This window comes from Pyrgilauda ruficollis, unplaced genomic scaffold (assembly GCF_017590135.1).
Source record: "Pyrgilauda ruficollis isolate IOZ18807 unplaced genomic scaffold, ASM1759013v1 scaffold240, whole genome shotgun sequence".
Taxonomy (NCBI): domain Eukaryota; kingdom Metazoa; phylum Chordata; class Aves; order Passeriformes; family Passeridae; genus Pyrgilauda; species Pyrgilauda ruficollis.
Genome location: NW_024523649.1, coordinates 1729 through 139903, shown reverse-complemented (window position 1 = coordinate 139903; position 138175 = coordinate 1729). Strand labels below are relative to the sequence as shown.

The following is a 138175-nucleotide window of genomic DNA, read 5'->3' as shown; positions in this document are numbered from 1 at the left end:
CATGCTCGTGTGTGAGTCCCGTGTCACCCACCTGCAATCAGAATCCCATCTCCCTCCACTTCACCCCTGCAATGTCAGGGAAAGCCCTGTCCTCTGCCATTCCAGGCTGATGCTCGCACTAAATTTTCCCCTTCCCCATAGCAGAGGAGGAGGCACTGAAGCCTCCTTCCTTGGCTCCACACAGCTGACAATTGGCACTGCGGGCCACTCTCCACTGTGCTTTGCTCCTCAAGCCCAGGGAATAGGGCTAAGACTCCCCTGTCCCAGTCATGAAGGTTTGTTCCTCTGCCTCCTAAAGGGCCTAGGGTCGTTTTCATCAGAGGTCTGCTTACCAGAGAGCCTTCTGTCCCAGAAGACGGAAAGACTGCAGCAGGGATGAGGTCTGGCTCTCTAACAGGCCACAGCAGGTGAATCCTCATGATTGCCAGCAACTGCAGCAGTGAGAACTGGTTTACAGGTTTTGTATCTGCTCCGGAGAAACTCCTGTACAGCTGGCCAGGCTTTCAGCAGGGGTGTGCCTTGGAGCAGCTGCCAGGTTGCAGACAAAGCGTCAGATTTTCTCTCCCTGGGCTCTGTTGCCCATTACTGAGGTGCAGCCAGCAGCTGTTTGTGAGCCTTCTGTGAGCTGGCTCACCTGCCTCAGCCAGGTCCTGACATCTCTTCATTGATGGGGGTGTTTCCACTCAGGCAGCCTGCTCCTGCCTCCTCCCGGTGCCAGGGAATACTCCACAACCTCGGGCACCCTCTGAGGAAGGAAGCTCAGGCGGGCACAGGTGAGGGCGCTCAGCCAGGCCGTGCCCTGCAGCTCGGACCTCAGCCCTGCCTCTGTGGGCTCTCTCTGCTCTCCATCCTCTTCTGGGGCCTTTGCCACCAGGCCCGTGAAGGCAGATTTCCACAGGAACACGCTGAGAGCCCAACAAGCATCCCTCTTTGGCCTGGGCCACTGCCCGGCTGCTTTGGAATACTACAGAGATAGCTGGGCCTTCCAAAGCTGTGATTCACCTGGAATCCGGCCGTGGGTGTGCTGAAGGTTCAGGGCCTGGATCCCAAAGGGAGCCCCTGAGGTTCCAGTGCCAGTGTTGACTGCATCACCCACCTCTGTTGTCTTGAGTTTTTAAGATTTTCTAAACCTTCTGATGTTTGCATTCTTGTAGCAAACTTTCTCACACACTTTCTGAAAATAACATATTGTTTTGCATTCTTTTATGGAGGAGGAGAAATTTGATGGACTGTTGGTTTGTCCAGTGTCATTGGAGAGGTGGCACTTTCACGCTCCACTGTCACCTTTGGAAATCTATAAATTTTGAAGTCAGAAAATAAACTTCCTTTTCTACCTTGAGAACAGCAGCATGTTCGCCTCATGTTTTTGCGTGTCCTATAGTGATACACCTCACAGTTCCAATTCTGCTGACAAGGAAATAGTGACAGCACTTGCTGTGCCAGGAAGAAATATTTCCTGGAGCTGCTTTGTTGGGCATTTCACCCTGTGGTCCTTGTAACCTAATGCTACCCAGTGCAATGGGGGCAGGTTCTTTTAAAGATCCTTTGCAGAATTAGAATGGGTCACAATGTTGTAATTGCAATTATATCTTTATTATTGCATAAAGTGAGTCAATTTCAGACAGAAAATCTTTTGGAAACTCTATTGTAGCACTCTGAATAACTTCGAGCATAGCAGAAATACTTAGAACAGTTGTTTCAATTTCAGCAGTACCTGAAGTTGGAAAAATCTTTTTGAAATTTTGTGTTTTCGAGTAAGTTATTGAGTAAAATATCAAGCTCCCTAGTCCCCCAGTGTAATCACTTGTAGAAAGAAAAAAAGTACTGTATTTGATTGGCTTTGAGCTGTGATTAATTTAAGTGGAATTTGGTCATGTGACTGACTGAAATATTGGAGATCATGTAATTTCATTAGGGAAGTTTATGATGCTGTGAACTGATTTAAAAAACATAGAATGGAGAATATGTTCCAAACTGAAGACTGTGATTTAGCTCAGATGGTGAAAATTGCCTTTCTTTATGGAAAAAACAACTGTCTTCATTTTTACATTCTGTTTTGAAGAAGAAATTTTCATGAAGCCATAGATCCTTTCCTCTTTCATCAAAAATCTGTTACTTGCAGTCCATTTTCTGCTAGAATATTTTTTCCAGTTTAAATTATTGTAAGCATCATGATGGGGGAAAAAAATCAGTGAAAATGTTATTTGCAATAATAAAAAATATCCAGCTTAAGATTTTCTATCAAAATAGATTAATCATTCTTAAAAACTCTAATAATGAGTTTTAAAAATTGGGAAGGTAGTCTGAATCAAAAATACACATATGAAAGTGCTAGGTAGAAGGGGTTTAAGGAAGGATTGTTACAAGGTCTCCCTGTTTGGCAGAGACCTTTGTGAATTCAGGAAGGTTCTAGCATAATATTAGCTTAAAAACCCAGAGTCTAGAATCCACCTAGAATACCACAGCATGTCAAAGAATGGCTACAGTCGTATATACAGAAGGTGTGGAAAAGTAAGTTTTCATTAAGAATAGCTTTTTAAAAGCAGGTACTTCAAAGATGTAACAGAGAAGTTCAGATGTTGTGAGAGCTTCACAAGATTTGGTGCTTGAAGGAAAATGTCAAAGATGGAATGTTACAGGAAAAGGTGCAAAAAAGTTTGAAAATTACAGCTAAAATTTGCATTAAAGCGAAAGTCATGCAGAATAGTCAAAGAAGACTTTTTCCTTGTAAGATTTTTCTCATGGCAATGTGGCCAATAATCTGTTTGGAAGGGTATCCCATGCAACAGTTTCCATCTTCAGAATGGCACTCCAGGCAAGCTTTGGTGATTAGCTCCTCATGGCTACATGCATTTAAATGTGAAAGGGCTCTGAATGACAACAAACAGATGTAACAAAATAAGTCAGAGATGGATGCCAAGGAGAGGTGCATGTGTTGCTACACCTTGGACAAATGCAATGTGATCTGTTGTGCAGTTAACAATAACGTAAGAGAAAAGCACGACAGCTCAGATAGCTTGAGTGTGGTATAAATCAAAACAGTGCAGGGAGTGCATTATTTTACAGAACTAAAAATACCTTCCCCTGGGAGTGATGCCTGCCCTATTAATTGCCTCACAAGTCTGGAAAACTCATAAAATCTTCCGCATCCCAATAAATATAGGAACACCTTGTCAAATTTACATTACTGTAATTTCATCAAACCCCATTGCACTGCTGGAACTGCAGAGGCAGCTGAAGAGATAGCAGCAGAAGAAGGTAAACACGGCTTCTAGCCATCTAGTCCTTTCATGCCCTGTTGTGAGGAAGAAAGGGTATGTGGACCCGCCTAATTACTACATGCTTTTACAGGGAAAGCCCACTTCATCTAGGTTTTTCCATGCAAGTGGCGTGGATATCACGTAACTGTTGTACCGGAGTAAACAGCCCATGCATAATTATGCCTTCCAGAGGGGAATCACGCTGTCAGTGCAGGGGACGCCGCTCCCGATTTGTTGTCATTTTGTAGTGAAACCGCTGACAGCAAAGTGCTTTCATGCTGCCATCAAGAGGGGGCAGCCTCTGTTAACTGCATCGCTGCTCCTCGCAGCACAGTGCTGTGTCTGCCTTTCTGGGGTGAGTTTTCATGCCAAGCTCTTGTCACATGGCCTTCTTACCTGTTTGCTAAGCTGTCAGTTTTTGTCAAAGCCGTTCAGGACATATACCTGATACTATATTCAATGCCATATTCTGGGCTGAGCTAGACCATGTAAGCATCCCAGGTAACAGTGATGGGGTTGGTGGCAGTGGAGAGTTACCTAACTAGTATGGTTTGTAATTAGGGCTGCCTCAATCATACGGAAACCAGTGTCGCTACAGGACACGAAACAACATGACACGCTGCTGCTCTCCAGGGAAAAAAGGGAAGTTTATTTTCTGAATTCAACCTTTATATATTTCCAAAGGTGACAGTGGATTGGAGGGTGAAAGTGCCACCTCTCAATGACACTGGACAAACCAACAGTCCATCAAATTTCTCCTCCTCCATAAAAGAATGAAAAACAATAAGTTGTTTACAGAAAGTGTGTGAGAAAGTTTGCTACAAGAACGCAAACATCAGAAGGCTTAGAAAATCTTAAAAAATCAGGGCGACAAACCAGGACACTGATACCAGTAAGAACCAGATCTCGGATAGAAATTCTCATAAACTTTGGTTTTCTTCAGTCAGATTAAATGAATCCCAACTACATATAAATCTTCCATCTGATGATCTTACAGGAGTGTTTTGGATCACAGTGGCAGGTCTAGATAAGCAGTGAAAACTGGATCTGTTATAAGGCCAGATATCACCTTTACTCATTCAAGATTGTTTTCCTTCAGTTATACATAATAATTATCTCCTTTTTTTTTCTTTTTAGAATACTGACCTTGTATTTCTAGGGCTCGAGTTTTAGATTTCAGTGGGAATCCAGATGCAAGGGGCATAAATAAAAATTTCATCCAACGACTTATGAAATATACTTAAAAGTTTTACTGCCATCATTCATTTATATAGAAGAACCTATTTTTTTTCAAGGTTCTGGGTCATAATTGATACAAGATAAAATTCAGTCTGGGTCATAATGGATACAAGATAAAATTCTTCTCCCTGAAGTGCAGAGGTCAGCTCCAGATCATTAGTGATCAGTGTGGGTTCACCAACATTTCCACTGAGCTCACCTTCTCAGTAAGAGTGGGTCAGAAAGGATCAGGGAACTTTTAATGACAACAAATGGGGAAGTATCTAACACTAAATTTAACCAGAAATCTTTGTCCTTTGGGTTTTTAACTCAAAAATAGCAAAGAATGAGGAATAATGTGTCATCAGATGCAATGGATCTTTAGGCAACTGCTCTAAAAAGTGATGCACAACTGCCACTCCTCAGAGCTCTGCAAAGAATGATAAAATTTGTTACCTTTGTACAGCATTCAGACACCCTGCAATTAGAAACCTAACCTCTTGAGAAAACATAGAAATTACTTAGCCAGATGATGGTGAACAGATCCAGGTGTTTGCCACATCTATGATTGTACTCAGTCATAATCCAGAATCTCAAGTTTGTAATTTCCCACATTCTTTCTCCCAGTTCAGTGCTATTGTTAGAAAACTTTCTGAGTGAGTTATCCATACTTTTCTAACATGGAATGAGGCATACAGCAGTGATTTCAACAAGGATTAACAAGTGCCTGACAAGCATGCTTGTTTATTGTTGTCATTGTTGTTGTTTTAGTGACACAAAACCAATGCAACACCTTGGTTGGCCAGAGAAAGCTCGCAGGTATTTTTCATTTCTTGTCAATAACTGAGTCTGGTGTGCTATGTCTCTTCAATGAAAAACAATGTTGATGCTGGATTTCTGCATGTTATCTTACTTAAATTATGTAATTTTTTGTTTTTTCCAATATCATATCACACAGCCAGTCTAATTGGCTGTAAAACAAGCAGTATAGGTGTAAATGCACGTGCCCATGTTATGACTAAAGAAAGATATTTCTTCTTCTGGATGAGATCCAGCATAATATTGGAAAATTGATAATAAAATATTCCCAAAGCCACTGGAGGCCCAGCGGTACTATTCTCTGAAATGCATTAAAGCTGTAAAAGAAATGATCTTCCAGGTAAAATTAGACATGTTCTTATAGTTGACTCAATACTTCTATCAGCTATTTCATATTCATGCCCCTCTGCTCCCCCCAGAGGTCAGCTGTGAGAGAAGGCTTCAGGAAGCACAAAGCTAATTATTTGCATGAGTAGCGTTTTCACATGTCCTCTAGCAATAGCATCTGAAAGCCTTGGTCATAGAATGTTTTCAAAAAGAGGCTATGAACCACACACAGCATCATTAGGGCAGTAAGAGGCAGGAGAAACAAAGGGTGAAAATAGCATCACCACCACTGACTCAGCACCTCCTTCTGCTCAGAACAGCTCCAGCACAGCTATTTAGTCTGTCTTTCCTAGGGTGGCTTTTGCATAGATGAAAGTTGCGTCTTAGTATGTGGGTTGGATTTATACAATGATTGTGCATTTTACATAACTGGGGCATGGAGATGAGATCCAAAGAAGTTATTAGATTGACTCATTTTTTTGTGTTACTGTTGAAAAAATTGTTAAGGAATTCCATGCAACTGCTCATGCCATATATCCTGTCACCCAGACAGCAGGGGTGAGGAATTTATCCTCTACACTGGCTGAAAGGTACTTCATTTAGCATTCAAAGTTCTCTGGATGGTTTTGATTGAGTATTTGAAATAATATGGCATGTTCTAGAGATAAATGTTTATGCTCTAATAATGACTGAGTGGATACTTTTATAAGCATTTTTGTGGATTACTAGTACTAATTGTTAGATTCCTGGATTATTTGCCTTTTTTTCCCCCCTCAGATATTCCTATTTCCTGGGAGTTTTTTGTGAATATTTCTAGAAGTCAGAGTTTACACTGCAAATTTTCTTACTAATTCTGGAGGGATGAATATGCATATAATTTATCTAAACATGCTTACAATATTTCAGAATACTCTGAATGTTCTGTTTCATTTTGCTTTTGTTACAGTCAAAGGAACCCATTTTCCAAGTGTGTTTTCTGCAAGCTTCTGGCTCTGTCTGCCTACGGTAGCTCCCTGGTTCACTGATGAACCAACACCACATCTGCAGCATGCATGGGACCTTTCTGTGATGAGATCATTTCAGTTAAGCAGGTGAAACCTGTGTCAAACATTTGTAATGGGTTAACCCCAGCAGGCAACTCAGTACCGAGGAGGTGTTTACTCACACCCCTACCCATGGTGGGATGAGAATAAAAATTGGAAAAAAGAGGCAAGACTTGTGGGTTGAGATAAGAACAGTTTGATAATTGAAACAAAGTAAAGATAACAACAACAACAACCATAATAATAGTAGCAACAACAACAACAACCACAATGAAAACAACAAAAGCAACAACAGTAATAAATAGGAGAGAGAAAAAAGAATACAACTGAAGAAAAACAAGTGGTGCACAATGCAATTGCACACCACCTGCTGGTTGGTGCCCAGCATGTCCCTGAGCCGTGAGTGGTGACACCTGCCCAGCTCCCCTCAGTTTATACATTGAACAGGCCACCTGTGTGATGGAAAATCCCTTTGTCCTCTTAGCATCAGCTGTTCTGGCTGTGTCTCCTCCCAGTTTCTTGTGCACCTGCTCATGTGGCAGAGCATGGGAAACTAAAAAGTCTTTGGTTTAGAGCAAGAACTACTTAGCAAAAGCTGAAATATCAGTGTGTTACCAACATTATTCAAGTTCTTAAAGTACTCAGTGCTTATGATTAGAATTTTGTTTTCAATAGAACTCAAATTATATTTCCCATGACTAACTAATTTTTTTTTAATCACTTAGGACTGTAGACCTGGCCATGGACTCTGTCTTTCATCATTCTGAGGAAAGGATGAAGGGGAGAGCCAGTTTGCAGTGGCTAACTTATGGAAAAGTTTGAGTGGACATGATTTTTTAATTCAGCTTAGCAGGAGTATCATATGACTTGGGCTGTACCTTCACTAAAGGCTGCCAAAATCAGTGGGGATGTAATAGTTGCAGAGTTCTGGGCAGAAAAAGTCAACATGCAAAAGTCAAACCAATGAAGAACTGAAGGCCAAGGCATCCATTCTGCACAATGCAGCATAGTACTGTACATAGTACAGTCCAGGATCTGCCCAGGATAGTTGTTTTGTGGGTTATTAGCTCTGAACAATATTCTTCTGTTCAGGATCACTACAATGGTTCATTCCATATTCCTGAATATTTCTTGAGTTTACCTAAGCACATAGCTGTAGAATAGGATCTGAGCTGTAGGACAGAATCAAGAATGTGAACATAATTAATAATTAATTAAACATCATTGATATTTATCACTTCAGTTTTCAATCTAAATTTTTACCTGCTGTTACCACTTTTTTCTTGAATGGCTGGTCAAAATCCAGAATGATGTTGTGCTTTATAAAACTAAAAAAAAAAAAAAATTCTAATTCTTGCTTTAATGATCTAATACAATAGGACTGAACAACATAGTGGAAACCTATCTGTGGAACAAGAAAATACAGAAGGCAGAAGCTAGTATAGCAACAAAACCCTGTGAATATCTGACAAAGCCCAAGTAACTGTTGTTCATCCTGAAATAATATAAAAAACCAGGAAACAAGCCAAAGAGAGTGATTTTCCCCAGGGCAAATTCCATGTGAAAACTCTTAGTTCAGCTCCTGTATTCCTATTCTCAAGTTTCCACTCATTTAATGGTATTTTGTGTTCCAACTTCCCTTGGAAAGTGAAAAACCTGGCATAACATTAACAAAAGCACTGGAGCTAGTCAACACTTGTGTGAGCTATTTACTGTCTTCGTGCCATAGAGAAGCATGAGAGCCAGCTGGACAGGTTGAGGCACTGCCTGTAGTGGTGGTGGTGGTGCTCCCCATCAACCTTTGCCCTTGCTACGCGCATGAACCCTGCTTTGGATAATGCAATCAGAAGACTTGAGTTTGAGCTATGTTACAGAAAAGTTCAAGTGAAACTCCGCTCCAGGACAGTATCAAAAGAGCAGCTTTCCTGCCAGGTGCACCTTGTTTGTGGCGAAATTTTCTTATTGCGTCTTGGCCCCTTTGTTACAGCAGGATGAATTACCAGCTCAGTGGGCAAACTTTCCAGCAGAGCCATGCACTATAGCATTTCCTGGATCACAAAAGTTTTGGGATAATTTACTGGATATATTTGCAGGGCCAGGGAATCAATTCCCAGGCATTCTCACTCCTAAAAAAGAGTTCTCAGTTTTACAGAACATAACTTACATCACACTGTTTAACTCAGAACCTAGCACCTTCCACTCAAAACAACGGAGATTCTTCCTTCCTCCTCCATTCTCAGGAGAAGAAAAGGTGATACTATAATGGCCAGGATTTTTAATATCTGGATATCAATGTATCTCTGGGTTATTGTTTTTATTGCAATTGCTTGAGTAGGAGAGAAGATACTGTTTTCCAAAACAAGACTTAGGAATGGAAGACATGTAATACCAGGGAATTAATGCAAAAATAAATTATTTTGTTTTTTCCTTATTTTCATTCTGTTTATTTCATTCTGTATCCACACTGTACAAAGGATAAAACCAGTGATTATTCATATGAATAAGGTTATTAGCCAATATACCAGATTACTTGTACAAAATACATTTCCAGATGTGAAGCAGTGTAATCTAGTTTTTCAGTCTAATTTCAGATCAGCTAATCAGTAACCTATTTAAATTCGCCATTTTAAAAGAGACTTCTAGCACATGTGCTAGTGCATTCCTGCTACCTCCTAGGCTGCTCTGAGATCTCAGGAATTCTTGTTAGGCTTTGTCCTTGATAAATTGTTCTCAGGTGATGAATCTCCCCTTGAACTTATAAAAAGCTTCTTATCCTGGTCCATAGCAGGAAATTCTGTTGCCTAACCAAGGAAGGGGACAAGAGATAACCCTGAAAGCCTTGGAACTTAACTTGCCTGAATAATAGCACAAATGGAATAATATTATTGTTACTAAAATTTTGAGGAAAATTACTGGTCTTGATTGAGGCCAGGATGGAGACTGACTGATGTCTGAAGCCAAGAATCCCTATGAACAACAGTCCCAAGTGAGGCCTTTTGAGCTCCCCTGGGCTGCAGTGCCTTCACCATCATCTTTTGCAGGGTCTCTTGGAGTTCACCAATTCACAGGTTTGATAACTCAGAACAGTAGATGAAAACTGAGAACAGGGCCTGCGTGGGTACCCAGTTCCTTGAGGCTCACCCCTTCACCCACAGAGATGCAAACACATTTGGTGTCAATCTGAACAGTTACCTTTTATGTGTATATCCATATACACATCTGTGTTTGTGTGTGTCTGAATTCATTTAATTATCCTCTATTGAGTATAGCATGAGTCTGCCATCGTGAATCTATTATCAAGTCACTGTAGTTGTAGTAAATCCTCTTGCTTCTCTTTCTAAATGTTAAACTTGTCAATGATCATGCACTGCCAAATCTTTCATACATAAACCACTGATCAAGCATCTGGGACTAAGGTTGTGCTCAGCTGCACCTAGGCTCCATCAGGAGTTTAAAAAGCAAGGAGGTCCTCATTAAACTTCATGGCTCAACAGGGGAGTCTCCTTTACCTTTTTGCATCCTCAGTCTATGTGTGAATCTTTCTAAACTGATTCTAATCCAATTATGCCTCATAATGCAATTTTTCCATGTATGCTGCATCTATATGCCAGGCCATAGAGTGAACATTGCCACCAAACTTTTTTAAGTCACACTTTCACAAATTTTTTTTTAACGTTCTTTTGCCAATACCCTCAATGGTGATTCTTTAAATTACCTAAATGACTGATTTGTGACATCATTGAAAGAAAACAGCTTGTTCAAAATGTTCAACTGTTTCTTCATGACACTCATAGACCCCAGAGTATCCTGGATACTGAAATATGAGATAAGACAGAAAAGTTCAATGGAGGAAAAGGCAGTTACAAAATTGAAAGACACAGCATGAGGCTCAGAAAGCTCAGTTTACAGCCTGAAGCAAACCTGGTCTCAAAGAATTCCCAATACCTCCTGTACTGCCCAGTGCTACAGCCAGGGTTCTGGGCAGACTCACAGATCTTCTGAAAGAAGACAAAAAGAGCATGGTTGCTTCTCCCAGTTAAGAGAAGGCTTGAAGGCACTTGATTACTTTCTGTAAAAATACTAGATTACAAAATGCTGTGTTGGGTGAGAAAGTTTTTGAGCTAAAACCTGACATTGGCCTAAGAACAAATGGATACAGATTTGCTATCAATAAGTTTAGAACAGACATTTGGGAAGGTCATTGGGGCAGCGAGGTTCCAGCAGTGCCTGCCCCCAGAACTGATAGAGAGAGGCTGCCAGTCTGGCTTTTGAGAGAAGCATAGCTGAATTTTTCAGAGGGCAGTTTGATGAGGTGCCAGAAGGAATGAGGCCTCCTAAGCCAGGAACCAGTGCCAGTCTGGGTTCTTTACCTCAAAGCTTATCAGCAAAGGCATCTCTTGACTATAAATCATTTTCTTGGCACTATAATATATGGCAATTTCTATATTCAGAATACATTACTTAAAGTGAAGGTGAAACACTGCTTCCTTGTTCAATTTGAGCACTTGAAATAGCATATTTATTTCCCAGGAATTATTAACTGGAAATGACACATAGAAGAAATTTTCACACATGGCTTGTCCTAGGTTGTATTGTTAATAGCAGCCTGAAATGCAGACCTCTGACCACTTTTACTGCCTGTAGTCTGTCCAGCTACTGTGATCAGCCATGAGGCAATGCTGGCAGCTGACATCACTAAAGGTCAGACATATTTTCTGTCACAGAGATGTGCTTATCCTTATGTCTTCACTGTTATTTTGCAAATCTGTCAGAGTAGCTACAGAATTCATACCATCAATCTGTAATGGAAAATAAACAGAAGAAGCATGACAGAATTTCTCTGATGTAAGCTTTGGAACCTCCCTGGGTAAAAGGACTACATTTCTCTCAACACTGTGAGTGGAGAAGTGTTTGTTATGCCCCTGTGTGCATGGCTCAACTCTGTATTTTCAGTATTAAGTAAGGAAAGTGATGCTGATTGGTGCGTAACCAAAGTCTCCCTCTCTTCTCTGCAGCAATGTGAGCACAATAGGGTACAGCTCATCTCACACTGCCTTCCATGGTGCAGGTTTCTCATCGCGTTCCAAAAGAAAGCTTTCCACAAAAATCTTTGCCTTCAAAAACTTCTTCTCACAGGTGATGTGTGAGGACTGCACGTCCTCAGGATGGCAGTATGAATCTGAGAGGTAAACTGTGTCCTTAGAGTACCAGGTGGCTTCACTCAGGAATTTTGCTTACCTCAGGCAACACCAGATCCTGGGTCCTTAGGCTGTGCCAGATGAAGAACTGATCTTGGAGAAACAGCAGTTTAGAAACTGCTTGGAGATGCTCCAAGTTTCTTTTTCTCAGTTTTTCTGACTGCTTATGACCTCAACAATTTTCACTTCCTCAGGCACTGTGCCCTTTCTGCCAGCCCTGGCTGAGTAATCATAGTTATTTTCTCATCTCAAAAGACAGAGGGGGAAATGTTAATTTTCTACTTACAAACTAGCTCTCCTTAACTTGCTCTTCCTAACAGACCTGTAATGTGTAATAAGAAAGTTACTGGCTAAGAAGACTCATATTAGAAACCTCCTTCCTCATACTCATGAAAGGGTTTGCATGAACCTCAGTGAAAACCAGGTTAGCAGGACAGATGAAGGTAGACCTTTATGCAAAAAGTTTCTAAATTAATCTCACGATCAGGAGCAAAATCTCCAGCTTGCAAGATCAAAGTCACCACTATCAGACATTTCCACCCCAAGCAGAAGTAATGCAACTAGAATGGGCAGGGCAAAGGAATTGGTCACATTTTTTCCACTTTAACTTTTTGGCAGCCCTGAAGCAATCAGAGTTTCTCCCACCATCTGGAATGATGGAAAAAAATTTAGAAAATTTCCAAAATCAAATAACAGCAATAGTACTTAGATGGTCCTTTCAGATCTATGCTGATTTCCATGGCAGCAATTGGTAAATATCCTCTTGACTAAATCAGCAATCACACTCACATATAGACCTTAGAAATACAATTTCTTAATTCTAAGATTGATTATTCTGTTTGAATATTTCAAGACAAAGCCAGCAGATTATAATTAAGAGGGAGGGAAAACAAGGTGAAGTTCCAATTTTCCTTTCTCTAGGGAAAAGATGGGTTAAAAACCAAAATAGAAAATTCACCACTCATCTGAGACTAGGATGAGGTCTTTCCAAATGTGAAGGTTCTGAGGTCTTTCCAAATGTGAAAGTGAGGGATTTGATAAATGAAAGCAGTGGTATTTTCATTCAGAAGATGAAATGGAATAATTCCAGCTTCTTACTGGTCCAGGTTATCTACAGAGACAGTATTTGATTGATCATGTTACTATAACAAAAGGTTTTTGCAAAAGTACTAGGGAAAAAAATATTGTTCATATGGATAGAGAAAAAGAAGTTCCACCTGGAATGTATGTAGCATTTAACAACCAATGCTCTAGAAGGAGAAAGAAAAATTTTATATTCTTAAAAGAACATTTTATTTTTCTAGAAGAAATGTGTAAGAGGTTCTATGTAAAGTGACAATCATCTGAGGAAGGCTGAAGCACTGTTGTGTAATTGAAGGTTAAAACTTTGCACAGCTGTATTAAAACAGAGCAGTATTGCAAAATTGACTTGGCTTATCATTTTCAATTGTATTCATATTTGAAAAGTAGCTGTACTGCAGGTTTTATGCCAGATTATGGGTGGTTTAAACAACATGTATTTGTCATTCCTAAGGGATTCATACTATTTCCTGTTTTCTCCGAAAGACTGTGCAGCTTGCAGGTCTATCCTAAGCATCAATATGGAAAATCACAGATATCGTGCCATTTTCTATCCAGTTTTTTTTTCTTATAACTAGAGAGAGAATCTAAATATTAATTCAAAGTTGAAACATGAGCACAAAAGGAGATCCAGTACCACAAGCAGGCAAACAGCTACCAAACCTCACTCAACTTACTACTTCTTTTGTTGCTCATTGCCAGAAAGTGGTATCTGTATGCAAACAGATGTTCCTAATCAGCCCCATTTGCTACCTGTAATTTACAGTCTCTAAAACCACACTCATTTCTTTGCAAGTGTAACTCACAGAACAAGATTCATTAATAACTGCCAGGGTACCTTCTTCTCCTTTTGTATTTTGGACAAAAGTACTGATAGCCCTCACTCAGGCTATAAAGCCACTTCCTCTGCAAGGGGTGAGCAGACCAATCAGATTTATTGAGAGCAAGAGAAAACACTATCTCCTGGTGTAGGCAACTTGACTAACAGTGCTGTGTTTCGCTGCAATTAGATAATCTCATCAATTCATGCAAAAATGAGAAAGAACTGTTTTGGCCAAACTCTGAATTTTGGGGAACATTTCTGTGTTGCTCTTCATACATGTAGATCTAGTAGATCTAGTACAAGAGTTTCTTCAAGAACTGAACAGGTAAACCTTCTTATGTGCACTCTGTGTTTCACTACACATTTCAGTTTCTTCTTTAGCTACTATGATATGACAGGAGGGTCTCTGACTGACTTGTACCCAAAGAGAAAAAGCCCAGGTGTAAAAACAGTCTGTAAGGGTTAAAGGAATGTCACAACAAAATGAAAATGTCAAATCAATTTTTTTGGTAGACATACTGAAATAGTGCCCTAATGGAAATTATGGCCAGCTGAAAGACATATCCCAGAGTAAGACCAGCCTGAAGCATCTATAAAAATGGACTCTATCTTGTTGATAGGAGTTCAAATAATGGTGGACAATAACTCAAGAAGGATCAAATTTAAAAACAAATACCAAGGTGACTGTTGATCACCATTACTGTCTAAAGACGGTCTGCACCTGCATGGCAAAAATTCCCACAAGAATGCCAAAAACTAAATGCTTCAATTTCTTAAAATTCAGTCTAACATGTAGCATCTCCTGAACATCTAAACCATGCTGTTCCAAAAACCATAATGTACGAGAAAAAGTTCAAATCAGCACTACAGCCCTAAACAGGATTAACTTTTTTTTTTTCTTTTTCAGGCTTTCTTCCTCTGAAAGACAAGCATTCAAATAGGTGGTGACATTTGTGTTTCTAAGAGGTAGACAATGAAACAGCTTGCAAAGAGTACCATCTCTTCTAGAAAGCACAGGCTTTATACAAGTAAGGAGTGAAAACATCTGCAACCTTCTCAGGTTCCTAAAAACTCAGTTCTCTAACAAATTAATCCTTGGTCTGCAACTGTGTATTGTCTAAGAGCTTGTTATTTCAAAAGTCTAAGATATACCTGATCTCCTTAACTTTTCTTGCTGGAAAAATAATCCTCTCAGTGATGCAGCCTGCAGAGAGAAGGTAAAGTGAATAATGAATCCCTGACTTAAAGATATGCCCTGGAGCTGTTTCCCAGCTGACTTCCTACAAGATCTGACTGTGGATTCAAATTTATGGTTCTGAGCTATTGGGCAGAAGAACACAGGTCAGTTTAGCTAGCAGCAAACTGCCAGACAACCATTAGACTCACACAACACAAGACCCCCCAACACAAGGAAGAATCAGGCCTGTTGGAATGAGACTGGCAGAAGCGCAAAGATTATCAAAGGGACACAGCACCTTCTCTATGAAAACAGGCTGAGATGGTTGCATTTCTTAGGCCTGGAGAAGAGAGTTCTCCAGAGAGATCTTACAGGATTTTCTAGTACAAAAAAGGGCCCTATAGGAAAGCTGGAGAGGGATTTTTTTATAACAGCCTGCAGTGACAGGAAAAGGAGGATGGCTTCAAATTTTTGAGACACCTGGGAGGTGTCCATGTCCATGCCAGGGTGTTGAAATGAGGCAATCTTTAAGGCATTTCCAACCCAAACCATTCTATGATTTTATGAAATCCTGAGATTCCATGGCCTGATGAAAAAAAATCAGGTCCACTTTGAAAAAGCAGGCACATTTTTGAGAAACGCAACATTCACATGCCAAGGGGTCCAAGAACTGGTAGAGAAGCTGGAAGCCTCTGCACTGTGCAGAGTCAGTTATCAGTCCAGAGCTCAGGGCAGTCTGCATGATCTCCTGCCAAGTCTCCACTGCCAGTATGTGACAGCATCTGCTCCAGGGTTGTGCAAATACCAGTCCTGACTGTGACACTGGATCTGCCCAGAGGTGTTTGTGACACATATTGTGTCTATGTCTGGTTTTAAACCTATGGTTTCCAGGCTTTAGTTGTCTCCCACTTATAGAGCACAGTGCACTTGCTGCCAGAAGAAGGTGTTTTGCATCTCCTCTTCTGTACAGCAAGATAGGAATGTGGTCTAGCAAGGTGCTAAGCCCCCAGGTTGGGAGCAAAAAATATCAAACCATTATTCTGTCAAGGCAAACACCAGCCATGGCAGTGAAAACTGCTAACTTTCAAGTTAGTACTTTGGCAGATGGCTTACCCAGATCTATAATGCCAGTGTGGATACGGTAGATTTTGTATCTTTTTAAAAAGGCAACCAACTTTCACTCACATCTGGCTGACTGCTGTGTTCACACCTAATGTTAAACAGCACACTGGCAGTGGGAATACAAGAGCAGTGGCAATTTGTTCATATCTATAGCTACTCGTTTTCACTTCTTTTGCTATAAGAATCTCAGGATGCAGAAAATCATATTGTGCTGAACCTGCATTTTCAATGATCTATGAGTGTTGTTGCACGCCTAGTTTGTGCAATAATTTGTTGCAGTTTTCTCTTATGCTGAAACATTTCTGTGAAAATACTGCTGTATAGCTAATAGACTAATGAAGTTACCAACTGTTTAAAATTTGAGCCAAATATCCCATTTCCCCCTGAATGCTGTTAGCAGAATAAATGTAGCTATTATTAGAGTGAAGAGTCTATCTTGTAGCCAGTGTTAGGCTCAGGTAAAATACTGTTTCACCAGCAAGCTCCTCTCCTCTCTTTGCCACCTCCTCTTGCATTCTGTGGTACTACATCCATACACAGACTAGTTTTGGAAACATATCTTCTAAGAACTGATCTCTTGTCTAACACTGGCAGCTCACAACTATTTGTGGCTTGAAGCAAAATTTCAGCTTACCAAGCACAGCTTGTAGAAAAGTTTGTGGTTAATTCCAGGCTTTGATTTGCTGATTGGTTGTATTTATCATAAACCACAAGGGGTTGTGAACTGCCATGCACCGAAGATCTTAATTTCTATTACTACAGCATTCAAATTACAGGGTGGCTTCAAAAGCCTCCTGTAAACTGTAATGCACAGTCTAAGGCATTTCTACTTTATTGCTGAAAAAAAAATGCAGCCATAAAGGTTTAATGGGTTTAGGTAAAGTCTGACCACTGTAGAGGAAAGTATACAATAGCTTTACCTACTTCTACATGTAGGTGTGTTCATGCTCAATACTATTTCTGATTCAGTCTCCCATTTAGTATCATTTCATTAACTGATCTGTGGAATCCCATGTAAGGAAAAGTACAGTTCCACCAAGGCACCCACAAGAGTTTTTTATATGTTGAAGGCCCACACAACATTGTTCTGTAATCAACACCAGGTATTTAAAAAAATATCAGAATCCAGAAACAGAAAGAAACAGGGAAAAGGCAGTACCTAGTACCAAGGAAAATTGTACCAGCATAATCAACACTTATCCCTAAAATGGAGTGTGTAGGTGATGGAGAGGAAATGCAAAATGCTTTGCACAGCTTCCAGTGCCAGCTGAGCAGCTACATATAAATGTCACAATGTTTCTTTGCCTCAAAGATATTCTCTGCTCAATGAAAATGTAAAAGTATCTCTGCCAATTAAGACAATGCAGATGTTTTGCATTGTGTAGTTAATATTTTTAACAAGAGATTGAGGTTTTGTGTAACAATAGTAAAAACTGACAAACATGCTGTCTGTCATAAACTTTTTTTTTTTTTTAAAAAAGGGTAGGGGAGTGGGGAAGCCACTATTCACACCCAGAGTAGGTCCATCATACATGATGAGAAAGGGTAATGGTCAGTGAGAAAAAAACCTTATCTCATAGTGACAGACAGGGCTGCAATGTACTTCTGTACAGGGCCAAAGGAAAGGTCAGTGGTGGGCAGACCACACTTCTAATGGCAACTTACATGGGTAGATAATGATAGGACAAGGGGAAATGGTTTGAAACTTTAATTTTTTTTTTTTTTTAAAGCATGCATGTGGGGAAATTTAGACTAGATGGTAGTTCTACACTACCCTTATTCAGAGGGTAGTGTGGAACTGGAACAGATTGCCCAGAAAAGTTATGGATGCCCCACCCCAAGGCCAGGTCAGATGTAGCCCTGAGCACCTTAATCTAGTGGGTGGCATTGCTGCCCATGGTGGACAGCATTGGAACTGAATGATCTTTTAAGGTCCCTTCCAACCTGTGCCACTCCATGATTCCATAATAATGCTGAGGCTAGCAAAGATCAATTACCAGATTTTAGCACTACTCATTTTTGCACAATTTTGTCATTAGTATTTTAATAATGTCTTGAATTTTCAATCTGTTTAAAGGCATGAAATATTTAATTAACATCATTAATTCCATTTGTTACAGCTCCTCAAAGTATTATTTCTGGAGATGGTAAACATTTAAGAGTGTTTTGCTGAATGGATGTCCTATATAGATTTTTAAAATACTGATAACTGATAGATAACCATGAAAAGAAGTAGTAGAAAGTTAATTTTTTTTTTTTTTTTTTTTTTACTTTGAAAATGCCAGTTTCACAAAGTCTTGTGAGATTCCTGAAGGGCATAATTTTAATGCTGTGCATTCATATAGCCAGTGGGGTGAACTCCTGCTTGGCACAATCATTGCTCAAATCTCAGCTTGGCACATGGCAGCCATTGAAGATCTGGTCCTTAACATCTCTGAACAGGACTTTGATGCCTGAGTCGTGCACGTATTTAAGTATTTCCATCTAAATCTTTTACTTTTGATAAAGGTAGGAAGGCCTATAGAACTCCCTCTTGGTCAATCCTGAGTAAGTAATCCCACTAGATACGTGAAGCTACTTGTGTTAATTTTCTTTAACATTCACACTGAGCCTCAAGGCTCGACACATCATGGTGCCACAAGTGCTAGATTTCAGGGTCCCCTGCACATGTGAAGGAATTGAACTAATAATGCTGATGAAGAAGATGTGAGAGTGTGTGCCATTGTTCACCAAAAGAAGCGAGAGAAGATGCTACTTTGTAGTCTGGACCTGTGTTTTTACCCAGGAAAACACCTCTAAAATTGCCTGAAGAATCTGGAACCAGTGGTTTGCCAGAATGTCACCATAGCTCCATGAGTGTCTGCAGAAAACAGACACAGTTGCTGCTTAGAAATTACAGGCCTGCATTAAAAGTTAAAATTAACAAAATCAGAGAAAAAAAAGCATATATCCATGTCTTATGACTCTTTGTTTGAAAGCTCCCCACCTCAGAAACCATGGCAGGAGCTTACTGTTGGCAGATTGTGATGGGCTAACCCCAGCAGGCAGCTAAACCCCACATAACCACTCCCATCAACTGGGATGGGAAAGACAATCAGAAAGCTTAAAGGCAGAAAAATCATGTGTTGTGATAAAAATAATTTAATCAGTAAAGCAAAGTCTGCACAGGCAAGCTAAGAAAACCAAAGTATTCATTCACCACTTCCCCTTAGCAGGCTCTAAGGAAACAGGGCTCCATCATGTGTCTTTCCCCTATAATCATCACCAATGTACAAAACATAAATTAAAATTTCCTTCATAAATATTTTCCAGCTATCTGGACCTTTTTGCTCCTTTAATATTTAGTCAACTAATATACAGTCCTGCCTCTGATGTTTGGAAGACTAATAAACTTGTAATGTGAGGAGGGTTGTCCAATGACTTCCAGTTTCTTATCAATAAATCCAAATTTGATCTCCCTTGGCCTGAATGGAGGACAGGAGAAGGAGGGGGAGTAAGCAGCTTTACTGCATTAATCAGCCCACATCTTCAAAATGAAGACTGTAACAGTAGTCACTCACATGGTTGATGTTCTTCTATGTGCTGAGAGCATGAACAGAATTACAGCTCCTAACATTAAGCTATAGCCAGCAGTGTAGGTTTTGAATTTGCATTTTTCAGAGAGCAGCACTCATCTGCTTGGGCCATTTTTAGTGATGAGCTAAGAAGCAGCAATAAGCAGAGTGGAATTTATGACCCAGTTAGCAGTGATTATGACTACTTGGCAAAAGAAATTTTGGAATTTTTTAAAAAAAAAAAGGAACTGACATCTTCTTTACCGAGAGGTTTTCAGAGATTATGAAGTTTCTACATATCCTTTGCTTCATCCTTTTATGCTTCTGGGTGTATTTGTGTGCACATATACCTGTAAGTGCATATATGTATTTCCGTATCTATGTATACACACAGTAGGAGTATATCACATTATTGGTAGGATTGCTGTGCAATTCTTTCAAGAAAAAGGCCAGGACTTCCTGTGGTCATAACTCTAGAAAGCTCTGTAAGTTTGATCAGAGAAGCAAATATGGAGGAAAAAATGCCTATGGCTGTCCCCAACTACTGCTTGTCAACACAATAAATTAACCTCCATTAGTTAGTGAACACATTGCAGATTTACAAACCAGAGGTGGTCACTTTAGACCTCAGTTCTGTCTTCAACTTTGGTTTCCAAGTACGTCAATACTGGACATTTAGACTACTGCTTGTCTTACACTTTTTTCAGGAAAAGAATCTCATCTGATTTTTGAGTCTTTAAGGGGGTAAAAGATTAAAAAAAAAAAAAAAAAAAAAAAAAAAAAAAAAGAAAAACCAACCCACTCAATTTTTTGGAAGCTAGTTCAAAAACTGAACATCACCTGTTAAAAATGTGGTCGTTCATTCTTTGTGCCATCTAGCCTTGACATCTCCTGGGATGAACATTTTCTGCAGGAATTTTAATTGATTCAAGTACCAACACCTTCCCAACAGAGTTAATCCAGGACCACAACAGTAGCATTTTCTTTTCTGTCTCCTGGACATGATGATGTGAGAGGCAGACATTATAGCAAACACTGAGTGAGTCTGATGTCTTTCTTGGCATGACAAAGGTGGAACATCAACTGAGCTCTCCTCGCCGTGTCAATCCCCACAGCCACCTCTCAACGTCTCTGATTTCAGTTCTTTCATCTTTGTGAAAAATATGCCTGATGCAGTGATTCTGGACTCTCTTTTGATATATTATTGACCACTGAAATAGGAAATTGACCTTTGGAGACCCTTGAAGATTTGTATTCTTATTGATACACAAGTGAAAGGTCTCGCTTGGGAGTATTTGCTCCTCACTGTCTGGATATATTGTGTGTTCTGTCACAAAATCCTCTCAGAAACTTGTGTTATAAATGAAAATTGCGAGTCAGCAATTTTAATAAGATTTTAATAAAAATTTTAATAAAATTAAATATTAATAAAAATAAATTTTAATAAAAATATGAATTTTAATAAAATATGAAAACGAAAATTTATTTCGCGACCGTAATAACAGTCCGACAGCCACCACCAAAAACGGACAGCGTATCACTCCCGGAGAGTGGTGCGGGTGAACGTGGGAAATGGCCTCGCTAGTACCAGATCCGCCCCGTCCACACGAACTGCTTCGAAGACGCAGTTCTTATAAGGTTTAATTTACCCGCGGCTAGTAGTCCTTTGTTTCTTTCAGAGTTCCCCATATTCAAGTTGGTTTCTTTTCTCTTTCTCGGGCTGCACAAAAACCTCCTGTCCAAGAGTAGAACGGTCGTCTTCCTGGTTTCCCATAACCCGGCATTCAGGTCCGAGGTGCCAATGGTCTCCAGACAGGCATCATCCTGGTTTCCCGGACTTGGGCATTCAGTCAGGGTGTCAATGGTCCCCAGATAGGCATCTTATCTGGTGCCATCACTTGGGCGTAGGGTCGTTGGCCACTTGCCCCTTTTGCAGCTGCAGCTCCCTTCTGATGTAAATGTCCATCTGCCGCGGTTTCGTAGTGGGTCTCCAGGCTGGTTTTTCTAACCTGAAGAGAATGAAAGGAATTCCCCCCCTTCCCCTCTTTTCTTCCCCGGTTTATTTTGTCTATATCTATTTAATACACCGTATATTCCCATGAATTACTACCCGTATTTCTAACACTTGCATTCTCTCAGTTCTGCTGCATGCAGACTCATGATCTGTTATCTGCTATCTGTTACTGTAGTACCTTGCCCTGCACTATCAGTCATTCTAGGCTGCTGCAAATCAAACACCAGCAAACAAACATCTTCTAACAAACATCACAGGGGTGTGAGCTGTTCAAAGTGTTTCAGCACCAGCCATTATCGCATTATGTTATTCATAAACCATGCTGATAAAGTCACAAATGATATTTTGCTTTAGGTATTTAGGTACTAATCAAGGAGTTCTGGTCCTCCAGTGTGTCCCTTTCATCTGGTTAGCAGAGTGGCTTTGAAAGGGCTCAGTGGAAGAGCAGACATGCTGACAGTGATTCCAGCTGCCTCAAGCAAAAAGGCATTTGTTTGGCCAAACTCATTCAGAAAATCTACTATTGTGAGATATGACAGGGTTGTACTGATCAGGAGGGAAAGGCATCTTAATCAAAGAGGAATTAAAATATTCATTATATCTCAAGCATGTCATCCAGCGAGGGAGTCTCCTTTTAGAGCCTTGTCCTGCCTCCTTTAATCAAACTATTTGCAGCACCTTGCTCTGGAAATGGTTTCACAGAAGAAAAAGGGCTGTCCACAGAGAGAACCATTAAGAAGTTGGGTAAGACACAGCACACTAAACCTATTGTACACTTCACTGCTTAACTGTCTCCACATGTTGACTGAATGCACCTGAGGGGTCTTTCTGAAAGTCACAGCAGAAAACACATCCTACCACCCCACAGAACTATGTACATACCTCATGGCTACAACTGTACAACACTTACATAACCTTAAACAGCCAGTCTGTGGCCATGTGGAGGATTTCCCCTCATCAAACCAAAAGGGTTTTTTGTCATGAAGGAGAAATTCAAATGCAAATGGCTCAGCAACGGCAATTTGTGACAGAGGAATTACCTGGTGTAGTTCACAGGAAGATTTAACTGCAGAACTCGTTTAACTGACTGGAAGCAGGAACGCCAAAACAGATCAACCACCATACAAAGGAGTGAAAATTCCCTTGCTGATGAGGAAATAAATGTGTTATCTTGCAGAATCATGTAATTCAAGTGCTCAGGGGCCACTTTGGTAAACAGAGCTGATGCTGTGGAATTAACCCAATTCTGGGCTGAGGTGCTCCATGCCAACAATCATATGGTGGGTGCAGGTGCAATTGTACATACAGATTCAGCTTATGCTGCATCTCTATAGACTCCTTGGAGAGTCTCCTTGTCACCATCAGTGACAGGAAGACTGTGTCCAAGGCATTTCCATTAGATCTCTTTATACTTAAGTAAAAACACATGTTTAATTCACCCCAAACAATACCACAAAATAGCCATTACCTGTGTATTCTTACATAATATAAAGTCACACTTGCCTAAACACAACAAGGATCAATTATCAGCTTCTTTGCTCATATGTCAGCCAATACTTTACCACAAAGTCTTCTTTTAGTTCCTTCTTCTGTATTCCTTGAAAAATAAATTTTGGAATTGCCTGGAGTTTTTCCTTCTCCATCCACAAGGAAATTTGTTTTTTCATACACTCATTCTGGATAGAAAATGGTTATCCAGACTGCACATGTGGACATTCACATATGCTCATGCATACACATCAACATCCTCTCCCCCCATTACACACATTCACCAAACTCCAACAGGAGCCTTAGTCTGACCCTAAATTAACCCACTAAAATGAACTGGCTTTGAGAACCCCACACTAGTTCCAGAAATTTGTAAATAAAAAGCCTTCAAAGACTAGTAGGCAAAACAAGCAATGCCAGTCTTTGCCATCTCATCCTAGATTTGCTTCTCTGTATGCATGGATGTGTTGGGGTCTCACTGGAGAAAAGAAGGAAACTCAGTACAGATTCTCCTTTAACAGAGACAGATGTTCTCCTGCTCTGTTGTCAGAGTCCTTTCTTTTCACCAAAGTAATGCAGCACTGTAAAGAAAAAAAAAAAAAAAAAAAAAAAAGCGCATGTGCATCAATGAAATATGTAGTTTTGTCAACCAAGGAGATAAATATCACAGTGTAACCAGCGTCTCTATAGTTGTGTTTTCTGGTTTTAGCAGATGAATAAATAATTTCTCTACTTGCTAAATATGCCTAAGAGTGAAATGCAGCCTCCAGAGGCACTGAGAGACAGAGCCTGTCAATTCTGAATGTAGACATCTTGTAAATTCTGTTTGTGCCTCAGACCCACACAGTCACTAATGATGGGTTCTGTCATTCAAACCTTTTTTTAAATTTCTGGTTTTATTTCTCCAGGAAACTTCAGCCTGGGATAGGAGAAATTACTTCAGTGCGCATTTGATGGGAAACTACGCACAAAGCCTGTGAAACATTAAACAAGGCAGGCAATATATTCTGTTACATAAACAAAAACAGCAGTGCTAATATTCTGTCAATGCTCTAGCTCAAGGTGTATTACTCTAGCCTGTCCTCTTCTCACTCTGCAACTGAACTCCAGTCACTATGATTGATAAGCCCTCTGTTCTGAATCAAATGGCTGTTTGTTCATCCCTCCTTTCCTGTACCTTTTAATTCTATGGGAAGATACAATAATATTTAAAGGCATTTTGTGGAAAAATAAAAAAAAAAAAAAATCAAATTTGGCCACAGTTCAAGACTGCATACTGATTATTTCTTTAAACCAGGCTCTTAAGCTCTGTCAGTGAATAAGCAAATATAAACCTAGCTTTCAGAGTATCCCTTGCACATCTTCCATTGATTATACATACATTTCTTATACACTACAATGCAACATCTGAAAGGAGACAGTATTCTCACTGGCAGGTAATCATTTAACAACTGATGTGCTAAATGTGATATATTGTTGACACGGAGAGAAAAGCAATGTGCAAATATACTAGCACAAGAATACAAAGGCTAATAGAACGTAATATTACAATGATCATACGATACAAGATGGTGTGAATCCCACACATATAAAAATATCACACCAATGATGTCCAGCAGTTTGTTCAATTTGTGATTCAAAAAAATTCCAGCAGGTGTTATGGTTGATTGCAACAGTCACTTTTTTTTGTTACATAATAGCCTTTTCATATCTATTTTTTCAGGTATCCAGTTCTTCAATTTGAGAGTATGTTGTGTTCCATATTGGTCCTAAGGGTACAGGCCAAGTTGAAGTCCAGAGTTCTGCCAGCATTGATGTGAGCTTTTTGATATTTGGACCTCACTGTCCAAGTTACTGCAGAATTTACCAACTTTCCTGGGTTTACAATATAGAATACCAGACTTCTCAATGCAAGGGTTGGCACTGTCTGATACACGAAGATTCCTATCTTTTCAGATGTTGTCAACATTGTCTCCAGTTATAACACCTCATCATCAGTGTATTAATAAAGTTCCAGGGAATATTTAGTATCCTTTCTAGATAGTTACTTTCTGTAGTATGCAAGCTGAATGACAGCTTTCACTTTTTCTTTTATCAGTTCCTAGTGGAGGAGAAAGAAGTCTTGGATTGTATCCAAGCCTCAGCAATGACTAGTTTCATTCTCACAGTTTCCCTTATTCCTTTCCCTTGAAAATCCAGCAAAGTGACTCTGTGTTTTTTAAGTGATAAGTATTGAATCCTCTCCTGATTTCCCGAATACCACACCAAGATATTTAAAGTATACTGCTGGTGTTGTTCAGCATCTTATTCATTAAGAATATTAACTATATCACTTTTCCTGGGAACAGCTGCAGTGAGTAGTTCAGGGACACTGTTCAAGGCTCTGTAATCTACTGGCAGTCACCATGTGCCATGAGACTTTTTTACCAGCAGCTACACAGGGAGAATGAGACCTGGTAACAATTCTCCACTCCTCTAGTTCTTTAATCAGTTATGATAATATTAATATATCAGTTCTTCTATCAATATAAATTCAAAATAATGTAAATTCAATTATCTAATTCTTTCATCAATCCACAGGATGGACAGCACTAGAAGGTAACTTGTAATGTGAAATGTCAACTAGATTGCTATGGGATAAAGGAGCAGCTGTTTGCAACAGATTGACAGCCAGGGATGTATTTGCGTAAAGCAAACTGTGAGTCAAAGGGTGTGGTGCACCTTTTTCTTCTTTCCCCAGGAGACCACCCATGACTGTCCCTTGAATACACACTAGCTGAAATCTGAGCAGGAGATGAGTGAACACAGTCCAGGAATCTAACTGCCTAGAGGTTAGCTTTTAAATCTGTAATAGCAGGTCTACTTGTCCTCAGTTTGATGTTCCTTTCAGTCTGGCCACACTCTTCCACCATTACTTGGTAGCTATGACAATCATATAGCTTCATATTGGGTTTCAATATTAGCCACCATGTTTAATAGTCATTTGAAAAAGTTGGTCTGTATTTCTGCTACTGCTTGTTCAGAAACAGAGGGATGCATGAATGGTGTTTTACAGTGTGGAATAAAGCTGCATTACCTACTACAAACAATACCATATTCTCCACTGTAACACAGAAGAGCTTCACAACATCCCTCTTTGATGGGCATTTTAATATATCTGAAGACTAGAGTATGAGAAATTTAGAATGACTGAAGCTGTTTTACCTGGGTTTCTTGTGGAAAACCTGTGCCTTCACAGGGTAAAAATCTTGTCATCTACATAGAGCCTGACTGTCAGGGTTAACCCAGAGCAGCTACTGAAAGGATGAGAAACATCCTGCCACTGATAAAATGCATGATGAAACCACCTATCCTTTTGACTGCACTGTTCCTACCACACTGTATTTCTCATACTCATTTGAACTGTGTATTTTTTCCATACAAATCAAAACTTATTGGAGGAGAGTCACTCTAAACCAAAGAAAGGTTAGTTTAGATTAGGTACAAGGGGCTTAAGAAATGTGGAAAGAGAGTTTACCACTGAAAACTAAGGCCAAAAAATGTTGAGTGCCTCAGCCTTTTCTGTTCTAGACCAGTTATCCTGTCTTATTTATTGGGAGCTTACATTTTCTTTGGTCTCCTTTTCTGACCACATACCTGCAGAAGTCCTTATTATTCTTATTATTGTGGTAAAGTTTCTTCTCTGGTGGGCTATCACCTGGATTAAGACCTCAATGCACTCCAGGAGTCTCCTGGCCTGCCTACAGGAGACAGAAGTTGCTGTGTACTTTTCCAGTAGATGTCAGAGCAGTTGAAGCCCCCCATGGGATCAGAGCTTGGAGTGTGAATCTTCCTGAGCTGAAGTAAAAACACTTCATTAACATCCTCCCCTAGATCTGGTGGCCTGTAGTAAACATCAACCATGAGGTTTCCCTGGTTGGCTTGACCCCAGTTTTTACCTATAAATGTTACCCAGTTCACATGCTCATTGCTGGTTTTCCATGGCAGCTCGCTGTAGTTCATCCATTTTCCACACAGGGGGTAACATGACCCCCACTGCTGCCCGCTCCTCCTTCCTTGCCTGTCCCTTCTGAGCAGTTTATAGCCACTGATGCAGTGCTCCAGCCACGCAATTTGTCCCTCCACATCTCAGTGACAGTGCTTAGACCACAGTGTCCCAGCTGCACAGTGGTTTCCAGCTGTTGCTGTTACCAATGCTGTGGGCATCGCTGCATGGGCACTTCACCTGCACTACAGACTGTCTCACCTCTTCAGATGAACACACCCCAATGCCATCGAGGCATTCCACAGGTCAGTTATCTCATCAGTTTTCAAGGTCCATAATCAGTTTTTTTTAATTCTGCCAGCCTTACTTGCAGTAATTTTCTTTCTCTAATCATCAGGGACTTCAGCAGCACCAACAGAAACAAAACAGAGATAATGAAGGATTCATGGCAGAAATCATCCATTGCAAAGTCTGGCTTATGCAAAGTTTTAGACATCACTTCAGAGACTATCACCTTTTAAGAGATGCTCTGGGCGCAGTGGATGTATAATTATTTCAATTTTTAGTGAAACAATATATCTAATCCTACAGTTTTCAACATTGTATCACAGTAAGAGCCCTGAAAATCATACATGTAACTGATTCTTCCAGATCATTGGGAGAGGTATGGAAACCTAGACTTCAATTTTTTACTGTTTTTTTAGGCAGCATTACAAGTTTGTGAACTTTATAACAAAAATCACAACAAAGGAGAGAAAAAAAGCTTTTTATAACTTTCCCCTGGATCTATTTGATATAAAATACCAAGGAGTGTAATTCTGGATAGCCAGCAGTATGTTTCTGTTTAGAAAAATGAGTTAACAGTTGTTTAAAACCTTAGACAAAACCTTGTCTTTAAGTACCTGAAGACCTTAAGCAGATGTCAAGGCTTTTTGTACACTGCTAAAAGCTTGCCTGTTTTTCAAATGTGGCACTTACCCTATATAGGGTATTAGACTAAAGGTTCTATCTGTCATCATACTTGAGTAAAATTACTCCAGGAAAAAGAAAAAAATCTGGATCTAGCTTTTGCAATGATGTTATCTTGAAAAGGTTTTATTTAAATTTAGAACTAACAGGAAAATGGAACACCAAAGCTCCAGAAGCAAATGAAGTGCAGTGCACCACAATTGTCAGGTCATGTCTGCAAGACTCCTGCCCCAAACTGCACAGAAACAGCCTTTTTGAACTTCCAGCCTGTAGTCTGGAGTGTGTGTTAGACTAGCTGAAGTAACTTCATACTGCAGAAATACCTCTTCTTTGCTTACTTCTGGAAGACAATCTACATACAGAATGATGAGAAAGTTTGTCTTAGCTGAAGGACTGGTGCTTATTTCACACCTTTTCCTGCAGTGTATAATTAGTATTCAAATTTGCCATTTTTGGAGGGCTCACAAAAAAGGAAGTCTGTGCCACAATGTACTTTTAGGTATTACCTTCAATATGGGAGTAGTTTTAAAGCAACTTCCCCCCAGGAAGTGAGTGAAAAATGAATCATCACAAATGCAATAGTGGCTCTGTTCATCAGTTTCTGCCAGCTGTGAACCGCCAAGAGCTTCACGCAGGCTGCATGTGCATGCCGGAGAGCAGCAATCTGAAAAAACCGTAGACACCTTGGAAAGGTGAAGTGTAAGGAAAGTACTTCAGACCCTCATGTTTCACAGGATCAGGAAACAGGAGCTGTTGAAGTTGTTTCTGATCTCACGGCTGCAGACCTCAAACACTTCATGAAGCTTAAGCAAACAAATCATTAAATGTTTTGAATGATCTTAAAAAATTGTTGGGATGCAAGAATCACATCAATAGCCTGCTACAAACCCCAGAGTTGTTAATCCTCTGGGGAGTCATGGTCACCTGCTCCCACACTGGATTTGTCAACCAAATGACATGGAGTGTTGGAAAAAACTGGCACAGTGGGGCAATGCTGGCAAATGCAGGACTTGTGGAAACATTTCCCACTCACAGCATGGCACAGGAGAAGGCAGCACTGCTGTGATGTGCAAAATAAAAAGAATTCTGTGTGCCCATTTAGATCTCAGAGAATTACTATTCTTCCACTGAGGACAGCAAGTGCACCCCTCTGGCTACTAAATTTCCTTATGCATTTTCTTTGTTAATGCATGTGTCATTTTTCCCACTATTCCACTCTTTCTGAGAATCAAACCCGCTGGGCTCACTCTGCACACGCAGCTGTTTCTCCGCATGGCAGAGGCACATGGACGCACGCAGAGAGGCATTTTTCTCACTTTCAGAGAAACTCTTAGCTGCGTCTTGGCTGCGTTCCTGGTGTCTCCTCATGCCAATGGATTTGCTAGAATGTTGTTCGTCTGACAACGAAACCGGCGTCACCGTGACAGCTTAAGGAAATCCCTGTCCTTAACCTATCCCTTTACCGACATCCTTGACTTTTTTGCATATATACCGGCAGGCGCGGTTTGTCCCTGTGAGTGATCGGTACTCACCGCCCCCCGCTGACGCCTAGATGGGGCGGTCCCCGCTCCCTACACGTGCCTGTGGGGGCCGGCTCTCCCGTCGATGACAACCTTTGCCCCCTGTCCCCGGGCCGTCGCCCCCGTCCCCGGAGCGCCGTGCCGAGTCGGGGGGCGCGGAGCCGGACAGCGAGGGCGAAGGCCCGCGGCAGCGGCCTCGCCCGCGGAGACGGAACGCGGGACAGGGCGAGGATGGTTCCGGGCTCTGCGCGCAAGGGCTGCTCGGGGAGGGCTGCGGCCCGCCGGGGGTCCGGGGACAGACCCCGCTGCCGCTGTCCCGAGGGGGCACCGCCGCAGTGCGAGGCGGCCGCGCCTGTGCGCGCCCCGCGGCTCGTCACGCCCTGCGGCAGCGCTGCTGCGGGCGGCGAGAGGCCTTGGGGAGGCGCCGGACTGCCGGCGGGCCGCTGGGGCTAGAGGCAGGGAGGGAAGGAGGGAGGCAGGGAAGGAGGAAGCAGGCGGGGAGACTTCCTCCTCCTCCTCGGCGGCAGCAGTAAGCAGCTGCGCGGCTGGGGCGGCCGGCACGGCTGGGCACCGGCCCCCCCGCCCGGCGGTGGGCTGCGCCCCGGCCGGAGGCTCCCCACGCCGCCCATGACACCCACGCGTGCCCGCTGGCGCTGACCGCTCCGCCGTCCTCCCGGTGGGGCTGCTCCTGGGGCGGCGGCCGACGGCGGCCGGCCGGAGCGGGCAGCGATGCCGGTGGCCGCCCGCTCGGCAGCCCCCGGGGCGCAGCCCGACGCCGGCTTCCATGCCCCTGCCCGCCAGCGGGACCGCGGCGTCGCTCCGCGCGGCGAGGAGAGCGGCGGCGAGCGGCACCACCGGCAGGCCGGCGAGGCAGGCCGGCGCGGCAGATGGGTGGCTTCTTCCGCCGCCCCCTTCCTGCCTGCCTTCTCCTCCTCCCCTCCGCCGCCCCCCGCCTCCTCCGTTGCCTCCTCCCCCGCTGGTGGGACCGCCGTCGCCGCCTCCACCTCCCCCTCGGCTGCCTCCCTTCTCCCGGCACTCCCCCAGACCCGCGCCCGTGTCCGCTCCTGCTCCGGCTTCCCGGGACTCGCCATGAGCGGCGGTTCCGGTCGCTTACCGCCGCCCGCCGCCCTCTGCCCGCCGCCGCCCCTCCACGGGCCGAGCTTGCCGGAGGCGGGAGCGCGGAGCCAGGGCCGGGGCAGCCCCGCCGGGCACGGCGCACCCCGCGGCGCCCCGGGCTCCAGAGCCCCGCCACCAGGTGAGCGGGAGAGGGGCCCCGGGGGAGTGCGAGCGGGTCCCACCGCCGGCTGGCAGCGCAGCCGGCCCGCAGGGCCGCGGAGTTGCCCTCCGCAGCGCCCGGGGTCCGTCCCGGATGGGGGCCACAGGCGGGACGGGACGGGAGGGAGGGCAAACTCCCGCTGTTCTGGGCACGGCGAGGCGAATCGCCGCGGCGGCTGGCGGCAGGCCATGTGTCGCCCGGCCGGCAGCGGAGTGCTCGGGGCCGCCTTTGATCCGGTGCCCGGCGTGGCGATGGCTCTTTCCCCGACGGTCGGTCGGGATGCGGCGGGGCGAAGCGCGGGCAGCCCGCAGTGCTGGCGCTCGGGCGGGCGCCTCCGGCTGTCGCGCTGCTGCCGCCGGCGCTCCCCAGCCCCGCGCCCCTGCCCGCCGGTGCACCTCCAGGGGCTGCGCTGTGCGGGGCACCGTGTGCCCTCGCCCTCTCGCCTGCGTCTTATCGCACTTTGATGTGTCCTGGGCAACGCCGGGGCCTCGGCAGCTCTGCCGCCCTGCCTCCCTTAGGCAGCGGCTGCCGGCTGAGCCCCGCTCCTGGAAGGATTTTTGTGTGTGTGAGTGTGTGTGAGGCAGAGAGGGAGGGGGCGATGTGTCCGTATCCGTGCCCGGAGCCAGGCCCCGCCCCTCGCAGCGGGCTGCCGGTAACTGCGGGAATTCGCGGAGCACAGTGACCGCTCATACCAAGTTCTTTCGTGGTGCTCCAAAATACTGATTACGAGTCAGACTTTTGCCTTGTGAGACTCCCGCTGAGTGTCTTCGGCGCTCTCCTCTCATCGTCGGTTCCATAGACGTATTTTTGGATTTCCTCTTAGAAACCGCTCCACAGCAGGGTCCCTCTGAGGAGCTGGTTTTGAACATGTGGTTCGTTCATCCTGAAGCTTCGATGTTTTCAGGATTGTGGTCCTAACATATGGGTTGATGTGCTTGTTTATAGTCAAACACAAGAGCCGCTTCCAAGGCTGTGCTGGAGTTTCCCACATGCTTATATTTAAACGCGTGTCTGTGTGGTTTTGGGATCAGGGCCTTAGATGTTTTCCTAAGCTGCTCTTTGTGAATAGCAGCCAGAATTAAGTTGTTTATGTGTATATGAAGTTACTAATTAGGAAGTGGTGTGGGAGAAGGTCAGAAAACAAGACATTGTTCTTTGGGCCTGGAGGGTGAAGAAATGAGGTGTCTAATTAAATCTTTTCTTAGAATGTATTTTTAGTGGTGCTTATGTCTTGGGCACTTAGCTGAGTGTTCATACTGATAGAAATCTTGCTCTGAAATGAAGTAGGGTTTAAAGACAAGCTCCTCTTGAAATTCGTGATTGACAACATAGTAAAGGATTACAATGAAGAAAGCTGAGGGAGAACTTGAATTTTTACCTTTGCATTGTATCATATAGTTCAAAAGCAGCCTTTGCTGTGTCCTGAGACCACACAGTACATGAGGCAGATTAGTCTCCCAGGCCTTTCAAATAAAGTATGTTAGGAGAAAAATATTTTTCCAGTATACATTATTTGGAAATGGAGGTTTTGTCCGATGAAACTCTATTTCATCTTTTTGTTTTAAAATTGCATGGAAATTCCTGGTGTAGATTATTATCTTATTTTAAAGCCTGATCTCAAAACCTCTCTTAATCTTCTTAAGTTCTTAGCAATCCTATAGACAAATTGACCTAGTATGCTACTGTTGGGAGATAAAAGCATTTGTATTTTCCATTATTTGGAAAGTCACGGTGGAGAAAATGATAACCGTTACCATATAATACATTCATCACAGGCCTGGTGTACAAAGACCTTAATGTTGGATTAAGGAATACTGGATTTTTTTTTTCTCCGGAAAGGGGCTTTTTGGGGGTTTGTTCTGAAGTTTTGGTATTCACTCATACAGTTCCTGTGTTTAAAAACCCTTAAAAACCTGTGTTTAATGGCAGTTGTAATAGCCAGAATGATTTTGCACAAAAGAGCTCTTGCAGAAACCCAAATTGAAAGGTTAAGTTTTACAGTATACTTAAGTCACAGGAGCAGGTGAATGCTTATTGCTAGTCATTGTCTAAAAAATACATAAAACATTTTCAAATGGTATGATATGTGATTCATCTTATAATTTTGAAATAGTGTCATAATTTACAGACAAATCCAGGAGATTTCTAGATTGCACATGAGGAGTGTTTGTTTATTTGCTTGCTTTTCTCCAAAGGAAAATACTCTTCATGAAGGTCTGTCTTTTTCAGTCAAATGTTGGTCACCAGAGGGAAAAACAATGAACTAAACTCTAACTAAACTAAACAAGCTGAACTTGGATTGCTTTGCTGAGCATCCTTTTAGTTCTACTCTTGATCCTAATATATTAACTTTTAATAAAAACCTGTATTGTGATCTTCAAATGTCGAGGGGCAGTGAAATTGCTGTACTTTACAAGCAAGTTTAGGAGAATGTTTGCTATGTCGTTTCTTCCAGTTCAATGATGGTTGGGTCTCTTTTGGTGTTGTTTCTTTTGTGTTTTTTCCAGTATGTTTCAACAAAATGCAACATCTCCATTCATGGCTGTCAAATGTGAAAGGATATTAGACTAGAAATGCTGATGATTCTTTACTTCATTTAGAAAATTGATCCTGATCTTAAAAGGCATTTCACTGTCCATAAAGTATTTTGCCTGCACTGGATTACCTGCATTTCCTTGATGAAAAAGAGTAACTCACCTAGAGGAAAGGTTGCCAGCTAGGAAAAGTGGGTCTGTGGAAATTCTTAGGGTTTTTTTTTCTGTTTATGTTTGTTTGTTTGGGTTTTGCCTTTTGTTCATTTGTTTTTTGTTTTTTAGGTCTGTATTGACATTCTCATTTCTGGAAAGGAAAGATGGCTTTTGAAAGTTGTGCTGTGTTTAACACATGGTGTTATGTCCATAACTGGTGAAAACGGCTTTTCTCTTGTACGCCTTTGTTACTCATATCAGCTCTTTGGATGTCATCTGATGAACTTTGCTAAGTCTACCTAATATTGCTTTTTCTCCTTCTGTTGCTAAGTCTTTAGTTAGTTTAGTTGTTTTTTAAGGTGCACACGAGGTTAAGTCCTATATTAAGAGAGGTAATGGAAGGTGCTTATTTTGGCAGATAACTGCTAAGTCTTCCAGTATGGAGAAGCTGAAACTTCTCTTGAAAGGATTAGCACCAGTTTTCAAGCCTAGCTGATTGTAAGAATGTGAGGAGTTGGACTTCTTGGGAAGATTATATGAAGTGTCAGTTAAGTGCAGTAGAAAGCTGAAATATTAGTGATTCTGCTTAATTCTGTATATGCTGAGCAGTTGTACAAGAATTGTATGTTCATATTGACACATACATTTTTGTGCTTTTAGCAGTTGTGCATAGTTATACCATCTCTGTGTGGTATTTATGGTTTTGTTCTCAAACTGGAGAGCAGTTAATGTGGCTTTACAGTGAGAGTCATATTTAATTCTGGCATGCCTGGTAATAGACACTACTTTTTTTATTTATGACGTGGTGATGCCTTCACAGCTTTATAAGCATATAAAATAAAGTGAGATGGAAAGATAGCTTCTTGGTAGGAACAACAGAAGCATGTTCAGTATGTGGAGACTTCTCAAGAGTTACAGTTGATTTTGGTAGATAAAAGCAAAAATAAACAAACAAATAAAAAACCCCCCACTGAAAGCGGAAACTATCATTAGAGCATCTCCATTTTAATTTGGTCAAAGTGTGATGTAAAGAAGTGGCTTGATTAGAATGGTTTCTTGGTTAGAATTACCACGATATTGTCAATCTGTTACTTTGCGTGTTTGAACATAGTCTGTTTTGGACATGAGATTGCAATTACCTTTAGCATATTGGAATTATTTATTACAATGTTGGTGTGTTAGTTTCACTACTTTTGAATTATAAAGGAAGATAGGAGGCTATGTTTTTACATAAATTAGTTGTACATTGAATAGATTATTGTAATTACAGCTTTAATGCTGACAGACATATAAAAATAATGTTTGTTTCAAGAAGTTAGTTATAAGAGATAGGAGTTGCATAGTTATCGGATTTATTTGGGAAATAAATGCAAATGTATTTCCTTAACAATTATTTTCAGATAAGGTGCATTCATTTTAAGCCATGCTCTGTGACTATCACTTCTATATTTTTATTTCACTTTTAACTTGTAGAATTTACAGGAACTGGAAATTATGATTTTATGGCCTGTAATTGTTCTTTGGAGGTGTGTCTTTTGGGTGCCAGCATCAAGGCAGCTCTAGTGGATGCTAGCAAGTGTTAATATACTGCCATCCCCTGCCTGGAACATAAGTATTTAAGGATAGTGTGAGACTGAAACAAGTATTTTTAAAAGAAAATATAGAATATAAATTAATACACAGTTCTTTTGATTGTAGTTCACATAGTATGAACAACTTGATCCTTGTCTAATCTGGTATATTTTAGATGTAAAATGTGCAAAAGCATGGAAATTAAAAATTCAGAATATTATCTAAAGTACAAATTTCAGTTTAATAATAGCAAGAAGACCAGAGATATGTCTTTAATTTGGAAATGCATGCTCTGCTTTGTAACATCTGCTTATGAAATAATCTAAATTATCCTTTTAGTCTAAGTCATCAAAATACTGAGCTTGAGAAGTATATTTGCATTGTCACAGAAAGGTTAAAATGAGAAACTGCTTTAAAGAATATTAATGGGCATGATTGTGAACACTGTAAATTCTTGGAAAAGCTGTGTTCAATTAAAAAATAATGGCGGGGTTTGGAGTTTTTCTTTGCCTTTTAATGTTTAGTTTTGCTGCTTATACAGCCCTTTTTTCACCCACAAATTATCTTGGCAAAATGAAATCCACATGCAGACGGAATCTTTTTAACCAATTTTTTTCCTTTTTTTTTTTTTTTTTTTTCTGAGAAAGATAGGCTTTAAATCTTTTTCAACTGATAGCTTTGCAGCTTTTTTGTTAGTTCTTGCTAACTACAAGGTATTTTAAATTATCTTGAATGGCATCTGCTTCATATTAGAAGTTCAAATGGAGATGTGTCATCTAAACATAAGGGTCGTCACTGTTAATGTAATGGAAGATGTGGATGGGTTAACAGGAAGGTACGGTATCAGAATAAGAGAGAATGTTACGAATTTTTCAGTGCCCTGGTTTTGGCTGGAATAGAGTTAATAGAGTTAATTTTCTTCCTGGCAGGCACTTTGGGCATCAGTCAGTGTGTGGTGACTGATGGTATTGTGCATCACTTGTTTCTTTTGTGTTTTATTCCTGGGTCACCCCTTCCCCCCACCCCCTCATCTCCCTATATATTATAATTATAATAGTATATCATTAATATTGTTTTAGTATTTTATCTTATTTCGGTTACTAAACTGGTCTTATCTCAGGACATGAGTTTTACCTTTCCTGATTCTTGCTACATCCCACTGGCAAAAGGGGAGAGTGGTGGAGATTTGCTGCTGGTACCTAGTCAGGGTTAAATCATGGCACACTGAGAGCTCCCTTTTACATGGATATTTCAATAAGATAGTGCTGCTTTTCCCCACCTTTGTTTTTCTGGGTTTTGTTTGTTTTGTTATGTTATAACCTTTTTAGTGCCTTTTTTTTTCTTAAGACCTTCTCGTTGCATTCTTCTATGCTTGCTCTAAACCTTTCTTTTTTTGTTTGTGTATGTGAAGTATAGGAAAAACGCCTGGTTGTTAGAATTCCTTGCATAAAGAAAAGATCCTCCATTCTTGATAGGAAAAATAGTCCTATTCTTGTGTTTTGATGACTTAAAGTAAGCTTCCTTCAGGAAGTTGCTTGATGTGTAATGTAGGGCAAAGAATGCATACCTCACTTAGGAAAAAAGCAGGAAGCTTTTAAAATAGTAAGTCACAGGTATTTTTACAACTATTTTAAGCAAGTATGATATTCAGTGTTTTCTGAGCTTCTGAAATGCACACACATGCTCCAAATGTTCATTCTGAAAACACTCTTCTTTAGATTTTCTCAATGGAGAGCCCAGCATCCCAGCTCTAAGCTCCTGTGTTGCTGTTCCAATTATCCCTGGCACTGTGTTTAGGTTAAGTCTCTGCATCATCCCTCTCATACAAGCTCCTCTGCCACCACAGTGTATGAAAAAGTAACATCTGTTGTCAGTCTCAGGGTGGGAAAGTGTGTCAAGATGTTTCTTTAATGTCTTTTGTAATGACGGGGGTCCTGCATCCTGACAATATGTGTTGCTCACTGCATTGTCTGGCAGCTGGTGTGGTTTTCTTGACCATGGGCTGTTATAATAACCAGTCTTCACTGTAGTATTTTAAAACTCACATCTCTAAGCATTTGGGCTTGGTCACCAGCTTCTAGGACAATCCCAAATGGGAAATGAAAATATTAAAGGAAATGTACTTTAGTATTTCAGTTACAAAAACCAAACAAAACCCAAACGCCTCCAAACAACAAGAAGATAATTCCAGCAAAATAACCCCTTGCCCAACAACCCCTTGAAAAAACTTAGTCATTGACTGAATTTCTGTTCTTCTGTGTAAGGTACACACAACTGTAGCACAAGGGTGTGCAGCCAGTATCAGTAAAGAATATTGCTTAAACTGTTAGAGGGTATTTACAATTGTTCCTGATATTCTTTATGAATAGTGGAATTGGATTTCTTCCTGTAATACTACCGATCTCTACTTCCAAAAAAAAGTTATTTGTGCTTGTGCACATTTTTCTGGAAGGAGGTTACAAGGAAGGTAGTGATGTTATAAATTTTCTGCCAGCCTGTGGAGGAGTAAAGTATGAATGCTATGAATCTTATTAAAATACTTCATAATCTGCGTGCCTGGAAAATTCCCTGTTAGGAAGACTCCCCTTAAATAGTATAAAAATTGCTAAAAAGCCATGTTCTGTATTTGTTTGCATGACTTCTAGTTGTGGAAGAGCCCAAGGAATGGCTATTAAACCACTGAAGTATGGCTAGAAACATTAGCTGTGTGTGTAGAACAGTTGAGTCTGTCAGAGAGTACTTGGAACAGCTCCTGTGCCGTGTGATTGAACCTGCACCAAGGAACAGCAACATACCGTTTGGAAACTTTTGCTGCCTGTTTTTTCAGCACAGCTGAAAGTTATCTCCACTTTATCTTTTGCTGCTTAGCACCTAAAGTATATTCAGGTTCCGGAGTGAAAAAATTGGAGATTTATGTTTACTCTCTGCTTGGGTTCTTGCTCTGCGAGGTTTTGGCCTTTAGGCACATGGATACTTCTGCTTTCATGAAGAGCCTGTGCAAATGTTTGTGGGATCTGGATTGTGGTGGAATTTTTTTTCTCCCTACCTACAAGTCAACAGTCTGAAGTGATTTTTTGAATTTCCATTAAAAACGTGTTTATCTGCTTTCTTAGTGTGTGCAGGCTCTCTGTATATATCTTTTCCATGGCATCACTTTTTTTCCTGTTTATATGTTGAAATGGCCCAAAGCCAAGCAGAGTAAGCAGTAGTTTTTGGAAAGAATTATCATGCAGATTTAGTAGTAGGATATTGAGCGTTTTGGCACAGAAACGCTGTGAGTCTGTAATCGTTGTGGTTTGTGTGTGTTTTTGAGCAAGTTTACATAAAGTATTTATAATATGATCTGAAAACCACTTTTGCAGCTTATTTTGGAGGCTGGGTGCAGGTTAGACTTCTGAGCTGTTTCAGAAATGCATTTTGATTTTTGGAGGCTTGGAAGTGAAAGCTTTTAGCCACCGGTGTGACAAGTGTCTTCAAACCTAAGAAATATGTGATCATGCTTGTAAAGATGTGCAAACTGAGGTACATACTGCAGGGATGTAATTTAAAGAAAGTGAGCATCAAGATGTATTTGATGTTGTTTGTCACAAGGGCCTGTTGAGTTGGACTGAAAAAGTGAATAAGGTAGAAAAATACTCTTTTCTTTATTAAAACTTAATTTAATTTTTATAACACTGTCAGTCTGTTGTGCCCATAGAGTATTGGCTCCGCTTTTATGCAATGAGATACCAAAAAATATTACTAATGAAGAATTTGGACACGGAGGAAAAATGACTTAAAGGATTTGTTACATTTTGGCAGCTTTTTATTTTATGAGGCATTCTGAACATGAAGGATTGGGGAAAAGCTATGAAAGTAGTAAATATGGTAAAAATTATTGGGTGGGTAGCACTCATTCAAGGGTAGCAGCTCCTTTCCTAGTGGAGCTCGCTTGATCAATGGCAACAAGCTGGTGTAGGGGCTGGAGCCTGAGACCTGTGAGGAGAGGTAGAGGACACTAGGATTGCACAGCATGGTTGAAGAGATGGCCCGGGGGAGATCCCAGCTGAGAGATCCCAATGGCCTCTGGTCTCCTCTTATGGCAGATGAAGAAAAGATAGTGCCAGACTTTTGCATGCTGGTAAGGCGAGTCACTGGGAATAGGGCTCAGGTGGAAATGCCTAAATATCTGGCAGATAATTTTAGGAAGAATCTTTCTTCACTCTGAAGCAGAGAACTGTGGACATTATGGACCTTACAACTTTGGAGAGATTCAGAACTTTGCCAGACTCTGAGCAGGGGCATTGAATTATCGGAGTATCCAGCAGTCTCTTGCAGCCTGAAAAACTTTCTATTACTGTGTAGTGAGCGTGTTATCTTTAGCTTGGGGATGCCTGCTTCAGGCATTTTAAGTAGAGAAAGAGCAGCAATTTGGGACTGGTTTAGTTTCACACGATACGAAATGATGGTGAGAACTCAGTTTGCTTCAGCACACAAGTGTCACCTCAGTCTTGTGAGACTGCTTTTTTTTCAACCTTGACTTTTTCACACACTTCCTCCCCACAAACCCCAAAGTACCTTTTGTTATGGGTATTTAATGTATAAATGCTTCTGGGTAAAGCATCAATAGCTCTTTGTGTTTAAATCAGAGCTACACTTTGCCTCTCATCCCTTCTTCCTAACTTGCTGGTTTATGTACAAACAGTCTGTTTTCATCTGACAGACAAAAGTATGCACTTCGATGTTTATTTTTCAGTCCTAGAAGTGTAGGGGATGTTGGGTCCTGTCTTTCCTGTCATACTTGGTACATTCTCAGAAAGTGCCAGATAAATTAACTGAGAGATGTGTTCACCAATGAGAGGGATTTTTTTTCCAAGTTTGGAGGGTATGTAAAAAATAGAAAAATATATTCACTGATGTATTCTTATCCTTTTTTGTTAGTCTTTACCAAATCGGTGTTTGTAATATGGTGACTCTCCTAGTGTATACATTTTCTATAGTACTTTAGGAGAGAATGGTACAGACAAGAATTTAGTCAGTAATATAAAATATGAACACAAGAAAAAGTAGTAAAAGAGTGAAAAACCATGGTATATGACCTCCTCAGGCTGCCTTCCCATGCAAAAGTGAAATGTGCATTCTTAAGTAAAGCTGTCATACTTGTTCCCTTAGTCCTGTTTCTCTGTAAATAGCTTCAAACTTGAGAGAGGCTTTTTAGTGTTTTAAAAAAACTTCTAGTAAATCACAGGTTAAGTACCAGATAAATGAATCTGCTCTCTCAAGCAAACAGCTTGAAGGGATTTGATGCTGTTTTGTCTGACTTATTGATCTGTGAACACAGGTAGCCTTTGGGCAGTTAGTATTTTGCTTCCAAACAGCTGCAGTGTATGGTCTCTCTGACAAGGACACAGGAAATACAGGAAGATCTTGAGAGCTTGGGAAACCAAAGGAATTGCAGGGAGTGGGAATTGTAAGGATTTGGAGGCAAACTGTGTTACTGCAGAAGAAAACATAAAAGTACATAACAAAATTCCACTAAGGCAGATTTTCATTATTTCTGTTGTTCATGTAACAACTGATTTCTTTTGAGGATCACTCTTAAAACATCTGTGCTGTAAAACAGAATTTTCAAAACAAGTGAGTTGCCCATATTGTTATGGACTTGTTTACTGTGAATTAACTGAAGCATCATCTTTTTCTCTTGTTTATGGGCTGTGTGGAGGCTGTGTGGCAGGTTGGGTAGTAAAGCAAAAGGGGGATGCCAGTGTTCTGGAGTTACCAAGCCTTCACCTAGGTTGGGGCAAAAGTGGCTTTAAAGCATTTTAAAACAAAGAGTAATGTAATTTGTTTCATTTATTTTTCTATAGCATTACGTTTCTGCATTATGTCAAGTTTTTGTTTCTTACCAAGTATTTTTTGGATGCTGCATTTTCTGTTTGAAAAAATCTATGACTGATGTCATAGAGAGGTAGCTATTTCTAGTAACTTAGTTCTTCTGCACCTTTGTGTTTCTCCATTTTCTACTGGCTTCGTTTTCAAGGCACTGTATCTAGTTATGGCCTTTTATGTCTCTACGGATTTTCAAAATAGGGTTGATTGTCCAGAAAAGAGATACCTGAATGATTGCCACCTGGAGTGGTTTTAATTTTGATCTTCTAAAGATCTTAATTTTACACAATTTGAAAAAGAAATGTTGTCTTAAGGTTTATTGCATCTCTTTAAGAGGAAGGTCTAGCATAACCATGAAAGATCTTACGTTTGTTACAGAGAGCAGTAGGTGAGAATACTTTAATACTGGTTAGTATGGTTGGTATGACTGTTGTTGAATATCTGCATACTGACATGCTTTGATATTTGTTATGCACTGTCTTCAGAGTTACTGCTTAGGGATTACCTGTGCTAGAAAGTTATGCTGTGCTAACTCAGTCAGTATATCCAAAGGGGCAAGGATGCTTTTCTCAGACACAAAAGGGACTTTAAAATGTTCATTCTGGGAGAGTTTGTCCTGTTTTGAGAAGCAGGGTAACTCATCAACCATTTTGGTCTGATAACCCCATTGTTCTTGGGTTGTAGACACAGTGCATCTGGAGAATTGTAGCTAACAAATACACTTGTGTGTTCTCTTATGTAGACCACCAGCTTGTAGATGCTTGAAATTTCAAGCTCCTAACAGCTGTGTGTGGTACTGAAAATAAATTTTCAGCCATGTTGGGGCCTATGTGGTGCCTGTTTGGAGTGTGGATGTCAGCTGCCTCTTCCTTGCAGTCAGTACGTGTGATGAATTGAAGAGGTGATTTCCTATAAAATGTTTGTGTTTTAAGCCTTTGCCTTGCTTTACCTAGCTCTTGCTGTCTTGGGTTTGTTTAAAAACCTTGTGCACCTCTCAGCTCATTTGAGGAGTCATGCTGGAACGTGCTGGATCATTCTTATGACTGTTCAGGCATTTTCCTTGCTTTTGCTATCTCCCAGGCAGATTGAGCTTGTCTATTTCAAGACTGTTTCTGGAGGAACAAATTTCAAAGTTCAGTGAAAAATCTTTGGTGGGCTGCATTGCATCTCTTGCAGATTATTACGTTCAGCATTCTTGTGACCACTGAAGCTTTTTATGTTATCATTGGAGCAGTGACATCAAAAGGGGAGAGCTACTACAAAGTCTTAAGAGAGGGAAGACCAGGACATGTGGTTACCTATTCTCTAGGGCTGCCCAGAGTGCTCAATGAAAAATACAGCTAGCAGGCTGAGGGTGAAGAATCATGTCTTGGGAGACGCATTTCTGGGACATGAAAGTGATTCTCAGCACCGGTAAACAAAATGCTGTCTTGCTTCAACTGCTTGGATTCCTTGTGAGGATTTTATCCTCACTGCAAAACTGGGCTTAGAACTTTCATTTTATGGTGTTACTAAGAAACACTTTTGCACATGGAGCAAGCTGCTGTTGTTACGAATTTGTTGCTTACGAAGAGGGGGAAGTAGACTTGGTTGTGGCATATATTAAAAAGAAATGTAGCAGTCTGATTTCTAGTTAAATCTGAACTTGCGGAGTTTTGCTCTGGCTGTAGCATATTTTGTTTTGGAAAAATTTGGGCAGTGAGCGCTTAAATTCTAAATTTACTCACCCGAGCACTGCAGATGTTGCTTTCCAGAAAGCGTTGTGAAACAGAGCAGATGGAGGCAGGTTTTGAGGAGCAGATTTGCTCTATTGCCTTCAGAAGTGTAGACATAATTCTCACCATCAACCACAAATAGTCATGCTTCAGCTTTGCAAATCAGGTATCGTGAGTTAATGTCTGATCTACTGGTCTGTGTTGGTTTCACTCTTTATGCTGATGTTTAACAAGTCATGTGCTATTGTACTCTGAAATCTGTATTTGTAAAGAGAAGGGCAAGAGAAATTCTTCCAGAAGTCCAGTGGCTGATCTTCATTACTATAGAGAGGCTATTAGAAATCTTTGTTTTGCTTTGAAGATAACACAGAAGCTGTTGAAATTGAAAAGGTTAGTGTGCTGAAACAAAAAAACTGATACATCTCAAGTCACAAGGTTGTTACTCATTTGAGCTCTCCTTTACATATATATTTCTGTTGACTATTCTCTATTTTTCAACTGGCTATTACTTTTATTAACATACTGGTGATCTTAAAGAATTTTTATTAACATACTGGTGATCTTAAAGAAGTCTTGAGAGTTCAAAACTGGTGATGAGATGACTGATATTAAATCCAGTGTCTTAAGTTCTAACCTTCTTTCTTTTGACATGCATACTTTGAGTTTGTTTGCTTCTAGAGACAAACAGCACATGCATGTGGAAATGCTCACAGACAGACACAAACTTAGATACCTCATATATATAAACAGTCATCTCTGTATCTCTTAAAAATATCTGCCACTTGGCAGTGGCCACTGTCCTCTACTTCTAATTGCCTCAGTGCATTATGTAAGGTATAAAAAAAAGTTTGCTGAAACTGGCTCTATGGTTTCCTAGAATTATCTGTGTTGAATGCATTGTAAACTTACAGGGGTTTTTTTGTGAAACTTGTCTACAGTGTGCAGTAGTACAGCTAATGATTGGCTGTTGGGACTGGATGACCCAGCTACTTTGAAACTTCTCTTCCAGATCTATATGCTGCTTTCTGAGATCTTGTCTGCAGCTGAAATATGCTTAAAAGAAAACTGGACTATAAATGTGTCTTTAAATCTGTGTATATACCTTCTGTGTAAATGTGGGAGCCCTGTGTTCTGGACTGGAGAGAGGTACGCCTTTATTAAGAGCAACAGTGGTGGTTTGTTCAGTTGTATAAAAATACCAAAAGAAGTCAGTCTCTTAAAATGACTGGATATAACTGCAGTACCTTATCCTCTTTCTCAAAGTTTTCATGTCAAAGGGGTATTTTGGCTGCTAAGCTGCTAGACAAACAACTGAAAACTGCTGAGCTATGTGGATATGTCACAGGTATTGGCTGACATGCATCTGTGTTGCTGCTTTTGCTTTCAGATGTTACCATGAGTATCAGTTGGAGCACAAGGAGCTATGGTAGTAGGAGTGTTTGGGAGAGCTGGGTCTTGTTTACTTGAGAAAGGTAAGAGTGTGATGGGGTTGTGGGAATTCCTGATGGAATAGAGTGAGAATGGGTGATAACTAGCCAGGAGAGATCACCCAGGAATGAGATGCTTTACCTTACTAAGTCAAAGAGGATATCACAAGCTGAGAATTGGTGGCTACAGAGAAGGAAATACTAAATCCCCATTGTCTCTGTAGCATGTTACTGAATTAGGAGACATGAAGCAAATTCTAGAGTATAGTTCATTTGTGCAGAACATATAAGACAATATGAAAACTAAAGTAAAATTCAGTGGAGAAAGGAGGTTATGTTGTGATTAGATAAATTTGATTGAACACAAGGTGCCCACCAAAGCCACTCTAATCACTCACCTTCCTCATCTGGATGGTGAAGAAAAAGCGTGACAGAAGGTTCAGCAGGTATGGTCACAGCAAACCAGACTTGGTTTGGAGAAGTTCATTTAATTAACTGCCAATGAAAAGCCAGAGAAGGATAATGAGAAATAAAAACAAACCTTAAAATATCATTCACCCATCACTCCCTTCTTCCCAGGTTCAGCTTCAGCTCCAGATTTCTCTTCTCTTCCGTCTGAGCGCTCAGGAAAATGGGGAATGGGGGCTGTGGTCAGTTTATCACACTTGTCTCTGCTGCTCCTCCCTCCTCACCTTCTTTCTCTGCTGCAGTGTGAGGTCCCTCCCAACTTCTCTAGCATGAGTCCTTCCCATGGGCTGCAGTTCTTCATGAACCGCCCTAGTATGTCTTCCAGCATGGTTACAGCCTCCTTCAGGCAGCTGCTAAGGTGTGGAGTCCTCTGTGGGCTGCAGGTGATCTCTGCTGCACCATGGATCTCAGTGGGCTGCAGAGGGATAGCCTGCCTCATCATAGTCTTCAGCACAGGCTGCGGAAGAATTTCTGCTCCAGTGCCTGGAGCAGAATTTTCACTGACCTTGAGGTTTACTTCGCTGCTGTTGTGCAGCAGTTTTTCCCCTTCTTAAGTATGTTCTCTTAGAGATGCAGTCACTGTCAGCAATGGGCTTGGCCTTGGTCACTGGTGGTTCTGTTTTGGAGCTGGCTGCGCTGGCTCTTTTACATAGAGGAAGCTTCTGACATCAGCTGACAGAGGTTATCCCTGTAGCTGGCCACCAAAACCTTGCCACACAAGAAAATCTGAAGAAAATCTTAATTATCCACATAAGTAACCAGTGCAGACAAACATTGCCTGCATGTATGTATTATCTGACTTTTGGCTACGCAAAATATTTGATGTCATGATTTTGCCACAGCTCCAAGACAGTTCCTTGAGGAAGGAAGCACAACTTCTTTCCATAGGGTGTCCTGGAGCAAGATGACTTGTATGGTGAATTGGGTGAAAAAGCTAATGCAGGGAAGTAGAGTGAATTCATCATGTCGTGTTTTCTGGTTTGTGATTGCTTATGACTTGAACAGTTTGCTGCCTAGAAAAGTTCTACGGCTGAAAAGGGTAATGTAGTTGACCCTAAAGGCAGGATTTTCTGGGTTTCACATCCTATACCTTGCATTTAAAATTGAAAGTGAACTGCATTGCAGCCATTATATTGAAAAAAGCAGTATAAATATACAGAAGGAGCTAGATAAAGGCTATGAATCCTACTACATTACTCACTTGTCAGAAATAAAGATGTTCTTTGTTCTTGTAAGTTTGCCATTGGGAAAAGGTCTGGAATTATTAAAAAAAATAAAATAATGGAATTCCAATTGAAATGCTAAACCAGAACTTTAGATGTCGATAGAGATCTGTGTATCATGTCTTTTGCTTAGCTTTTTGGAGATTTCAGGTTTTCAGCTTAACCTTGGAGGCTTTCAGAAAATTGTGGGGACTTCTTGGTGGTGTTTATGTGTGGGGTTTTGTTTGTTTTGTTTAGTTGTTTTTGTGTGTGTGTCTCTGTAGGTCTCCCCCCTCCACCCCCATCATAGAGAAAGCAACTGCAGAACTAACAAAGCTGCAGAAATAATCCAGCTATATAAATGGAATGGAAACAGTAATGTTCAGACTAATCTGTGATTTTCAGTAAAATCTACTTATGACTGACCTGCTGCTTTGCCATTTTATTGAAATTTCTGCACTTCTTCTGTTGTCTTTGTAAATCTGGTACCTAGATTTTTGATTGTGTTTTTGCAACAATCTTTTAGATGTATTATGTCTATCTAATACCCATCTTCTGGTAAAATGTCAGTGGCTGTGATGTTCACAGTAAACTTCAGAAAGCAGTCACATCCATCACAAGAATGGAGGGAGCTTCAATAACATATTTTCATGTAAGGACAGAGGTCAACAAGGTTGTTGACAGGAATAGAGAGTAATAAACTTTACTCAGCAGTGAAACCATGTTTCTGGAAGAGTGCATGGGTTTATGAGTAAGGAGAAAAGGGAAATGACTTCTGTCCTAGTGCTTGTAAGGAAGTGCTCCTTTCCAACTAGCACTTGGTTTGCATACCAAGAAAAAACTGGTATTTGAAAGCATCAGCTGGTGTTGCTGTAGCTGACCCATCTTGTATTTTGTACTGTGGTGAAAACGTGCCCATTTCTAGCGTTTCCAAAATGATCTAGGACATCTTGTTTGAATAATGTATTGTTTGAAGAAAATTTTCTGATTTGCGTTTGAAGGGATCCATTTTTCACTGGAATGACTAGGTATTGGGCCTTTTCAGGAACTTGTAGGTAGAGAGTCCCTCTGTGAAGCTTTCACCGTGATGATGCGCAGTCTCTTTAAAGAACTCCATCTGAATCTATTGCAAGAAGTGCTTCAGTGTTTCTTTTTATTGAGTGTGATACTGTGGACCTTTGAGACAAAACAAAGGAATAAGGTGAAATCAAGACATGTGCAAGAGCTGGTTAGGTTTGTGGTAGTTTTTTGAGTGTTAGGTTGGCATTGGGTGCTTCAGGGAGATAAAGACAGCCTTGGTCTTTTCAGAGTTCATAAAGCATTTGGCTTGTGCATGTATGCTTTCTCTACTTCGTGTTACAAAGCTCTGAATCAGGCATCTACCCTTTTATTAGCTATGTAGAATCAATATAAGGAATATCCCAAAAACTGTGTTTCTATGATAAGAGCTTCATGTATTCTTAAGGTGCATCTAGGAATAGCAGAAGTAGCTGCACATTACCACCTGGCTTCTGACCACTGTACTCCTGAAATGAATTAATGCACTGCTGCAATTTAACACTAGCAGTAGGTGTTAACTGAGGCAAACGACCTGTCCAGGTTCACTGGATGTTCTTACAGATATATACCTACAGTATGTAGGAAATCTGGAAGTGTTTCCCTCATTGGTAGTGTTGCTCTAACATGGAATCAAGAAAAGAAAGAAAGCAAAGAGATTGCGAACACTTTTTTTCTGCCTGTGTAGTAACTTTCAGGTGGTATTTGTTTCCTTCTTTTATCATTCATTGTACCTATTGCAATCCATTTTGATACTCTTTAGGATATACACAGTAAACACAAGTGAGTGCTTTGTAAAAGTAAATAAATAGTGATGGCATTGTTTTTTTAAATTTTTGGCTCTTCAAAAAACTCACCATGTGGAAACAGTGATAGAGATAGCATCAGTAATGAAGGTATATATACCTGGGAACTTGGGAGGAAGAGAAAAAGAGAGTAAACTTGTTTTTTCAGGAAGGAAAGTATTTTTTCTGTTGAATACAGTTTTACAGTAGTATCAAGTGAATGAAAAATTTGACACACACGAAGGCCTCAATGTGCAGATATTTCTTTGAACTTTACCTTCATTTACGTGATTCAGATTGTTCATGAATCAAAGAGAATAGCTTATGCACTCTGTAACTGCAGTTTTGAGTAATCCTCACAAATCAGGGTACTGAAGCTAGAGACCTCTCACTTTGAGGTACTGATCCTTCCTGCCTGACCCCAAATAATATTGCAAAGCATATGCTTGCAGGCTGGTAAATGCCAGCCTCAGCTGCTGAATGTAATTTTTACCTGACTCTGCTGTATGGTGTGCTCACATAGCCCCAGTACTTTCCCCCTTTACAGTAATAGTACTGGGTTGTTGCTTTTTGTCTGGTAGTTGATATGCACAAGCAAATATGATGTAAACCATGTACAAGGCATATAATGAATATTAGACAGCTTTTCTTTCATATCAAGTGAAAAGCAGAAAACCTGAGTTGCCCTTATCACCCAGAAGCACGTTATCATTTCACAGAAGTGTATTAACCCTGTCATATGGAGCTAAGTGTTTGACTGCACTTCCTCCCCCAGATGAACTGTTCATTAAAAACATTTTTGCATCACGGTTATTTTCATCTTATTCGTTCTCATAAGCTTTTTAGTATGGTTGACATTTTTTGAGAGAAACAATTTCCTGTAAAAACTTACTGAGTTTCCCATAATAAGGTGTTGCTTCTGTTATGAAAATAATGTAGGCACATTGGCAGTTAGACAAGTGAGGATCTGTGTCTAGAAATCCAGAGCATAGCTTAGTCATTTGATTCTAGGAGAAATAACATTAAATTAAATGGTTTGTTGAGGCAAACTACTGATACTTAAATTATATCATCTGAATTGTGCTTTCCTCTCTCAAAGTGTCTCTTGAAAGAAGATCTGGACCTAGGTCTATTAGGAGCACTAAGCAAGGCTTTCAGTCTTTCTGAGAGATTGTATTGAGAGCACTTACTTTAGTTGCTGCTCTGTGCTGGGCTCTCTTGAAAGAATATTTTGAAGATGTTGTAACATCCCACTATTAGAAGAAGTGAAAAATCTTCTAGTTTTAGACAGGTTGAACTTGTGTCTGGCGGGAGCTCTCTCCAGTTCCATTTTTCCCACTGTTAAGTCTTGGCCACATATACCCTTGTTGATTTCCTTGATACTCAGATCCTCATTCCTAATAATATTTCCCTGTGTTCCAACTTATCTTACCATCCATTGCCTCTGGATGTCTTGAGGAAGAAGAGAAAAAAACCCCCATAATTTCCTCCAGAAATTCTTATCTTTTGATTTCTGTAGCCCTAATGTTATCTGCTATTCTTTCCTCTGATTTCATTTTCCAGGTACCTGAGTCCAGAAGGGTCTGTCATGTGCTAAGTGTTGAGCAATCTGAAGAAATTCAGCCTTCCCTAAGTGCTTGTATACTGCTAGAAATTGACAGCTCATGCTTGGTCATGTTCTAGGAAAATCCGAGGGTTGGTATTGGGCTTCTGAACTAGGAAACAATATGGCATGCTTTTTTCTTCATGGTGCAGAATCCTTTTACTTACATTTCTGTTGTGCATGGAGTGGCTGTATTTTGCAAAGTGCTGCCAACAGATGGTGCAGAAAAGAAAAACTGCAATCAAGCAGACTGCTTTCAGAGTGAGGAGAAAGTTTCATACAGATTTTATCTGACCTGGGGTCAGGAATGTTCTTTTGCCCTGTTCGGGTACTTGCTAGTCTTATAGGATCTACTAGGGCTGTGATCATCTACCTGTCCCTAGTAACCACACAATGTCTGTTAATGGGTTTCTTCTCCTGAAAAGGACTGCTGTCAGTCTTGATGGTGCCCAGTTCTGTCTTGCAGCTTTACTGATACCACACAAAAGTACTGAAGACTTCCAAAACCTGGAACCTGTCTGCAGGTGGATTTAGAAGTCTGGAGGGTGCTGTTTGTAGAAGGTGAACATTGGCTTTTGGGGAAAATTGTTCTTGTTCCATCAGATACCGGCTAGTCCTAAGCCAGTATCTGACAAATACAGGCTGATTGTACCTGTCCCACCATATTACCAAGCTTCAAGAAGTCCAGGTCAAGGACTTCCAGAGGGGGAAGTTTCTACCAGGCATATGGTGTTCAGTGGGCTGGACTTTTTTTGAGGCACAGTGTGCGCTCTTCATCAACGTTCTTTTTGGCAGTATTATACTCACTTAGGCAATTTAAAAGCTGATGAGTCCAGGTCTGTGTGCTGTCTTCTTGCTTTTCCCCACACCCATCTATTTAATCAGTGTTCTCTGAGTAATTACAGGTTCTTAAGAATGCAGTTATGAAGGTACTGGAGAACCCTGAGGTATTTTTCAGTCTTGTTCTGTAGTCTTAAGGGGACTACAGAAGGGGAGAAGGCAAAAGGAAGGTTTTGGTCCGCAAGCGTAGCTGGAATGACCTTTCTCCTTGCATGGACTCCTTTGTAGTTACTGGCACTGAATTTCATCAGTCACTTTATTTGCTCCTCACTTGCTATTGTAAAATACTGTCATAATTTTGTTGTATATTTTTCTTCTACTTGACATGCGTGTTGCTGATTTAATAGACTAGGAAATGAGGATTGCTTTGAAATGGATTGCTTTGAAACTTTGAAGGCCTTGTCCATTAATTGCAGAACCATGTTAGACAGATGAGGATAACACTCCTTAGTTGAACAATTCTGGCCACACTTAATCAAGCATATTTGCCTGTCTGTGGAACTGGCTGGGTCGTGTCTTCCACGTTTACTTTACTAGTGCTGTGCTGCTCTGCTTGCTCCTGAATAGAGCATGTCCTGAGGATATTCTGGAAATGTGGAGGCTGTGCCCTGGCAATGGGAACAAAGGTTGCACAGAGTAACTCCCTCTGATTTCAGTAATGATTTTGTCTTCTTGCTCCTCGTTTCATCTCCTTTAAGGCATTTTTTGGCCCTCTCCCTGCTTTTACTTATGAAGTTACTTAAATGATTTTCCCTCTGTAAAATGGTAAGTTACTGGGTCAACAACCTTGATTTTTAATTGCTGTGAATAATTAGGAAGCTTTTATAGTAACCCATCACTGTTTCTTCAAGATGACTTAGCGAATCTCCTGATCTCTCCATCCTCTGCTTTCTGGGAATGTGTTCACTCCACATTCCACTGCTGGGATTGCCTTTTTTCCGTTCCTAAGAGATATCTTAATAGAAAATCTTGCTATTAAGCCAGTGTACAAAGCTGTAATTGCACTAGAGTGGGATGGAGTTTGGAAGATCTTACAAAACCCCCACAAATCTAGCAGATTTTTTTAAGGAGTGCTTCCAGCTGTTTACTGTATTCCAATTTGAGATTGTGTTTTTGCACCTGCTTGAGAAGTCTGGGTTCTGTCCACTAGCTAAATCAACTTGTTGCTTCCTTGAAGTTCCTTAGTACTTTCTTTAGCAGTACTAAAAAGTATGCCTCATGTCTGTTTTGTTTGTGTTCTAATCAGGGAACAAAAGGCATGTGGTAATTACACTGCAGGGTAAATACGGTTTTAATTTAAGATTAATTAAATTTACAGTTAAATTAAGTAAGATTTGAGCAATGCAATTGAGGAAAAATCTCCTGAATATAACTACTAGTAGTATTACTACAACTACTAGTTACTAGTAGTTAGTAAAACTACTAACTGGTAGTAGTACACCTCGACAGTCTCCCTGTTCTTGAAGTTTCTTTTCCAGAGGCTAAATGAACTATGTTCTGAAAATGTTACTATAAATACATGGACTTCTCATTGAGGTAGTGTCACAAAAGAAGAATGGACTAAGCTCGTATGGGCTTTTGCAGTAGTCCAAATGCTGGAGGCAGTATTTATATCTTGCATCTGCAGTTGAACTGGTGGGAAGAGAAAAGGCAGAAGGATTTGCCCTAGGGAGTTGCTGTACTTCATGTGCCAGCCATGTCCTTCATGTTTTCCAAATAAGCTTAGATTGGAGTTTAAGCTTTCTGATACATAACATCTGCTTGCTGTCCAACTTAAGAAACAAGTGAATATTTGAGTCTTCTGATGGATGAGGAAGCTGAAGTGTCTCTGGTTAGCATTAACACTTTCAATTAAAAAGAAGTCTTTGGTGAGATATTGTGATTAGCATGCTAGTTGGTCTAGATTATTGGCTAGACATTTATGTTGTCAGTCTTGTATTACTTGGCAGTATGCTTCAGGTACAAAGGAGGATGAGTGAAGTAAATTTTTAAAACTGCTGCAGTGAGAGAAATGGATGTTTTGATATTTCTGTACAATGGTGTAGCAGATCTAGTCATAGAAGCAAAGAATTGTTGCACATTTGGGGTTAAGAGAGAAGGAAAAATGAACAGTTAAAGCAATTATGTGTGATACTGAACCGTGTGTGCTTAAAGATGAGCTTCCAAGAGTACTCAAAAAACTTGTGTTGTGTGGTTTAATTTCAGCTATGGCCATGAAAACATAGGATAACTTTCCTGTTTCTCCATTCTGAGTTAGAAAATAGTGTTTAATGATCACAGTTCAGCTCCTCAGTATTCAGGCAGCTACCTGAAGTTTTACCACTGCTGTTTTTCTCCTGTGAGCAACACGTGCAGCTTTTTGTCCCTGTAAAGTCTTAAGTTTTAAAACATCTTCCGTAAATTAGGAAATGGCAGGTTAAATATTCTGATGTGTGATTATCCCAAAAATTACTGGGATATTTGTTATGTAATATTGAACAATATACTTCTATGATCTCTGTTTTGTGTGAGATATGCTTAGTGCTTTTTCCAGTTTTTCCTGTGTGAAAGCTTCTTCTGGGTAACTTGTTTTAGAAGTTTTGCAAAATTGCCCTCCTTACCTTACATTATCCCCCTTGACCTTTTGCTTTTTCTTTCAGTGTGTCTTTCCTGTAGCCTTCAGAGATATTCTTCCTTGTCTGATCACTGTCTTTCATACTATTATGTAAACCTATGACTTCACATTTTTAGGTTTAAGTGTTGTGTCCTTTAGTTACCTCGTTGCTAAGTTAAAACTTTCTGGCCTGTTCATGATTTCTTCATGTCCTGATCATTCTTGCTCTATGCCACTGTGCTGTCTGCTGGCTTTGAGCATAACCTTTGATTCTTGCTGCTCTGCATCTGCCTCCTTTACAAATTCAGCTCTCCTGTAATCTCAGTCACTGAAAGCTGGGGAAGGAGAGAACTATATTAATGTGGAAATAAAATATTCTGTAAGCATGTTGCTGTTACCAGCTTACTCTCTCCCAACCTTTTAAGCCTTGCTCTGGCATCGCCTTTGTAGCCTCCTAGTGAATATGGTAAGCTGTTGCCCTCAGCTAGCCTAGCTTCAGGTAGCAGACTTTGTCCAGCATAGGTATGCTGCACTGAACACTAAGCAAATAACCCGTTACTAAAACAAGTGCTCATCCCTGTACCTTGATAATTAGCTTCATTAAGTGTATTGTTTTTTCATGTAGGGAGTGATTCAGAAAGCATATTAATTCTGGAAGGGTTATACAGTTGGATTCTCTGTGTTCCTTCATTTCTGTATCAAATATCATCATTTGGAGGGTAAAAGACTGTCCTGACTGTAAGCAAAATTCACATTGTACTTAAAACATCTTTAAATTCTTTCCTCCTTTTGCCTAGTAATAAATAGTGAAGACCAGGTCTCTGTCGCTTGCATGTCACCTCACAGGTAGAGGGAGGGGGTACAAAGAGGGGTACACCATTTGGGGAAAATAAGGGGTTACAAAACCAAAACTATTACAAAGTATTAGAAAGTATAAAAGCACACTACAACATCACCTCACAACAAAGTTTTGACAATCTGAACTAGCAATCAATATGTGCAATAAATAGCACTCGACTTCCTTCTTTGAGCACTGCTGAAACTTAATCTTTTGTTATCTCTCAGCATATGGTATCTTCAGGTTTTCTCTTTGAAGTTAATCAGACTTTTAAGTTCACGAGAAACAGAATCTTTGATGCAAGAGTCCATCAATATATATACTTGATTTTTTGGAAGAGAAGCATTTTTGTTCAAAGAACTTAATTTGCTTATTTCCAGTAGTTAGTCCTCAGTTTTGATCACTGTATTGTATTACAGCTTTTTCAGATGAGCACAGACAGTGAACAGTGTTGTACTGAATTTCCTTAATACAAATAAATTGTGCCATGAGCTTTATTGCTCTGCTGTAAGAGCATTTGGATAAGTATGTAAATTCTGTGTTTACAATAATTACAGCTTTGGCATTACATTCAGTTTGTTTTGTAGTCACTTATGTAGCGTCCGCTACTTGGTAACTGTGCTGCTCTTACTTAAACTTCACAGAGAACAGCAAGCTGAAAAAAGGAAGCATTGGAAGCAGTGGAAGGCTTTTAAAAAGTTTTCAGGTTCTAATGAACTATTGTTGCTCGAGGTTTGTAGCTGTTCCTATTTCTTGTTACACACATGCCAGAAGTAATTGATTGTGCATTGTTAAAATGGTGGATTTAGAACGTTTACTCAGCAAGTTTCTCCCAAATGATGCCTTTTTTAGGAGGAAGAAAGAGTTAAGGCATCGTAATTTCTAGTTCTTGCATTGAACTTTTCTAAGTTAGCTTTTAAATTGAGCATATTTTCTAAATTTATGGCTTTTGATTGTCTGAACGTGTGTAGTTGGGGAGCTCACTGTTCTTTTACTGTAGGTTTCTTTTCCTCTGGTATACTACCTCCTACTGAGGATAAAAATGCCTTTTTATATTTTGATGTTGCAACTGAGAAGGTTGCAAATGCACATGGGAAAAAAAAAAAGAATTAATGGATTTTCTTCCTTGTTCTCCAAATAGACAGCAGTATGATTTTATAATTTAATTTTCTTTGGTCTCAATATATTCTTGCTCTAAATCAAGTGGACAATATATTATGTTCTTGCATCCTCATTTGTGGGTTGCATGCTATAGGAAAAGTGGTCAAAATGGCTGAAATTTAAAGGAAAAAGTAGTAGCTGTGTTCCCTTCTGTTATGACAGCTCTGGTTGTGGGATTGAGGATTGGAGGCAGTGAGCACAAACTGAGGCATAGGAGCTTCCTTCTGAGCATCAGGAAATGGAGAGAGGGACTGCATTTTGGCACAAGTTGTCCAGGGAGATTTTGGAGTCTCCCATGTTGGAATTACTCACCTGGACAAAGTGCTGATCGACCTGCTCTGGGTAGTCCAGCTTGAGCAAGGAGGTTGGACAGGATGACTGCCTCCAGTGGTCCATTTCCAACCTCAGCTATTCTGTGATTCTTTTTGTCTTTTTCACAGCAGACTTGTTTCCATAGTAATCACCAATGATTATTTCTTTCACATTAAAAAAGCTGTCAGCATTTTTCCTGAAGCTTGAAATGGGAAGTTCCTACCTCCAAAAAATGTTATCTTTCTTCCAGAAGTGCTTTCTTTTCTAATACTTGGAAGTGGCTTTTGAGGCCTTTCAAATTAAAACATTTTACTAGAAATTTATTTATACTAACTTTGGAAGGTAAAAATCAAATATTTGTTAAGTTTCGGTTGTGGGCTGTAGGTGAAAGACAGTTTAGGTAGAGTATCCCAGTTTCTGTTTTAGAGAAGGCATCTTCCCATAGTAAACTCTTTGGAGGAGAGGGACATCTGAAGCAAGTACATATTTGTGCTAAAGCATTTGTACCTCAGTAATATATTTGGTAAATCTAAACTTTAATTTTTTTTTTCTAGAATCTCAACTCTTGCTCTGATTTTGAACTGAAATAAGAATTGACAGCTTTTCAGAGACCAGAATTACTGTTTTATGACTGTGTTTTGTAACATACCAGATAAATTTTATGAAGGAAGGTGAGAGGTATTCTTTGACTGAATGGCTTTGATTTGAATTTGTTATCCTGTTCATAACTTTTCCTGTTGCTGAGAAGCATAAGCTCCTGAAAGCTTTGTCAGTAAGGAAGTGTAGTCTAACTTGTAAACCACTGAGAAAATTCCCACTTCATGAAGAGAAAAGAAGTGACACAAGGTTTCATACAGTGAGAGTGAGAACTACTTCTCTGGGAGAGCAACAGCCCTCCAAGCAACCCTTTTTAGCTGGCTCGAAAAAAAACCCAAAACAATAACCCAAACAAAACAAACAAAAACACAAACAAGCAAAAAACTCCAACAAAAGGCCCCCAAACAAACAAAAACCCCACAAGACAAATCAACTGGCTTTATTGCAGAAATATGTTTTTTTATTATGACAGTCTTTTTGAGGGCAATGTCATATGCTTGTTTTCCCATTGAGATGATAAGGCCTTAAAGCTCTTTAGTTTTATGTGTGGATAAAAGGACCTTTTAGGAAAGAAGAAAAAAAGAAGTTATTTGAAAAATGAGGTATTTCTTATGAATCTATAAAGTGAAAATCCATGTTCTGCCTCTGGAGTGCTGAACAAATGAGGTGGTCCAATCATGGCACACATTCAGATGTGTCAGCAGTAAAAATTGCTGATAATTGAAAATCTGTTCATGTATTCTTTAATTAAGTGCTGAGGTAGTACTTTACCTTGCAAGAACCTTTCCCCTTAAATAAGAAGAGCTGCCATAAAAAAAGCTGTCATTCCACAGTAATGTATAAGACAAAAAGATCTGTTGAGCAACTTTCACCAACTGTCACTTCTCCACATAGCTTTTGTTAAGTATCATGTGTATGAATTTTAGGTTTTAGCAGCAAAATTTACTGGGGGTAGGGGGGTGGGCTGGCAGTCTGTGAAGCAGACATAAGCAATATGTTCACCAGGGCTTTCATACAGAAATAAACTCTGGACATTTTTTCAGAGGACGCTGGCAAAAGAACAGCTAGACAAAAGTGAAGCTCATCAGAAAAATTACCCACATCACACCTTGCAACAGCTACATCGTTTTCAGCCATGGTGATCATAATAAATTAATCAACAAATTCATGGGCTAGCAAACATGGCTTTACTGAATAAGGTGAACAATTTTTGTGTGCTGTGGAAATCCAGTGGTCACTTCTGACCTGGTTGTTTTGTGGATTGCTGTCAAAAAATATCAGCTGGATGTCCTGTGTTTGGTAACTGGCCATTGCAGCTACTCTGATTGTGAAAGTTGTTCAGAAAACATGAGGCGAGAACAGGGGATTTTTTTGTGTGTATGGTGGTTGGACTTTTGCTTCTTTGCTGCAACTTTCTGATATTGTCTAACCTATGTAATCAAATGTTGGTGAGGGTAGAATTTATGTTAGAAGTAGTCTAAAGCATTTTATTCTTCTTAGAAAACAAATGTTTGTGTTTTGCAACAGCTTTTTGAAGGTTTGTATCAAACTACTCACTTACTACAGAAATTGAGCAGACTGAAATGGTTCATTATTCTGTTGTACTGGTATTTTCTTTGAGCTCTTTAATTATGTGCCACCAAAATTCTGCATCAACAGAAGGAATATTAGCTGGCTTTTGGATAAAGTGGAGTTCCAGTTGAGTGCAGTGAGAAAGGCTTGACTGAGCTCACGTTAGACTGCTCCCTGCATTTTTCCTGACAAGAGACATGTCACATACATGGTTCTTTGATTTTGCCAGTAGCAGTTTCTGTTTCTAATGGCTAATGTCGTCCTTTGCATGGTAGATTCACTGACAGATTTATCAAGCTGTGGAATTGCCAGCAGCTCTGTAGGTTTGTACACCACAGCTTGTGTGCAGTGACTGACTACTGCCATGGAATAGCAGCTTTAATGCTGTGTGTGTCCTTTTATATTTAAAGTTAATAATTTAAAGTTAATAATTTAATAATTTAAAGTTATTTGTACAGCATTTTATTGCTCATTGCCTATGCAGACTCCACTTCTTTCAGTGCAAGAGTCTGTGCATTTTATTAGAAAATGTTAGTCTAATATCTGAAGCACTTAGGAAGCGTTGGTGAATGTGAAAAACAGCAGTATGGGTTGCATTACTGTAGAGGTGCTTCTGATACTAGTCTGTGTCAGGGAAAAGCCTTTTCTAGTGCTCTAATTTTTTGTCAAAAGTGAAAGAGACTTTCCAAACAACCCAGGGGCTGCCCTCAGCATTAAGACACAAGCACAGAAATTCTTGGTGTTTCCCCAATGGTGAAACAGAACTCACTGAAACACTGTCAAAACCAAATAATCCAAATGATTTTGACTAATTGGCTGATTTCAATTTAAATAATGCTGAGTTTTTCCTAGGCTGCTCTACTTCTAACCCTCAAATTGCGATTCATGTTTTCTTGTCTTTAATGCTCTTCTGCTTTCTGTCAGCCCAAACAGCTGACTTCAGTAACTGACTTCCATTGTCCCTCAAATAACATGAGGGGCTTTCTATGTCAGGTGCACTGTTTTGCAACTCCTAAAACCTTTGGATTTTTTGGTGAAGTTCTCCCTCTCTCTCTCTCTCTCTCTCTCTCTCTCTCCCCCTCCCCGCCCCCCCTTCCCTTTTCAGGTTACTGTTTTCTACTTGGCAGAAAACAGGAAAATCATCAAATAATTCTAATCTTAGCTAAGTGAACTCTTCTGAACCCGATAACTGTCCCATGGGTTTATATGCAATTTTGAGTACTTGAGTGGCATAAGTTTGTATATTGTTCTTATTGATTAGAAGTCTTGGGGTTTTTTTGTCAGTTTGCCCTTGGAGGAAAAAACACATTTAGAGGAAAGATCCATGGAAGTTTGAAGAAGCTAAGCTCAATCACATATCTTTTTCAAAATTGTTTAAAAGTTAAGTATGCTTGACAGTAGTAGCTATGTAAATCAAAAGACTCTTGATTTTTCTTTGGAACCATGCAAACCAAAAACTAGAAGAGGTCAAGTGCATGTTTATTGTACCAGTCTTGGCTTGTACAGGGAGTTCTCTCTCATTACAGAGCAGTTAAATTAGCAACCTACCTGGAACTGTAGACCTGGTGGTACTTCATGAGACAGTTTTAAATATTCCCAAAATGCCTGCATTCTAGATGTGTGCAGTGTGGGAGGGGATTAAATGACTGAACCCTGCTGTCCAGTGCTCTGAGTGAATTCCTTCACTTGCAATGTCTGCTGTCCAAAAGCAAGCATTCAGTCTTCTAAATGCAGATGGTAAAACTAAAGCAGAGCAAGATCATATTAAAGGTCTGCATAACACACCAATAGAAGATACCCTGCAATACCAACAAACATGGATTCTGTGAAACTGTCACAGGAACTGGCTTAGAAGTTATAAGGCAGTGGTGGGGAGTCTCCTTAGCAAAATATTTTTACTACAAGTTTATCACAAATTTACTTACATGATCACACAAATCTCATAAAACATTTACAACTTTCCTTTCATCTTGGCTGGAGAATGAGTACATTCTCTCCCTGTGATATGGCTCTTAAATTAGTTAAGGAAAGAAACAGCACAATAGTCCCCATTTTGAAAGACATAAACTACATTGTTCTCAGTGGGATAAAGTCTCTTGAAGCTGTTTCTGGGCACATTAAGTAGGAGGTTCCATCAACCTGATTATGTTCTGTGATGAAACGGTAAGATCTGTGAATGATGGGAGAATGGAGGCCATCATCTGCCTTGATTCTTAGCAAAGCTTTTGCTGTGGTCTCCCATGGCATCACTGCATCCAAGCTGGGCGGGTAAAGTCTGGATGAATGAAAAACTACTAGATGAGGGTGACAGAAACAGTGAAGGTCCTTGAAGGAAGCTGTATGAAGAATGACTGAGGTCACTTGGTCTGTTCAGACCAAAGAAAAGACTAAGGGGAGACCTCATTGCAGTTACTACTTCCTCATGAGGGGAAGAGGAGGGTCAGGCACTGATAATCTCTCTAGTGAGCTGTGACAGAACCCAAGGGAATGGCCTGAAGTTGTGTCAGGGGAGGTTTAGGTTGGATATTGGGAGAAATTTCTTCACCTAGAGGGTGGCTGGGCACTGGCACTGGCTCCCCCAGAGAAGTGGTCACAGCACCAGGTCTGAGAGAGTTCAAGAAACATTGGGACAATGCTGTTGGGCATGTGGAGTGACTCTTGGGGATGTCCTGTGCAAGGCCAGGAGTTGGACTCAATGATCTGATTTGATTCCTCCCAATCAGCATATTCAGTAATTCTTTGATTTGTGATTCTGTATGTGAAAAACTGGTCAGATGTTTGAGCTTGGGAAGTAGTAGTTAGTGGGTAATACTACTGGCCTCTCGATAATAATATCACAGGTGTCTGTCCTGACATCTGTTTAATGTCTTCGCATTTCCTTGTTCTTATACAGCGTTTATTTCCACGAATTACTAATTACATTCCTAACAAGCTCTTGATCATGCACATCACTAAAATCTGTGAAGGACTCTAGTCTGGGTTTGCAGTTTATACACTTGAAGTAAGGGTTGCAGTCCAGAACAATCTAGACAGGCTAGAAGAGTGTACCAACAGGCATGTTGTGTAATTGAACAGAGACACAGGCAGCAGGACATGCTGTTTCCCTCAAACAGGAGCTGACTGGCTAGGGAATTGCTCTGCTGAAAAGCTCTTAGAGATCCTGGGTGACAGTGGCCATGCATGAACAAAGAGTGTGCGCTGCAGCTGATGAAAGCCAGCAGCATCCTGGGCTGTAAGGAGCAGGATCCTAACAAGGAGCATGACAGGAGCATAACAAGGAAATCAGACCAAGTGATTCCTCTTTAGTTGTCCCTTGTTAAATTGCATCTGGAATACTGCATCAATTTTTGATGTCCCAGTATGAGTAAAAATGATGCAGAACTGGACTGAGCTCAGTAGAGGACTGAGAACCACAGAATATGGGGTACGTGTGTTCCAAGGAGAGGCTGAGGACTGGGACTTGTTTGGCATGGAGGAAACACAACTGCAGAGCAGGGATTTGTAAAGAAGTTACATCTGTAAAGAAGTTGCCTACAATACAGGTACAGACTCTGTACTTGGATACAGAGGAGGAGAATGAGAGAGTGATCATGAATTGAATCAGATAGTGTGCTGAATACCATGAAGTATTTTTAATAATAGCTTTTTATGCTCTTTTTGGAACAATTTGTTATTATTTTTAATGACAGCATTTCATACAGTGTTGTCCTTAAAGGGGTGTGGCAAGCCTTAAAATACCACATTTGTTTGGGATAGTGTAGCTTTTTCTGGAGTAGATGGCTTCCTTAGTTAGCCAGAAGTAAGCTCTGTCATTGTACACAGATCAGAAAAGCATTGATGTTGGAAGGCATGTTTTAAGATCACCTAGTCCAACCTCTTTGCTGAAACAGGGTCATTTAGAACATGTTGACCAGGACAGTGTCCTGAGCTTGGATTCTTTTTAATATCTCCAGATACTGAAACTGATTTTAGGATAGACGCTATGGTAAATTTTGATGTAGAGACAGGGCCTCTCTGTGACAGCACAACTCAGATGGAAAAAAACTACATAAGAGTCAAGTAGTCCAAAAAAGTTCAGTCAGTGTTATGAAAAAAAACAAACAAAAACCCAACAAAACCCTACACCAAAAAAAAGCCCCTAAAAAAAGAAACAATGCCCACAAAGCAAACACGTAAAATATCCCAGAACAAAACACAAACAAAAACCCCCAAATCAGCCAAATAACACCTCTTCCTGAATTCATACATCACTTCATGAAAAGAGCCTGAGAAAGGATAGCTTTTTTGCCCAAATTGCACTACTGTTAAACACTTCTATACTCTTTCCAATTTGTTTTTAAGCATGTGTGTCCTTTGTTATGGTATATAGACAGAATGCAGATGTTGTTTCTTTGACCTTTACAAGTTGTATTTATTTGCACTATTTCTATGAACTGTAATAATGATGTGTAATATTACAAATTGACAAGTTCAGAAAGCAGTTGGGAGAGTTTAGAGTGTTTTTTCCTAATTTGTTGACTTTAAGTATGTGATGACAATTGATGTATGGAGTCTTGTTTTTTAATACTTTTATCTACTTCCTCAGATCTTTTCTGGTGATCTTTGTGTGTTTCATATATCATTTGAGCAAGGAGAATGATGTTTTTCTGCTTATATGTGCAATTACAAACCCACTTAGCTGCTGTAGATACCCACATAAAACGTAATAGTGTTTTTCACTAATTTTTTTCTAATTCCATAGCAAATTTGGCCTCGTTTTTTAAAATTGCTTGAATGTTCTGCCTTGAGGTATGACAGTGAGTTTTAATAGCTGAAATGCATTTAACTGTTGGAAAGACAGGGAGTCAAACTTCCTTGCTGTTTCTCTACCTACAGAGCTAGTGAAATGTGTGGCTTTGTGCTTAACTCAGACAAAAGGGACCCTGACCCTAGTGTACAGATCTCATTGACATTTTCTAGGTTTGAAAAAGAAATTCTAAAGAGCTACAGCGTGCTTGAGTGCTGCCTGAGTTGTGTGTCAAGTGTGGGTGTCACTGCAGGCCCATTTGCTGATGTTACCAGTCTACCAACAGGTGCCTGCCAGCAGAGAGGCTGCTGCTTGTACAGCAGGGAGCATTGCGGGGGCGGTGAACCCTTAGACCCTTCAATGGCAATTGCAGGAGGACATTTTTCACCCAAGGAAGCTAAATAAATGTGGCATAGCATTCTAAATGGAGGCTATGTATATACTTACTTGAAGGCTGTTGGGATGAGAAAAGAGAGCTTGAATTAGGTTATTCCCAATGTTGCTTAAGATCAGGTAGTTCCAACCCTACTGTGAGTAGAGACAATTTCTGCTAGACCAGGTTGCTGAGAGCTCCTTCCAGCTTGGCCTTGAATAGGGATGGGGCATCCACAACTTTTCTGGGCAAACTATGCCTCATCACTCTCAGTAAAGAATTTCTTCCTAATACCTCATTTAAACCTGCTGCCTTTCAATATCAAGGTGTTGCCCTTTGTTCTGTCATTACATGCCTTTGTAAATAGTCTCTTTCCATCTGTCTTGAAGACTCCTTTCAGGTTATGGAAGACTGCAAACTAAGCCTTCTCTTTTCCTGGCTAAGAATCCCAGTTCTCTCAGCCTTTCTGAAAGAAGTGTGCCTATTCTGTTTTGGTTGTAGAAGGTAGAAGGAATTAGGGTGTGATTTAGTAATGGCGCTGCGTTCACTTCCTTTGTTATATCTGTTTCATGTATTAACATGGGAAGGAATTTCCAGACATGTATCCTCAAGAGAGTATCTTAGAAATAAACCTGGTAACCAAATTATTGTTAAAGATGTTTTTTCAGGCTCCTGTCACATGCTACATGATCTTTTAGACTAGTACTGAGAGACAAAACTACTGCAAGGTGCTGGTGTAGCTTTTTCAGTGGATTTCTGCATCTGGACATAATTTGTCTGACTGCCCTTTCTTTGTCTATGTACTGCATTCAGTTGTCTTTCTGTCCTGGTTTTTTAGCTGTGTTGTCATGATTCCTTGCTTACTTGAGAGCTGGTCTGTACTCTCTCTCTCTGTGTGTGTGTGTGTGTGTGTGTGTGTGTGTAGACTTCAGTCTTGCTGTTCCTTCTGAGTAGAATAAGTAAGCTATACAGTGAAGATGTCTTTGGATTGTCTTTGGCTAAGGGAAATTTGGAAGAAGTGAAAACTTTGAAAAACAATTCTGAATGCTAGTGGCATTTGGATTGGGAAATTCCTGCCTAAACCAAATACCTCACCTAAAACCAGCCACAGTGTTGTCCCTGAATGTTGTATATACTGGTTTCAGTCACCATATTAGCTAATTTAAGAAAGTGATTCTCTGCCTTTCCAAATAATTTGGAATCATTTGGAAAGATAGTTTAGCTTCTTTATAGAGTGTTTTCTCTTAGCTAAAAGTTAGGTTAATTGTTAGATTTCCCATCTTTATGAAGCCCAGCAAAATATTCTACTCAGTTTGTGATTTTATAATTGTCCATCAGATGTTATAATTAAAAATCATATTGAGGGTCAGCATATCCTGCATGCAACAATATTTGTGTGTGTGTCTGTGTGTGTGTGTGTGAGATTTCCTGACATACAGTTAATCATTGAAAAATGTGATTTCTACACTATATATAGTCAAAGCCTATCAGAAGTTCCTTACATTGCTGGGAAAGACCTTTCTATTTTTACCTGTATATAATTTTGTCATTTCTTTTATATTTGGTTTAACATGAGGGGTGTGTGGGAGTGTTGTCATTTTAAGGTTTGAATGTTAGCTGAGTTTCATTCAGCTTTTCTGAGTAAGCCAGGATGGTAAGAATGGTTCATTGCACGTAGTCCACTGAAGCTGCAATACCCCAAGGTTTAGTTTTGTGTTTGGACATCCAGTTTATTGTTCTGATTAATACATCTGTGCTTGATCTACTGTACTTCTAGTTTTTTTCTTTGGTGCTGTGTATGATAACATGAGGGCCTTTATCTTGGGCCTTCTTTCTTCTCTTTAAGATCATGAAAGTATTATTTGCACTTGGTTTAAAAGGATAAGGCATAAGAACTAAGAAAGTTTATCAGCCTGATGAAGATACTAATTTTTGAAATTTTGCTTGTGAAAAGCTGGTGTGGATGTAGTTTTCTTACATCCCAATTATTTGTTAAAGCAAAAAACAAAACTACATAATAGGTCTAATCTCATTTAGTTTGCCTTCTACAAAATAACAGCAGCTATAAAATCATGTTATATTTCAGAGACCCGTTTTCTGGCCATTTTTCACCATCATGTGTTTCACATTAAGGCCACCATGGATTTCAGTATCTTTTCAATTTCTCTTGAGTCATGGGCTCATTCTGAAATTTACTCCTGTTCTTTAAGATGCATCCAGGAGGAGAGCAAATTAGAGCAGTATTTTTTTTTTTTTTTTTGGTAGAAGTAGAGGAACCCATTTTAGTACTAAAATTCCCAGTGTTTCATAAACTCTCCAAATACATACACCTTAAAGCAAGTTTTCACACTACCAATAAGTGTGAAAATATATGTGCAAAATACCAAAAATTCAAGATGCAGGTCACAAAAATGCAGAAACAAAATATTTGCTCCTGCAGCTTGTTCAGAGCCCCAAAACCCAAAATCCTCCTGCCTCTTTATCATTTCTCAGTCATCGCCCTTTACTGATGACATACCTCTCTAAAGCTTTGTGCCAATCGTCCTAACTTTGGGGTTGGTTTTCTGAAGTACCCAGTCAGAAGGTCTGTGTGCACTGGAATTTGTCCAGCTGAGCCTGTTTGCTTGGAATGGCCAGTCAACCTGGGCAGGGCATCCTGTCTGTCCCACTTGGGTTACCAGAAACTTGTGCCAGCCGTGGGTTCCTTTCCCAGTCTGCAGCATCAACTCACACACCCAGGCGAGGTATTTCTACCTCTCATTCAGACAGGCCATTCATCCTGGGACTGTCTTCCCTTTTCCCTAAAACAAACACTAGCCAAGCTTATAATGTTCACAATGCAATTGCCTAATCATAACTGTCTAGCTACATCTACTGATTGACCACAACAAAAAAAATTGTGAAGTTTGATTCAGACCTTGAGGGGCTTGATACAAGATGTGCATATGCTTTTGTCTAGATTCTGAGATCTGCAGCTGGCCTCCATGGTGTGAAGCAGTGCAAGGTATGTGCAGATGGGGTGGGTGAACTAAAGTGGGATACTGTGAGGAAATAAAACATGTTTGAGGCTCTGTGTACTTGGTCTGGGGATACTGGGAAGCAAACTGTCCCAGCCTACTGTAACTACAATGTAAGACGTGCTCCTGACTCTGCCTACTTGATCGCGGGTGGTGAGCTATCCTAGGTTACCACAGCATAGTTTTCTCATGCCTTACACAAGGTTACACGGTTTTCTTGCTAACTCTTGAGTATATAGAGAGAGGAGATCTCTTTACATGTCACAGTTACTAGAAAAATCATCTTTGTGTGCTTTGTTGTCCCATGAAGTCTGTGTGAGAGAGACAAAATACCAAACTTTACTTTTACTACATAGCCTCTGCACTTTTTCAGGTCTTTTTTATTTCTTCCCCTCTCACATGTACATTCAACCTTTGAACAGTGGGGGCAAAAAAACCCCAACAAACAAATGAAAAATAGCAACCATGTGTTCACAATATTTTTGAGAAGAGATGGTTGCTTTCATTCATTCTCAGTTTTTCCTTTCTCAAAGTCAAGCCTCAAAGGCCTTGGTACGAGGAGGGAAGAGACTTTAGAAAGGATATTGTACCACAGATTCTGTTACATGAGCATGGGTTTTCAGTAAGTAATTTTAAGGCTGGTATGATACACAAGCAGAACAATGTAGATGTAGAATGAGAGAGGATCTGTGTGAAGCTGCCCGTTGCTCAAAAGCTTTTAGTGAATGTTTCTGGACAAAAATATTGTAATGAGGGAGTAGCTGGCATTTGTAGAATGCAAACATCTTCTGTCTGAGGGGTGGTCTGTGTCAGAACACAAAGAGTGCTGTCATGTTGTGCTTTGAAAATTGGGAGGATGCTGGATACTGAGGGCATCTCAGTTCTTCGGAGCTACCTACAGCTGCCAGAGATAGTAATTTTCAGGAACACCTGCAAATATTCCTCCTTTTGAAAAAGAAAGCCCATTCTTTCTGTTTAAGAAGGCATGTTGGGGTTTGTGTATTGGTGGATTCAGTGGCAAATATTGGCTTGCAATAATACTGACAGTTTGGCATTTAAAAAAGCAGTTTCTTTCCTAAAAACTTGAGACTTCTGTGAGCTTCCAGTGGAGGTTTTCCTGTTGTACTTACTGTAAAATATGTGATTAACTTGTTCCTCTAAAACTAGTTTTTCTGGAAATCTGTCTCATTTACTTCATTGTTTATCTGTTTGCTTTAAAAAGGTGTTCAAAGTGAATGTAAGATTTAGTATCTGGATTAATACTTCCATAGTCAGCTCTTAAGAGGAGGTTTCCAATTAGAGGTGTGTACTTTTGACTCCTGTTCCTTCTCCTCTCTTGTCCCCCCATCTGTTGGTTATTTAATTGCTTTCAGCTGCAGGTACTGGTATGCATGAGATTCCATGTTAACTTTAGCCTGCTTGACTAGCGATACAGTGAGGACTACAGGAGCAAATGATGACTGTCCACAGTCAGCTTCCAGTTGTATGCTGAAAAATGCTCAGAGAACTCACTTGTTTCATGATTTCCTCAGGGATTAAGGTGAATCTCACTACTCTGCACTTCCCCAGTGATCTTTTGGTCATCTTCCCCTGACTGGTGTAACATTTGCTTTTTCTCAATCATTAGGGGCCTCCCCAGTCCCCATGCTTTTTTACATGACTTTGGATGTGTGAGAGAGAGGGCCTTGTCCTGGCATTACCTCTCTGTCAGTACCATTAGGTTCAGCAGGTCTTGTACCATGGATTTGTATGGATCAAGTTCTGTTACACAATTTCTGACTAAATCATCATCAACTGAGGGCCATTCTTTGAACCTCCTTTAACCCTGTCTATAAGAAGAGGATTACTTTGCAGGTAAAAAACAGAGGCAAAGAAGACATCGTGTACCTCTCTCTTATGTGTTCCTGAGTTCACTAAATCACCTGCTCCATTCAATAACTATCCTGTGTTTTCAGAAGTTAGTCTTTTACTGTTCATGGAGGAGTAGAAACTCTTTGTGTATCCTTCTCATGCTTGCATGAGCTTTGCCTTTCCTAATGCCATTTCTGCATGCTCAGGCAATATATGTAAATATTTCCTTTGTAGTGTAACCTTACTTTCGTCTCCTGTATGCTGCCTTTTAACAATGGAATTTCCACCATGAGTTCTTTGGCTGGGCTGGTCTCCTGATATGTGTGCTTCACATTATTGAGCTGGACTGTTCCTGTGCTTGGAGAATATCCTTTGACCTGCTTGCTTTTTTGTGGTCCTTTACCATCATTGCAGCTTTCAGTGGGATCATACCTACCAATTCCTAAATTTGCTTTCCAAAGTCCATGGTCTCTACTGCTCACCTTCCTCTCTGCCCCCAGGGTTTAGAATTCCCCTATGTCATGGTCATTACCACTGAGGCTGCCTGTGATTTTTGTATCCTTAGTTGGTACTTCACAGCTAGTGAATCGCAAATGTGCTTAGCGGTACACCAGCCCAGGTTAGCCTGTAGAGTACCTGTATTAGGGAGATACTCTTTATAGAAATTCTATTCTAGTCTAGTCTAGTCTAGTCTATTCTATTCTTTTTAGCGTGTGTCCCCACCTGCTCTGTTGTTTTTTCAAGGAGATGTCAAGGAGATTAAAGTCATTCACAAGAACCAAGGCTGTGATCAAAAGCAATCCTCAAGTTGTTTAGGGTGCTCTGTCTGTGTAGAAGGTCGGTAAAAAAGTCTTTTGTCATGATGCCACATTTCCTGACATCTTTTCTCATGTGGATCCATAGACCCTCACCCACCTGTTGTCCACTAAAAGAGCTTCGTAAATCCAGACTGGTCTTTTGCCTAAAGGCACCCTTTACCTTCATCTTCCCTATCTGCATTTCCTGAATAGCATCTGTTTGTCCATCACATCTCTGTCATTCCTAACAGATTCACGTTGTGTGGTGATGGGATGTAGAGCTCTTGTTCCTCCTCCTGTGTTTTCAGACTGCATGTGTTGCATGTGCACTTCAGACAGGGGCCCCTTCAGCCTGTGTTGCTGCTTAAGTGCCTCTTGTTCTTGTCACTCAGGGTCCTTTATTCTTTCTACTGCTACTCCCCAGTTCTTCACTTACCTGTGAGTGTCCCTGCCTAGGTGGAGATGATGTGAGTTTGAAAGTAACTTGGCTGGTAAAAATTGATGTATTGTCTTGACTGACGCTGCTGTGCAAGGAAGTAAGTGGAAAGCGTAATATACATTCACACTATCTTCTGCTTGTTGCAAACACTGGTACCTCCTCTGTCCAAATCTTGTATGTTGGTTTGTGAGTTTCTGGGTTGTTTGTTGGTTTTGCTTTTTGTTTTGTTTTTTTTAAAGATTGTTCAAGAAAAGGAAGAGAGGAAAAAGAAGAGAGTTTGGTGACCAACTTCATATCTTAAAATAGACTTAACAGTTTTAGGAAATGTGTTAAAAGGCTGTTCCTAATATTAGGGTTGTATTAGAGATTGCTGCTCTTATTATAACCTCTTCCATGGCAGGATTTATCACTTTACAGTGAAAACATACTGCAGGCAATAGAATTTGGCATTCCTGGCCAGAGCCCAAGTAAATGCTACTGTTTGGTTTCTTTGTTCCTTTTTTAATTTAAAAACATAATTTCATTTTGATTTGAAAGACCCTGAGTAGTAGAGGTTTTGTGGATTTGGCTGGTGTTTATAGTTCCTGCAGCTATATTCTGTTTGCATACAAATTGCTGGGTAATTAATAATGTGATCTAATTTGTTTCCATTGTATGTACACAGAGTTAAAATTGAACTTGAATGTTAACTGTTAACTAAGAGTAACGCTTATATCGAGAATGTATTAGGTTTTTTTTAATACCCATTTGAATACATTTTCATGACTCCCTATAAACATAGATGTTGTATTAAAAAACAGACCATACACACACATAGAGTTTGTTGGAGCAGGAGAAACAGAGCTGTGACTTCAGCAACTTCAGTTTGCCTGTGAGTGCCCTCAACTAATTCCAATGAGACTGATAGCATAGCTTAGCCTTCCTGGGCTGCATTTCCTGCCATCTTGAGTGCGTGCACATTTCTGGTTGTTCTTCATTCTTTTCAGTTCTTCTTGCTGCAGACATTGTGCAGTGACCCAGTGATTCAAGCAGGTGATTAAAAGGAAGTCTCTATTTGTGAATTACTTTGCAAGAGGGTATTTTTGAGAGAAGCCTGTTCAGCAGATGTTTACTGTACAATGGTAGGTAGCTCTGCGTCAAGTTCTAGTTTTGTTTGCTAGCTTCTACCATTTTGGAGAAGTGCAGGTGAACCTTTTGTACTCACAAGTGGCCTACAGTGTGTAGGTTGTGGAGAAAAAGCTGGAGTAGGACTATAAACAATACTTTGTTTTGTAGTGAGTTGTGGGCGTGTTCTATGACATTTTGCTAGAATAAGTTTACTGGTGTGTTTAGGAAACCAAGGTTACAGCTCTGAGGCAGTTTATATTGGCAAAAGCATATTTTGCTGGGAAAAACTGCCTCAGTCTCATAGATGAAAATGATCTTTAACCTTGTTTTGCTTTTGAAATGAAGTAGTGTATATGACCTCTTTTTAAATTATGTTCATGTTTATGTGTATTGCCTTGGCCTTTTAAACCTGGTGTTAAAGTAATAAAGTTAAAATTTTTGTCCCACTGTGTTGAGGCATCTCAAAGATTTTACAAACTATCAAACGGGCAGGTATAGTTTCACACACATTGAAAGAGAGAAAAACATGAGCTCTCTCTGGTTCATTTAGGATTTTAGTTCATTTGTGTGGTAGCTGAAGGCACTCTGCTCTCAGCCTAATGTCTGATAAGCCTGTCCAGTACAAACCATACTACTAGTTTTACTGGGTTTTAGTTACCCTGTAATGCCAGGTGGAACAGCACTGGGAAGGATTCATAAGCACACTGTGCATTGCATGTTTTTGTCAATGGAGCATTTGTGGCTTCTTGATTTTCTGTTCCTTTATTTTTTCTAAGTATAGGGAAGTGATAAGACTGTTTTAATTACAACAAAGGACAGTCTGCATTGGGAAACATAGACTTAAGTAGTGCAATCCTTAGGACAGGAAAAACCATTTATTTATATTTATCATGCTTTTAATGCTTAAAAAATGAGCAGTAGTTTAAGTTATTCTTCTCATGCTACCCCTCTGTTTATAGTAGGCGGGGCAAGGGGATGTACTTCTGTTCATAGCAGAGAGTTGCACTGTAGCAACTTTGGTGAACGTCACTCCAGATGTCCCATTCATAATTGAGCTTGGTAGTGTTACACCAGCTTTTCAGGTAATGCCCTTCTTGGTCAGTTAGTGACTTCTGAGCATGCAGTTAAAGGATGTCTGAGAAGACTATGGATGCTTGCAGAGGAATATTTCTGCCGTTGTGTCAGGAGTCACTAAGCAGGTCTATTGCAGACTGATCAGGGAAGATCCTGGACTTTCTGTGCACATTCTCGGTCATGGATCTCTCTTGTCCTTGTAAATGACCCAGGCTGCTTTTGCTGATGGCTGTAGGACTTGTGAAGTAGCAAAGAAAGGCTCAGCACGTGTGGTGCCTGGCCATGAATGAAGGTACTGTTGGATAGACAAGCTGTATGAGAGGAGGCTGGTAATTGGAAGGCATCTCAAATGTCAGGCATCTATGGGTTAAATATTTGATACAGTTACCAGTTCAAACATTTTTATAGAGCCATTTTTAATAATCATCCTGTAGTTATTTAAAAATAATTTATATTGTGGTTTCATAATTGTTCCATTCAAAGGTCTTTTGTTTATCTGTAGAAGTGCTTCCAGCAACTACCCAACCCCAGTAACAAATTAGCAAGTTGCTTTACATTTCAGAGAAACAATCTACGTAGGTTTTGCAGCTTCATACCATGAAAACAAATGCTGTTGTAAGTCAAGATATGATGTCCCTTACTTAGTTGTTGATTTTACTTAGGATGTGTTTATGCTAGTGTGCCTTACATCTTGCTGTTTTTGAATTCATAAGGGTTGTGCATGCTTTACCTTTCTGTTTACCTTTAACATGGGAGGAAAAAAGCCTGAAGCAAAACCCATAGGCTACCACAAAAATGCCTTCACAGGGAAACTGAGTTAGGTTGGATTTAATTAATTTAAATTGCCAATTAGGATACTTCTGTATCCTGATTCATGGTTTTCCGTTTAACTTGGAGCATTCATCTAGAGAAAACTTGAATCTTAGTAGTCAATACGTGTACTTCCTATTGAACATAATATTTGAAGTCTTATTTGCTAAATTTTGTGAGGAAAGGAGGTAACGTACAGGCACATTCAAGGAATTTATATAACTGCACATTTTATTGACTTCTGTGCTCCATGTTTTAGGCTTTTGAAGAATTGCGTGGTTTACTTTGTTTTCCTTGACAAGATGAATTTTTATTTCTTAATTGATGATGGGCTTCTATGTAATAGAAAGGTAAATTAAATTTAGACAACAAGTTTGTTAAAACAGTTTTGAAAGGCAGATGTGTTTTGTCAGTATGCTGAAAATAAAGTAGCTTTGAGAAATTAGGAAAATGGAAACAAAATTATTTGAGGGAGATGCAAATTTAAAAGTATTTTTCTTGATCTGTAGTATTTGTAGAACGAGTGATTTAATATTCACTTGCACTTGGCCTTCTGATATATAAAAATTAGTCTGTTTTCTTCTATAATTTGTCATAAATTTCCTAACTTTGAATAAGCAAGCTATTAAACTCTCTTCAATGGGAAGAGGAACAAAAGGCATCAGCTTTTGAAAGAACACCCTAAACATCTCTGACTTCATTTGATTGGCCAGGAACTTCCTTCAGAGACTTGACTGATTCTAAATGTTCACTTGGACACTCAAATGGACTAATGTTCACTCTGTGAAGTATTCTGTTACTTTTTGGTTTTTGTTCTAGACAATGTAGGTTTCAATTTCTAGTACATCTGAAAATAGCTTTGATTGAGTTTAAATACAGTATCTTAATTAAAATTTATGTATTTTCACCTGCTGGTTTCTGCTGTTCAAACACTTCCTTGGATCAGAGATTGTAGTCAAGGTTGTGCTTACAATTTTTATATTGGCCTATCATGACTTTTTTTAGACAGTGTGTTACTATGGCATTTTATTGTTCTGCTTTTTTTGCCCTTTGTTATGAAAGGGTTTGGAATAGAAATGCTCTTATGAGAACTTCTCAGTAATCTTATCTTTTACAATACTGACAAGTAGAATGTATTGTCCAAAAAATGGGGCTGTGTGGCTATCTCAGTGGACCTCCATATTGAAGAATCTTTCTGTATGTGTATTCTGTATGCTGTGAATTAATGAGAAACTGCCTGTAGGCTGCATATTTTATAGAGCCAAAGGGAGCTAACCTTTACCCTTGGTATTGCCCATCCTATTCATTTTGATGTTGGCTACATTAGCCCATTTGTTTCCAAATATTTAACAGAGACAGATGAGTGCAATCCAGCTTGTGTTGCTTGAATAGATAATTGACAGAAAGGTAAATTACCTTTCTGATGAATATTACCTGCAGTGATTTCAGAATAGCGTGTTAGTTGGAGCTAATTTTGTTAATGTGCTCTTTCCAAGAAGAAAATATTATTTTCTGTTGAGAACATTTGATGAGTTTTAGAAAATGCAAGGATTATCAGAAGTGAAAAACTGAATGGAGTTTAAATTAGTTATGAAAAGTAGAGGACTGAGAATAGGACAAATTTATGGTGGATGGATCTGTCACTCTTCACTTGTCAACACCAACCACATGCAACCTGCAGATCCAGGGTCCCAGAACTATTGTTTGTTTTGAGCTTTTGTTGTTGTTGTTGTTTGGCTGTGCCAGAAGGAGAAATGAAGTGTTATCTTCTGTGCTCTCTCCAGATGGAATTACTATTCACCTGTACTGCAACAAGATCATCCATTTGTTCTGAGGTATCAAAGCTTCCAGAGTTTCTTTACTAGACTTATTAACGTCTAACAAAGGTAAAATAAAAGTAAACATTTGTAAAAATTTACAAATTTAACTCATTCCATGGCTGACAGGTTTCTAATCTGAGTGTTGAATATGTACCAGAAGAGTGCTTACATTAACATTTAATGATCTTGCTGAGACCTGGTAGCCTGTGGAATGTCAATAGACCAATTTCTTTGTTTTTAAAAGAGAAAAGACAACATTGTGCAATAATGACTGATAATAATGACTGATCCAACCATACTGGAAAGTTGCCCTATTTGCAGTAATCAATAGGGCAGTGTGGGTATTCTTCTTACACTGAAAAATAAGCATATTTAACCCTGGAAGGTTTTCACCTCTATCCTAGGGCATATGGTTGTTTTCAGAAGAGTTTTTCTGTCTGCTGGTATTGCTGGAGAAACTAAAGAATTCTTCCTGTGTTAAATTTGGGAAGACTTTAGAAGTCTCCTGGGTCCAGGACAGAGAGAAATGCATTTTGGCTCAAGAAGTTAACTGTATCCTGAAGTGATTTTGTCCTTCTTCTCTGCTCTTATGAAACTCCAGTGGGAATACTGCACCCAGTTCTGCGGACCTCTGTACACAAAAGGACCTGTTGAGATGGGTCCAGAGGATATCCACAAAAATGGTCAGGGGGCTGAAGCACCTCTCCTTGGAGGAGAGCCTGAGAGTTGGGGTTATTCAGTCTGGAGGAGAGAAGTCCTCTGGGAAGACCTTACTGTGACCTTTCAACAGGAGATTTAAAAGATGAACAGAGATTTACTCCCAAGGTTGTAGTGATAGGACAGGGAGCAGGGGTTTTAAATGTAAGTTAAATGTAAGAGTATTTCTTCATGAAAAATTTCTAGTTATATACTTTACAGATTTCAAACTTGGCACAGGCTTGGTCTCCTGTTCACTGAACACTGTGCCACTGTTCTGATTTACTCTTCTTATGGATGTTGTCTTAAATTAACCTTTAAAACTCAAAATCATCAAAAAAGAAACTAGATTTCTGAAAGGCTGGAAAGCAAGAAACCTGATGCTTTCTGCATACCTGATTGCTGGCTGAATTACTTGTAGTTTTACCTGTTGGTTATGTCTGTAATAACTGTCTCTCACATTTGCACCAGAACTAAAACTGGGGATTATATACACCAGTTGATATCCTTCTTCAGGATAGGCAGTGCAGAAGAAAAAGGTTTTCAAAATGATCATAGAGTGTGAACAAGGGCAAGTGGGATATAGGTGATGGCAGGGACTGGGAGCTGTGGAGATGCCTAGGCATCTTGGGAAAGGAATGCCAAGATTTGACGTAGTAAGCAGTAGTGCATCTTCGTTTTAAAAGCCAGAGTACAAAAAAAGGAGTTGCAAAGAATTCCCCATGACAGAATTGGCACAGAATTGTATTCTGTAAAACTTAATGTAATTTACCTACTGAATGTTACTCCAAAGACTTAGAATCTGCTTTTTCAGAGAAACATTCGTCATTTGATAATATGTAAATATCAAATTTTCTTATTTTCTTCGAAGCTTTTTCTTATTGGTGACAATGATACTGCTGCTTGTGATAAACCAAGCTGAGGTTCCTCAAAATGTTTCTCTCTTTAGAAAAGCCTTGTCAGCTTGAGACAAGATATATCAAGAAAGGGAAGAAAACTGTGATATTGCAGGATTGAAATCTCTATTATCATTTACTACAAGCAGCACTGGGTTAAAAGAGGAGTTCTGTTGACCTTCTGTTCTTTTCCTCCAAAGTAACTTCTATGTTATCATCATAGCTTGATTTGTTCAGGGGACAGAAATATTACTAAACATTTTTTATGATTTTTTTGAGAAGTTGGTGTGGTGTCTCAGGCTGCTGATGGCCTTATACTCTGCACATATGAGAAAAAAACATAAAATGTTGATTGTTAACATGGTTTTCTTTGAAACAAGGCTGGGACAAATGCTTACTAGTTGGAACAAAACCAAGAAAGATAGGAAGAGAGAAAGTTATTTCATGGCCTGTCAAATATAAATTAACTTTTTCATTTTGTTGGGGCAAGTCATTCCTTACTGATTATTAGTGTAAGTTGCAGTTGTAAGCACTTAATGGGCTTCAGAGAGTTGAGGGATGCGGAGAGCTCATACACAGTAACAGAGCATTATTTAACTCTCACTTCTCTGGTTTCTCTCTTAGACCAGTTTTGATTGTGTTGAGGTTTTCACATTTCATTAAATAAGCTGTCTTTGGAGGGAGGTTGGGCTCTCTCTCATTTGAAACAATTTCCTAGAGGTGGCTTGATCATGCACCTTTTACCACGCTTTCAGAATTGATTCTGTTTCAAATTTCAAACAGATATTTGCAAGGTCAGTTCCTGAGTAGGAAATACTTCTTTTTTACCCTTTGCTTCATGGTTAAATTGAATATACAGTGAAAGTAAAAGACAAAAGAATAAATAATTGAGGTGCATTTAAAACTTTGTTTCTGGGATTTCACTGGCATTGGACTTCATTGCTTCTTCCTATCTGTGTCAAAGACTACAGGAGTTGGCACAAACAATATTTTTACCACTAAAGCATTCTCTTCTCCAGGCTAAGTTGGATGGGACCTTTAAGGCTTTTATTAGAAAAACCTGATCAAAACTGAATACCCCAACCAACTACCACAGCCTTTGTGCAAATTAATGCTAGATTTTGTAAGTGATACCATAAAGAAACAGGCAAGAGGCAGGCAACAAGCTAAGCTTCAGAGTTACAATTGTGCTTCTATACCCTTAGTTTTTTTGTGGTAATGATGGCTGGTTTATGTTGGTAACAATAAGCCATATTGGCAACAATGTAAGCCATAGAAAGCCCTTTATTCAATGCATCCAGGAAGTTTGTATACGCAGTTTTTTTATTTTTTAGAGACTAAATGAAATTCTCAAGAGAAGATTAATTTCAAGAAAATCAGATTAATAATATAGTTACAAATAGAGAAGAACAAATGGCTTGAAATTTCAGGTAGGTTTGAAAAAAAACGTAGATTCAGGAGGCTCAAAAATTCAAGACAACTGAATCTTCAAAACCAGTAATTCAAATTCCTATAAAGATGGAAATAGAATAGTGTAGGGGATATCTCTCTGATCTTTTATGCTCATACCAGGCCTTTAATGTAGTTGTGCTTGGTATTTGCATCTCTTGCTTCAGCTCCCACACAGTGGTTGATGAAAACTGAATTCCAGGACAAGATTAAAAGATTTTTATCTTCTTTAAAATGCTTTGTGGCTTGCCAGTTTTATTCTTTGTTCTACAGTTAATTTACTTTCAGTAAAAGTCAGCCTTGAGTTATTGAAATATCTGTTTTCTCTCCTTTTCGAGCTGTTTGCATGTGCTTTATAGTAACTGTGTCTGGATGCCTTTTGGGCTTATGGTACTGCTGTTAGCCTCCTTTTGAAAGAGGACAAGAACAGGCTGAAAGTTTCCTTCTGTTTAGATACAGAACTTCCTTGAGGAGAGGCTTCTTATAAAAAGGCACTGCTATATTTTGGCCCTTCAGTACTATTTTCTGTGGTGAGTTTCACCTGACTCTTCGTCTGTAAATTAATGTTACTGTTCTCTCTGGAATGACAGTAAATGTGCACATGAAGGCTGTGAGCATCCTTCACTACACTACAGTTGCACAGAAGCAATTCCAATGAATCAGCCTTCAGGGAACAGCAAGGAAACTGTGACTAAGTACTAAGAAAAGCAGCCCCAGGGACCAGGCACTACAAACTGGAGATGCTGTTCAGAGTTTCTTAGCAATAGTGTCCTTCTCTTGCAGGATTTTAATGCAGAAAGGGAGTTTCCTTTTAGCTTGTTAATAAACTATGAATTATTTTTGTTATGTCTCAGAGATAATTCCAGTGTAGGAGCTGTGAACCTTACTGTACACAAGGGAGAATAGAATAGAAAATAAAACATTGCTTTTCTTTAATCTGTGTGTCTTAAAGAATCAAGCTTTGTGTCTCAAGTATTCTTTGTTAGGTGGGTATGGTAAGAGTCCTGTAGTACAGCAGTTAAGAGGAAGTGTGGTTTTGTGCTTTAGCTGCTAGGTCATATGTTTCAAGCTGCAATCTAAGTTTATGTCAGTTCTTCAGAAAATTACCTCAGAATGATTTTGTCATGAGAGAAGACCTAAAGAGAATGACAGCTCAGAGGGGGAGGAACTGGTGATTGCTGTTCACTTGGTTCAAGTACCTGACTGCCATGTCCATGGGAGTAGTCTCTTCTGAATCTGTATATCATGTCTGCAGCAGCATGGAATTATCTGCAGAGTGTACAGGTAGATTACCCCTTAAGAAACATGTACTGATAGTGGGACTAAGTCAGTTTTTGGAAAATTGTTCCCTTCCCCACACAAAGGTTGGCTTATATATTAGCTGTTATTTCTGTATGTCCTTAGAGCAGCTGAGATGGTTGAGATTCATGTACCTAAAATCAATAATCCCACAGGCACTTTTGGTTTTCTTCTGGACACACCCTCTTTAAAAGGGTAAAAAGACGGCCCCTGGAAATTACTGACAAGTCAGCCTCACCTCTCTGCCCAGCAAGATCATAGAACATGGTAGCTGTGTCAGATCATAAGGGAAGACATGGAGGTGCTTGGAGACAGACAGCAGAGCTTTACCTAGGGCAAATCATGCCTGACTCATCACAGACTTCTATGATGGAGTCCTGACTGTGTCAGTGGACCAGGGAAGAGCTACAGATATCTCCGTGATCTTGTGCCTGAATTGTAGGGGGTAGGATCTGATGAATGTACTGTTTGATGGGTAAGACATAGGCTGGCTGGCCATGTCCCAGAGTTACAGTCAGCAGTTCAGTATCCATGTGAAAACCAGTAATGACTGATGTCTCTTAGCAATCTCTACTGGGACAAATACATTTTGATACCTTAATTAATGGCATAAAATAATTGAGCAGAACCTCAGCAAGTTTGTGGATGACACCATGCTGTGTGGTGCAGCTGATAGGCTTGATGAAAGGGATGCCATCCTTTGCTGGATGGCATTGAGCCATGTGAACCTCATGGGGTTTAACAAGGCCAAGTGTAAGGTCCGGCCTCTGGGTCAGTGTGATCCCCCATTTCCATGGAGGGTGGTGGATGAATTGACTGAATGCAGCCCTGCAAAGAAAGACTGTGGGGTGTACTGGTGGATGAGCATTCACATGAGCCAGCAGTGTGTGTTTAGGACTCACAACCATGTCCTAGCTGTCGGAAGAGAAACATGTCCAGCAGGTCAAGAGAGGTATTTCTGCTCCTTATACTGCACACTGGTGAGACTCCCATCTATAGGACTGCATCCAGCTCTGTGGTCTTTGTGGTGTTAAATGGAAAGAGGGTAGATTGAGGAATATAAGGAGGATAGAATGAAGAAAGTTTTAACAATGAGGGTGGAGAAACACTGGAGCTGGTTGCCCTCATGTGGATGTTGTGGAGAAGCTGTAGAAATTCCATCACAGAAAGTATTAAACGCAGGTTGAACAATGTTTTGAGCAACCTGGTCTAATGATAGCTAGACTAGATGGTATTTATAGGTTCCTTAAAATCTGAATGGCTCTATACTTCTTTGAAATTAGCTTGTACCCTAATGAATGAGCAGTGAATTTTCTCAGTGGACTTGAACTGTCATCTGATGCATGTTTTTTGGTTGCATAGTTCTTAAATGATTTCCTGGTCCTGATTTATTGCCAGTCTTCCATGTTTGACACTTGCACGAGACAGCTGGAAGGAGTGTGATTTTTATGAACTCAGTTAATCAGAAATAGGAGGATACAAAGGTAACAGAGAGGAAATGGTCTAAATAGCTTATCTGACACAAATAGTACTTTCAACTTACTTGTTTGTATGGTTCTTTTTCTCCAATTGTGACCTTCTACAGAGAACCAGATTTAACACTCTGCTAACATTTTGTTGATGCTTGGCCATGTGGTCTCTTCAGATAGTTTGTGTCTTGACATTTTAAGTGTTAAGAGCACCAGTAAAATACTGTGTTTATTGGTGTAGTAGTATTTCTGCATTAAGCTGATTTCCAGAAGGTTTACTGATGCTGTAAATTTTTTCACTGGATGATTTCTGGCTGAACAGCTCCTTGAATAAGCAGGAAAAAACGATCCCCAGAGCAAAGCTACTGCTGTCAATAAACCTATGGAAAACATTCCTTGCTTTTGTATGTACACTGTAAAGATATGAAACCACAAATTTTAGAATACTTCATGGTTATTGAGTCTTTGGTTATTTGGTAATGCTGCATTGTTAGTTCAGGAAAAAAATCTTTTGATATTGTACTTGATACCTGACTTGAGCTGTAGGGTATGTGGGGAATCAAGTTGCTGATGATTTGAATTCTTCTGACACTTCATCGTGTGAAAGTGACTCACTTCTTTGCAGGTATGTGTTTAGCTTTAAAATATGCAAATATTTTCAGAATTTGGACCTTGTAAGTTGGGTGGCTGCCAAAGCAGTGGCCTCTTTCCTTGTCCCAGACTGCTGTGGAGGGGATGAAACCATATGGTTGAGTCTGTGGGTTACCAGGCCATCTGAAAGTGTAGTTGTTCCCATTCTTCACTAAAAAACATGTAGCTTCTAAAGTTAGTGGAGAAGGAAGAAGGCAACAGCTAGGCCACAGTACTTCCTTGTAGGAGGTGAGGGGGCCATTATTATAAGCATGTTCGCAAGCACAGTGTTAAAGAAATTTTGGACATGATGTTCTCATCTCAGGTAGGTTTATTAGCCATCTCTCGTGTCACAGTCTAGACAAGTAGCAACGTTAAGGTCTGGAGTCTTGCTCTTTATTGTTTGTTACCAAGTAGTTACCATGTGCTCATCTTCACACCGTCTTTTGGTGGGAGTTTCTGTTGGTTTTATAGTCCATGTTGAAATATGGCTGTTGCAGTTCATAAACCACAATCTATAGGTCGTCTACTCTAGCTGTTTATTTAAAAATAATATTTAAGTTGCTAGGTTTGTATTTTCTAACTATTTTTAATATTCAGATTTTAGCTCCAGGTTTTACTATAATACCTCTTTAACTTACACAACACAGCCTTATAGTTCAATAAAGTTCATCTTGCATCCTAACAATTCAAGCTACTGATATCTACTTACAAATAATATAAAATTTTCAACACTAAGGTAAATGGTATGTAGATGGGGTTATATTCAGATAGCTGCTATAAGGGCCATTTTGTGGATGGCTCCTGGAGTAAGCTGTCCAGTTTGTACCTGTAAATTTAAATTAGATGTTCCTTGAAGTAAAAGTGTTTATGCAGTCTTATAGAGACACAGCAGAAACTTCAGATAAAAAGATCATTCTTCAGTTCTGATTTATAGATTAATTTTCTTCAGTTCTAATTTTTAGATGAGTTTTGTTTATGAAGCTGAGGCCTGCCTCATATTCAGGCTTTTTGCTGTACTAAAGTAAATTTGTCTGTTCTTTTTTAAAGCTCTGGTATTGTTAAAATATGTCAGACTTCAAGGTTTTAAAATACAAAGAACCCTTTAGGTTCCTCTCCTTTTCTCCAAAAATGTCTTGGAGGTGTCATACAGTCAGAAGTTTGACTGGAAGATACACTTAATTTATATGCAATTAATGTAGACCCAAATTTAGCTTTACCTCTCAGCTGTGTCATTTTCATCCCATTTTCTTGCTGGTTAGTGAGCATGCTGTGTGTTTCTCTGATAGCTGCAGAAAAAGGAAAAGCTGAGAGAAGCTTTTCTTGCAGAGTGTTACTGTGCTTCCTGATGATTACTAGATATTTAAGTTTTCACTGGGTGTGTGCAATTGAAGACAACATTCCTTGGCTGAGCATTGTGGTGGGGAAACCGGTAAGGTTGACTGGGTCAGGGTGTGGAAGGGGACACCAGAACTCAGAAAACACCAGCAAACATATTCTGGTTGCAGTTTGACAAGAGCATGGATTTCTTGACAAGTAGAGGAAGCAGGAGGAGAGGAAGGAGAGAAGTTCAGGAAGCATTTTACTTTTTTTTTCTGCTTTAGTGGCTTTAGGCTGCTTTCTGGCTAGAACGTGTTCCAGAGTTTTATCACAACTCCTTAGATAGATGTACTCCATGCTGAGGAGTTGCTTTAAATTATCAGTGTTGTGTCCCATACCATGCAACTGAGAAATATTAGCTCTTCCTAGAGTGTAATAAATTCTTTCAACAATCTAAGTTAAAGTGGATGCAAATCCCTGGGAATTTCAGTTTGTTAGAGTTTATAAAAAAAGGAGTGGAAGGAAGAAGGGAAGAATGGCAATCTCAGTATGAATTGTATGCAGCTAGCATACAATGTATCATGTTTCTTCTTTCTGGTCAGATTTACATGCATAAGGAAAAAAGTTTAAAAGTAGTATAATATACTTAGTTTGCAGCCTTGTTCTTACTTGACCAACCTGAGTAGCTGTTTCTTTATTGAATTCACCTCTATCTTTTCTGTTGTAACAGCAAAGTATTCTGTTTATCCATTGAGTAACTTCTTCATTGTAGTTTGAAAGGTTCTTGAATTAGAAGGCACATCTAAAATCTAAATAATGTGCCACAGGTAGAGGAACATTGTTGACTAGCACATTATAATAATCTGCAGGAGCGGTGTGCCTTCTTTAGTTGGAAGTTGAGGCTCCTAGATCACAGATAATTTAACCCCCATTTGTTTTATCTTTTCAAGGAGATACATCCATGACTGTATCTCACCAGATATATATATATATATATATATATATATACGCCATTCAACTCACAGGTTTTTTAAACGGAGAAGTTAATTACGAGTCTACGCTTGATCCAAGTCAGACTTCGTTTCCATGCATTTCCTACTTTCCAAACTCTAGTCTGCAAATCACTTAGCCCAGAACTTGTCTGATTCATGCAAGTTTGTAAGACTGAACAGCTTCACTCTTAGATAATGTAGGTTTAACAGTACAGGTGTTATACACAAACAATTTCCTAATGAGACTGGGAACTGGAGAGTCAGTGAATGTATTAATCAGTGTCATTCACTTAAGCAATTAGATACTTCCAGTAGCGCTGAAGTTACTGAATTAAAATATTTCAATTTACACCTCTTTTTGCCTTGGACCAGCATTGTGTGTTTGAGTGGTTGAAACTGGCAAGCATGATGCTGGCCTTTCAAACCTGATACCGATTCTCTTCATTGCAATGCAGAAGTTAGTTAAAATCCATGAAATTCTGAAGATTCTTTTTGCTGTTTAGTTTAATGTGGGGCTTTATAAGAAAAACAGCCCTTTTCCTGTGGTAGCTGTGGGGTGCAGGACTCTTTCTTTCTTGCCTGTTCCAAAAGAACGGATGTTTTTCCTGGAGTGCAAGTCATAGTACTAAGCTGGGCATCTCAATTTATTTGAAGAAGGGTATGCAAAAGAATTTAACTGTGTTTAAAGAGATTATATATGTACATATAGTGCGTCAATTGAAGGCCATTACTCTCTACCCTGTCTGATACCAGTAATGGTGAAGGGATGCCTGATCTGATGTTTCACGTATGCCTGCTGTGTTTTGGTGGTGCCTTCACTTTGGTGGTGTCTCAGCATAAATTGAGGCTACTCTTTTGTCACCTGGGTATTAGAAGGTGTGAAAACCAACTGGCTGTTATAAAGTGCCCTTTTACTTGCACATCATGGAAATTGCTTTGGATTGTGGGAGAGAGGAAGTTCAAAATGGGATTAGGCTTGAGAAAATGATGGGCATTAGACCTCACAGTTGCATCTCCTGAACACACTGGCAAGGAAGTGCGTTTGGGAAGGTACTGTGGGCAGTGGCCCGCATGCTGCATTCTGCTCCTTATGTAGGAGTCTTGAAGGCATTTTCCCCACTCTCAGTCAGCTTTGTAGAGATAATTCTTCAGTCAGAATTAAAGCTTTGATTGTAGTAGCCCTAGGATATGCTAGCCCTGGAGTGCGGTTGGTCTTGATTTGGTCTGAAATTCCGTGCAAATCTGGGGATATGAAGGTAGTTTAACGGAGTTTGTAGCTACTCCCTGCAGTTGGTGCAGTGCAAATTGGCTTTTGTTCCTTTCAGTCCTCGGGCATCTTTAACGGTTAAACAGCAATTGAAAAGCCTTTGACACAGACTAAAGAACTGCTGAGGTCGTCTTTTGAGATTCTGATTCTGATTTTCCTTGCAGGTAGGTGAAACGTGATTAACCTGTCTTCAGGTTTGTCTCAGTGCAATCTGGCAGAAAGAAAATGCTTTAAAAACATAACTCAGATATTAAAAACTGCTTTTATATTTTATGTGTATAAATACAAAAAATATTTTTAAGATCAGAGAAGTCCTACAGGACTTTTCTGACCATTTAACTCAACATTATAGATTGCACTGTCATGAAGCAGAGCCTTTAGCTGGTAGTCTGCTGTGTCATTGTCTTCAGATCTGTTACCTCTGCATTATGAATGCTGTCTTTGATGTAAACCCTTTTCCAAAGACAGCTTTTGGTGAGGCTGTTGGTGAGGTCAGCCAGCTTACTGGTGCAAAGCAGCCAGGATGTGGTAATGCCTTCACTCTTGCAGTTAGGGATTGTGTCTTATATCTTGTTATTGTACTGTAGGGTATTAGTTGACTGAAAATGGAACTAATACGTCATAAAGGCCATGAATAATCCTGTTAAGAGAAAAAAAATTAAAGGAAAACATTGGCATATTCTCTGCTAACTGCAGAGCAGATTGGTGGGTTGTCTGCAGAACAGTTGAGTTTGACTGAAACATGTAGATAAAACCCAAGCTAGATTTTTTTTTTTTTTTTTTTTTGGTTTTTGGGATATTTTTAGAATTGAAGGTATGGCAATTGGCATATTCTCTGCTAACTGCAGAGCAGATTGGTGGGTTGTCTGCAGAACAGTTGAGTTTGACTGAAACATGTAGATAAAACCCAAGCTAGATTTTTTTTTTTTTTTTTTTTGGTTATGTGGATATTGTTAGAATTGAAGGTATGGCATCATGAAAAGTGATGAGCTGCCCAGGTGTCTTACATTGCATTAACTAACTGGAAGCTCTGCTACTGGATCTATGTTGCTACTGCTAGTATCTGTTATAACTAGAACAAAGTCAACTTATCATTGTGATGGTGCATGCCATTACGGTTCATGAAAAGCCTATCTGTAAAGCATATAATGTGGCCTGTAATGCAAGGTCCACATTTATGAATTTTAATTTGTTAGGGAGTAAGTCTTAGGAATTTAACCTCTGGAAATTCCTTTCATTATCCACTTGTGAGGATGCCTGAAAGAAGTTTATACGTATTTGTTGTAATTTGGCTGAACTTAACTATTTTTTGTTGCCTATTTTCTCATTTCAGACCAATTCAAAAGGTTGTATTTTGCAACAATTCTGCCTCTGGTGTAATGGTCAGAAAGATATCAAGCTTTACCTTTGACACTGTCTTCTCCTGAGTTTTGTAGTTTGCTTTTGAGCTTGAACTGATTCCAGTTCAAGAAAATATGTGGAGTGCTTGTAGTGAAACACTTGAGGTTTGCATAAGTCTAAATCAAGTGGGAGGGGAGCACTGAATATTTTGAGCAGTTCAAAACAGGTTCTTTTTTTCCCTTTTCACTTTGAAACTTCAACTGTATGGTGATTTCTTCTTTGCCATCCTTTCCTACAAAAAATACACAGTACTGTCATGCATTACTTTTGTTCAAGCCAGTACAATGACTCCTACAGCAAAATAATATTTTTTCTGAAGTGGTAAGTCAGAAAGAAATTTTGCAAAATATATATTCTTTGGACAGAAGTCTCAGGACTGGGGTAAACCTTTGTAGGGGTGTGCTGTCCCTTTTATTCCTAAGCATAAAGAAACTTGTATAGAAACATTAAACAGGCAGATATTCCATTATAAGAAAACTGGACACAATTAAAACTTTGACCTTGGAATCTTCCTCTTTTATTCTTTATGTATTGCTGGAATGAGGCTGCTGGTTTGTGGTTACCCAGGGTGCTGAAAACATTCTGTAGTACAGTATATAAACTTGAATTGCATAGCTTCTCCTCATTTTTATGTGTGCATATGTACTTTACTGCATTTGTTTGTTTTGGATTGATGAGCTAGCTATAATTTTATTCTGTTTAAAGTTCTTAAAAAAATATATGTGAAGACATTGGCATACTTTTAAAATGTCTCTCTGATGCTTGTTCTGTTATCAAACCTAGCTGTTTGGCAACTAAGTCTTACAGAAAAGATTTGATAAAAGTTTGCTAAATTTAGCTTTATTTTTAGTGTTCATAGAAATTGGGTTATCATTTTAATTATTTTTTTTCTCCCTTCCCTCCTTGTTTTCCAGGTAGTATTGGTACAGCGTTTCAATGCCACTCAATCCATCAAGATCACATTTGTGCTGATGACAGTGACAAGGTGAGATTTATGTGAATGTTTCATTCACAAGATGAATATGCATTGCAGGGTTTTTATATATTGTTTTTTACTACACAAAGATATATTGTTTTGCAGATATAGCAGTCAGTTTTCAGAGTTACTTTTTGAACTGTCTCTATCATAGTAAGTTATATCTTTTTATTCAGACAATCTTTTAGACAGTTAATGAGAAATTTGTCTTTAGTACTGTATTTTTATTTTTGCTTGTATTCTTTTGCCATATTGACATCCTCAGTTAATAAATAACAGCAATGGCTTTGCCAGTTTCTAGATAAGGTAGGATGTCTTGTTTCTTCTGAATTAAGTGTTCAAAGTTGGTTTTTTTTTTTTGGGTTTTTTTTGTTTGGTTTTTTTGTTTTTGTTTTTGTTTTGTTTTTTTTCTTTTTTTTTTTTTTGGGGTTGTTTTTTTTTTTTTTTTTTTTTTTTGTTGGTTTTTTTTTTCCCTCCCTGGTTTTGAATTGGGAATTGAAGCTTTTACATATGAGGACTTATTGTTCAGTGGTGCATCTTCAAAATAGCAACCTGTCTAATCATATGTGTGTGTGTTTCCCTAACCCTTTTTTGGCATATTTGCATATTAGTTTGCTTGGGGGTCAGTAGAGTACTGCGTATTAAATGTTCAACAATACTTGGATCACTACTGTAATTGTGGCATACAGAAAGGAGTAGTTTTCACACTGAACTGCTGGTGAGACTGGCTGTTGATGGTTTTACCTTAAGCTTTATTGTCTGTAAATACTGCAAATTGATTAACTTTAGTTCAACGTGTGTCTTACATTGCATGCAAGTATGACACGTCATAGTAAACTAACTTCTTGGCTTGACATGTCTGGAAAGGGGTGGGTGTTGGTCAAATTCAAAATAATTTTTCCTAGGAAATGAAATGCAACCTGTGTGGCACTGCCTTAATAATTGTGCTTTGAAACTCTGGAATAAGTTAATTTTATAGTTGTTCCAGCTTATCCTAGAGCTAGAGTTGTTTTCAGAAAGAGCTGCTTTTACTGATCTACTGCCTTAGTATCTTTTTTTTTTCCTCTCTCACTCTTCTTCCTCTAGTTTTATGGGATTTTTTTTGTAAGTTTCTTTTTTTTTGTTTTGTGGGAGTTTTAGGGATTTTTTTTTTGGGGGGGGGGGGTGTTTATTTTTAGGTACCACCCTAGATTTGGTTACTGGTTCATCCTACAGATACTGATCAAACATGGTATCTAGAGCATGGCTAACATTTTTTTAAGTTTCCACTTGATTATCTGGTTAGCTATATTCAACAGTATTCAATGCTTTGGTTTTTGGAGCTTGTGTACTCTGCACTGGAAGATTCTTGGGTGAGGAACGGGTGGGGGAAATTTCATTTCAGAGCCATCCTAATGCACCAACCTAACCATTTGCCTTTTGTGAGTCATTACATGGAAGATCATTTCTTGTGATACACTGATTGTCTTTTCTTGGTTTTATTTCATATCAAGGCAATTAAAACTGGTTTAAATCTTGTTGGAAAATCTGTTAGTTCGGTGCTTCACTGGTTTGGGGGCAGGGGAATAGGAAGGAGTCTGGCAGCTTACCTGGTATAAATTTCAGAAGAGTGGTTGTTGGCACACCACCTGCTTCCATATTCATAGAGGAATTGGGCCAAATGTTATTTTTTACATATTTAGAGATGGTGTTTAAGAAAACAGTCTTTCTCCTTAGAGTTGATTCTGCACCAATTGAGAAAGAACTTCCAACTGTAAATTTTAGTTAAGTAGAACTAATATAAAAAGTAGAAAGTGTGTGTTTTGGGTCTGTTTAAGAGACACGTTTTTCCCTCAGGTGTCAGGTTTATTTGGTGAGGGTTTTAACTTTTCTGTAAGAATATGTGAAGCTGGATTTTATAGGAAATTCTAGTTGACTCCTTGATTAAAAAAAACAATGTTCCTTGTTTGGAAAAACAATGAACTGTCCTCTTGTCCAGGTCTCTCTGGATGGCATCCTGTCCTTCAGGAGTGTCAACCACATTACTCAGCTTGATGTCATCTGCAAATTTGATGAGGGTTCACTCAATCCTTTCATCTGTTTCACTAATAAAAGTATTGAATAACACTGGTCATGATATAGATCCCTGTGGGACACAATCTGTCACTTATGTCCATTGGGAGTCGGAGCTTTTGGCCACTGCCCTCTGGATGCTTACTGATTGAGGTTTGTTGGTTTTTTTTCCAAAGGGTTTGTGTATATGGATAGACTTTTTTAAAATCATAAGTAATGCTTCCTAAAAGTAGTCTCTGCTAGGGTACAGTTGTAATCCCCTCTCACTCCTTGCTTGTATTCACATACACCTGTATTCTTGTGTTAGTTTTGGTCACAGTTTCCACTGTGAATTACTTTGAAAATCAGATTCTGATTTATTCTGCTATTACTGAGAGATACGACCTGTTCATTTTGGTATGAATATAATTTAAATGATACTAAATGCTAGACTTAATTGATTTATCTACAGATTTATTAATTGTTGGGCCTTTTTGTATTCATTCTAGAAACTTTATGAAAAGCATGCATTTAAAATAGTTTGACATACCTTTGATTAGTCAATAGGCATATTTCAGCAAAATAATTTACTACTTTTTGCCTGATTGCACAGAACTGGTTCTTGCATTTTAGAAGAAATGCAAAGATTAGTATTTGACTGGCAATCTGCATATGTTTTACAGTAGTTTCTCCACAAGTCCAGATGCAATTTTCTGGACAACAGCATGAGAAAAGTTCCACACCACACATGTTAAATGAATGTTGCAATCTTAATGAAAACAATTCCCAGGCTTCCACCCCAATTACTTGATTTTTTTGACTTGGCACATGTGAATCTTGAATTGATGTTCAGTGACACCAGCAGGAAACCAAAGTGTAAGATTTTTCATGTGTGGACTCATTGCATTAAGAGGGATGTGCCATTGTTGAGAGCATTACTGGTAGTACTAAGAACTTGTCTAATTTTGTAGCGCCAAAAGCAGTGCTTCTTGTATTACAGAGAAATGGAATGTAGCATAGGTGTAAAATACATTTCCCATTTTACTTGGTGTAGTAAAGTGAATAGAATTGAGATTTATTTAAAAATAATTGTTGCGTTGCTGGTGGGAGCTTTTAAACCTCAGTGTGTGAGTCAGGGCACCTTTTTTTATGTTTGTAATTTCCTTGGTTTTTGCTTTAAAGTATAAGTATTAAATAAAATAACTGAATAAGTCTCTTTATTGAGCACTACATTTAGGGAAAGATATTTGTAAGAAGGAACTGGTATTCCTTAATATATTACTTCGAAGTTCAAGCAGCAGATTCCTACTAGGGTTAGAGGTATATCTCTATGTACTTTGCAAGTATATCATCCTGCAGAGCCTTTCAATCATACCAACTTTATTTAGCTTTTAAAATACTTTTTTGTCCCTTGGGTGGCTGTTTCACCAGTGGTGTGCTTCTGTTAAAGAATGCTAACTCATCTTGAAAATAAAGTCCAAACATGCAAACCTTAACTACTCTTGCAACATCTCTTTTCACTGATCTCATGAAGTTACCTACTCAAAGCAGTTAAAAACCAAATTGGCCAAATTGACAAAAAGAAATCACTGTGGAATTTTTTCCAGGGAAATTTCCAGGGAAAAAAATCCCCTGCAATTTTTTTTACTAGTATTAAGGGGTTGGTAATTATACTTTGCTTTTCTCCTTTTTAGCCTATTTTCATTTATTTTACTTTCACAGTATGTAAAGAATTTATCTTCTTTTTACTTTTTGATACTTGTGACTGAAATACATAGCTACATAATTTATTTTACTGTTTCCTTTAAGTTTCCCACCTATAGTTGGTACATTTTCCACACACATTTTGTGTCACCTGCTTGAGGTGATCCTGCCTTGACAGTGGAATTGGGTAGGATGATCTCCAGAGGTCGTTTCTAACCCTAACAATTCTATACTTCTATGAACTTACTCTCATTTGCCTGTCTTAACATTGTCATGGACATCAGGTCTGTAATACAGAGGCCTGTCAACTCATTAAAAAGATGGTTTCACAAGAAGAGAAGTATTGTTAAATTCTAATCCTAAAGTAAAAATTATCAGCTTTGTGTTCCACTTTGGATGGTGCAGCGTCTGGTAGCATAAGCCTATGAAATTCACATATAGCTGAAGAAAAAGTGATTTACAAATTCAGGTATTTGAAGGACCCATCACATTTCTTTATATATGATGTATTATATAGCACTACATGCACCTCTTGTGGGCAATATGTGAGAGGCAGTACATAGAAAAATGGGAATATTAGGAGGAATTTCTTTTGTCCCCTCCAATTTCAAAACTGGAAAATTTTCTTGTCCAATTAGGGCAGGTCAGATTCATTCTTCATGGTGTGTATTGTCATATCTGCACACCCACACACTCTTAGTCCCAGTTCATTCTGTCTTATGATTATTGAGCAGCTTTACGCCTTTTTCCTTTCACCTCTGGCAGCTATAAGGATGTCATTTATCAGTTTTCAACCACTTTCGTGCCTAGTGAGTCATCTCCTTTAGAATGTTAATTCTGTGTAACTACAGCAGATGTTTTTTGTTTTCCTGGATCACAGTTGGGAAAAACTTTAATTACGCTGAGGTAGAGAGTGCAGGGAGGTTGGAAGGGTGAAAAGTAAGGCGGTATTCTGTCATTTGAGGGGAACAGCTCGAGTAACTCAGTTCTGTGAGGCTCCGTTTGCTGCCTTTGCTGATCAGGGCTGCATCCCGAGCCCGTACCCGTGTGGCACCGTCAGCAGAAGGCAGATCCTGCTTCTCCAGTGACTCTCGAAAGGGGGTTACAGGCAGGTGAGGGTCGGTCTCCTCAATCGACGGAACCAGAGGACGTGGCCTCGAGCTGCGCCAGGGGAGGTTCGGGTTGGATGTGAGGGAGGATTTCTTCAGCGGCTGGTCAGACACTGGAACGGGCCGCCCGGGGAGGCGCTGGAACCGCCGTCGCGGAAGGTGTTTAAGGAAAGATTGGACACCCGGTGCCACGGTGTGGTTGACAAGATGAAGATCGGCCCCAGGCTGGCCCGCAGGATCCCGGCGATCTCTCCCGACGCCGTTCGCTCCCCGATCCTGTGAAACCGAAACTAAAACGGGGCCGGGCCGGGGGGGCCGTGCCGTCACCGCGGCGCGCAGGCGCCTTGGGCCCGCGGCCGCAGCCGGGCGCAGACAAAGGACGCCTGGCGCCGGGCGTGGTGTGACGTCACCGGCCCGGGGGCGGGGGCCGCGCTCCCGGAAGCGCTGGCGGAAGGGTCGGGCCCGGCCCGGGGCGGCCGCGGCAGCCCCGAGGTTGAGGCGGGGCGGTCCCCGCGGGAGCCGCGGCGGAGGCGGCGGGGCCGAGGTTGAGGCGGGTATCGGCGCGGGGAGCGGCCGGGCGGGGCGGGGCCTCGCCGGCGCCGCCTGGTGCCCGCGGCTCGTCAGCCGTGGAGGGGAAGGGGCGATGTCCCGGCGGCGCCGGGCCGCCCTCCGTGCAGGTAGAGGGTGAAGGAGGCCGTGTGGCCCGGGCCGACGGGGAACCCGAGCTCCTTCCACGTGGGCGCCCCGAGAGCTGGGGAAGGGATGTAATTGTCTGATCTTGTTAAAGTTGCTTTATCTGCTTTGGCAAAAGGCAGAATTGGAACCTGGGAATTAACAGACTTACCAGGATGGAATTGCTGTGTGCTGTCTTCAAGACAGGCAGGTTAATGGGCAGGGCAGTAGCAAGTGTTTCTGAAACACTGAACGTCCTCCTATCCGTATAGTAAAATGATGCCTCTGGGTATCTGTAATCCCCTTAAATTAGTCGTAGGAACAACTGTTTAAGGAAACAGTGATTTAGCAAGCATGCATGTTAGGGCGTTCGGTATTTTTAGTGCACGTGAGTTAATTCCTATTCCTAAAGAACACAAATTGGATTTTTTTTTTTTTTTATGCTTGAACTGTAAAACTACATCTTGTTTCCTTAAGAAGTGTATTTTTAAACTGCCTGTGCATTGAGATCTTAACTGAGGACACCCATGTTGAATTGTAACTGTTTAGAGCAGGTGGTTTAGTTATTACTTATACAGATGTTCAATGAATTGTAAGTCATGACAGTGTTTATGGATGTATAGCATTTGCATTTTGAAAGAGATTTTTGAGGGTGGTATTTGACGCAGACACGCATTTTCTGAGAACTTCTTCACATGTAGAGTGGGGCAACCAGAATGGTAAGATGAACAGGATTAACAGAAGTCTGCAATATTCAAGTACTGAATACAGTTACATTACAATTTGATTTGGTGTTGCTGATGATGTGCTTGTTCTAAAATGTTGTTCACTGAAGCAACTGCTTTGGTTTCATTTGCCATATTTATGATATTTATCCACATCCCAGGGATCTTGCTGTCTGCTGACCCAACAGATTCCTTAGCTGCTTTGCAGTATTAGATTACCTTATCTGTCTTACCTTCAAGGGGAGTATTGTGGCTGTGGTATTAGCAACTCACTGTTCTCAGAGAGGAAAAAGCTCCTTTTGGTTACTAATGTGTGCAGTAAGAGAAAGGAGGGTGCAGTCATTAGACAATTAAGTCCGAGATGGAAGAGCAAATGGATTCTGTGGCAGGTTTCATGGATAGTGATCGTTCATAATGTTTTTGATGTTCCTTAATCACCATATTTCTGGGAAAAAATGAAATAGATGCATACATAGAATAACATGTGAAGAAAGTTTTCAGGGAGTTGTTACTTGGAGTTATACTGCTTGTGAAAAATGTCATTTGTGAAAAATTGTATGTAAATAAAAGGGTCTTAAAAAGGAAAGATTTTATTATCTCATTTGTGAATCTTACTTTGTTATCTCATGGATTTACAGAGTAGGTTAAACTTCATTTGATTCTTATCTGGTTCACTTTGTGGCTTTTTTTGATTAACCAAATTATAATAAATGCTGAATTGAAGTTGCATGTTGTTAAGTCCTTGCTTTGTACCTGCACTGGTGTGGAAGTCACTGTATATAATTGTCTTCTGAAATACAAGGATTTGGCTCAGAAGCTGGTATTAGTTGAATCAGTTACTGTTGTCATTTATCAAGTGAATGTGTCAGCTTTTCTAAATATGTTTTTTTAATATGGCTTATTGATATTATAATAAGAGATAAATTTTATGATTTAAAGTGGACTGTTGAGGAAGTCAAGTTATTTTTTCAACTCTTTGCTAAAAAAGAGTTGTGATGGCTTTTATGCAACATTTTGCTAAAATATAAAAATTGTGTGGTTAGGGAGGAAAGTTACTTCTTCAGATCTACCTGTTATTGAATTGTAGTCTTGTACTGTGAAACTGTGGTCTTGTCGTAAGTCAAATATGTCATACATGTTTGTTTGTAGAGGCCACATGGACTGAATTACTGGGGATATGATGACAATTTGTACAGAACAGGTCTTTGAGTTGCAAAGTTCTCAGGTAGTCTTTGTGTGTAGCTTTACCATCTCCACCTCGCTTCAGAAGGATTTGAAAGGATATAAGGAAATAAGAGTAGAGGAAAGATATAGAACTTCTTTTTTCCTATTTTTAATTAGAAAAATGTTTTGATTGTGGAGGAGTGTTTCTTAAACTTGTGGAAGATAAACACTTGACTTAATCAGTTAATATGGAAGTAGAGCTCGCTGTTTCCTTCTCTATATAAGAATTTATATCAAGTTAAATTATCTAATACAGAATATTTAAATTCTGCCGTGGGCAGAACTTGTTGAGATCTGTGATTTAACAGATGGTTTTCATTTTTTTTACTCTTCAGCTTCTTATGGGAGGGGTAGGTTCCTCTTTTACTAAGCTCTTTAAAGATAAGGAAACTTGTTTTGCTTTTTGGTGCCCTCTACTGATGCCTGTTTGTCAGAACATTGAAAACTGGTGCTGATTTTGGCCTTTAATGGCACTGAATGCTAACAACAGCTGCTCTTTAAAAGCAGCTGGAAGGGGAAAGAGAGGAAAGAAGCCGTTTTACACCTTGAGTATTTTGCTGTTTGCCTTTTAACCAGACTGACTGGATTGCATTGGAACTGTACCTCACCTGGTAAAAAAGTAGGTAAGCAACATACATCTAACTTGTGTACTGTCTTCTGTTGGCATTGTAGCAGTAGAAAGACTGATGATTCCTTTGCTTTTCTCCTCTCAGGAGAATAGGGACATTCTTTCTTTAATGTATGCAGTTCCTGTAAATACATTCTCAGTAAATATATTCCAGGTTTGATGTCTTAGAATTTTTTTAATCTTCTTGTTTATTTTCAATAACTTTGCTTTTTTTGTAGTTCCCACTAGTACCTCAGATACTACAAAAAGTAATCAGTGCTTTGTGTGAGCACCACTACATAAACTGTGCTTTGCTTACTTTCTGTTTAAGTAGCTCTTTCATCTCATCAGTCTTGCAGTTTTGTTCCTTTGCAAAATCTCTGAACACCTGTGTCCTAGAAAAACTCAGACATTGCATTAAGTCTCGCTGCAGAACCTCTTACCTTAGCCTTGTGGTCTGTCTTCGCCAGCTTTGTTAATTTCTGAGAGAAGTGGCCAATTTTTTTTTTTTTTTTTTGTCACACGGCAGTAACTGTAAATTGTGTGAGAAGGGATGAGAACATTCATGGCACAGTTTATGGTGCTGCTCAGCAGATGCTGTCTGGCAGTCTTCATGAAAGCTTTAGGGGATGGCTTTCTAGACAAAAATTCAGGACTTTTCTTCCTTATTCAGGTGACCTTACTAGATGACCTGTTGGGACTGTTTTTTAAAAAAATTGTGGTGTGATGAATATTTTTGATGAGCTGCATTTTCAAAATCTAATTCTTGGAAGTTAATCTCTTGCAAAGAGATTTAAGACTATTTTGTTTGCAAGTACTGAAGGGCATTTTTGAACTGTCTTCTGTGTTTGTGTCTTGGTGAAACATCAGAACTGAATACAAAGCAGGATGGGAAATGAAGAGATGGGAGACATAAAATACTAGAAAATTCATTTAAAGTAGTGTTTTGGAAGCATTTATGAAGACAGGAGAGTTCCATGTGGATGACTGTGGCTACGAGAAAAACATTCAAGTATGGGCACAAAGGACTTGGTAAGACCGATAGGCATTTAGTCATTTTGCTCTGCTGAGCATAGGTTACCGATCATGCTTTCTTCCTCTTTATTTAATTTCCTTGCTGTATCAGAGAACAGCCAGAGCACTTTTTCTCAAATTCAAATACAGAGACCTAGTATAGTGCTTGTATTCTTTGGGTCTGCTTTCTATAAGTGAATATTTATGTGTATCTGTTGTTTTGTTCAACATTGGCCAGGACTTGAGAGTGTCTTAAAAAAGGACACATCTCACCAAATTTTTTATGTGGTTTAAGTTCTTTATGCCTATTTTTTTCTCCTTATAAAAGGTACGGGATAAGGTTTAATAAGTGAGTCAGCAAACTGTGCTTATTTGAGTGTGTTTGGAGGAACGAGGCTCATGTTCCTTTGTCTATCATCTAATTTGTATCATGTGGTTTGTTTTTTATTGACCTTCCTTTGATTTTGTGTGAGAATAATCTTGTTTTCTAAAGTAAATGAAAAGATCTATACAAGTAAAGCTGTTTTTTGAAGCTGAGAACCTGCAGTGTTTCCTCATATGTTCCTTGTTTTGGTTAACTTAGCAGAAAATGCCAATTCTTTCTTAGTTATGTCATCTCAAATTATTGGTTGCTTACATTGAATAGTGAGTTCTTCACCCATTACATGACCTGTTTGATGACAGTCTCCCAACATGTGTGTTTTGTAGGGGCAGAGGAACCAGCCACTGCTGCAGTATTTAATATGTTTACAGGGCCTTTACTGGGTTTGACACATATAAAAAAGGAAGTTCTGCCAGCTGCTAAGGGTAAAAGGTGTGTTGAAATCCCAGCTCTAGAGAAGAACATTTTTTCCCCTAAGCTTTTTAAAGCTACTCTTACTAATTTATCCAAGCTATTAATAAAAACTAAATGGTGTGTATATATTTAAATCAAGTAGTCTCTATCATGTAGCACATAGTCTAAACTGGATGAGCTTTGAAAAGAGTAAAAGAATAATTTAGGTTGAAAAGCACCCATAAGATCATCAAGTCCAGCCATTAACCTCGTACTGTCACGTCTAGTACTAAATGACCTCGCTATGTCTATACATGTTCTTTATTGCCTCCAGAGATGGTGACTCAACTTCTTCTCTTGGAAGCCTGTTCCAATGCTTGACAATCCTTTTGTGAGGAAAATTTTCCCAATACCTGATTTAAACCATCTCTGGTGCAAACTGAGGTAATTTCTTCTTGTCCTGTCACTCGGAAAACAGATAATCTCCCACCTTGCTGCAGCCTGATTTTTCAAGTAGCTGTGGAGAGATAGGAGGTCTCCCCTGAGTCTCCTTTCCTCCTGGTTGACAACCCCAGCTCCTTCAGCTGGTCCTCATAAGACTTGTGCTCCAGACCCACGACGTTCCCAGCACCTCAGTGCTGGAACCCTCTTGTTGTGAGGGGCCCAGAACTGGACACAGAACTCAAGGTGTTCCCTCACCAGTGCCAAGTACAGGGAGGCAATCCCTGCCCTGGTTCTGCTGGCCACACTATTGATGACACAGGCCAGGTACCACTGGCCTTCTTGGCCACCTGGGCGTACTCCTGGCTTGTGTTCAGTGGCTGTCAGCCAGCAGCCCCAAATCCTTTTTGCTGGGCATTTTCCAGACTTTCTGGGGAGATGGTGGAATCAGCATTTCTGGATGTGTTTAAAAAAAGACTGAATGTGGCACTCAGTGCCATGGTTTAGTTGAGGTGTCAGGGAGCAGGGTGGACTCGATGATATTGAAGGTCTCTTCCAACCTTGTGATTCTGTGATTCAGACATTCCCTCTGCCTTAGGCACTGCATGGGGTTGTTGTGACCCACTGGCAAGACCCACCACTTGGCTCTGTGAACTTCTGGCTTCAGTGCGTTGGTACATCTGCAGAGCCTTCTTACCCTCCAGCAAGTCAGCTTCTGCCCAACTTCGTGTCATCTGCAAACTCACTGAGGATTCATTTGATCGCCTTGTCCAGTTTGTTGGTAGAGATGTTGTGCAGGGCTGGCCTCAGTACTGAGTCCTGTGGAACACCACTTGCCACCGGACACCAACTGGATATAACTCCATTCACCAGAATTTTCTAGGCCGGGCCATTCAGCCAGTGCTTTACCAAGGAAAGAGGACATCTCTCTAAGTCATGAGCTGCCATGACATGGAGTCCTGGATTGTGCTGCTGTTAAGGATATTTCTGTAGTGTATCAACATGTAGTATTCTGCAGTGTAAATAAATTGATTTTTAAAAAAGTTTAACAAAATGTAAATCATCACATCATGGTTGGTGACCCACTGTGTCTAGCCATAGGTGAAGAGTTTACTTTTCCTAGACTATGTGAAGGGCAGAGTAAAGCCTTGGTATTTATTTCATCTGTGAAAATTTGCTTTTGTGTGTAAAATTCTGTAGAATAAGGAAATAATAAATTAAACATCGTAAATAGAAGGACAGATCTGATGCACATGGTGAGAGGTTTGGTGTTGGAGGTTGCTGTGACAGTTATGGACAAGGGTTGCAGTTGTAATGTGTGCCATTTTGGGATGTGTTTTCTCCCTCATTCAGTGGCATCTCTCCACAGAAAAAAGAAATTGAAGAAGGTTGAACTTAAGAGTGCCTTGTTCTTAGAATTAAGCATATTGTCCTTTGAATTTTTAAGCCTGTGTTTAAATACAGCTGTATCCTTTAAGATTTGCTTCTCTTGTTTTTTGGGTTTATTTTTTTTCCCCACTAATACCAGTGTGAGTGTATGGAAGAGCATTCTGTTGTTAACATGACAGTTTGGTTGTCCTGATTAAGTAAGTAGGTAGGTAGGTAGGTTTTTGTGGATTCATTGTATTGTTTCTAAAACAGACGAATAGTATTTGTTGGGGCTTCAAATTTTTAACAATACAAAGAGACTGAAGCAATGTAGAGAGAAAATTGTGGTATGAACTGAGAACATATAAAACTACATTACACACAGAAATTTTTGACAGTATGGTGTGCTGACAAGATACTTCCATCTTCCTGTAATGCAGTTCAGTATTGTGATGACAAGCAACAAAGTGAAGGCAGCCAAGTGTAAATATGTGTTCCCACAATAGAGGTTGAGTTATTATGCCCTTAGTCCTCTCACTAGGAACAGATTTCAAATGCTGACCTGTCCTCGTGCCTATTGCAAATATCAGTTATAGTAGTGTGAGTAATGTTTTCATTGGTGTAAGTGTTTGGATGTTCTCTTGATGCTATGTCAACACATACGGTCAGTATAACATCCATTAACACAAAAGATTTCAGTTCTCAGTGCTCAAGTCATAGCTTGTCTGTTTACATATGTTGTGTTCCATATATGTGTGTGCATACCTGTGTGCATCTATGTATGTGTAGTTTAATACAGGGGAAAAAAATCTTAAAAGTGGAAAGAATGTGATTTTGGTTTTTGACTTGTAATGAATGTCCTAATTACCCTATCTCCACTGAGGTACCTATATTGTTAATTTCACGTGTCTAAATGGCAAAATCATTAGTGAATACACAGTGAATATGCAAACTATGTGTAGAGTAGACTTTGCTGTTAAGCAATGTTGAGCCAGATTCTCTTCAGATCCCTGGTACCATCAAAGCAGAAATAGCTGAATTATGTTTAAAATTGAAAATGTGATCTTTTTCAGATGTGCCTATACCTGAACACCTTATCTTGATTTTTCCACTTCACTCTTCCCCTGGCACTATTTTAAGTATGTCAATTTCAGCACATTTTATGACATTTAAAGACATTACTTTACAGTAATGAATACATTTTAATGGTACTCATGCAAAGTTTTATGTGTTTCAGCTTTGTATATAGGCAAATGAATTCTCTTTCTGTATCTGTAATTCTGTAATTTAAAATTTATCTTCTACTTATATATGAAAGAGGGGATCAGGACTCTACGGAGGCCCAGAGATAGCTTTTAACACTGTTACCTGAAATAACACTTTCTATATTGTGTAAGGTGGTGCAAATGTCAAAACATGGACACTTTACCTCAGATCTTGGTAGGCGTTTTGGAGCTTAAAAAATATTTTCCATTGATAATTTCTATCAGTCAAAGTGTTTTTGGATACCAGTACTGTTTGTTGCATAAGTCTTTCAATTTTCAGTTTTAAGAAAGATTGAAATATTTGCTGTCATAGTACATACTAATTGTAGGGAACATCTGCAGAAATAGCACAATTTTTCTTCCATTTTCTATCACACATACCACTGACAAAGTTGAGTTGAAAACTGTGACCATAAATTGGGATTTTAAGGTAAAATTAATACTCTTCCAGCAATTGGATTTTTTTTAAATAGGGAGGTGTAGCTGAGGTTTCTTCCCATATTGATATTTGGTTGATGTTTTTGGGTTAAGAGTTAAAGATTCCCATTCAGAAGAAATACGATGATGTAATACAAAAATAAATACTTGCTAACATATTTGTGAATTTGGAGCATTTAAAGTGCTTTGATTCATTCCTGCAAAAAATGATTGCAGAACTTTTTCATCTTTCAAAGGATTGTTTGCATGCAGCAAGTAATGCAAGTAGTTGCAAATACTAATTAAATTTAATATGAAGGACTTTGAGATGGCTGTGTGCTGCCTTGGTTCTTAAACCTGCTTCACTGTTAGAAAAGGAGGTGCTACAGTTGTGATATATGGATTTTACTGTCCATTTTGTATGAGCAGTAGAGCTTGAAAATGGGAAACATGTAGTCTTATTAAAACATTTTCCTTCTTTTTTTTATTGCTATTGAGTCCTCCAGTGCTAAATATGATGCTAATATTTTTACATTTTTCTAATGCCTTTGTGTGTTTTAAATTCATGTGCAGCAAAGTTATATTCCAGTGTTTGGAATGAAAAATTGGTATCTAATAATCAAATTCTTAGGGCTATTTCAGGTACTTATTGTGTGAAACTTCAGCAGTTCAGATGTAGCTGTCTCTTAATGTTGTTTTTTGTATATCCTAAACATTCAGTTAAGTGAGAAATGCATTTCAGAGATGAAACTGATACTGAGAAAACACTGGAAAAAAACACAGAAGTGTCAATCTGATATAGAATAAGCAACAAATCAAATATTCAGCTTATTAATGGTGTTTTGACTATAAGTAAAGCAAGTCTTCATTTGACTGGGCTGTATGTCAGTGTTTCTTTTGTAGTAGGAGCCCAGAACTGCACACAGTTCTCCAGGACTTCTGCAAGAATTCTCTCATTTTGGCCTTTCTATCAGTCACCTGCTTTTTTTGAAAGTTCTGTGCGATTGCTATGTGATTTGCTATTGCATGCCTCAGATCTTCACAGATAAACTTTGTGTGAAGGATTCAGTGTCAGTTCTGATTGCTGAAGAACAAATTGGCTTTTGTGCCCACTGTCAGTAAATAATGAATTAATCTTGTTAGCCAGAAGTGAATTATGGATGGCCAGAAAGATTACTGAAGCATGTTCTTGGTACAGTTGTTACAGCTATAATTGATACATACCGTGTAATTGATATATACCATCATAGCATTGAAAGACAAAAAAAGAGATGAACTTGCATCTTCCTTTTACCACATCTGGTAATGTTGCTCTTGTTTTACAAATTGTAAATATTGTGGAAAGTTTATTTTATTAAATATTGTGGAAAGTTCTGGTGTTCCGCTGTCAGAAGGGCTCTTTAATTCACAAAAATTGCTAAGTAACCTGATATATATATATATATATATATAGCTGCTACAGAAGATTTTGTACCAGCAACCTGACATGGCTACTGAACATTGGTTTCCATTTTAAGATGTAGTGGCTAGTTTTCTTCTTACCACATAATTGTATTTCAAAAGCAAGTTAAGGAAAATATCATAAGCTTCTTTTCATAATGATACCTTGCTAAGCTCTATTCCGTCCGAATTGCTATACTTTCTTCATAAATCAACAGAGATGTCACCAGGAATGTGAGTTTTTTTTTTTTAAGATTTTGCTGTGGCTGTAGGAAACTGTCATGCTTAGTGTTTTTTGTTCTCTGTGGAATTTTCATTCCAAGTGCTAGTTACAGATTCATTTTCTTAATTCTTTACAGTGTGAGAATTAAGGCAAAAAAATTAAGAACAAAGTTGTGAAGTGCAGAAAGAAATGATCTTCCATTTTGAATACTCAGATGTATCTAGTGTTGAGTGGGGAACTGTAGATACAGGGATACTTCCTATCTCAAGGGTACATCTTGAAATGCCCTGAAGTCCTATATGAGTTGCACTTTGCTTCTTTCACAGGAGAAAGGCTTCAAAAAGCCTTGTGTTTAGCATTACATGAAAATCAACTGCAGAATCACAGTGGCTGAAGTTGGAAGGAACTTCTGGAGGTCATCTGGTCCAGCTCTTTTACTGAAACAGGGCTAGATAGAGCTAAGTGCCAAGGACTGTGGCTTTTCAGATTATCTAGGAAGAGAGACCCCACAGCCTCTGTGAAACCTGTGCTGGTGCTCAGTCAAGTTACTCATGTTCATATGGAGCCTGCTGTGTCTCTCTGATGAGATAGCTCTAAGCCTTCTCTTTTCTAAGCTGATCAGTCAGTCCGAGGCTGTCTCAGCCTTTTTTTACATAAAAGGTGCTCTAGGTGCTTCACCATCTCTGTGGTCCTTTACTGGACTCTCCAGTCTGTCTGTTTCTCTTGTGGTGGCGAGTGAAGAACTGCACACAGTACTCCAGATGCTGTCTCCTGGGACTTTGCAAGAATTGGCTCATTTTGGCCTTCCTTTCAGTCACCTGCTTTTATTGAAACAGTTTGCAGATTTGGGAAGGTCTGCATTTCTTTGCCAATTTTTTATTAGACCAAATTCAGATTTCCATTACTGTTCCTTCATCAGGAAGTTGTATAGTATATGCCCGTACAGTCAAGTTTCCAAGTTGTGTCCTGGTCACAACTCTGAAAGAAAAGCTTGGCTAGAAGAAAATGGCTCTGAATATTACTGGTAGTGAGGTTTTTAGGTAAAATTTGATTTTATTTTTTTAAAAACACATGGAACATTATTTACATTCTAGGATTTCTATGTAGTGCTTGGAGGATGCAGGGTGTCAATATTAGATGTAAGGACATTAATATTAGAATTTTTATTTTCTCACTATGTACTCATTTACCTTGACTTCACAACTATGTTGTACCAAGATTGTGTTCATCGTCAACAGCTGTAACAGTTTGCAGTTCTTACTAGAGAAGTCACTTTATCTGTTCCGGATGTTCTCTTAGTCATGAAAAGAAGTATAATGGTTATGTGAATGGTGGTGAGTTGAAGCAAAGGTTCTGAATCCTGCTTGCCCTGCAGAAGTTGAACAAGCAATGTTATATGCTCTAATTGGACTGGCACACAGTTGGCAGGATGAAAAATATCACTATGTTGGCCAGTGCAGCTAAGCCAGCAAAATTCTTTGGGCAAATCCAATTATACTAGCAAAAGATTCTTACTCCTGGTGTTTATTTTGTCTAAAGTTCCTCTAAAGAGCTTTTGCCAGTGAAAGATGTGTGTCATTACAGTATGACTCTGCTGGCAAATCTTTATACATGGACAGGTCCTTTGTCATGCAACTTTGAGTCCAACTGGATAATCCTTGTTTATTTTGTCTTGAAAAAAGTACACCAATTAGGCTTGGAAGTAGTCCACTTGTTCATAAAATCTGTTACTTTTTGCCCCTTGTGGCACAGGGCTTTTAATTTACTGCCCCACCGTTGCTTCTTTCTCGTTTAAAGCTAGAATTTTAAGAATGTATTTAAAGGCAGTGTCGAACTTCATTGTCCCCAAGAGCTTTTCATCTGTCAGCTTCCAAGTTAATATGATGCCACTTTTTTCATCCTATTCTTTTTTTTTCCCCCTCACTGTTACACAAAATGTAGATGTGGATCCCTCAGGAATAAGGCAGAACAATGAACGTGTGAAGGCTTTGGCTTTCATGAAATCTGAGAGTTACCACTGTGGGAGCCCTGGGACAGCAGTGCTGATCAAATGGGGACCTAATCGGGAGTGAAGCTCAAGGGAAAACACAGCAGGGAAGGATGATAAAACCTGTGCTTATTAGTACACAGTGTATATGCAGTGTCCTGTTTTGCTTGTTAGGGAACTGGCTGATGAGTGCAGGTGCTGCTGTCTGGATTCCAAGATCTGCAGCTGGCATCTGTCAAGTGTACTAAAGTACATACGGATGGGGGTGTGTGAACTATCCTGGGTTATCATGGCAAGAAGATAAAATGTCCTTTGGACTTTACATACCTGGATGGGAGAGACAAACTTTTCCTGGTTTACCATAACAAATTATTCTCATCCCCTACGCCAACCCTTTGATTTTCATTAAAAATTCTTGTTTAGGGCAAGGGTGAAGGGCTGTTAGTTATTCCCAGACTCTTCTTAGTTTTTACTGTTTTCAGAAGTAATCTTCATTTCACTCTTCCTGGACTGACAGAGTGGTTACAGTTGTGCTCTGTATTGTTCATGAAAGAGCTTTGTGATTTGTAAGGGACCGTGGAAGGAGAGACCATCAGCTTGTGTAAGTTGTGTCTGGTCAGGCAATGTTTGAGTGCCATAAGGGGATAAAAAGAAAAGGGGTAGAAAGTAGGAACATTTTAAGGCACATATCTGTTGAACCAAAATATAAGGGAGGTAGATGAAAGGACCAAACCTGATCAGTCACTAACTGAAGAGGGTTTGTGGAATGTAGCAATGTTTGATTCAGTGAGATTATTTGATTGTAGACCTCCTCACATGGCTTTATAAGAGAAAGGAGGGAGCCATAAACAAGATATGGAGAGAGCCACAAACCTGCCAAGCAAACTTCATGGAGACAAAGACAGGAAACAAAACCTGGTCAGTCACAGTAACTGATGAGCTATCAGGAATGTGCACACAAACAAGGATTCTGTGATTGATAAGGATGCAAACCTGAGAGTCTAGGATGTGGGGGCAGGTCAGTGAGACTATGCCATTTGAGAAGGTGATTTGCAAGGGAACAGAGTTGGAAAAGGAACAAAACGAGGCCAGACAGAAAAAGGGCTGATGCAGGTAAACTGTGGCCAGTCTTTACCCTTGTTTGGCTGAGCCCTGTGCCTGATCTCTGCAGTCTGTCCTGTTTTATTAGATCTTTTCTTAACTGCCTCTCTATGTAATTTTACTTTCTATACCATGTGTGTAAGTGCTGCAGGGGCTGGGTGAGACCAGCTTGAGTAGAAACTAGGCCAGCAGCTGGTCCCTCTGGAGATGTTGGCAACAACCAGGTTTGCAGTGCCAGTGGTAGAAGTGAGTGAGGCTCTTGGTGGCAGGAGCTGGAGGGGCTGTAGCTGTCTGAATTATTTCGTGGTTTCCTACAGAATTTGTATCTATAGTGCCAGCTACAGGGGAGTTGTGTGAGCTTGTAAACTCTGCATTGTAATGCCACACAGAAGTTAAACTTCTGCAGCTGCTTTCTGTGGGAGAGATGGAAGAAGACAGTAATACTTCAAAGCCATCTGGCCTGAAATGGCTACATCTGTCACATAAGTGATTTCCCTTGCCTTGGTTTTAGGGTTGTGGGGCACAGGTCTTCCAGAGCTTACTTGACCTAGGCCAAAAAATGTACTTACTATTAGTTTGGTCTTGGATTATGAACAAGATACTGCATTTAGATGTAACTGTTTGTTCAGCCCAAGAACTTACTGTTATTGTAGGTACAATCAAACTAACAAAAATGCTGAAATGTAATTCAGATTACAGTTGTTACAATTGTTAGAGCAGATAAGATATGCAGAATACTCAGCTTACTAGATGCCTGTAGTTAAATTTTAAAATGCTTATGAATGTTGATGTTTACCAGCCTGTATTGATGCCTTGAGAATGCTGACCTAGAACAGAGGCTAGACAGAGTTAAAAAATAAAGTAGGTATATATTAAAGGGCCTTAAGGGATACACACCTTGGGCAGTGTAAGAGCCCGGCCAGGGCTACACCCAAGATGAACCCAGAATGGTCACCAAACGGATGACCGGTTACGAGGTTACACATTTCCTTAAGTTTTGGTCTATTTACATATTGGGGTTAATTTTCCAATTATTACAACAACTTCAGATTATGAAGTCCCATTCTTCTTGTTTACTCTCTTCAGTTCACCATTGTTTATGCTCTTGGGCCTGAAACTTGTTAACAGTTGTTCTTGGTCCCAAGCTAGAAAAGGAATTGTTTTGTCTACCTACTCTGTGAAGAGAGCGTACCAACACTTAATATGAAGCTCACCTAGGCAGCACAGAATCTGAAAAATATTAAAGCTAAAACTTAAGTCTTCAGTATCATGGGGAAAAATAATTTCCTTTTCAGTATGCAGTCATGAAGAGGAAACATGCAGCTGATGATTTCTGGTCAGCCTGTGGTAGGGTTTTATACAGTATGCCCATCAGATTGTCTTTATGTAAAACCTTCTATGGGCTATGCACGAGAATACTCCTGAAGTATTAGTTTGCTTTTAAAATATAGGCCTTTTGTGGGCTACAGGATAGATGTAGTTTATTCTCTGAATTTGAGGTGGAGGGTATGTAGTAGTTTCTTGGGTTTTGCAGGACCATTAAGTAGAAATATATAGGGAGTTGGAGAACAAAATGATTTCCAGATATTTGCAGTAATTGCTTTGGTAATAATTTCCTTCTGTGATGGTTAATAATCAGTGTGTGGCTGCAGTATTTATAATTTTACTGGAAAAGGACAGTGGCAAAAACACACCTCAAACAGTCTTGTCTTGGTGAAAATACCTTGTTTTTCCCAAATAAAATGGAAAAGCTTTCAGATAAAACATTACTGCAGGAAACATATACAGAAATAGAGTAAACACTTCTAAATGGTGTTTTACAAACAGGCAAACTCTGTATTCACCTTTATACCATTACAATATTGAGAGTTTATGGGGTGCACAGAGGAGAATGACACAACTATACTATGTATGTCAGTGAAATGATAACTTTTGGGAATGTCAGTGAAATGCTGACTTTTTGGGATGAGATTATAGGTTTTAGTGGCCTGACATATGCTGCTTCTTTTACTAGTTACAGTCTGATGACTTTGTCCTGATAATGCTTTCTTTAAATATGAAGTAATCTGTATTCCTGTTCATTATACTCTTTTGGTTCAGTGTATTCTAAAGAAGGGCAGTGAGTTTATCTTTTTACTTAAAAGCTAAGTGGAGTGTTCTTGATAACTGCCTTTCAGTCTGTTCTTGTTGTGTGTTGGACATTAGAAAAATACATAGAATATGACTGGAAAAATTAGCAGTAGTCCCAGAAAATATTTTGAGTACTAACAAGAAATGATAAGAACCATTTGGGATTTTGAGACTTTTTGTCACTGTGGAAAGTATCATATATTCCACAAATAAACTACTGAAGTTAATGACCAATAATAATAATGTAGACTGAAAAAACTGTCTAAAATACTGTCAGTATGTAGTTATTCCACATGCTGATTGAAAATAACATGAAAACAAAATTATACAGCATATGTGTCTCTTATTAGCTCCTGGTACTTTCCTGCATGCTAGTATTATCTTGATACAATTTACTACATGAGAGATGGTTTCTTAATGAAAACTAAGACAAAACACCAAGGTTTGTATTGGGGTTTTTGTAGAGTCTGTTTGTAAATAAGTTGAACTTAGCTTTAGGCTACTTATTTTTCAGTACAGAAAAAGACACAGTTACATTTTAAATCTCTGTTCATGTAGTTCCAAGACATTATTTTACCTTTATTTTCTTTTTAATGGGAAACAATTTTGAGTAAAATTACTGTTGCTTACTGCAGAGGGCAGTTAGCACTTACAGAGGTGGAATTACCTGTGAGAGTTAGTAATCTGGAGTGTGATGAAGGCAAACTACTTAGCAGTTTACATCTCCACAGTCTTTGAAGTGGTGCACTCCTGATGCAACAGGAAAAAAAAATCATAGAAGAGCTGTTTTTGCAAAGTAGACTGCTTTCTATGGGGCAGGGTATATTAGTTTTAATGCTTGGGAAGGGTGTCCCATTTAAATTAGGGCCGTTGCAGTGGGAGATCCCCAGCAAAAGGCACGTATAGATTGTATTAGGACAGGAGTGGTTATTGTATTCTTTCAAGGTTTTGTTTTCTGCCAGCTTCACTAAATCCACTTTTTTTCTTCCTCCATTTTACATTTTCTTTTGTGCTTACAAAATCCCAGCATACCTAATTTACCAGCACTTTTATTACCTGTCTTCCTCTTTGAATAGGCTTAGTCATCATGGTGTAAAAAGTTAGGCCACAAATAATCCTTCTTTCACTCTTGTAGCATAGTTCCTTTTGAGATTTGTCCTTTGGCAGTGTTCTCTGAAATCTGATAAAATACGTGTTTTCACAGAAGCTGTGCTCTCAAGGCACTTACTGGGTATCTCTTCCAGTGGTTTTGGTGTTTTTTTTTTTTTTTTTTTTTTTTTTTTTTTTTTTTTGGTGTTGAGCTTCTTAGGACTAGCAACCTTCTGTCACCCTTTACCTGGACATCTACTGTCATAAACCGTCAGGTGTATACCTGCCTTTTGACCTACTTTTATCTAAAAAATTAAAGTGCGGTTGGTTAAGGAGTTCAAAAGAGATTGAGCAACAAGCAGATGCGTGCATTATCAGGCTGGTTCTCTAAGGAAGCTGACTATTTTAGATAAGATACAGTAGGGGAAAACTACAACCTGTGTTAAAGTATTTGATGACAAGAGACTGAAAAGGTCTAAAATTTTGTAAAAAATAGCCTCAAGTCAAAAAGAGGAAAAATACCTTTTGTCTCTTGAACATTTGGACAAAACTTTCCATTCTTAAAAGGTGAGTCCTTGCACTGCAAAGAATGCTGGAGTACAAACTATATGTTGATGGAAACCTACCAAGAAGCAACTAAATACAGTTCAGAAAATAAAATGCCCCAGTAAAGCTAAGAGCCAGGAGAGGTCCGGAGTCCAGTCTACAGTTAAGTCTGAAGTGAGACCTCTAACACTCCAGGGGGAGGGGACAGTTCTGGAACACAAAGCTGTTGCAGACAAGTTGTTTTCTCTGCTTCAGCTATCTACAGTTACATGCAAATGTAATTGAAATAGTGTGGTGGTGGACTGAAACTGAAGTGGTGGAGTGACTGAACAAGCTGAAGGTCAACTAAATACTACAAGTTTGCTTGCACTAGGAATTCTGTCAGAGAAGTTCATGTGATACTTGGACTCAAGGATAGTTCCAGTGGTAGTTCATGTGATTTTAGTTTTTTGTTCAGTTGCTGATCTCTGAAGTATGATGCGTAGTTTTCTATATTTTCAGTTGTCGTGTCTATTAACAGAATGATGTGTTTTAATTTTGGCAGAATATGGGGTGGAGGAGAGGGATGTTTTATTGTACTTTCTGCTGGCTTCATAGGCATTCTTATCAGGAATTCATTCTGAAGAAGAATGACAGCTCTATTTGATAGCATGGACATGCAGTGAAAGTTGTGTTCATGGCCAGCTGGGAGAACATTGCTTGGAGGTGAATGACCTTCACATCATTAGCACTGGAAATTTCAGGCACTATGTAGGCCTTGTGGAGTTTTAATGAAGTTTAAGTTTTAACTGGGGATTGATGATTTTTTTTTCAGGTTATGTGTATGAATGGTTATCATTACATGAATAACTAGAAGGATGAAGCATCTCTGTGCTGAGTTATTAGAATTAAAATTGGCTGCAATACAGAGCAAATGTCTGATTAGCTAGGTGCAGACCTGATAGGAAGGAGGTTCAATGCTGAGAGCAAGCTCTGTGTACCAGCTGCTTGCTGACTAGTACTGGTTCCATTGCTGTGAAGACTGTGTTTATACATCTTCCCATGCTTCTGTAGCCTGTAAGTGCTATGGCAGGAGGAATGTAAAATAGGTAATGCCTTGTTTTCTTCATGTTACTCTTTTCTGATTAGAGTTTTGATTTTGCATAGATGTTGGAATTTAATATTTTAGTGCTGCTAAAATATAATTTAAGTAGTAATTTTTCTAGGGGCTAGGGAATCATAAAAAAATCTTTATAAACAGAATATAAAAGTGAATACTTGCAGGTGCTAAATTTCATAGTGTCTTCAGTCATCAATGAGTCACTCTTAATGCTAGGTGCAAAGCAATACTGAAGTATGGATTGCATACTCACTCATCTGGTGGTTGGTTTTGTTTTGTTTTTGTTTTCTTTGCACCGGTGTAGAGCGAAGACAGTCCTAGTCCCAAGCGACAACGCCTTTCCCATTCCGTCTTTGACTATACCACAGCATCACCAGCCCCATCACCACCAATGCGACCATGGGAGATGACATCAAACAGGCAGCCTCCTTTGGCTCGACCCAACCAACACCACTTCTCAGGGGAACGATGCAACACACCTGCACGAAACAGAAGGAGGTAAGCAAGCTGTGTAGCTTGGGAAACAACTTGTTTTTCTTTCTGATTTTAGCTCAAGGAAGGTGTGTTTTGGGTAGCACTGACTAGATTATGCATGGTAAACATGTTAACATTTCCTTTGAGCTGTAAGATAATGCAGCTGTGACTAAAAGGCTACTGAGAGTATTTCAGGCTTGTGCAACATCTTGTAATTTATGTGAAAAGTCAGCTATAGGAAACGAGTGCTCCAAACATGTTTTATTATGAACGTAATTCTCTATTACTCTGCACTGAGGTAAAAAGCATGTAGAAAAGTGCAAGGAAAAAATCTTTCTCATCAGGGTACTTTTAAAGGTGTTAAGAATTACTCATGTAATACCATCGTTTTCATTACAGTCACAATTATTTTTGTACTTAAAACCAATCAAGATAACTATGAGAGACACCAGCTGGGGAGATGAGAAGGTTAGCATAGTGTCAAATGTTTGCTGAGGTAGGTGATTCACATGTAGTAGTAATTAGATTTTCATGTTGGTTTTAGCTTGTGGCTCATTAACTTCTCAAAGCAGAGATTGTTGAATAAGTTCCAGTGGTCATGGAAGAGAGAAATTGGAACTGGATGGATGATAGTCTAGCAAAACATGAACTCACAGATAGTTTTTGTTTTTTGTTTTAAATTTTGGTTAAACACATTATCCAAAACAGAAGCTTTCATTGCCTCACATTCTGCCTCAGTAATACTGAGTCATCTTATGCAAGTTAAAACACACAGTCTCTGTTTTCTTCTAAAAAATGTTTTAGCTTGGTTTGTACTTAAAAAAAAAAGTGTCTGTCCCTTTTTCATTAATAAGAAATTTAGGCTTGAGATTTATTTAGCTAGTTTTCTCCACATTCCACAAATCAAATTTGTCAACAATGATCAGCCAGTAGTTTTGAAACAAGAGAGCTTAGAGTATGCTAGTTTTGTATCTTTGCTTCAACTTTATGAATTTGAAAGCCTTCACGAAGTCAGTGGCATGTAAAAAATGCAGCTCTCATTGCAGCTTATCAGACTTAGGAAAGAGGTTAAATTGTGAACTTAAAAAGGTTGTTGTGAAGACAGATCAGACCTTTCGTATAGTTTGGTACAAGAATGCTCTGTTAGGAGCATTTGATTGACAAAATTATCTTGACCTCATACATTTTGAACTGAGATGCCTAGATTCTGTGCATTCAGTCATTTTTGTTTGGTGTCCAGTCAGCTTACACAAATTTCTTTGCAGTGTTCATTAACATCTGCAGAATTAAACAGCGTGCTTAATGAACTATCTGGCTAGCTGTCTAGCTACATGCTAGACAGCAGAATCTAGACAGTTTGGATATACTGTGGGATGGAGAATAAGAATGGAAATGTGTAAGGGCTGAATGTGCATGGGACAAGTGTCTTGCCGTTCAGATGCAGTCAAGTGCTAATGAAGTAGTAGCCTGTGGCTTTTTGCAAGTAAGCCACTTGCAAAGAGGGAGACCCTCCTTGCAAAGCCATCTTCAGTCTGACAGGAACTGTTAGGATGGCTGCAGCTTTATGAACACAAGCATTACTCTTTCCAGAGTCAGCTTGCCTGCTCCTGGTAATATCACAAGTTTTTGCTCTAATCAGAGACACCTGAATGTGTCAGTACTTTGTTTCCCTGCACTTGAGTCAGGGCATTTTTTAGCTTGGGTGCAGTGTTGCATTTGAGCTAGCTCCTTGTCAGTTCCACAGCAGCGTTGCACCTAGTTTCTTCTAGAACCAGGATTTTTAGGGAGAATAATACATACATGTCTGTTGTTTTCCAGGAGTCTTTCTGAGTCTTAAGAGTGCTCTGGAGTCATGCCAGAACTAATAGCCATTCTCATAGATCAAAAGCTTGAGTCCTTAATATCATTGTGAGTGCACCTGTTATTAATGCTTTAGGTGAGGTTATGCCTATGCTTTTGAAGCATATTTTTTGTTTTCCCTGCTTTGTTGTCTCTTCTTATTGCAGAATGGTGTCAGAGTTCACCAGGTTTTCAGGTTAAGATAAGATGAAAGGTGAACTCCAGCTGCAAACGGTCACTGAGCTCAAGGAAACAGGCTAGGGCAAGTGCAGGCAAAACCTTTGAAGTGTGTCTAGTGTGGACATCACTGCCTTAGTATCATCAGCATTAACTCCTTCATCCTACCAGTTGACTCCTGTTGGTGAGAACAGTCAGTCTTGGGTATTTTTATTACCTGGTTTGTTTGGGTTTTTTTTTCATTACCCACCTTACTATTTTGACCTTTCCTCTTGGTATCAGTGATTTTGTACTGTGCCTAACACAAGAGTGCCCCAATTTGTTGTGGTTTTTTATTCTGATTCATTGTAAGCAAACAAATACTGCATTAATAAAGATAGCCTTCTGGTGTGAATTTGCAGAAAGATTATTTTTGTCTAGATACGTATAGTACAGATAAATTATGAATGTAAAATGTAGTGCATACCTATGTGAAACAGAGAAGGCCATTCCAATTTATCAGTCATTGTGAAATGGGGGGGTCTGTACCATTGCTGTGCCTTACCGTTCATCTGTGCTTCCTTTCCTCCTTGTCTTGAATGTAATTCTGAACTAAAGGGATTCAAGAATGTCTTACTGCAAAGAAATCACATTTGTTAGAAATACTAAGATCTGCACATACTAACTTTGCAGTCATGGATACCTTTTGATGGCTGTTCTTACCTGAGGGTAGGAATTCCTGCAATTTTTTCACCATTTTCATCCTGTCTCTTTGTTTTAACCTGGCATTTACGTATTTATACTGTGCATGTAGCAACAGAGGATTTTTTGGTGACTGTTTTCAAAGACTTCAAGCACAAATTCATTACTAAAGTTTAATAATAGTTTAGACCCCTGTCTTGTCTTGACAATTATTCTGAAGTAATTTCCAATAATTCAGAAGCTAATAAAGCTATGTATCCAGATGTTCTGAATTTTGCTGACTGAAAAGATAGTATATTTATAATTCTGCACAGAAAAAAAATCCAGCTTTGCTTTTTTCCAGAGAATGATACTTGTTCATTCATTTTAAAAGACACTCCAGTACTTTTGCTAGTCTTTGTTGGCTTTTTCATAATTCTGGGTTCATGGAAAAGTAAAACCAGGCCATTTAACCAAGACAGAGGCAAGACTAGTTTTATGAGAACTACCACGTCTAAGAAGCCACCTTGTCTAAGTGCTGGCAGCAGTTAAGAGAATTCCTGTTCTTCTGAAGCACTGGTGCTGTCTTTTGTAACTTTCCTCTATTTTTGGAGCTTTTCCAAAGAAAAATCCTCACACAGGTATTTTTATGTTAAAGTATTCAGGCCTTTTCTGTTTCATAGCAGGAAATAGCAAATTTAAAACAAATGAGCACTCCAAACAGTAGAACATCTTCTGCATTACTAGTTCTATGATTAGAAATTATATATGCCAATTTTACCTAACAAGAATGTAGCAGTTGTATCATATTAGTAATAAAAATAATAATACAGAATGCAGCAAAAACTTCAGGAAAGAAAACTGGATTTAAAATACTTTAGTCAGAACTAAAATTTAGGTTCTCAGTGGTTAGAAGAAAACACAGCTTGTATGTTCTGCAATGGTAGTTTATAAAAATAAAGGTGGCTATGCATTTTTATATTTGTTTGGGTTTCTCTTTGCCTGGCCTTATGCCTTCTGTCTGACCCGTTGAGAATTACCATTTGTTTCAGTTTTAAGAGAGGCAATAGTGTCAAAAATATCTGTAAGGGAGGGTAGAAAAATAGTGGCTTGAGACGTATCATATGGTCACAGTTGCATCTGGGTAGCTGGTGATGTGGTCACACTTTACCTGAGTATGTCTGTTTCATGCGGCACAAAAGTTGAACTCGGCCTGAGAAGTATGTGGGATTTGCCAACAAGGTTCCAGGTTTATATGATTTGTATTTGGTAGTAGCAGAAGTTCTGTTCCATGCAGTTGGAGACTATGTGTTCTAGTAATGAACACAGATTGTTGTTGTCTCTTCTCTGCAGTTTAGGTCCTTTAGCCTGTTTCATAAATGGGAAACCATTTCACCCCATGTAGCTTTAATATGCTGTTGCTTCTGTGACCTGTAACTTGTGTGTGTTGTGGAGATTGGAAGGCATGTGCCAAAAGTACTGCAAGATCATTTTGTGCTTCAGTGCTTTCCCCTTCCAAATAAATGAGAAGTGACTTGTTCAGAACTTCTCATAGTGAGTTTATCACATATGTGTGCATCATTTTCTGAGTGCTGAACCTGAGCCAGTAGTCTCTGATTTCTAGAAGTTTTGGCTCAAGGTAATTGCAGCTCTACTCAGAACTTGCACACAATTATATAAGAATACATAATCAAATCCTACACCTGTAGATCAGTTGCTCAAGCAGGTATATACTGTGGTCTGTCTACAGAAGTTCTCCACTCTGGAAAAGAAACAATACCACAATCATAATTTCCTGGGACCTCCTGGAGAGAATTTTAGAATGCACTCAGTTATGTAGTGAACATGTGAGAGCTAAAAAATTAATTTGTTTCAAAGAAGTCTACTGCTTTGTCTGCTGTCACTAACAAGCAGTTATTCTGTGGTATGGTTGAAACAAAGACCCTGGGGAAATCTGTGATCATTTAATAAAGGATTTTTACCTAGATAGAATAAAGGCATGGGAATATTGTGAAGATTGCTGTCTTGACTTTTGAGCATTACTGTGGCAATCCAAGTCATTTTTTTAACAAGGTAATATTTACATAGGAGTTCTCCTCTTGATTTCCCTAGCAGTATTAAGTTATGCTCTGTTAAGCATTTCCATCCTGAAAAAAGTGTAATTTTAAGGATTCTTGCAGTTCCTTCAGTAAAAACTTTTATTCCAATCTAATAAACTTGTTCCAGTAAAATTTTCCCGTTTAAAAAATTCCTTGATATTTGATTCTCTTGAGGTTTTAGTTATTAAGAAGGATTTATGTCATTTATATAACCTCTGATTTTTTAAATGCATTTCCAGTCCTCCTGTTCGACGTCAGAGAACAAGGAGAGATCGTTTGTCTAGACATAATTCCATAAGCCAGGATGAAAACTATCACCATCTCTCCTATGGACAGCAGCAAGCAATAGAAGAGCCTCGAGCCTTTCGCCCACCGAATGTATCTCCTCGTATGTTGCACCCAGCTGCTCACCCACCACAGCAGAATGCAGTGATGGTTGACATTCATGATCAGGTAAAATCTTTAGAGCACAATCAGAAGGCTGTTCAAGAGGTGGTGTTTAGTTGTGAGGGTTTTTCCCACCATTTTAAAGATCCCTCTCCTCACCAAATAATCTCATCTCATGATTGACAGTGAAAGTCACAGAGCACTAATTTCTATTTGACTTCTTACAGAGTGATGTTTTTGTTGAATATTATGTGTATGAAGCATTGTAGTAGGCAGTGAAAAAAACCCCAAAAAGTTCACACTTTTAATAAAGATTGATACTTAACAATTCATACTTAAAAATTTGTCAATACATGAATTGGCATATTTCTCTGTGTCTGTCTCAAACCTTTTATTTTGCTTTTGTAATTAGTTCCTTGCAATAAAGATGTGTTATGATACTTATTAATTATGTATTCTATTTCAATGAAATCCTTCACCTTAGCTTAGGAGTCATTAAATAGTTAAAATGTATTATTTAGAGGTAGAATTCACAATGCCTGTAGTTGGTTGTCTACATAGCAGCAGAACTCACAATAGTTTTGTTGTATAACTAAATGAACCCTCCAAGCCTAATCAACTACTCCTTAAATTATATGAAAAAATTATATTTGAGTTGGTCCAGAAAGTAAATAATTCCTCTCTGTGACAGCACTATGTATAGAATTCTGTAACTGAGGACCTGTAAAAGAAGATCTGATAATGCTCTTGCTTTATGTTGTAAGCTCATGACCAGTCTGGCTGAACAGTTTTCCATTCCACTGCCAAACACTGTTTGTGGTCAGATGTATTTTCAGACTGACTGAGGTCTTAACGGTGCTACTTTCCAATTCGGGGGCATGAACATTTTGAGAAGTCCCTTATTTATTATTATTATGAGCAACAAACATTCCAGGATCACATATAGCATTGCACTTATGCCCAGCTTTTTGCAGCAGAGCCAGAACTGGTTCAAGTTCAGTATCTTTCCTGAGCCTGGTTTTTGTCATTATTGATGTTTGAGATTTAACCTGTGTTCATTCATCTGTGTTCTATTTTGATTTCTTTATCTGGCTGTACACTACCAGTTTGGTAGTTTAGCTCTTTTTGCTCATTCTCACCTTTGTGAGGAGCTGTTCCTGTTCTGTTTTAAATAAGAAGGTTCTGTTTTGGCTGATCATGAAGGAGGAGAGAGATTTCAATTAATCTGTGTCAAAGTAATTAATAATTACTTTCAGTTAATCTGTGCTGCCTGACTCTTAAGCCTTTTCAATTTTATTAGAGCATGAAAATAGATTGTTCAGTTAAACGATCGTTCAGTGTTAAAAAATTCCAACAAAACCAACAACAAAATTTTAAGCAAATAAACATCCCATGTGGTTTCTAGGTGCAGAATACCTTTGGATCTTGGTTTGATGATTAAATTTTACGGATTGCCACTAGTTAGAAAATTGGGTTACATGGTTTCTTAATATGAATCTGGACAGTTAGGGTCTGCTGCCTCTTAGTCATGTTAACTTTCCCTTTTCAGCTTTCTAGTTAGCTGTTCTGTTACTTAAGTTAGGAGTTTAGCTTAAATGCTGGCCTGAAAGCGAATCAACAGACTGGTCTCTTAGGAAGAAAGAAAATCTGGAAAATTGTTTTGTTGTTTAACAGTACAAGTCTCTTGAATTAATACTGAATCAGTCCCTTCAGAACTGAAAAAATTCTTGAGCTGCTTTTAGATTAGCTTTTTATGTGGGAGTTACCACCTTCTTATTTCATAAGAAGGTTGATTTCATAATTAACCTGGGGGAGAGAAGGAAGAGTAGGCAGACTTAATAGTCTGACATCCTTCTGAGTGTCTAAGGTGCCACTGAAGTTTTAACATGTTAAGCTGAGAGATCCCTCTTGCCCAGAAATTCTGATCAATAAATAACATTCCATTGATTAAAACATTTTAATGAACAGAAATTATAACCATACACCTCCTGTTACACTTCCTTTGTGAATGTATTATTTTTCTCATCTGAAAATAAAAGCTTGTTATTTTACTGTGCTGTACAACAGTGTTAAGACTTTACTGTAAGTTATTAAATACATTTTGTTTTCCTTTTGCTGCAGATCCATCAGGGCACAGTTCCTGTTTCATACACAGTGACAACTGTAGCTCCACATGGGATACCACTTTGCACAGGCCAGCACATTCCAGCCTGCAGCACTCAGCAGGTCCCAGGGTGCTCAGTGGTTTTCAGTGGCCAGCACCTTCCAGTTTGCAGTGTGCCTCCCCCAGTAAGTAGGTCTCTCTAACTACACCAGCTTCAATCTGTTTTTCTAGTACAAATCTAAAAGGTCTTACACTATACTATGTGCAGCGTCTAGTGAACAGTTTTGATGTTGGTATAGTGTTGGTCTCTGCCAGCAGTGTGTAACTTTGCTTTTCCTCTGGTGCTTTCTGTGACATGAATAAGCCTGTGTGGCACTGAAACAAAACCCTTGATATGACCCATCTATTTCTTTAGGTTGCCCATTGAAGAGTAAGGGTAATTTATGTTTATCATGCCCAGGTATCATTTATTCCCATGAGAGGCAAAAAGGTCTGCAGCATGGTGCTGGCAAGTCCGGAGTATTTGTGAGAATCAGTTCCTTACCTGTCAAATTGGTGAAAATCTGTTACCTAATCTGGTGTGTATCCCTGAGGCAGCATGAGAGACAGGCTTTTTCTTCTCTTTAGTGCTGGTGGTAGTGGAACAAAGCAATCTCAGAATAACTACCCAGAGACTGGAACAATACTTACATAGTAAATTCAGCAAGGAAAAAAGCAACATGTCCTAAGAAACAACAGAGAAAAATCTGAAACTGTATTGGGCCTTAGGTATATCCATCCAACGCGTACTAGTAATTTTACCCTATGCTTTGAATAGGTATATTATCTGTGCAAATCATAAAAGGCTTTGTAATTCAACAATGCAGTTGTCCTTTTAATACATATAGGAGTAAAGCTCTGTTTTTTGTTTTGAATGTACAGCAGTTAATCAAGTGTGTTGGGAGAATAGATCCAGTACCAATGAATATAAACAGTTAGATTTCTGTAGAATCAGCAGGCAGACTTTATGCTTTCTTCTGTTAAACCATAAAATTGAGGAATAGTTTTAAGTTAAGAGGGGACTCTGGAGGTTGTCTGGTGGTCACCTGCTGTAGTACCAACTTCCAAGTATGGAGATTTCATAATGCCTCTTAAGTTTCTGCTTCAGCGTTTGACTGTCCTTGTGATGAAGAATTTCCTCTGTATGTCTGGTTGAGTTTTCTTTGTTGCATCTTGGTTCCATTGGTCTTGGTGCTCTTTCACTTTGCTTCTTGAGGAGGTCTTGGATTCTTCCTGTCCACTCTCAGGAAGTAGTTAGACACAGGAGTAAGGTATTTGCTTACTTTTCTCTTTTTAAAGAACAAGTCTAGTTCTGCCACCTCTTTTATGCAGTTCTCTCCAAGTCACTGGTCATCGTGACTTTCACAAAAACCTGGTCATTGTGTGTGTTTGGCACTGGCACGCCCAAAACTGGGCCCAGGAATTGAGAAATGTCACAGTTTCTGAATGGAGGGGCAGAATCACTTCACTAGTTTCACCAGTTGCTTTCTTAGCCATGCATGCCATACGCCTTTTTTGCTGAGTACACTACGGGTGTTACGTACATGTCCACCTCACTTTTTTTTCTGCAAATCTGGCTGCAACCAATTAGTTTCAGAGTGTCCTGATCCATGGAGTTACTCTTTTCCAGTGCCATACTTCACATTTGACTTTGAACTTTAAACAGTTCCTGTTGGCCAGTTTCTCCAGCCTATAAAAATATATTTCAAGGTAGCACGTGCCTTCCAGCATGTCACCTTGCTCACCAGCTTCATCTATGAACTTCCCAGTTTCCTTTTGTTATTTTCACAATACTTGTCTATCTCACTGTGTGCATAACTATGAGGTAAACAAATGCCATTTATTAAATACCTTCATCAGTTTTAAAAGTTCTTCAAAGACCAAGATGGCATCCAGAGGGACATGGACAAGCTTGAGAAATTGGCCCATGTGAAATCTCATGAATTGTGACAAGACCAAACACAAAGTGCTGCACCTGGGTTGTACCAGCACAGGCTGGGGATGAGCAGATGGAGAGCAGCCCTGAGAGAAGGACTTGGGGGGGCTGGTGGCTGAGAGGCTGGACATGACCCAGCCATGAGCACTGCCAGCCCAGAAAGCCAAACGTGTCCTGGGCTGCATCCAAAGCAGCATGGGCAGCAGGGGAGGGAGGGGATTCTGCCCCTCTGCTCTGCTCTGCTGAGAGCCCACCTGGAACCCTGCACCCAGCTCTGGGGGCCCAGCACAGAGAGGACATGGACCTGCTGGAGTGAGTCCAGAGGAGGGACATCAACATGATCAGAGGGATGAAGCACCTCTCCTGTGATGAAAGGCTGAGAAAGTTTGGATTGTTCAGCCTGAAAAAGAGAAGGCTTTGGGGTACCCTAATTCCAGTACTTGGAAGGGAGCCTACAAGAATGGTGGACCGAGACTTTACAAGGGCATGTAGTGACAGAACAAGATGGGGAATAGCTTTAACTGAAAAAGGGTAGGTTTAAATTAGATATTAGGAAAAAAATTCTTTACTGTGAGGATGGTGAGGCACTGGAAACAGGTTGCCCAGAAAAGTTATGGCTGCCGCTTCCATGAAAGTGTTCAAGGCCTGGTTGGATGAAGCTCTGAGCAACCTGGTCTAGTGAAAGGTGTACCTGAGCATGGCAGGGGGTTTGGAACAAAATGATCTTTAAGGTGCCTTCCAGTCCAGGTATGATATTTCCAAACTGAAGAACTTTTTTTAAAGCTTGAATGAATAAACAGATAATTTTCATTTCTTTCTGCTTGTAAATCAGTGGTGCATCATTTGCTCTAACTTTAAAAAGTGACATGGGCATAGCACAAATCAAACATTTCCAAACATATATAGGAGCTATGGTAATCTTTACCATAAAATGTAAAACCCTATTTCAATGTTTCCCAAAGAATCTCATGTTTTGAAGAAGACTCTGCAAATTTATCTTCAGCTATTTCAGAGTTTTCAGTATAGTAAAATACAATAAAAATGTATTATAACCATGGAAACACTTGTTTTATGATACTTGTTTTTTATAAAAATGATGTAGTAACTGAGGGAAAAGAACAGTCAGTCAATATGTAAATGCATGCTGAGTGACATTACTAATAAGAAAAAAAAAGAGATCAAAACAGGGTAATCTTTCTTTTCAGTATTTGATAATGAATATCTTAATTAAATGCTCTTGTAATTGTTAAAAGTGTAAAAGAAATGCCTGACATTCTCATAACAGATCAAAGCGCAACAAAAAAGAGATTGCAGGTTCCTTGCTCCTTCATATATAAAGGTGGAAGTAAAACTGAGCAATGCCAGAAAGTACATTCCTTTTCCCCTGAAGTGCTTTTATCATTTTATTGTTTGAACATTAGTGCCAAAAGTTGCTTTTTGGTCAGGTATTTAAAGGAGGAAAGAAAAAGAGCTATTTCCTGTAGTATCTGTCACTAGGGAGCTGCTTTTAGAGCATAGGACTCACCCAAAAGTACAAAACAAAGCAGGCTGTATAAATTATTCATAGTACATGAGGTAACAGAGGTCTTTAGGCACAGTCTGACAGCTGAGTCCCTCACCTGGATCTAGAGCTTATAGTGCTTGCAAGATGATTGCTTTGGCATATTGTTTTGATGATAATGTGTGGAGAAAAATAAAATTAACTAGAATAACTGTATCTGTTCATCACTTAGGAGCCTGTCTAGTCCTGGAGTATTGAAAATCCAGTCTCCTGGTGACCTCATGAGCCCGTAGCAGATGTCATACTATGCTAGTTCTAGAGTGTGTTCTGTAGTAATCACTGTTCTTTGGATATTTGAATGAGTTATTATTTATGTGTATTTTAGAGGCTTTTACAACAAGGCTAAAGAACTGTTCTGTTACAATTATATCTCTCCATAATAAATACATAGAATATTGAACACTGTGTAGGGAATGTTTGTGCTACAAAAATGTATTGTCTTCATTTTATTTCAGATGCTTCAGGCGTGCTCAGTTCAGCATCTACCTGTACCATATGCAGCATTTCCACCCCTCATCTCTAGTGACCCATTCCTTTTGCATCCTCCTCATATCTCTACACACCACCCTCCTCACTTACCTCCTCCAGGACAGTTTGTTCCTTTCCAAGCACAACAGTCACGGTCGGTAAGTAATGCTTCTTACCCCATCTCAGTAGAACTGGTGGGCTGGATGGGCACATAGTACTGATACCTGATAGAGGAAACAAGGATTTTCTTTCAGATTGTAGCCGCTTGGTATGAAGATGAAAAAATACTTCTGAGGTTCAGTGTTACACTTCAGATTTTGTCATTGCCTGTGATGTTTGTCCATACGTTTTTACTTCTCTCAGAAAGATGGGTATTTCCTTCACCATCAGGTATTTCTTTCCCACTAAGCAGAATAGAATCCAGAGGAGGTTGTGTAAGCATAGTAGGTATCACAGAGAAAAAAGCACAAGAGTGTTGCTTTTATTACATATTTCTTCTGTACTACTTCTTGATTAATTTTTAAATAACCAGTCCTTTTCATAGGACATTTTCTTTACACTTACGAAAGTTACTGATATTGCTTAAGCAGATTTAGCTTAGTGAAATGGACTATGCAAACATGGGAAAATGTGACCCTGTTTTGGATTTAGGGGGAAATCAGGTTTACAGTTCTGGCCTGCCATTCTTTCTGTGTGGTTATCTGAGTACTTTACCCATTTGTTTGTCCCAAGTGAGTAGAAGATGCAGATATTTCAGTAACACAGAAATAGGATATAGCTTTATTACTGCAAACACTGCTGAGACTCCTTCATGCCATGTCTCTGGTGTGGATAGGATTGTAATCACTTCATTACAGTGATGGGAGAACAGTTTCCATCATCCTGACAAAGTGTTTTTTTTTTTGTGGTAGAAATCTTTGTGAGACTTAGCTTTAGAAAATTCATGGACTCAAGTTTTACCTTGAGTTGCTTACTTAGGTTTTTAACTAGGCTGGCCTGTCTCCTTTCAGCTCTGCCAAAAAGCTAGCATTACAGTGGTGTAAGAATGTCTTGTTCTATATAACAGGAAAGTAGTATATTCCTTTGATTGTACAAGTTGGCTTTCTTAGCTGAATCTTGAAATGGTGGAATTCAGTGTCAATAACAGAATGGTGTTTTTGTGAAACAGTGAGAATTCCTGCTTGTTTCTTGGGCACTTTTGAACCTGACTAATGTAATAGATTTGACTAGCAACAAAACCAGTCTGGTATCCCATGCTTCTGAAACCTCAGAACTGCTTGTTAGGACTGCTTGCATGACCCTCCTAGGAAAGCATCTGCTTGCTTTCTGGGTATCATTATCAGTTTCATCTACTGGAACCACCATGATTCCCCTCCACTTTTTAATTTTTCTGGCACAATTTCAGTTCTTGTCTATGGTTGTTTATTTTTTTCTCTCGCATAGTTATACAGTGAGAGCAGCCTGGCAAGAAGGAGAACAAATATTTGTCCTGAAAAATGCAAGATACAGGAAATTACAGCCACTTCTATATTTGCTAGATCGCATAAATTCCTGGTCTATAAGCATGGCTAGCTGGAAAAGGTGAATTTATATCGAATGTGTAGTGTTGTCTTTGCTTTCTTGGGTAGTGTTAATGATCTAGGAATTGCTCACAGTGTTACTATAAAGTTGATCACAGCAGCACAGAATATACAGCTGGGACTGCAGTGCTTTATTGGGGAAAAAAAATTCATCTCTTATTGCAACAAAGACTATCTCTGGTTTTTTTGTAGCCACTTCAAAGGATAGAAAATGATGTAGAATTGCTCGGAGAACATCTTCCTGTAGGAGGTTTTACATACCCTCCCTCAGCCCATCCACCAACGTTGCCTCCCTCAGCTCCTCTTCAATTCTTAGCCCATGATCCATTACACCAGGAGGTGTCATTTGGAGTAGTAAGTATTGTTTTCTATGCTATATTCTCTTTCACACTGCATTGACATTCTTGATCTTTATTCTGTAGTACATTTTGTTGAAAAGTCACACTTTTGCAATCATATTCCATTATTGGAATAGCTGCATATTGTGGTATTTTCTTTAAGCCTAAGTTAATCAAGTTAAGGGTAATTTAATGACTCCAACAAATTACTTCCAGTAACATTATCTGCAGAGTGCATTAGCATTTACTTAGAAAACTTTCCATGCTGTCACATAGTCCAGGACTTCTATTGCAGGTATCGCTTAGTACAGTTCAGAAGAACTGTTGTAACTTTTAGTTAATTCTTCATCATATGTTGAGTTTCCACAGCTCAGGAAAGCCAGAATGCTTTAAAAACAGTTCTCTGCAAGCAGTTGTAGAGTGCTTCCATAATTTAGACTACACCATATATTATAAAGATAGCCATGTTATAAAGCTGGATTTAACTCAGCTTTTGGGGGATAAATATGCAGTTCAACTACAGCAGCACAAAATAAAATTAAAAGTGGTGCAAGATAAAGTCTGTGTTGAATTTTGTTGAATCATGTGCTTCTGTGGTGTGTCCAGTGGTGCTACTTCTGGGATCTTTGCCTTGTACTTCAGTCTGCAATTATACTAGTCCTGAGATGTGTCAGGGTTTTGTTGTTGTTTGTTGTGGTTGTTTTGTGCTGGTCACTTCTTAAAAAAAAAACCAGAATACCCCCTCTCCTGCCTGTGTGCCTGGGAGAAATAGCTAGATCCCAAGTTTAGGTGCTGAAATTTTTATTGTTTGACATGTACATCAAGTTGTCAGTGGTTTTAGGGGCATATTGTTATTTAAATTTTAAATAATAATTAAATGTTAGGCCCTGCACTGCAGAATATACAGATACCTTGTCTTCAATTATTCTTATTGAAATCACAGAACCTAGTCAAATGGTTGCTTGCAGTTTTCATAAAGATTCGAGTAATGTCCACCATTTGAAAAAGTGATCAACTTACTCCTAATCTAAAGGTGTACTTTCAGTGAAATTTTCAGGCACTATGAGACACTCTGGAGTCCGGGACACTTGAAAGCTTCCATAAACTGCTTGTATTTTATTCAGTATGCTTGTTAGATGAAGTAATCTAATCATCTATGTTTTGCTTGGAGTCAGACTTCTTCAATTTTAGGTTTGGTTGTTAAAGTAGATAGGGAAATAGTAACTATTTTCTGCAGATTGTCGCATTTGTCCTCTCTGCTGCTTCAGCTGTGTTGTTTATTCCTAAGGAGTAGAATAGAGATACATTACCAGTGACCATGTGCCCTTTTATAAAGTAATACTAAATCTTTATAAAGCTTTATTTGCATTTATGTACATTGGAATGGAGTAAATGCATTTCTGATTCTTTTTCATTCAGTGAACACAACACTTTCTAATAATAGTGATTTGGGATTGTAGAATTCACAAAGCAGTAAAATTAATATTTCATGTCTAGTTTGAGACTTCAACCAAAAGGAACCTGGCTCTTTTGTATTGTTCTTATATTAATATGTTCATATTCATATGAATTTGAACATTAATTAATTTCATGTATGACCGTGGCTACCTAATGTTTCTATTATAAAATTAGGGGATTTTAGGTTAGTCATTGAGAGTGTTGGGCTCTTGTGCTTTCAAATTTCAAACATGTAAGAAGAAAAACGTGTTAGCAAAGGCTTAGAGTGTTCTTTTTTTTCAAAAAAAATAAGTCTTAAGGCCTTCAAATATGAATTTAATAGGGATACATAAATTTTGTAGAAAATTCAAAAACATTTGTTATAGAAAATACAAAAACATTTTAGTGAAAGATGACAAAAAGTGCCCTGATTTATCCATGGAATTAATGCATTGAAACTTGGGCTTGAGTGTCTCTCTATGTGTGGTCCAGCTGCAGAAACTGTACTAATTAAACCTTCTACATACACCTGAGAGGCTTCAAGCCTTTAAGTCTAAATATAAGTATATACCGCTGCTTAAAAGTTAGAGGTTTTCTAAAGAGATTTTTTTTAAAAAAATTCTCACTTTAAAAGAGTTTTTTAAGGGCTTCTTTACTCTAAACTGCTTATGCACAGGCCTGCATAATAGTGCCTGGGCCTTTTATATTTAGAAGAGGTTCAGCAATTCATGTCCTGTTTCCCAAAGTATACTGACTGTAGACTAAACACACAGGAACTTGTAGGGATTTCTGTTGTATATTACCACTTTTTCACATTAATTGGTATGATTGTATATTATAGATGGGAATAGTAATTTCAAATTGAGGCTGAGATTCTGTTGGATTTTAGCAGAGGCTGAAATTTTTAAACAATGCTTTATTGAAAGTGGATTTCATTATTTCATTCTTGATTAAGAATAGAAAATGTCGAATCAGGGGCTCACAGACTGGATAAGGTTGGAAGGGAGGTCATTGGTCAAGCAGGGCCACCTGAAACCTGAAACACCACTCAAGAAAACTGCAGACCTGTTTCATAAGCCAAAGACGCATTTCCAGAAAGGGAAAACAAGGAAAGCCTGGCTGTTGAGGACTATGTCCAGCCAGCTTTTGAGTATCTCCAGGAAGGGAGACTCTACCATCTCCCTAGGCAACCTGTGCCAGTGCTCAGTCACCCTCAGAGTAAAGAAGTACTTCCTGATGTTCAGACAGAGCCTCCTGTGTTTCAGTCTGTGCCCGGTGTCTCTGGTCCTGCCACTGGGCACCACTGAAAAGAGCCTGGCTCCGTCTTCTTTGCACCCTCCCTTCAGGTATTTATAAACATTGATAGGATCCTCCGAGCTGTCTCTTCTCCAGGCTGAACAGGCTCAGCTGTATCAGCCCTTCTGCACACATGAGATGCTCCAGTCCCGTCTTAGTGACCCTTTGTTGGACTCTCTCCAGTATGTCCCTGTCTGTCTTGTGCTGGGGAGCCCAGAACTGGACACAAGTTCCAGTTCTGCAAGTTTCAGTTGAAGCTTATTCTCTTCTTTCTTGCAGCCTTACCCACCTTTTATGCCTCGAAGACTCACAGGGCGCAGCAGATACCGATCACAGCAGCCAATACCACCACATCCTTACCATCCCAGCCTATTACCTTATGTGCTGTAAGTGAAAAGTACATTTGCTTCCATGTAGGCTATTAAGAATTCAGAAAGCATCTTGGCACTTTTTATGGTTGGACTCTACCAGAGACCAGGCATATTTCACCTGTCTCAGAGGAGAACTTCCATTTCCGTGTAAACTTTTCAGCCTACTTTTAATAACCAACACCACTGAGCAAGGAAAAATGTAAGTGAACAGTTTTTGTCCAGTGTAGTTCTGTAGGTATTTTGAGGCACAGTAGCCTCTTGTTTCTGAACTCTTGGTAAAATCTTCAACAGATTTTAAATCATAGCTCTATGATACTCCTGCAGAGGCATAGTTATACTGTTCAAGTTGAAGCAGTCTTCCTTACAGAATAAATTAATTTGGTTTGTTCTTAATTTTAAAACCACAAGAGTGGGGGACTTCTGTGATGTGTTACTCTTTATTGGCTGAAGAGCTACTCTGTCACAGCTGTCATATTTCTGTTCTGCCTCTGATTAGCTGTTTCTGGAAAAAATGTGGGACAATTAACATTTAGGAATTACCTGTAGTGGGTTATGGTAGACTCTGGAAGAGAGTTTGGGTCTATGACATAAAATGTATTAGTCTTCTGTGTTCTGTATTAGAAGAAGTAAATGTTTGGAAAACAAAAATTAAGTTTCTGCTGGCAAAGGTGACATTGACAAGGAAATAATCAAGCACTGACACCAGATCTGTAGATTGTCTCTGTGCAACGTCAGACGTGGCATGAAAATGGCACCAGAAATCTGATTCAGCAAAGTTGTTCAAGTTTTCATCTTGCAATCTGAGAGTAGTGTCCTAGCTTCTTGCCTGTTCATTGAAGACATGATGTGGCACAGTAATTACTGATTCTACTATATTAGTGCTTTGAATTTGTGATTTCCATGTCTGTGGATGAGTTTTGACCCATTGCACTACCTTGGGGGAGTAAAAAGACTTACTGAATATACAACTAGAAAAACATCTCTCTGATCTCTCAGTCTGAAGGGATTCTGCTTTTACCAACATCACAGTACACGAGAAAGTGAATTTGTGCTTGCCTTCAGGATGGGTTTGTCCAGTAGCAAATCCTATTTATCTTCACTGTGTGTTTTAGGCTTGCAGAAGTTGCAAGACTTTTATGTTGGAGATGTAAATGGACTTAGTATTCCTCTTTGATGTTCTTTTATCCACTTAAGGAAATAAAACATATGTAAAACCAGAATGTCAATTTTTTGTCAGTTTTAGGTCTCCATAGTCTGTGATAAATAAGAGGTTAGTTTTTGAAATAAAGCTGAGCTTGATTAAAAGTATCAAGTGAAGCGTGCATGCAGTTAAAAAGTCAGCACTCCCAATATCAGAAAGTTAGCAGAAAAAACATTTTCCTGTGACTCTTTCACTTCAAATGTCTTCAAACATAACATTTTTGCCAGTTCTAAGAACATGTTGATTTGAGAGGCATCAGAAAGGTTACTTTACCTCTGCCAGATGTTTCTGTGTTTTCCTTCAGCAAGATGCTGAACCTTATCCTTGTTTGCTCTTGTGGTAGATCAATGCTCCCAGTGCCACCGGCAGTTGGACCAGCTTTCAGCTTTGAGTTGGATGTGGAAGATGGAGAGGTAGAAAACTATGAGGTTGGTGTGTGAACTACAACTACCTTTAAAGAACAGATGTTAGCTAAAGCAATAGATAAAATTTTATTTTATTTTACTTTTAATCCTGGTTTTGCTTTTCAAATAAATGTAGTGATTGTGAAGACAGAATCCAAAATTAGTCCTTTCAGATTTTTTTTTGTAATACTGAATATTAGAAGTGTTTAGCTTTCTTTCTTGTCTATTGCTCTTTCTCAGAATTCACCTTTCCAGGCTAGTAATTATTAAATTGTTCAACTTTTATGTTCTCCATGCTACTCTTCTCCTTTCAAAATTTAATTGATTTTAAATACCAAACAGAAATGAAGCACTTTGAAAAGAAAAGGGTAAGTTATTGGTTTTGTGAGTGTAACTTTCAGAAGAGTTTTAATATCATAGGATTAATTAATTTAAACATAATGTTTATAAAATTGCCTTACTGCCTTTTCTTCTTTTCCTCTGGAGGGGATGGTAATTCACATCTAGAGATGCAGAACCCTCTTAAATATCCTAGATAATTATGGGGCTGTTCCATCTGTTGTTTCTTTGCTGGATCTGAAGCTAATGGATTCCATTTGATTTCTGTTGAGCTAGTCATCATTAACCCTGACTTTTGCATCTCTTTGCCTGTGCTCTCATTAAGATACCTTTGTAGTTGCACACCTTCAGTTTAACAATGAATGCTTCTGTAATAATTTCTGTGGTGGTTCAGAAGCAGCATTGTCTTCTGAGAATTTGGGCCCTGGGTTCGGTAGTGTAAGAAATCAATACCAGTTGCAGCTTTCATAGTATATTTTCTCTGCACTGATTGTCTGTCACACTGATGTTGTTTCCTAGGCCCCTCATGAAGGAGTGTGAGTTGAATACATGACAGATTGCAAATTATATACATGACAGGATTTTAGTTGCAATTGTTTGCTTACAGAAAAGGAACATAAAAATTAGTAGCCAAAAAAGCGTCTAAAGTTTGATGATATGTATTTGTTTTCCAGATTGAGGATAAAATCTCCATATTTTAATTCAACTAGCCCAAAACATGGAATGGGAATCATAAACTGTCCCATTAAATTTATGATTTCTCTCACAAGACCAAATTCACATATTCTTACGAAGGAAATTAGTTGACAATTTCTTTCTGGTTACCAGCACTGTTAATTTCATAGCAGGGTGAGGTGATCCCTCAGAAGCTAATTATTTATTGAGCTGTGCAGGCAGTCCCAGGGCTAATTGGAAATTGGGTCCTTGGGAAGTGTGTTTGGAAATCCCAGAGAAAATATCTTGCATAATTAGAAAGATGGTTAAGCTCTGAAAGACTTTCTGAGGAGCTTGTATTGTGTGGGAGAACTAAGGTTCTAAACATTTCTTGATAGAAGGGTGTTTTGTGCTAGCAGCTGGTGAAGTGAGATGTGATGGTAGTGCCCAACACTAATGGAACCAGAACCTGTTTGATCAGTGAATTTTTATATGTCTGGTTTCCATGTTTTGCAGGCACTGCTGAATTTGGCAGAACGTCTGGGAGAAGCCAAACCACGGGGATTAACAAAAGCAGATATTGAGCAGCTTCCATCCTACAGGTTCAATCCAAACAATCACCAGTCAGAGCAGACATTGTAAGTATATTGGTCTCTTTCAAGGATCCATAATTTAGGTAGCTTGATTTTCATTTCTTTAACTTGCAGTCACAGTTAGGTCAGAAGAGCAAGAATACTTGATATGTGATGTGAAAGCACAGTAAATAAAAAAACCAGCAAAACACCCATAGAACCCCACAGTCAATTCTCAGTTTCCATTGTAAGATGTAGATCACTGTAGCTACTGAAGGAGTAAAATACGTATTGCGTTGCAATCATACCTGTAAGGTTTTCTATGGAATTGCATATTTGTTGTTCTTACATAGCAGATACATTTGAACTTCATTGTCTTTTTTAGATGTGTGGTGTGCATGTGTGATTTTGAGTCAAGGCAGCTACTTAGAGTCTTACCCTGTAACCATGAGTTCCACGCCAAGTGTGTTGATAAATGGCTAAAGGTAAGAAAAAGTAATCCTATCTTAGATGAAATTGATCATGTAGTTTTGTAGGAGAGGGTGGGGATATTTGCTGTTACGCTTCATTTCATCTTGTTTCGTGTTTCTGATACTTAAAAAGCCAGCAGAATGGAATCACTGCCTAGGTATTATATTATTCTAATAATTGATGAAGACTGTTTCTTCATAATATTTGGCACAATGGAAAATGAATATGAATATAATTGTTTTCATTGACAGCTCTTACTGTGTTTTCCATTTGCTTAAAACAGTAACTGTGCATTTGAGTAATACACAACATTAAAGAAGACTCAAAAGTCAGTAATGCGATACAGAGTTTGATGATGATGGTGGCTTCAACTGTTTTACACAGCTTGCCTAGCAAGAATGAATACCAACACATTTTCTTCCCCACTTTACTCTTAATCTAGGTTCCTGGGGCAAATAAAGTGGGTTACAAATGTACGTTTATGTGTATGCATATACACAGAAATGTAATATATACAAATAGAAACCACAGTTTTACAAAATAATTTACCTATCCAAGAGAATTTGAGCAAAAAAGAAAGGCTCAAGAGTCAGGACTGCCCAGTAAGGGCACTGATTAAATAGCAGCTGTGCAGAAGGTGAGAAGAACAAGAAATACAAGTAGATCATGGCAGACATTTCTACAGGCTTCATTAAGCCACATCTACTGCCAGCAAGGTATTGATTCCCATCTTTCCTCAGTTTTTTGACTATTTTATTATATTCAGCTTTAATCCATTTTACTCTGTTGTGTGGAACATTGGAAACTGCAGTGATCCTATGCTGATATGGTCCGTAGAAAATTACAGATGGTGTTTGTTGTTTTGGCAAAAGAAATAAAACCTCCTTGCCTTTATGGCATCATATCTTAGGCAAGTGCTAAAATATGCAGTGCAGAGAATGAAAAAAATCAAGTCAATATTGACAGTATTTTTTTTCCTAAGACAATACCAAGAATAATGAGAAGGATTTGAAAAAATGGAATGTCAAATTGCCCTTTGGCTACAGTTCCCATAGTAGTCTAAGTCTAAAGCTCCTACAAAATCTAGGGCCAGTGTGACTGTTAGTAATGCTCATAATTTTTGGTAGAAATGGTCCAAAAGTATCTGAATTCCCATACATGCTCAAGAATCAGCAAGAGTAATCGAAACACCTGGTTCCTGGTTGTTTTATCGTCACATTAAGAAGCCACATGCACACACACCACATAATATTATCAGTTTTTCTCTGCTAGACATATGAAGTTTTATTCACTTAGTACAAATTAAGAGTAGAGTCTGTATGTATCAAAGTGGCGTTCTTCAGAGTATCTCTCCTCTCCCTCTCCCTCTCTCTCTCCCTCTGCCCTCCCCCAGCATCCACACTACATGTGTCAATTTTTCATTGCATGAAACTCTCTAAGTCAGTTGTGGTGTGGACAGTGAGTATCCAGGAATAGTACTCTCTCCACTTTATGGAAAGAAGGGGAAAAAAAAAAAAAGAAAATGTCATTTGACATTGAGATAGTGGGTGCTACAGGTTTATTATGTGGATTTTATTAAAGACAGTTCTTTCCAGGCTATTAATGCAAAAAAAAAAATATACCTCTGATTCACAGAATCCCTGATCTGCAGATTTCTGGAAGTTAGAGGAACATGTCAGCAAAATATCATGTGTGTTTGTCTTTTTCTTAATGCTTTTTTCTTAACTCAGGAGTCAGACGAGCATGTTGAGGTAATCTGTTCTGGACTCAGTGTAATACTTCAAAAGTTAAGAGTTAGTCCTTTCAAGAACTGGCAATAGAATTTGGAACTACAAAGTGAAAAAAAACAGATTTAGTTTAGTGTGTTTTCATAAATGTAGTGTACTGTTCTAGTAATGAAATAGTTTTGGTGATGTTCCTGTCCCATCTTAGAATCTGCATTTTCTAACAGATCTTCAGCTGTAATGTTTTGTAAAGGTTGTCTTTAGAATGAGGTGCAAGATCTGCAATCAAAATTTAGAAGGGGTGCTGTTAAACTGAGTAGAACTTGAATTGACATTGTTATTCCAGAGCTGAGTGTAAAGTAAGATAGACAACATTAAACCATTCTGGTGTAGGTTCACTAAGTATTTTACTTTTACACCATATGGGCTCAGTTACAGTGGTAGTACGAAGATGGTATGTGCAAATAAAGACTATTTTGCTTTGTAAGCTGTAACAAATTACCTGTAACACCAGTCTATTTTAGTTACTGCCTCTGTCTAAACTTGGTTACAGTTAGAAGCTAACATCTGAAAGTGATGATAACTGGGAAATACTTTGTGCTTTAGTTTTGCTTCTCTCCATTCATTTATGAATTTGAGAGCTTTTTTTAATGTATCTTGATTGTATAATTATGTCCACATGTACCTAATTCACATCATCCAGCCAACATCATGTTCATAAATTCTGCAAGGGAAAGTTAAAATTGTAGCTTTCAGTACTTGTAATGTTACTCCACGAAGTAGACAAATAAAAATATTATCGGTTAGTCACTATTTTTTACTGATTTAATCTCATTTCTTTGATGAGTGTATTTGTTATCTAAGACTATTTCTAGAACTATGGAGTCAAATTAATTTTTTTTAAAGTTCCCATCATATGTGACTGTAGTGAAAGATGTAAGTAAAAGGGTAGTGATTCAGCCTGAGTACTTTAAAAATATTCTTCTTGGGTTGCCTGTTGGTGATGATGGCAAACTAAAAAAACTATCTAAAAATGTTTTGTGGCTTGTATGCATGGAATATGTGACAGTACTCTCTTTTTAGGTGGTGAGCAAGTAAGAGGAAGTGATGTATAACAGTGCATTAAGTTGCCCACTGCAGCTAAAATACTTTCCTGTTTAAGCAAACTTAAAGACTTAATGAGAGAAGATATAATACAGTGGAGGAAACAAAGGAACTTAAAAGAGAGGGATTATCCTTTCACTTTTTGTAGTATTCCCAGTTCCCTTGTTTCACAGTATTTGGCTCCTTCTTACCCTGTATCCTCTAGTCAAGTATGAGCACATGAGAAATGTGCTCTTTAAAATAAAAGTCATAATTCCAGAAAAGTACTTGGCACCATAACCTATCTTCACCTTGAGGATTGAGAACAATGTCAAAAGAACTACCTGCCTTTATATTTAACATACTAGGAAATGTTGTATTATATATAAGAAAAGACAAACTGTGACTATACTTCAGCTTATTTCTGATAGACTAACACCAAAGTAGTGCAATGGTTTTTAGAGGATTCTATAGTTTCATTATTCTAAATGCAGTTCACTTTAATTATAAATTTCTATAAAATATAAAAAAAATCAGTTCATTGGGCAGCGCTCTATAGTTACAGCACAAAATTAAGTATGCCTGGAAGAGTGGCAAGTTAGAAGGTCAGTATTACAGTATTATGTCCCCTCTCACTCCTCTTTTGGTGTCAGAGTCGTATGAAATGCCAGGAGGGGGAAATTCATTTCATCAAAGACACAAGAATGCAACTAAATTTAAAGCAGGTGTTCATGTAGGATCTTGAAAAGTTACTTTAAAAGCAGTGGTTTGGTGTCCATGAGTCTTCATTTTATCCTGGCACAGTAGGTCTATGTCTGCAATTCCTGTCAGGAAATAACTCCTAATGAATGCTGTTCTGTAGTGCAAGTGGTTGTTACTTCAGTACCAACCTAAGTGAATAGCTTTTGATTTATTAATCCACTGAATGTTTAAGAACATGCCTTTTTATTTTAAACGTTGTATTAGCCAGGCTGTATTTAGAATCAGGCACATGAAATTAAATGAAATGAAATTACAGACTAAGAAAATTTTTAATTATATTTTGAAATTGCTAGTGAAAGAGCAAGAAATGCAAGTTTAAATTGGTACTCCAATCCATGAATTACAAAAATTACAAAGCAATAAAAAATATGGGCAGTGCTAACAGTTGACAGGGAAACTGACAGGAAAAATATACTGTAACTTTAACTTGCATTACTGAATAAAGTTTTTCAGTAATAAATAACATAGTACTTTCTTTGGATTAGTTATTGTTTGAATTTAAAATATTTGACGAAGAATTCTGAATTCTGACCTAGAGAGTCACATTTCTTGATGCTCTTCACTTGTATTTTCATTGAAAAATTTGGTTGCCTTTTGGAGTACAGTGGTTGGTCCTGCAGTTTTGGTAACTATGAAATAGAGAATTTGTGACAGGGAAGAGCTCTTTTCACTCATCCCTTTGCAAGGGAAGTATTGACTCACAGATGTTATATATTTTTCTGGGGCTTCTTCTCATTATGTGCTAAAATGAAATTAGCCAGTATTTGAAAAGGGGAATGAGAAGGCAGAAATACTTTCCAAGTAGCTTAAGGAATGTTACTTCTAATCTGTCTTATTTTTTAAGGAAGCTAGAAAAGTAAATAGAGCAGAAGTAGAAAAGTAAATGAGTCACAGGACGTATTTTCAGTGTGCTTTACTGAAGAGCTAAATCTAGGCCCACTGCTGTGTGTTACTTGAATACGTGCTTGGCTGGGTCACCTTTTCTTTATTTTTTTCATTCCTCTTCCCCATTACTAAAAGCCCCTCCCTTTTTCCCCGGTTTGCTTTCAGCTTTGACCAAGTCTGTATAATGTTTTTCTGTGATGATAACCGAATAAACAAAGTACGGTGTCATTCCTGATTAGTACAGTTTGTAACAAAATGACATCCTCACACAAAATGTTTATTTGAGCCCAAGGTGTCTCAGTTTGTTTTGGTGGTTTTCCCTTCAGCATACAGTACAGGTTGTTAGTTGCATCCATCTGACTGCAATATACTGTAATTGTGAATCCACATTAATGAAACCACCATCGTTTACCTAAAGCCTTATCTGTTGTGTTGCTTTGGCCTTAAAGATAGAAGGCACATTTCTTTTTTTGTAAATGTAATTTTGAATTTGCAAACTCACCACACCACTCAAACATAACAAAACAAATTAAGAAAAGGAATAAGCACATTCTGTCTTCTCTTGAATTGCTCTTCAGCAGTCACAGATGTCAGTGTCATGTACACATTACTTTAACAACGTATTTGTCAGTCTGGTTAACCCTCTTTTGCTTTTCTGGTTTTACAGGCAAATCGTACCTGCCCGATTTGTAGAGCTGATGCTTCAGAAGTGCATCGTGATTCAGAATGACCGATCTAAGAGCACAAATCTGGTTTGGGTGTTTCTGGTCACATGTATATATGAACTCTCTATTGAACTTACCTACCCATGTGGCTTCCAGCCTACCCTTTACACAAAAGGGTCAATGGACCTTACTTGCACTGTGTGACTTAATCAATTATAAAGCTTATAACTAGTCTTCACAGTTACGGGATTGTTATACTAACAAGTGTGATTGGAACTCCAAAGATTTTTTTTTTAGCTTAATTTTATGTGTGCACTAACATTCCCTGGGTTTTGTGTGATCATTCCAAGTATTGCTGCGAGATTACTGTGGATGTGATCTTTTAGCATGTGCTTTTATATAAAAGAAAAAGAAAAAAAAAGTGGTAGCTCCAAACAATATAGCAATCTACCTTATATAGAGCCTTCAGATACTGTGAGTGGGGATGAACAGTGTGACTGTGTTTGCCTGAGAGAGGGTGAGTGAAGTGTGCTTGTGACTGGGTGTGCCTGCGTGTTTGAGAACCTATATACCAGCATGTACTGAGAACGTATGTGTGTAGTAATAATTATGCTGCAATGTATAATCTTGTGTGTTATTTAAACAGTACTAGTACTGTACACTGGTTCCTTTCCTTGTGTTTGCAGTTGCACACTGAATGCGATGGGTGCAGCAATTACAGACATTTAGTATTTTGTCCCCAACATACTTACAGGTGTAAAGACCTTTCTACCTACTACTATTCAAACACCTGTTACGCTTCCCCTTCACTGGAGGCTTTAAGTGTGTACCACTAAAGAATGCATTGATTCTTCATACATGAGTAACTTTGGGGGTTTTATCATATGTTACAAAGTCTGGATTTTTTAATGGCTGATTTACAAGTTATTTTATCAATGTAGAGTCACAATATCGCATTTAGCAATATTAATGTTTTCAATTGCTGAAATATATCAATGTTTTTCTGTTTTCCTTTTAAATTTTTTTCTAGCTGGGTTTACCAGTTATGTGTTTCTTTCATGAAAGGAAGCAGGAAATATACTGAGGGTGTCCTGGTCTTGAGGAACAGCTCTTAACTTTTGCCCATTGTACTTGCTAAGGACATTGTCCTCTAGCTTATAAACATTGGCTTTAATGACATTCATTCTTTGTCATCTGCAAGGAAGTTGGTATGTAACTAAAATAACTTGTAAAAGGTTACAATTTTATTCCTGCGACTTCATGAATAAAATACATTTTTTAGTGTTTTCTCAGAGAAGTAGAATTTCATATTTCTTTCACCCTATCACAAGAGGAGGTAGGTTTTGGTCAAAACCTGCAGAATTCAGTTGCCCTGATGCTGCTTCTTTCCCTTCCCTATTTCATGATAAGTGTAATAGGAAGAAGGAACTCCTAGGTTTTTGCAATCAAGTTTCCAGAGTGCTCCACTAGAGGAGAAATTTGGAATACTTTCCAGAACAGTGCTGTGAAAAAAGAGGGGATAATGTCTATTCAAGTGCTCTGAATAATATTTTTTTGGGCCATTGAAAAAAAATTAGCTTTTTTATAACATTCACACTGTTAACATCTCTTATGTATTCTAGCAAAATATTTAGGTCTGCATATACCACAGTTGTTAAAAGGATGCACTTTTTGCAAAGAAACTCTTCTCATAAATTCAGTCTCATTTCTTCGGTTGGAGCAGCAGCACAAGTGGCACAATTACCAGTATTGCTACAACTTGCTGCCAGTCTCAGCTTTAAGTTTATTCTCTATAATTTCTGATGCTTTGGTATGCTGCTATGCTTTAGTATCAGTTAAAATTTCAAACAGTGTTAGATGTTCTCCATGCTGGTTTTCCTCTTTGAACATTTTACAGACCAGTCACAGCTCTTGGTGCAGCTAAATAAAAGCACAATTTTGCCCCATTTCATATGTTTTTCCCTCTGTTTAGTTATGCAGGTAGTTCTCAAAAACAGTGATGCTTTCTCTACATGTCCTTACTTAGGAACACTAAATAAATAAAAATGCTGTTACTTCCACTTCAAAATACTAGAATTTCTTTTTCCTCTCTTCCAGTGGAGTTAAAGAATAGGCTTTTCACAATAGCACCTAGCAGGTTAAATTACATGTAATAAAATTTATTTTTTTAACAAATAAAATCATGTTTAAAAAGCATATGCCACGTATGTCTTACAAAACTTAGCCTCTTTTATAAAACTGCAAAAGAAAAAGAATCCATGTACAGATTTAAACATGACTAACATTTCTGTGTTTAGTATTCAGTTCAAAGCATGGAAAGAGGGTACTTTTTCTAAATTTGATACAAGAGGACAAGACACATACTTCTGAAACTGAGGGAAAGTAGTTCTCTTTCTAGAACTGGAGAAATGTCCCGTTTCCCCCACTAAAATCCAGTGAGACAGTGGGAGATCTAGGAGATGGAGGGTCTAAGTTGGTAAAATCCTGCAATTAATTGTTGCACTCTTATGGCTCATCTCTTCTGGAATGATTCTTCGGTTTGCTTGGATGAATGGGGACTTGTTTCCTGTGGTAGTGTGTACAAAGAGCACACATGCTTATGTTTTGAATCAGCTCAGACAGGCTACAACCACATCTTCTGTGGTGGCTGTCAAGGGCAGGGGATTTATGTTCAGCTCTTAACTGCCATGTATTATGCACAGCTGCCGTGGTGCCTGACAGCACCTGAATTCAGCAACACTTTTTTTATCTTCATTGCCTTTCTGCCATCCAATGACTCTTTTTTCTCCAAAAAAACAAGAATACCCAACCTCCAATATGTTTGCTTTATCATATTGGCACTGCTGTGTTTTTTTGCATAAACTGTCAATTTTATTTGACATTTTGATGGATCTCAAGGCCTACAGATAATTCCAGTGTCTCATTTTTTGGCTTTCTTTAGAAGAAGAAGTAGGGCCGTGTGTTGTATGTCATTTCGTAGAGGCTCTTGAATGTGACTTCACAGCTCTTAATACAATGCATAATACTTGGGATGAGACATACCAACTGTTTTAATTTCAGTTGTAGAAAACAGTTTCAACTGAGTTATCTTTGGGCCTTTGTAAAAGCTGTGTTTTTTTCCTTTGGTACATTGTTACCTCATTTTGCTACTTGTGTTTCAGACTTGCTAATTATTATGAAAGCTTATGGTTTTTGTTGGAATCATATTTTGTTAAGTGTTTTCTTTAAATCATATGCTATTGTATCATTTAACATGTAGTTTTAAATGTATTATAAATATCTGTAACCAAATCATTTGAAGGCTTGATAAATTTTTAACAAAATTTGTACATTTTTTATGAGAGTTACTAGTAATGCTTTACTAGGTAGTGCAATGAATTTTTATTTTTAATCCCTGTGCCCAATTTTGGAGTTGAGAGAGTTGTTCGGTAATAAATGTATGATGTACACTTACACAATTTTGTCCTGTTCTTTCTCTGAGGGGTGTATGGTTTTCTTTTATTACTGGCCATATTTCTGTGCATCATCATGCAAATTGAAATACTACTGGCAACAGCCACTTGTGTTGTAGGTGTTTTGCCACCTTAACTGTAGCACACAGCTTTAGAAATTCTTACGTTCAGAGAGCCTCAGAAACTGATCTGAAATGCTGTACCGTATTTCTGAGAGTGTGAGAATTCAACATACTCAAAGCCTTGTGTTCTAAAGATCTTATTTACTTAGCCAGAAGAAACTTTGCAGTGATGAACGTGCTTCTTAGACATACTGTTTGCACTGTGAATCAGCTGAAGAGATGTGTTACGCTTTCGCAGTGCCCTAACAGCAGTAAGTGATGCATCCTGAATTATAATGGTTTTATTAGCCAGGGTGACACAAGAAACTGGTAGTAAAACAAAACCAAAAAAAAAGAAAATAAAAAGGAGTTGTGTGATTTTGGTTTTAAGATAATGTAAACTAAGTTGACAGATGTAGTTTTTTAAGAGGTTTTAATTTACATAGGACATTTAATAGCTGCATCTATAGCAGGTGTTCTAGATACTCAGA

General features: G+C 39.2%; 1 protein-coding gene across 4 annotated transcripts; it reads left to right on the top strand.

Moving 5' to 3' along the window:
* Nucleotides 1-30065: 30065 nt before the first annotated feature.
* On the top strand, nt 30066-137578 carry RNF38 (ring finger protein 38). Of its 4 annotated transcripts, XM_041470163.1 has the most exons (13): nt 30721-30852; nt 44103-44187; nt 85577-85647; nt 108910-109103; nt 114094-114307; nt 116363-116530; nt 120337-120507; nt 122122-122283; nt 125280-125386; nt 126916-127000; nt 128486-128607; nt 128927-129026; nt 134134-137578. In XM_041470163.1, the coding sequence occupies exons 2-13, from the start codon at nt 44139-44141 to the stop codon at nt 134194-134196; spliced, it is 1506 nt and encodes a 501-aa protein (XP_041326097.1). In that variant the 5' UTR covers nt 30721-30852; nt 44103-44138; the 3' UTR covers nt 134197-137578. The 4 variants fall into 4 exon arrangements, with proteins under 4 accessions (XP_041326096.1, XP_041326095.1, XP_041326097.1 ...); XM_041470161.1 differs by lacking the exon at nt 44103-44187 and having other exon boundaries at nt 30068-30852; XM_041470162.1 differs by lacking the exons at nt 44103-44187; nt 116363-116530 and having other exon boundaries at nt 30066-30852.
* The last annotated feature ends 597 nt before the right edge of the window (nt 137579-138175 follow it).

What these genes read in the sequence shown, in the direction of transcription:
- RNF38 (XM_041470161.1), top strand. Translation starts at nt 30,327, where the DNA reads ATGCCGGTGGCCGCCCGCTCGGCAGCCCCCGGGGCGCAGCCCGACGCC. An exon ending in TTTGCAGTGTGCCTCCCCCA is followed by an intron (nt 116,531 to 120,336) that starts GTAAGTAGGTCT and finishes ATTTTATTTCAG; the next exon opens with ATGCTTCAGGCGTGCTCAGT. An exon ending in CACCAGTCAGAGCAGACATT is followed by an intron (nt 128,608 to 128,926) that starts GTAAGTATATTG and finishes TGTCTTTTTTAG; the next exon opens with ATGTGTGGTGTGCATGTGTG.